We start from the raw sequence: 144,179 nt of genomic DNA, 5'->3' as shown, positions 1-144,179 counted from the left end.
AGAGCTCCTATTTTCGAAAATACTGTTTGACCTAAATTCCCCTTTGCAATTATGGGTGGAGTGTATTAGAATGTGTGAATCCTTTAAATGTTTGAGAAATTCCTCTGTCAAAATAGCTGGGAAATTTTATGGAGTTCTACTTTTTTTTTGCTTATCCATTTTCTATATAATGATTCTTCCAGGTCCTCATAATGAATCATGGCTGAAATGGGATTTTCAAGTACAGTTATCAGACTACATTTGCAGAGTAATAAGTCTTTTAGCCTCAGAAAACCTGGCGATAAGGTCCTTATAAGTCGGAAATGAATTCAAAAGCACACAACACACACATGCACACATTGCACTTGGTATGGATATGGGCATAGGATAAGGGTTAATGATAGTATAAAACTGTTGTGAATGAAATCCTAAATTGTGAGAATAGCATGCAAAGCAATATGAAACATACTAGCAATAACTCGTCACAGTTTTCTCCTATTTGTAGAATGCAGCCCATCCATTGCTTTCACTTCTGATACATCATCCTCCATGTCTACCCCATTGTACATTAATAGTAATATCCCCAGCAGATCTTGTGAACAAGGTCTACATCCTCCGTATATCCCACAACAAATCATATTGGCAAAAATGACTCAGGTTGGCACTGAACTGCATTTGTTCAACTATCATCATTCTAGTGACAAGTCCATGAATGAGAAAATCTTTGTGATGTTTGTGGGGAACTGCCTTCTTTCTCCCACAGCATTACATGCCTATCATGAAGACATTTAAAGTGAGTGAGCAATTAAGATGGGCAGGTAGAGTTCAACACAAACAAACGTTGCAATTGTCACAGTATTTAATGGAAAGCATGAGATTTTTGTTTTCTGCTGACCTTGAGACTAGGACTTGGAGCAATGGATTCAAATTACAGGAAAGGAGATTCCATCTGAACATTAGGAAGAACTTCCTGACCATATGAACTGTTCAACAGTGGAACTCTCGGTGGAGTGTGGTGGAACCTCTTCCTTGGAAACTTTTAAACAGAAGCTGAATGGTTATCTGTCAGGGATACTTTGTGCTTTTTCTGCATGACAAGAGGTTGGACTAGATGGCCCATGTAGTCTCTTCCAACACTATTATTCTATGTTTCTATGATTCTATGTTTTTGTGATTCTATGTCACAAAAACATAAAAAGAACTCTGTTGAGTCAAGTTGATGTCTTAACATGGCCCAGATATTGATCCCACAGCTGGAGATTAGATGCCTATGGGAAGTCCATAAGCAGAATATGAATGCAATAGCACTATCTGGATCATGTTCCCAGGCAATTGACACTGAAAACATACTGCCAGTTCTTATGGCATAGTAGAGGACTAGGGCCATGATCCTATGGCACATGGGCTATAGTGCAATGCTCCACCCATGCAATTCAGCCTAAATTTCCAGCTGTGCAAGTCTACCTGAAAAGGAAGTTTGCTCCTTGGGTCACATAGTGACAAGGATGTTTGTGTGTGGTACCCAAGAAACATCTGACTGCTCCTATGAAAATGGGAGTCAAGAATAATCCCCCCTCCAATCTCCAGCAATTGTGATGCCAATCTAGAAGGTAGATGGGTGCTCTTTTCTCTCAGATGCTGCCCAAGTATTTCACATCCTTCTCCAGCCATTAAATTGTTACTCTCTCTCCTGATAATGAAATGACCAGTGGAGTTTACACCTGCCATTTACAACAGGCCTAAAGGGTATGGGTGGGGAACATTGTGTAAGGAGCTGCTGACAACTTCTTGCACAAAAAGTAAAAAAGCATAAGCCTGCATACAAATAAAACCTGGATAGCATTCTGATCTAAGATTGCTCAGGGGAACACCCATGTGTCTTTGAAGATTGCTTTATAGACGTTGAAATAGGTACATCCATCATTGCACATATATACTAGGTATACTGCAGTAGTTGAAAGCACGGGGCACCTGCCAGAGAAAAGAGAGCAAATGTGTAGAGTCCTCATGGTCATTGCTATTACTGTAGGCCTTAACTGTGTGGGAAGGAAGAGTATGGGGATATTGAGGCATACTGGTTAGGAATTAGAGGAGGTACTTTCTATGATAATGTGCTCAAAGAATGGATAATGAAGGAAGAAATCCTCAAAGTCCATCAGCAAGAATTTTTTATTGGACATATCACAAGTCACTTCTATATCATTCCAGTAGGCCTTTACCTATCTAATAGTTTATTTGATGTTGGTCTAATATAAGCCAGATAGTTTATCCAGTGACAAGATATAGGTTGATCATCTCCTATCCCTGTGTTTCTCAATCTGGGGGTCGGGTCATGAAGGGGGAGGGGGAGGGGTCAGATGGCTCACCAAAGACCAGTATTTTCTGCTGGTCATGGAAGTTCTGAGTGGAAAGTTTGGCCCAATTCTATCATTGGTGGGGTTCAGAATGCTCTTTGATTATAGGTGAACTATAATCCCAGCAACTACAACTCCCAAATGTCAAGTCTATTTTCCCCAAACTCCACCAGTGTTCAAATTTGGGCATATTAAATATCCATGCCAAGTTTGGTCCAGATCTAGCATTGTTTGAGTTCACAGTGCTCTCTGGATATAGGTGAACTACAACTCCAAAACTCAAAGTAAACGCCCACCAAACCCTTCCAGTATTTTCTGTTGGCCATGGGACTTCTGTGTGCCAAGTTTGGTTCAATTCCATCGTTGGTGGAGTTCAGAATGCTCTGTGATTGTAAGTGAACTATAAATCCCAGCAACTACAACTCCCAAATGGCAAAATCAACCCCCCCCCCCCAACCACACCAGTATTCAAATTTGGGTGTATCAGGTATTTGTGCCAGATTTGATCCAGTGAATAAGAATACATCCTGCATATTAGATATTTACATTACAATTCATAACAGTAGAAAAATTACAGTTATAAAGTAGCAAAGAAAATAAATTTATGGATGGGGGGTCACCACAACATGAGGAACTGTATTAAGGGGTCACAGCATTAGGAAGGGCTGAGAACCACTGTCCTATTCTGAATTCAAAAACATTCCAAAATCCAAAATTGTCCACATAGGTAGCTGAAATAGGGACACTTTTTATGCACAAAATTATTAAAAATATTCTCTATAAAATTACCTTCAGGTATATATGAAACATAAATAAATTCTATGTGTAGACTTGGATCCCATCTCCAAGTTAGCTCATTATTTTGAAACTATCTCAAAATCAGAAAATATCCAAAATATGGAACACTTCTAGACTACATTTCAGATAAGGAATAGTCAATTTGTAGAGCTTTGCCATGAGCTCACATTCATCTGATGTGAACATTATTCTAACACTCTGTTTCCAGTTTTACTTTGTCAATATCTGATGGTATTTGGTAGTACTGATAAGTAAAATGAGCTGCTTGAGGTTTGCTAGCATACATCTGGAATAAAATTCAGTTTTAAATCACTGGCATGAATTGTGTTAGTGAGTCCAACTTATATCATTGTAACATATTTTTCATTGCAGAGGTTGGAATCCTGTGCTGACCATGGAACAATAACAATTCCCCATCACAATCTACCTGGCTTTGCTGAAGCTCTTTACAAGATGGCCTCTTTCTAGTCAATGGAGGGGGTGGAGGGCACAACCAAGGTGAACTCATTTGTTTTCCAATAGCTAGATGTTGACCTCGAAAATATCTATAGGAAAATCGACAAACACTCCTCTGCTACTTCCACTCCTTCAAACTGTGTGATACATCACCCATTCAAGGATCTCAGCCATTTGCAAAATTGAAATTTTGTAAAAGTATTTATTTATTTAAATAAATAAAATAACTTTATAACCTGCCCTATCTCCCCTAAGGGACTCAATGTAACCTAATTTCTACAAAAGGTATCATCTAAATACTGAATAATGATGTCTTATTAAGGTCTTTCCATCCCTACCAGAATCTTTCCTAGGATATTATCTGGTATCAGGCAAGCTCCAATTCAAACCAGAGCAACTATGGAAAGAACTACTACAAAACCTAATGTGCATTTGCGATCCCTGAAGTAATACTAATGAATCTACTTGCTGACCCTTGATGTTGTAGAGAATCCAACTGTCTTTGACAAGATCTGAGATCAGCATTCAACAGGTATAAAATGAATTGGATGCCAAAAAATCCGAACAATTACAGCACAGGGTGTTATACTGTATATTGCCTGTAGTGCTCAATTCCCTGTTGCCTCCCCTAGGGCATGGAATGAATTTATTAGCATTTAAGCATCTATGGAGTTTGAGATTTCATTTTCTGAAAATACATTTCTGTATTTCTTTTGTATGGGGATTCTCTTATCTGCCAAGTTAAAATTATTCCACACACCACTTATGTACTGAAGAATGGATGGAAGATGTTTGGGAACAATACTTTAAGTATAATCTGTTCCTCGCTGCTGTCACACTTTCAGTGGTCATGTTGGCTAGTAGATTTTGGGAGCTGGAATCCCAGAAGGGTTTTCAGAGTTTTGCTTGTGCTAATATCCAGACTATGGGGCAGGCAGTGAGAGAGATCTAGCTTGCCAGCCCAAAGGCAGTTCCTTGTCTTTCGTTCCTGCTAAGTAAAATGCTCCAAGTTGACACCATCAGAGACAGGTTTGGTGCTGCTACTCCCAGTAACCAGCTGCTTTTGTCAAATCACACAGGTCTAATTCATAATAAAGGAAATGGGATTTGGCTGTTAACACTGTTGATGCAGCAGAAATCCTGGAAGCTATACTTTTTCATTTCAAATGGTAGTCTCTTTAAATGTGGGTGTAGCGTTTGAAAAAACTGATGGCTGGGAACAGGTATATTTTTGCAAAGCATATTTCTCTTCTGTGAACTACTATAATTTGAACATAAATGAACCTGCGGCAAAATAAGCATATTATTTTGAGGTCTTTGTTTTCTTTTATCAATTGTCCTTAATATCCTACCCAGACTTAAACTCATGGGACCATGAAGCAGAGTATGTCATCATTTCTACGAGTTAAAAAGTGTCAGGGGCCCTCCTTGAAGCTTATTTGACACCCTACACACCAAAACTTGTTTTCTAGGAAAGCACAGGGCAGTCTGTCATATATATTTTAAACTAGAAGTCAAGAATAACCCTTTGAAAGTCACTTGGTTTGGAGCATTTAAGCTGATTTATTTCCTTACTATGTAAGACTGCTAAAACGCAGAATCACACCCATTTTTGCTGAACATGCCATTTCCTTCTCTCATATCCTCCTTTCTATGAATTTGGTTGAGCAAGAGGCTTTAGTGTGAAAGCAATATTTAAATGGAGTCTATGTGAACTAATTTCAGCATTAGACTATTACCCTGGAGAACAGGATTTGAAGCCACGGAAACATACTAGGTGACCTTGGGCAAGTCACACTCTCTGAGTCTCAGATGAAGGCAGCGGCAACCCCCCTCTGAACAAATCCTGCTACAAAAACCGTGTAGGGTTTTCATAAGTTGCGAACACCTTGAAAACACACAACAATGTGAATTTTGCCCCCAGACATCTATATTATGACACTCCTTGATGCTCTTTTGGAATTTTGAATTGCAGGGTATTTATAGCTCAACCAGTACTTTAATTGTAGTGATGATGATGTGCAATCATTTTAGTTTCTCAGGTACTTTCATCATGCTGAAGAACCTGGTGAAGTCTAAAAACTGGCAATCTGTGGGTCTCCAGATATTTTGGCTTACAACTCCCAGAAATCTCAGTCAGTTTATCAACCGTTAGGATTTCTGGGAGTTGAAGGCAAAAACATCTGGGGACCCACAGGATGAGAACCATTGGTTTAAAAGATGATGTTGAAATCACTGAGTGATTAGCATAATTAGAGTCTCAGAGGACAGGCAAAGATTGGAGGCTCTTTCATGTAAAAATGCTTTTGCACTAACAATGTGGATGATTTTGTATGGAACAAAGTTATTTGACCCTTTATCTAAAGAGCTGGTGGGATGCAGCAGCTAGATAGCATTGGTCTTGAACAATAAATTACCCTGTCTGGATTTTGAGATATACAAGAAAGAAGAACTTCTGTCATGTTATCAAAAAGCATCTCTTTCTTTTTGGTCCTGCCACCTTTAGAGGCATATTTGGGGAAGACAGAGAATTAGGTATTGGTGGTTACTCCCAGGCTATAAAACTCCCTTCTGAGGGAAGTTGGACTGATCACTTTCTTGTTGTCCTTACACTGTGAGACAAAGACTTTTCCTTTTAGATATCAACTGACTGTCAAGTAGATGAATCGAGTGGACTTTGAGATATTTTAATGTTATGTATTATTGATGAGTTTGCAACTGCTTTTTAACTTAAATCATATTTTAATTTCTCTCTTAATTTATATTTTAATATGTATACAGAGACTATGACTCTGGAGAACAGGTTTGAAATCCCTACTCAGCAGTGAAAGCCCATTGGGTGACTTGAGCAAGTCATACACTATTAACCCCAGAAAAATCTGTGACAGGTTTGTTTTCGGATTGCCATATGGTTTCAATGCACACAACAACAATGCCAGGAAAGAATATCCACTGGGAGAGAAGGAGACTGAGATTTTGAAGAGCCATGTTCTCATAGAAACATTGCAATAACAGGTCACCTTCAAAGTCCAGAAGAGTGGCTGCCTTATACATTCAGACCAATTTCATTCAATCAATAAGGCAGGGAAATCCATTTTGATGTTAGTTAATGATTTAACTTTACACGAAAGAAGCTTTGAACATATGCTAGCCTAAATTCTATTCTGACAAATGGCTAGAATAAATATATTGTCGAAGGCTTTCATGGCCGGAATCACTGGGTTGTTGTAGTTTTTTTCGTCAGGAGAGATGTCAGGAGAGAATGCCTCTAGAACATGGCCATATAGCCTGAAAAAACTTACAACAACTCAGCTAGAATAAACTTATTGGATCAATGGAATTTATCTATGTGTAAACACATCACTAAAAAGGGATCTATTTGGTAGTAACCAGCAGGATTCCAATCACAGCATAGTGTTCTAGAAGTCACACACATTTATGCATTTTCTGGGATTCACTCTCCCTAGCGCACACACTGTTGTTTTTTTTCTTCTTGAATTTCTCCAATTTGGAAGTAATTTCAAACACAAGGGCTATGTGACATCCAGCAGTTTGTAGTAATTGGATGGCTGCAGTCTCCCTTCCCACAAAAATTCCCACAAATGTTCTCAGAAACTAATGGAATAAGGTTGGTGTTCGCCTTTACAGGCACCAGAATACAACTCAGCATTGCTGCTGAAGGTTTGTTTTATGTAAAGTGGAGAGAAAAAAAGAAAAGACAACTATTAAACTGATGAGTGGTAGGAGGAACAGCTCTGAGTCTAAGTAACCTCTTAGCAATGTCAGTGGATGGATCTGATTGACAATAGTTAGTGCTGAAATGAGCCTTTAAGAGAGCTATGCATTAGATTTGAAGTATCTAGACTTCCTGGAACCACAGGTTCGATTCCGGACAAGGTGACTGAGTTCCTCATAGCATTATAGCAGATACATTGATTCTTGATCTTTCGGCTAAGATCAAGCATAGATTCTTCTGCATTCAATGGTGCGTGGGGAAGGCAGTATTTTTATTTTCTCATCAAATTCCTCAAATTCCTATTGTTTTAATGCTAGTATGAAATTATTCCAATGCCGTGAATTTCCCATCCATTCCTATTTTTGAGTGAGCAGGATGGCTTGCGTTATCAATAGTGGCATTGTGTCTTGCTAGCTAAATTATGCCTAGATTGTACAACCTATTGATTAGAACAAAGCATCTCAATTTGGGAATTAAACTCAATTGCTCTATGGAGATTTGCCATGGCATGCTTCATTTATTTATACATCACATTTACATTCTATCTTTTCCCCTAAGGAGCTCAAGACACCATATGAGAAGTAACCTGGTTTTGTCTTTTCCCAAATGAATGGCTTTTTAGCAGCATACACATCTATTATATGTACAACTTCAGATTAATATGTAATAATCAAGAGTATAAACACAGTACTCTCTCAATGTTTACACAATTGTGGGAGTAATTATTTTGTACAGCAACTGCGCTTGTCCCTGGAAAAAGTCAGATCTGGCCAAGGCGGTACATGCCATCTCGGCTGGACTAATGTAATCCACTCTGCATGGGGCTGTCTTTGAAAACTGCTCCATTTGGTTCAAAGAGCAGCAACTAAACTGCTAACTAGGGCTGGCTACAGGGAGCGTACAATTCCTCTGTTGCTACATCTCCACTGGCTGCCAGCACAATTCAAACTGCTGGTTTTGATTTACAAAGCCCTATATGGCTCTGATCTGGGTTATCTGAAGGAGCATATTCCTTTTGATGAACTTGGTTGACATCTATGATCTACTGAGGAGGGCCTTCTTTCAGTCCCAACACCAGCTCAAGCACATTTGGTGGGGAAAAGGGAGAGGGCTTTTTCGGTGGCTGCTCCCAGACTGTGAAACTCCTTCTCAAGAGAGGCCAGAATGGCCCATCCTTGCTGGCCTTCTGCAGGCAGGTTAAGTTAGATCTGTTTATCATTTATATGTTGCGGCATTGAACGTTTGCTGCTACATGTTGTTAACCACTCTGAGTCCCCATTGGGGTGATAGGACAGGATAGAAAAAAGTGTTGTTGTTGTTGTTGTGGTTATTATTATTATTATTATTATTATTATTATTATTATTATTATTATTATTTGAAACACAAGATGAGTCCACAGCAAACACGATCACTCTGCTGGCTGTTGTATTGGATCACATGTTGGACACTTTCCAAGTGTCTAGAACTATGTGATTTATTGGCGAATAATGCATACAGATCCCAGTAAGGTGGCCTTCTGCAGCTGACAGATGGTAATTTTGTCAGTGCTGATTTTAAGTTTTTAAGTGCAGGCCAAGGCCTTTAGGCACTACACCCAGTGTGCTGATCACCATTAGGACCACCTTTACTGGGTTGTGCCTGAGTCTTTGCAGTTCAATCTTTAAAGCCTCATATCGTGTCAGCTTTTCCAGTTGTTTCTCTTCAATCCTGCTGTTGCCTGGGATTGCAACATCGACAATTCACACTTTGTTTTTTTAACACGATCATGAGGTCAGGAGTATTGTGCTCCAAAACTCTGATTTCGGAAGTCCCAGAGTAGTTTGACATGTTCATTTTCTGTAACTTTTTCAGGCTTGTGGTCCCACCAGTCCTTTGTTGCGGGCATATGGTATTTGTGGCACAAGTTCATCTGAGCAATTGTGTTATGCCTCTGCTTGTAGTCTGTCATGCAATCTTCTTGCATCAGCTGAGGATGTGATCTATTATTTCATCTGCTTCCTTGCAGAGTCTACACTTGTTGTAGTTGACTTTTAAATTTTGGCTTTGATGACATTTGTTCTAATGGCTTGTTCTTGGGCTGCCAGAATCAGACCCTCCATATTCTTTTTCAAAGTTCCATTTGTGTGCCACATCCATGATTTTTCTTTGTCAATTTTGCTCTCAATTTTTCCCAGGAACTGTCCATGGAGAGCCTTCTTTTGCCAGTTTTCTCTTCTGTTCTGCATTGTATTTTTACAGTATTTCCTCTTTGTCTTTTGCACTTGAAGCAGTTTTCTACTATTGACTTCCCTCAATGTTGGTTATTGACTGCCTTTCACATAATCTGCCAGTTCAGGCTTCTCTATTATTACTGTTATTGTTATTGTTTGTTATTAGACCTTCTGCCAGCAGGCATTTGGGGAAGGATAAGAGGCAGGCTTTGAGGAGGTTGGGTGGGATTTGGGGGGGGGGGGGAGTATAAGTTTTTAAGGTGATTTTAATTATATTTATTGTATTTTAATTCTGTTTTTACTGCACTGTTATTATTTGATTGGTTTTTTTAACTTTTGCATTGCATTTTTTATCTTGTTTAGTGTAGGATTGCAATAATAATAATAATAATAATAATAATAATAATAATAATAATACTATGTGGGGGCAGTAAACAGTATTTTCCTTTGAAAAACGCAATGTCTGCTATCCAATAAACACTATTTTGGTACAAAAATATATTATTTGTACAAAATAATAGGGGGGATTTGTTAAGAAACCACATGCAAGTTTGTATAGAATAAGTCTAAGCAGGCTTAACAAACTAATGAGAATTTTTGCCATTGCACTGTTCTTTTTCAAGTGCTGCATTGAGTGTTGAAAAGGCAAGAATTAGGCAGGGGAAAGAATAATGGTGTATAGTCTTTCCATCCCGAGAAAGGACAATGAGGTGCTAGATACTGAAGGGGATGTGTCACTTTTATCTAATGTGACACATAAGATATAGATTGGATGAGATGCATATCCAAATGTATACTATAATTATAGTTAAGAATGTATTGTCGAAGGCTTTCATGGCCGGAATCACTGGGTTGTTGTAGGTTTTTTTGGGCTATATGGCCATGTTCTAGAGGCATTCTCTCCTGACGTTTTGCCTGCATCTATGGCAAGCATCCTCAGAGGTAGTGAGGTCAATGCTTCTAGAACATGGCCATATAGCCCAAAAAAACCTACAACAACCCATAATTAAGAATTCTAATTCAATTCTTTGAATCTCTTCTTCTGTTTTTAGTTCTGTACTTTGGTTATTAATTTTTAACAGTTGTTTATATGTTAACCACTTATCACTGGGCAGCTCTCTCCTTTGATTGGCCTCATTTGGTGAGTACCACATTGGGGTTTTAGTATACCCTTTTTCCCTATACTTGTCCCATGTCTTAATCAGTGCGGCCCTTATAAAGTGGTTGTTGAAGTTTTTTTTTTCTATTTTTACTTTATCTTTCCAGAGGTAGCTGTACCAGCCTCTGCCTAGATCTTCTCCCTCCAGTGCCAGAATTCTCTTCTTTTCCAACACAGTCCAATCTCTTATCCATGTCAGTGCAGCAGCGTCGTAATAAAGTTGCATGTCCGGGAGGCCTAAGCCTCCTCTTTTCTTGACATCTTTTAAATTTTGAAAGCTTATCCTTGCCTTCTTATTTTGCCACAAAAAATTATTTATATCTTTTTGCCAGTTATTTAATGTTGTTTTGGAGCTTAGGATAGGAATAGTTTGAAACAAATATAAAACCTCGGGTAGTACACTCATTTTCACTACCGATTTTTCTTGCAGCTCTTTTTTCTTTTTTCTGCATATTTTTTGTGAGGAATTTAGTTTTGTCTTTATTAATCTTCAATCCCACCACCTCTCCAAATGTTTCTATTGCTCCCCACCATTTATCCCACTGGTCAATCAGTTCTTCCAATATACAGACCATGTCATCTGCAAACACACATGTCTTATATTTATTCTGTTTCACACTCAGCCCTTTTAAGTCTTGGTTGTTCCTTATGCTCTCCAATAAAATTTCTAGCGTCATAATAAAAATCAGCAGGGACAGAGGGCATCCCTTTGCATTTTTGGAGTTAGTGCTTTAAATCCAGTTGTTTGAGTAGATAGAGTGAATCAATGGCAAGTTAAAGTCAACATGTACATACATTCTATTGATTCAACTTGTTGACTCTAACTAGGATAAACAATTGGCTACCACTTTAGCTACTAATGAGCTCTAAAGAGTAACCTTTTAAAATAGCCATGTATAACCCCCCCCCCCCCACACACACACTTTTTTGTTTTCATTTTGTACAGGATGGATTCATGGAATAGAAAGACTTTGATATGATTGTACAGCCATATGAAATCAATCAATCTTTCAAATGTTTGGTAAACAGATCCCAGATGCTTTTCATTCTTAGGTTTTGAATGGTAAGGCCCCTTCCACACAGCTGAATAAAATCCCACATTTTTTGATTTGAACTGGAATATATGGCAGCGTGGACACAGATAACCCAGTTCAAAGCAAATACTGTGGGATTTTCTGCATTGATATTCTGGGTTATATGGCTGTGTGGAAAGGCCCAAAGAAGAGAAAGGAAGAGAAGAAATTACCCTGGCTATAAACCCTGAAAGCAGGGTAAAATGAACTGTAAAAGAAGAAAACTCCCACTCTTGTTAAAACTTTTATTGAACTAGACATGGTTGTTCTAATTTTTCACACTTGTGCAATGGTATGGGTGTGGGCTTATGGCTTTACTGCTAAGGCAGAATAGCCAAGAAAAACAGTTTCTCAGAACTTGCAGTTGTGGAGGAAGCAAGGGGTGGGGAGAAGACTCGGGCCCCTTCTACTCACAGTTTTATAAAATCCACATTGAACTGGATTGTATGGTGTGTGGACTCAGATAATCCACTTCAAAGCAGATATTGTGGATTATCTGCTTTGATATTCTGGGTTATACAGCCGTGTGTAAGGGACCACAGATTTAATTAATAATCAAAGCAGATCTCTTTTCCCTTATGAACATTAATGCTCACACCTTAGGCTCTCATGCTGTTACTAAAGGATCCCATGCCTGTATCGTTGCATGTTTTTTGTCAACATGTGATGGCACATATGCATATAATCAACTGTCCTGATTTGGCAGGGACACTCCTGAATAAGCCTCTGTCACCCAACCTTTTCAGTTGTTTTTAAAATGCCCCATGACACATCAAGACAGCCCTTTAAAAGTGGGAGCGCCTGCATTTTCAAGTGAGGTGTCCAAATGATGTCCCACGTAAAAACAAATTCATTCTCCACAAAGCAGAAAAAGCTTGCTTTGTAGTAAATGGATTTGATAGTAGTTGTAATCTGGGTCTTCTTGAAAGGGGTGGGTTGAACCCACTGCATCTATTGTCTGGACAGCCCCTTCAGAAGTCCTGGACTTCTGAGGGGGCAGTTCAGACAGCAGTCACGTGTTTTTCAAGGCTAAATCAGCCTGGAAAACAGTGAGGGCACCAAATGCCCCCCCCCCAAAAAAACCTTTCAAGAAGAAAATAACTTATGAGGCCAGCATTTGCTTGCTGTTGGCCCTCTCCTTGCACTTGGGAATGATGCATCAGGAGAAGGGGGAGGGGGAAAATAGTTCCCGACCCCCCTTCCCCGAGCACATGATCCCTAAGCAACAGGAGAAATGCCAGCCCCATAACTTATTTTCTTTTTAGTGTTTTTAAAGAGGTTTTGGGGAGGGGGTTAGGATGTCTGGTTGTTCTCCCAGAAGGTTCTGGGTGTGCATCTGGACACCCAGAGCCAAAAGTGCAGGCTTACAGGGCGGTGTGAGGACAGAAGCTTGCCCTGCCCTGAGTTTTTTAAACACGGGCAGACACGGATTTCTTCCTGGTGTGGAACCACCCCTAATTCTTCTCTCTTTCCTCACTTTCCTCATTTGTCCTTAGGATCCTGTAAATTAAGTTCAAAGTACAATTGTGCTCCATTTACTTTCAGGGGGAGAGGGTAAATCTTGCTCTTTCTATGAGAATGAATGATAGAATAATAGAGTTGGAAGAGACCACATGGGCCATCTAGTCCAACCCCCTGCCAATGAGGCAAAAGGACTCTGCTGTTTCCTCTCCTGGGTCATCTTTCTTTCTCATTACCAACTTTTATCTTTTTTACCACCACTCTCTGAATTTGCTTGGTCATATGTATCAAGTTCTCAAAATGTTGGAGGATATGTGAATGCTGAGTGCTGCTTCCCTCCCAGATATTGGCACTCATTGCTCAATGCTGGCTCTTTTCTGCTCAGTCACCATCACTGTGTACAGCAGTGTGTCAATCTCTATTATGAATTCTATTTTCCTGGCTTGTATGAGTCATTGCCAGAAAAAATACATATATATTGCAGCTTTCATATTTTACTGTCACTTCAATGATTAATTGGGAGCCCTTTACACGTGTATACAGTTGTTCCTCTACATTTGCAGGTCTGATGTTGGCAGATTTGATCAAAATATTATTTTTAGAAATCTCTATATCCTCTAATCTGACTCCATCTGAAGTTGATGAAAAAGTCATGCTAGAAGAAGCAGAGATTCCTAGAGAGAGCACCTTTCTAAGAATCTCTAGGTCCTCCAAAACAATTGTGATTAAAGTTAACTATATGGTTTATTGTCGAAAGCTTTCATGGTCAGAATTAGTGGGTTGTTGTAAGTTTTCTGGGCTGTATGGCCATGTTCCAGAAGCATTCTCTCCTGATGTTTCACCTGCATCTGTGGCAGGCATCCTCAGAGGTTGGGAGGTTTGTTGGAAACTAGGAAAGTGGAGTTTATATATCTGTGGAATGTCCAAGGTGGGAGAAAGAACTCTTGTCTGTTTAAGGTAGGTGTGAATGTTTCATTTTTATGAGGTTCCTGGGTCTCTAAGTCCAGTGAATGTGGAGGGATGACTATATTCAGAAATTATATTCCAAAGGTTCTTTGTATCTCCAGTAGGCAATACTGCTTGTGCAGCTTTCTCAAATGCTTGAAAGAGGCTTTGTCTATATAGTTGTCATGTATCTATGGAGTCACACCTTGTGCTGAATCTAAGGAAAGGAACAGGACATTAAATCCTTTTCACAGCATGCACTTACACATAACAAAGTACAGGAACAGCCACATTATAACTTCATTGTACCAAGTGACCCTAGGACATATATTGGAATACAGCCGCTAGTATTTACACTGTAATATGAATCCTAGTTTGGCTATGGCCTACTAAGAACAATAGTGGTCTAATAAATCCTAAATTTGGAAAATATGCATATTTATTTATTTATTTATTTACTTTATTTGTATACTGCTGTTCTCAGCCCTTAGGTGAACAACAGAACAACAGAACAACAAAATACGATACTACAGTACATGGTAAAAAACAGTAACATCATAACACCTTATACAGAGAATTGAGAATCACATACGTGGTCATCGTGAAAGAGCCATTCTCTACTTCCATTTTGAAATTCTATTTATTATTATTATTATTATTATATTTATTTATACACACTTTATTTCTCTTGCAAGGAATCAAAGCTGCTCAACATAAAAGCATCAGCATACAATTTAGAATATACAGATATGCAAACATTAAAACAGGATTAAATATAAACAGTTAAAAACCATTAAAACATATTCAAAGTTATAAACTATACCATCTCTTGACTTGATCATAAAAACTTTCATCTTTAAAAGCCTGCCTGGATAAAAAGGTTTTAGCCTGCTGTCAGAAGGACAACAGGGAGGGGGCCATTCTGGTTTCCCTGGGCAGTGAATTCCTGAGTTGAGAGGCAGCCACCAAGAAGGAAGGCCCCCTCTCTCGTTCCCACCAATTTAAGTTGAGATGGAGGTATAACCAAGAGAAGAGCCTCTCCTGAAGATCTCAGGGCCTGGGTAGGTTCATACAAGGGGATGAGGTCACCCAAATAGCCTAGACCTGAGCTGTCAAGGGCTTAAAAAGTCATAACCAGCACTTTGAATTGTGTCCGGAAACAGACTGGCAGCCAGTGGAGCTGATGCAACAGTGGGGTTGTCCGCTCCCTGTAGTCAGCCCCTGTTAGCAAGCCCCTCTTTGGACCAGCTGAAGTTTCCAAACACTTTTCAAAGTCAGCCCTACATACTGTGAACCTTTGTCTTCAGGGGGAGTGTCTAGATTCTAAAACCTTGGCTTTTGACAATTGTAATACAATATTTAAAAGAAGAAAGAAAAGTTCTTTTTTTTCTTCGTTCTGTTGCAAATTTCAATGAGTATCTGTCTGGATTAGGGGTTAAATCTCCCTGTCAACCAGTGCAACACTTTCTGTTGTCACTAGCTTCTCACTAACATGTTCAGATAATTCCCTGACCCTTTTCCTTGTTATTCCTCACCTGGAGCAAGAAAGGTAAAAGGAAATACCCTTGGATACAGTGAGAAAGCAGCAGTTTTTACATTTTCTCTTTTCTAACTTTCTCTCTTTTTCCCTCTGCTTCTGCTCCTGACTCTTTGTACAGACTTTGCACCTAGTTTATTACTAATTGGAAATACAGGTAGAATATCCTGTATTGGGAAATCTCAAATTCTCTTAAATTGTCCACATGAGTGGCTGAGATGGTAACACCTTTGCTTTCACACACAAAATTATTTAAAATTCAATGTATACTATTATCTTCAGGATATGTGTGTAAATTGTATAGGAAACATCCATGAATTTCGTGTTTACACATAAGTCTCATCTCCAAGATATCTCATTCCGTATATACAAATATGGATTAAAAAACCCCCCAAATTCTGAAATCCTAAATACTTCTGGTTTAAAGAACTTTGGATAGGGGACTCAACGTGCACTTTCTCCTTTGTGAGAAAGAGACAATTAATACATCAGTAAAAAGAGAATATTACTCTTTGACCAAGTGTCAAATCAAGAAAAAAAAACCACTGAAAAGTGTTACCTAATTCATAGAATCATAAAGTTGGGAGAGATCTCATGGGACATCCAGGCCAACCCCCTGCCAAGAAGCAGGAAAATTGTATTCAAAGCACCCTGCTAGATGGCTATCCAACCCAGCCTCTTCTTAAAAGCCCCCAAAGAAGGAGCCTCCATCACACTCTGGGGCAGAGAGTTCCACTGCTAAACAGCTCTCACAGGAAGTTCTTCCTAATGTTCAGGTGGAATCTCCTTTCCTGTAGTTTGAAGCCATTGTTCCATTGCGTCCTAGTCTCCAGGGCAGCAACAAACAAGCTTGCTCCCTCCTCCCTATGACTTCCCCTTACATATTTATACATGGCTATCATGTCTCCTCTCAGCTTTCTCTTCTGCAAGCTAAACATGCCCAGCTCTTTCAGCTGTTCCTCATAGGGCTTGTTCTCCAGACTCTTGATCATTTTAGTCACTCTCATCTGGACACATTCCAGCTTGTCAACATCTCCCTTCAATTGAAGTGTCCAGAATTGGATGCAATATTCTAGGTGTGGTTGGACTAAAGCAGAATAGAGGGGTAGCATTACCAGGCGTCCTCAAACATTTTCAACAAAGGGCCAGGTCACATTCCCTCAAACCGTGGGAGGGCCAGATTATAATTTGAAAAAAAGTGAATGAACTTTTGTGCACACTGCACATATCTTATTTTTAATTCAAAAAGCATTTTAAAACAATACAATAATTAAAATGAAGAACATTTTAAACAAATATAAACTTATTAGTATTTCAATGGGGAGTGTGGGCCTGCTTTTGGTTGATGAGATAGGATTGTTGTTGTTATTATTGTTCTTGTGTGCTTTCAAGTCATTTCAGACTTAGGTTGACCCTGAGCGAGGTAAATGACCTTGGAGGGCCGTATCTGGTCCTCAGGCCTTAGTTTGAGGACCGCTGATCTAGACACTAGACTCCTGTTTATGCACGCCAAAATCCCATTGGCTTTTTTGCCACCACATGACATTGTTGGCTCATGTTTAACTTGCTGTCCCTGAGGACTCCAATATCTTTTTCACATATACTGCTGTCAAGCCAGGCATCCCCCATTCTGTATCTTTGCATTTCATTTTTTTCTGCCTGTGGAGTATCTCGTATTTGCCCCTGTTGAACTTCATATTGTTAGTTTTGGCCCATCTCTCTAATCTGTTAAAATCATTTTGAATTTTGTTCCTGTCTTCTGGGGTATTATCCATCCCTCCTAATTTGGTGTCATCTGCAAACCTCATGATCATTCATGCCTTCAAACCCTTCATCTAAGTCATTAATAAAAATGTTGAACAGGACAGGGACCAGGACAGAACCCTGCAGCACTCCATTCATCACTTCTTTCCATGATGGAATCCATGTTAATTTTTTAATTCCCATTTTTAATAGATGCCAAACACATTTATTTCACTTTTAGGATACACTCTTGGATTCTAAATTCAGCCTGTAAGAAATTAATATGTATATTGATATTGACCGCTGGCCATCTGGTCTGGGACTACGATGGCTGACAGAAAGCAAGGCTCCAGAATTTCAGGAAATATTTTTTTCCCTAGCTGAAGAATAGTTACCAGAAACCTAAACTGTGATTTGTGCTCTACCATTGTCCTTCCAGGAGAGTTGACTGACAATTAAAACAGCATTTAACAATAGTAATACATGTTAAACAATTTGTGTTGAGGGATTGGGAAATTGGGTTTACCCACATCTGATCAATGTTCAGCATGCACTTAAAATGGTGACTATCTGTATCATGACTCACCAGTTTAGCATGGCTGCAACCTAGTTAGGGTTGGGTCAGGTTGACATTTTCACTTAGGATGAACCCAGGACAACCAGAACCAGGTTACCATGGTGCTTTCAGGAGCATTAGTAATCAACTTTAAATCCATGTTTGCCCCAGTGCATCCTCCTCTTTCTCCACTCTGAGCCATCCCATCTTATTCTAAGTAATCTCTTTAAACAAGAATTAAGACTCTGATCTTCTGAGCCCTTTCCATGAGAGAAACTTGTAGCATCAGGCCCTACACTGTTTTATTTTTGACAGCTATTAATCTTGTTGACACATCGCGGTTGACACAAGACAAGAGAGTATTTTATTCATCGGCTGGTGAGAAAGTTCTGTCTTTGTGTGTGGGATATGCATGCACACCTCTTAACTGTTTAGCCGGGGCTCAGAATTCATCTCCTCATTAACCGGATATAATTACATCTGACAAACGTACTGAATGCATCAAGGCATGAAAGTAAAAGACAGAAGGATTAAATTGATACAAGTCTGTCACCCTGGCAAATATAGCCTCAGAAAGCTTAGAAAGAAGCAGGATGAATAATTGTTTAAGGATCATGGGCATGGTTACAGGGTGTGATCTCATGCAGTACACCTGAAGAGTCAGATAATTATGGAAATTACAAAAGAAAATCAATTGGAGTGCTAAGATATGAGCAAAGTTCTGTATTGAAGCACAGTCTCTGACATGATATCTGGCAAGGGCCATTTTATTTTATTTTGAAGGATGGGATTTTCAATGCATCAAGGAGTGGAATTATATAAATGTGGGCTTTTTGGCATTTTTTTTTAAAAAATGGGTCAAAAATAGAAAAAAAAATCCAGAAAACATTTTAATGCAATACAAACTTACAAGGAAATGAAAGGAGGATGTGAAAGAAGGATCTATCAAAATGCAAAACATTCATGGTCAGAAAGCTCACTTTTCAGGCATGTTTAGAACTATTGATATTAATGGATTTAAAGACCCCCAGATCTGAGTTAGAAGTCACCTATTACTATGGATGCATGTATTAATATGGTAAGGACATGGCATCGAAGAGAAATGAGGCAGAAAGAAAGTGAAATCAACCAAGACTAGGAGTTCTGGTGCATTGTAGCTAACATCAGAAAACTGACAAATATTGACATTAACAAGTAAAATGTAGATCAGCAAGTGGAAATGGTTAGAAAACTTAGGCCTCCACATTTGCTGGGGTCAGGGGCATAAGATCCCCATGTAAGTGAAAAACTGCAAATAGAGAAGTTGCTTTTTTACTTGAAGGAACACCTCTCTAGGAATGTCTAGGGCCCCTTCTACAGCTGTGTAAAATTGTGATTATCTGCTTTAAACTGTGTAGACTCAGATAATCTAGTTGAAAGCAGATACTGTGGATTATCTGATTTGATAATCTGGATTATATGGCAGGGGTCCCCTGGTGGTGCAGTGGGTTAAACAGCTAAGCTGCAGAACTTGCTGAACAAAAGATTGGCAGTTTGAATCCGGGGAGTGGGGTGAGCTCCCCCTGTTTGTTCCAGCTTCTGCCAAACAAGGAGTTTGAAAACATGCAAATGTGAGTAGATCAATGGGTACTGCTTCTGTGGGAAGGTAACAGCGCTCCATGCAGTCGTGCCGGCCACATGACCTTGTCTATTGGCAACGCCGGCTCTTCAGCTTAGAAATAGAGATGAGCACTGCCCCTCAGAGTCAGACACAAGTAGACTTAATGTCAAGGGAAAACATTTACCTTTATGGCACTGTAGAAGAGGCCTAGGCCCTACAGTACAACTCTATGGTCAGTCTTCATTCAACTGGAAGCTGGCAACAGAATCACATTGAAGGATCTAGAGATTCCTAGAAAGTTGATATGTTTTAAAAAATCTAGCTCCTCCAGCATGACAAGAGGAAATTGACTATAGAGTCACACTGGAGGATCAAGAGATTCCTAGAGAGAGTATTTTAAATTAAATCTGCAAATAATCAAATTCGCAGAAATCAAAGCTACAAATGTGGAAGAATGACTTGGAGCCCTTCCACACAACCATATAACCCAGAATATCAAGGCAGATAATCCACAATATCTGCTTTGAACTGGGTTATCTGAGTCCAAACTGCCATATAATTCTGTTCAATGTGGATTTTATACAACTGAGTGGAAGAGGCCTAAGCCCACTTCTACACTGCCATATAAAATCCAGACTATATTCTTTGAACTGGATTATATAGCAGTGTGAACTCATATAATCCAGTTCAAAGCACATAATGAGGATTTTCTGCTTTGGATATCGAAAGGGCATTTTTAAAGAAACAGCTGCAGAGTTGTCTTTGTAAAAGTCAAGTCAGCTGCACAAGCTTCTTTTGAAGAAATACACTAATAACTCCCTGGATATATATGTTCAGCTGTGCCTTGGGTGTTGCTTCTCACAAAGGAAAACTAGTATGGAATCACGACTCTAGAAACTTCCTACTGCCACAATGGACATTGGAAAATGCAGAGGGGAAATAGAACTGGAGCAGCCATTTTCCATTTCATTTGGTCCTGTGGGTGAATGATTTGCCCTGGGTCACCCACTTTCATAGCTGAAACTTAACTGTAACAACTTATTTATTTAAGCTGGCATTTGTACCTTGCTGATTGAATTTTTCCTTGATTTTAGTGTTATGTATTGCATGTGTATATTGTGAACTGCTCCGAGCCTTTGGGAAGTGGCGGTATATAAAATCTATAAATAAATAAATAAATACATAAAACTTCAGTGTAACATGCAGATTCAGTTCTGCACATCTATACAAAGTCTTTAGAAGATCCATTCAGCTGCCCTGAACCTCGTGAACTAAAATGCTACCACCCATTTTCTACTCTTGGCTATCAACACAGCAGATACAGGAACGCCTGTGTTGTGTTTACTTGGTGCCATTGATACACAGGAAATGGACCTGCTGATGTATGGAACTCTTGCAAAATGGGGAACCACTTGCACTTCTTACAAGCATGACTTCCCTTGTTGTTCAGCTAGTTCCTAAAAACAATACCTTAATTCATGGCTGATTTTTGGGTGAATGAACTCCAACTGACATACACTTCCACACACTCAGCATTAACTTGGTTTCTAACTTGGAAGAATAAAATGCACTTACAGGTTTTTGTATGGTCAGATGGCAACTCCTTGGAAAATATATCATCATTGCATAATAGGATTGTTACATTTTAATCTTTCTCTTCCCAATAGCAACCTCCAGTAGCAGGCCAATAGCCAGGATTTCGATTCGAGGGGGGGGGGGGGGGGGGGGGGCTTGAGTTTTTTTCAGAGGGGGTTTCGGGGGTGTGTGAGTTTTTTTGGGGGGGAGGCTGAGTCTGAGTGAAAGAGGGTCTACCCTAGTAAACCTTTTGTATCATTACCCCAATACCCCCATGCATATGGGATATATTGAGTATGGTGATCAGATCATGATATGAATAAACATAACAGTTTAAATAATGCACCAGAAAGGCCTTTTCACGAACCCCCCCCCCCCCCCCCCCGGCTACATGCCTGTCCAGTAGTGTTATTCTGAGTCTTCCATTATTCTCAAATTGTGTCTTCTTGCAGGTTCTACTGGCTAATTTGTTATTGCTAACTTACCGACTCTTTCTGATTATTAATTATGCATAAAAGAATGCACATAGTCAGGGAGAGCTGACACCATGGTGGTATTTCTTCCTAAATTTTGTGTATTTGAAATTGACCCTAAACACAAAATTTGAACCAGTTTATTGTGTGTAGAGTTGTGTGTGCACATGAATTCTCTATATACAGGTTAGGCCCCAGATTAATATAATGGTAGATAAGCTGGACAACTATACGGCGCGTGCAAATGGAGACTACTGTCATAATGACAGTTTCCACCATCTGTGCATATTTATATTATATCCAGTTAGTAACAGAAAGCTTCCAGATATTGTTGGACTACATTTTCCCTCTATTCTGCCTAGGATTTGTGTGAGTTGCAGTTCCACGATATCTGCAGGGTTGCTAATTGTCTATCCCTGATTTACGGCTTGGTAGAAAGGAAATATAAATAGGAGAGAAAATAATGCAGAGGATATTATCAGTGAGGCAATTCTGATCAAATCTCATTAAAGGTTTTCTAAAGTATCAAAAAGACTCTTCTTAAGCCCCTTCCACGCGGCTGTATAAAATCCACAATGAACTGGATTATATGACAGTGTAGACACAGATAATCCAGTTCAAAGCAGATATTGTGGATTTTCTGCCTTAATATTCTGGGTTATATGGCTGTGTGGAAGGGTCCTTAGATCCTTTTCAAAAGTCAGGTTCTTCAAAGAAAGTGCACAAGTGTGTTGATCACTAACATTTATCATCATAATGCAGCATGTATTGCAAGAAAGTAAACTTAATGCTTTCTGGTATCATTGATTATGTATTTCAGTTTCACACTGTGTCAATACAAAATCAGTCTGCGGAGGGAAGGGAAACAAATATTATATGACCACTGCTGTGCAAAAAGAAACACACATCAACCACACATATTTTTAAAGTAATAATCTCTCTCTCTCTCTCTCTCTCTCTCTCTCTATATATATATATATATATGGAAACCTCTGTGCTGTAATTTGGAGCGGGGAGGAAAAGAGACTAGTATAGTTGTGAGTTTGAACTGCATTATATGGTCAGTGTAGATCCATCTGTGAATAAATGTCAAAGCAGAAAGGAAAGTGGGAAAGGTGTCCAAGAGCATTAAAGAAAAGCACAAAGAGCTTGTACTGGAATCAGGAGTTAAAAAAGAAGCTGATGTTGAAAAATATTTAAGGAAAAGAATCACATGCGTAGAGCAGAACAGCAGAAGAAATTCATAATAAAGTCAATTAACCTACCCCTAACCCTAACCCTAACCCTAACCCTAAACCTAACCCTAACCCTGAACGCTCAATGATTTTCTGATGTAGATGCTTTTCTGGTGCAACTGCTGGGTAGCCCTGCCTCCTAGGGGTAAATTACACTATAGAATTAATATGTTTTGACATTTCTTTAATTGCCATGACTAGTTTTACCAGGTCTTTAGCCTTCGGTGCCTCTCCAAATTACAGCACCCAGGTTTCCATAGCATTGAGCCATGGTAGTTAAAGTTGATTTCTTATTTATTAGGAAGTTTATTAGGAAAGTTGATTTCAGTGCCAGACTGCACTGATTCTACAGCACCCTAGAATGGGTTGGTGCTGAGAAGAAAGTGTGTTTTGTTACCAAAGTTGTGCCAAACTGCACTGATTCTACAATGTGCCGGACTGCACTGATTCTACAGCACCCTAGAATGGGTTGGTGCTGAGAAGAAAGTGTGTTTTGTTACCAAAGTTGTGCCAAACTGCACTGATTCTACAATGTGCCAGACTGCACTGATTCTACAGCACCCTAGAATGGGTTGGTGCTGAGAAGAAAGTGTGTTTTGTTACCAAAGTTGTGCCAAACTGCACTGATTCTACAATGTGCCGGACTGCACTGATTCTACAGCACCCTAGAATGGGTTGGTGCTGAGAAGAAAGTGTGTTTTGTTACCAAAGTTGTGCCAAACTGCACTGATTCTACAATGTGCCAGACTGCACTGATTCTACAGCACCCTAGAATGGGTTGGTGCTGAGAAGAAAGTGTGTTTTGTTACCAAAGTTGTGCCAAACTGCACTGATTCTACAATGTGCCGGACTGCACTGATTCTACAGCACCCTAGAATGGGTTGGTGCTGAGAAAAAAGTGTGTTTTGTTACCAATGCACATGTTTTGTCTTGTTTTTAAATGACTTAGGGCCCTTCCACACTGCCATATAATCCAGAATATCAAGGCAGAAAATCTCACAATATCTGCTTTGAACTGCGTTATCTGAGTCCACACTGCCATATATTTCAGTTCAGAGTATAAAATGTGGGATTTTATTCAATTGTGTGGAAGGGAGCTTAGTTTTATTAGGGTGTCAGGATCCCCATAAGTTGGGCAAGTCTGGGACTTGCTATGACTGGTCTTCGAAATGTTGCATTTGGAGCACAAGTGCCTGAATTTCCCTGCTTACTTGTATACTGAACATACAGGTTAGGGAATTATAGGCATTGTAATTTAAGAAATCAACCTTTCCAAATTTTCCTCTTGCTTTTCCACATCCCAATAACATTTATCTGGAACCTATATTCATTAGTATGTTTAACTTTGCTAGTGAAACTAGAGCTACAAGCTTTCTTTAAGAATCGCCTTTCTATCTGCTCCACATTTTGCTTCTGTTTAACTTAGGATAGAATGTATAAAGCTATTCTAATGAGTTATTTTCCCTCTCTCATAGCAATATCATGAAGTAGTTATGGGGATATAATGTTCCACTGAGTTCCAAAGATTTGTGGTTGAGGCAGAATTAAAAAACAATTTCCCCTGGTTCCAATTCAGCAAAACCTTTCCAGCATACTGGTTTTCTGTTGCAAACTTTGGACACCATGAGCTCAGTTTTGAATGGAATCCTATGAACACACATGTATGCCTTATGTAAGAGCTGCTTATCTAACTTTTCAGCGGAATCTATGAAGAACATTGGACATTTACACAGCCCAACCTAGAATTATCTTGGTGTCTTGGTTTTTAGGCTGTTCCTGGGGTTATTTGGGGCATTGATTCAGAAAATTTATTAGGATAGACCACATCATCTCTAATTTCTTAGATATGATTATCATGATTTTCTGTGGGCAAGCAGATGAAGGCTGGTATATAGCATATGTTATGGATCTCAAAACTAGAACTGATAGAGGAAAACTTTGTGCAATTTCTGGAATCAGAAGATCAAATAGACCCAGAAACAGATTTAACATCTGAGACAACAAAATATGTGTTGGCCAGTGTTATCTAAAAATTTCCCATCAATTGGAGGAGTGATATGTGGATCTAGATAACCATAAGTCTGGGAATATTCTGTATGTGGAATCCATGAGTGTGAAACACTATAATAAAAAGCACAATAATAATTTGTTTTTGGGAAGCCAGCATTTCTTAACATTTCTTACACATTTATAATGTGTAAAAGTGGGATAGTATGTACAGATTAGTACCTTAGGTTCCCTGAAGGAACCAAATTCTGTCTTAATTTGGAGGCTACATAGCATCAGGCTTGGTGGAAAAGTCAAACTCAATGGAATACCAGATATTGTGGGCTATATCTAGAGGAAGGCAATGGCAAACCATCTGTTTCCATACTTTATGCACATACTGACTTCCTGTGTTCACTACAATAGGAAAGTAGCTACGTTACAGTGGTTCTCAACCCGTGGGTCCCCAGGTGTTTTGGCCTACAACTCCCAGAAACCCTAGCCAGATTACCACCTGTTAGGGTTTCTGGGAGTTGAAGGCCAAAACATCTGGGGACCCACAGGTTTATTTATTTATTTGTCGTGTCAGAGCGACCAGTCCATTATATTACATTTCTAACAGAACAAAGAAAAACAAACAGAAAAATACAAAACTTGTGAGTTTGATAGTTGGTTAAATGTCCTTTGACCAGTATCTGGCCACTTGGAGTGCCTCCGGTGTTGCTGCAAGAAGGTCCTCCATTGTGCATGTGCCTGGGCTCATGTTGCATTGCAGCAGGTGGTCAGTGGTTTGCTCTTCTCCACACTCACATGTCGAGGATTCCACTTTGTAGCCCCATTTCTGAAGATTGGCTCTGCATCTCGTGGTGGCAGAGCGCAGTCTGTTCAGCGCCTTCCAAGTTGCCCAGTCTTCTGTGTGCCCAGGAGGGAGTTTCTCATTTGGTATCAGCCATTGGTTGAGGTGCTGGGTTTGAGCCTGCCACTTTTGGACTCTCGCTTGTTGAGGTGGTCCAGCGAGTGTCTCTGTAGATCTTAGAAAACTATGTCTAGATTTAAGTTGTTGACGTGCTGGCTGATACCCAAACAGGGGATGAGCTGGAGATGTCTCTGCCTTGGCCCTTTCACTATTGGCTGCCACTTCCCGGCGGATGTCAGGTGGTGCAATACCGGCTAAGCAGTGTAATTTCTCCAGTGGTGTAGGGCGCAGACACCCCGTGATAATGCGGCATGTCTCATTAAGAGCCACATCCACTGTTTTAGTGTGGTGAGATGTGTTCCACACTGGGCATGCATACTCAGCAGCAGAGTAGCACAGCGCAAGGGCAGATGTCTTCACTGTATCTGGTTGTGATCCCCAGGTTGTGCCAGTCAGCTTTTGTATGATATTGTTTCTGGCACCCACTTTTTGCTTGATGTTTAGGCAGTGCTTCTTGTAGGTAAGAGCACGGTCCAGAGTGACTCCCAGGTATTTTGGTGCTCTGCAATGCTCCAGTGGGATTCCTTCCCAGGTGATCTTCAGAGCTCGGGATGCTGTTCTGTTCTTGAGATGAAAGGCACATGTCTGTGTTTTAGATGGGTTAGGGATCAGCTGGTTTTCCCTGTAGTAGGCAGTAAGAGCACCTAGAGCTTCGGAGAGCTTCTGTTCTACCATCTCAAAGCTCCCTGCTTGAGCAGTAATGGCACGATCATCAGCATAGATGAAACTCTCTGTCCCTTCTGGCAGTGGCTGGTCATTTGTGTAGATGTTAAACATGGATGGAGCAAGCACGCTCCCCTGAGGCAGGCCGTTCTTCTGCTTCCGCCATCTGCTTCTCTGGCCCTGGAACTCAACAAAAAAGCTCCTGTTTGTAGCAGGTTTCCTATGAGGCGGGTGAGGTGGTAGTCCTTAGTGATATTATACATTTTTCTCAGGAGGAGACGGTGGTTCGCAGTATCATAGGCTGCTGACAGGTCTATGAAGACAGCTCCTGTGATCTGCTGCCTTTCAAAGCCATCTTCTATGTACTGAGTCAGGTTCAGCACTTGCGATGTGCAGCTTTTGCCTTTCAACCCATAGGTTGAAAACCACTGAGCTATGATGATGCAAACTTGTGCATGAAAAATCTTGCATCTCATAAAGATCAGTGGACTGTGAAGATGACATTTGCTGGTCACGGTTACCCATACTCCCTCCCCCCCTGACCCATGAAACAGAAATGATGATGATGATGATGATTTTTTTTGTCGTGTCAGGAGCATCCTGTTGTGAGAGAATTGCCCGTCTGCAAGGACGTTGGCCAGGGGACGCCCGGATGATTTTGATGTTTTTATCATCCTTGTGGGAGGCTTCTCTCATGTCCCCGCATGAGGAACTGGAGCTGATAGAGGGAGCTCATCCGCCTCTCCCCAGATTCGAACCTGCAACCTGTCGGTCTTCAGTCCTGCCAGCACAGGGGTTTAACCCACTGCGCCACCGGAGGCTCCATGATGATGATGATGATGATGATGATAATAATAATAATAATAATCCTCTTCTCCTTACGGCTCAAAACTTGATGTATTGCCACTGGGCTATTCATTGTAAAGATACAGTTATTGGACAGTCACTTAAAAATCTCATAACAGCAAAAGGAGCTGAATTCTTTTCAAGCACAAAGAGGGAAACACACCCTGAGGTATTTCCATTATTTCAACTGATAGGGTAGATTTGTCTGTGTGTTTTAACTAGTAATTTTGACTTCAGTTCCCAGTATGTTCATGTATCTGACATGTCAGAATGTTCTAAAGTTTCCCCAATTGGTTTTTTCAATGCCAGATCAATGGGTTGTGAGGTTTTGATGTAAAAGAGAATTGATTTAGGATTTTCAAAGAGCTTCACATGTTCTACTGTTATTGCCATAGTATTCTAAATCATTTAACAGAACTACCAAGAGAGTGATTTCACTGCTGGTTTAAAGTGAAGACATTCTGATTGAATTTGATCAGACAACACTACCTTACAGGAATAATAGCCAGACTTGACAATGCAGGTGAGGAGGATCCCATCTTTCCATCAGAAAATTTGAAAATTGAATTCACTATGTCTACTATAGCTGTAACTGGGGTGTAACCTAAAGTTACATATCAGTAATTAATTTGTATTTATTGTTCCTATATGTTCATGATCATGGCAGTAATTGTAAGACCCCCGAATCCTGTACTACTGGGCACAACTGCAGTAAACAACAAAAATCTGCTCTTGTATCTACATTTTATTTACTGTACTTAAATACTTCACTACATCATCATCATAATCATATTTACTTACTTACTTACTTAGGCCATCCCTCATTGTACGAGTAAGATTGCCCTCCAAGTTCAGTGGGTATGTAGGTGACTGTGGAGCCCGATTCTTCACCTGCATGTTCTCCTGCAGTGAGGGCATCGGTTTTCAGGTGGAAGGCGGTCCTGGTTGGGGTTGGCTTGATATGCCTTCCTCTTGCCATGTTTCTCTCTTTCATCCTCCATTCATGCCTCTTCAAATTCTACAGCACTGCTGGTCAAATCTGACCTCCAGCAAGAGTGCTCAAAGACCAGGGCTTCCCAGTTCTCGGTGTCTATGCCACAGTTTTAAAGGTTGGCTTTGAGTACATCTTTAAATCCCCTTTCCTGTCCTCCAACATTTTGTTTTCTGTTCTTGAGTTCAGAGTAGAGCAACTGCTTTGGGAGATTGTGATCAGGCATCCGGACAATGTGGCCAGTCCAGTGGAATTGATGGCGGAGGACCATTGCTTCAATGCTGGCTTCTTTCAGCACACTGACATTTTTCACCTGTCTTCCCAAGAGATTTGCAGCATTGTTTTGGAGGCAACACTGATGGAATTGTTCCAGGAGTTGCATGTGACATCTGTAGATAGTCCTAATTTCCTTTAGGAAAGTCAAAAATAGGAGCTGTGCTTGATAAAGGTATTGTCCTCCCAACCCTGCTGTATGCCTGCAAAATCTGTAGATAGACCACATTTTGCAGGCATACAGCAGGGTTGGGAGGACAATACCTTTATCAAGCACAGCTCCTATTTTTGACTTTTCTAAAGGAAATTAGGTAAATTAAACTGAAATACCCATCGGCCAGTGATTTTGAGATTCCTTTTTGCATCCTTAAGACAGAGATTTTTTTTTAGTATTGCTATTGCAGATTAGCAAATCTCTATTGACCAGATGTCCAGGGACAGGTAAAACCAAGGACAATTTTTTGCTGTTGTTTCTAGCGATCTACCCACCAACACATGTTATCTCAAAAGAAATTTTGCTAATGTTGCAGAATATCTTTGGACATCACTTATAATTATTACAGATATTTCAACTGATCAGAACTATGTGAATTTAGTAATTTTTGTGTTGTTTGGCTTTTTATCTCAGTAATCAGAGGTATACTGCTATGAACATGAATACTATTACGTATTTAACAGCCAGTTATACCAGTGATTATCATATTCAGAATGTCACAACAAATTCCACAGGTTAATTGTTATTGTAATAAGTATATTGTTCACTCTGCTCTTATTATCAATGTTTCTGAGCCATACTTAGTAATGCTTAGCTTGGAAGACTGATGAAAAACCATGATATTTAAGTGATGACTAACTTGCTTCATTAATTTTAGTGTTTTTGATCAAAGTTTGGAACCAGCCCAATAGATATTGTCACAAGTGCAAGAGTGAATGTTATGTATTTGCTGTCTGATTGGAGATACGCTAGGTCAGTTGCTCTGATTTCACCCTAAAGTGATGCTTGATGAGAATGTGTTTTGAACAGAATCATCTTAATGTTCCTGTAATCAGCATGGATGGTCTCCTAGTTGGACCATTTATTTCGAAGGGAAGGTATTGGGAAAAGTGTGTGGCCTATTGTTTTGTAAAAACAGATGTTAGATGTTTGATTTTGGAGACAGAGTGGTATGGAGTAGATAATCAAGTTATAACTTTGCTTGCACTTTTACAAATAAGGCAAACATTGTACTGATAAAATTACTTGTTGGACTGGCATTGCTGGCTGAGAAACTTATCAGAGTTGGAATCCCCAAACAATAACTCTGTCAGTGATGATAGTTTCATGATCTCTCACTCATCTGAAGCAGTGGTGCCCCTAGGGTTGGTGTCTCTCAGAGTAGTAACTCATGGTATTACCAACATGGAGCCCTACCATACCATACCATAGCGTACCGTACCGTACCATACCCCACCCCATCCCAATGGTATAACTAAAACACAAGAAAAATTGACAAAATTAGCAACAATAAATGCAGGTGAAACCACATTATTCAAAGTGTCCTTGTAATAGGATGTTAATGACAGCTCTGAGTGAAGTGCATGCACATTAGAAAATTCAAAGTGTAAATTACCATAGAGTTATATCCTTATGGATATGTGGATAGAGTACAATTAAACTTGGTTTATGAAACATGCTTTTTTAAAATAAAAAATTAATTCATTTCTGCTGAAACAATACCCCCAAATTTAATAGACAATCATTTTGCTGTCACCCTCTCAGATGGTGTTGTCTGATGTGCTCCACACATCCCCTGCCTCCCAGTTTACTCCACTGATCCTTGTCCATTGGTTGTCAGAATCAAGTTTTTTCTATCAGCAGTGTTACTTTCAGTTGCTCCTATGGAACCCAGGCAGATCTTCTACTGGAAAGAGATTGACAGCGAAAAATAGGGGCAGAGAAGGGCCTTGTACTCAATATTTAGGTGTTTGGGATCATTAAATGTTTTCATATACGACTAGCAACAAGGAGATGCTAATAAAGAGTTCTTGCAAATCACAATAGGATGCATCTGAATGAGTAGGAAACCCCAGGGATTGTCTAGTGGATTTGGACCCCTCTTTTCCTCTCCGAGTTGCACAGGACCCTTTGCAAATAGTGTCCAGGGACAGCCAGGATATTTTTGGAATTAACTCTGGCCACTCTGATGACAATGACAGGACCACCAAGGCAGGTGCCATTCTTCTGTCACTGCGGCATGGAAAAGTGGGTGGCCATGTAAACAGCAGGGTCTGGCCCAACTGTTTACAGAACAGAACCCCAAAGTGCAGGGCTGTTTTCTGGAAGCTTCCAATATCCCTTCTTTGGCTAATATGGGGCAAAACTTGCTTAATCAGTCTTATCCATCATTAGGGGCAAGAAGGGCCTATGTGTGTAGTGCCCATGAACAATCTCAAGTACATTTTTAAGGACAGCTACTTCTACTCTACTGTACTTCCCATCCAGCAATGGCAAACTCCATAGAACCCTGCTTGAAATACTACTATAGAAATTCCAATTTGTAATTCTTCCTTTAGCAGTCAAACTGTTTGTGCTTACGCCAGAGTTGTAAGTAGCTATCTGTTCTAAATACTGACATTCTTTATATCAGCATGATTGATGCGCTGGTATGAAGCATAACTTATGTCATTGCAAAATTATTCACTTAGCTTGTCTCCCAAATGTACCCTCCCTTCCTAGTGTTTATCTAAAAGACACAGAGTAAAACAATATTGACACCTGTCAGTCATGGTGATCAAGAATCATTTTGCACAGCTAGGGCTTCCCATTACTTAGGGAGTTCAAGTGTATTTGTAATCTATTTAGTGCAGAGCCCATAATAGTTTGGCTGCTTGTTACAGAGATAATCTTGCTTTGCTTATTTGATTTGGGTAATATCCACGACATCTGCTTTCATGCAAAGACACCATCCATGCTGAGTATGTAACTGGCACCCCCTGTGGCTATTCACATCTTATTCCCTTAATGAAAGAGACGCTGGAGACTGTTCCATGGCAGAAACCACAGAAAATTGCTTAACATTGTCAATCTGCAAGAGGACCTACAAAATAAACAGAGCAGTGTCAGCTGTTTCAGAGAGCAGCAAAGCTAAATATACCAGAACAAAAAAGAGAGTTTCTTTTTCAAAAAACAAAACAAAATTCTAGCATCCTGGGGAATTCCTGGCAGACATGTGAAAGGTCTTCCAGAGCAGTGATTAAAGTAAAGCAGAAAAGATCCTCCTGGCCAGTTCTCACTTGCTAAACATGCTTCTCAGCTAATGTTTTGAATTGATTTACAGAGCTTTTCCAGTCTCTTTTTGTTGTAGCAATTTATGAGCCTTGGAAGGGAAAGTCTCCACTTTGCCAAATCTTAAACCAGAGTGGACAAGCTCAGTAGCCAGTGAGGCTAATTGAGGGGTTGTTTAAATTTAAATTTTATTTTGGCTCCAAATGCATTTATCTTACTGATTTGTTTTAGTATCCACAGTTCTTCACTTTGCAGCTGTTGATGCTAAGACATTTGGATCCCTCCCCTTATGCTGCTGTTGCCATCTGGAACTGCCATTCTATATTTATCCACCATCAATTATTCTGATTAAAAAGGTGAAAAAAAACCCTATATAACCTCCCCGTATAATCTGGCATGGGCTCTGCCGGGGAGGCCCTTCTTTTGCTCCCACCATCGTCACAAGCATGGTTGGTGAGGATGAGGGAGAGGGCCTTCTCAGTAGTGGTCCCCAACTTTGGAACTCTTTCCCAAGGGGAATTAGGTAAGTCTCCACATTGTCCTCCTGTCGCAGGGTTTTTTAAACCTGGATGTTTCCGCTCTCATTTGAGAATGCCTAGTCCCTAGTTATAAATGCTCAGTCCCTAGGTTCCCTAATAACAATTTGTTCTCTGCAGTTCATCTAATACACGGTCCTATGATATGCTGTTTGCACTACCCCATGCCCGGCCCTTTTATAGCCTGGTCATGCTCATTGTACTACTGGCAAGTGGTTTTGTCGAATATTGTTTTGATTGAGTTTTAACATTGTTGCTTTATACTCTTGTGTTTTATTGAATTGTGTTTTATCTGGATTGTTATATTTAAATATGTTTTTATTTTAATTGTGTTTTTGTTTGATTGATTGTTTTGTATTTGTGTCTGTGGGCATTTTGTCCCATATGTCACCCTGAGTCCTTTCAGGGAGATGGTGGCAGGGTATAAGAATAAAGTTATTATTATTATTATTATTATTATTATTATTATTATTATTCTCCCAGAAGCTTTGAGGAAACCGTTTTCATTTTGTGAGAATTAGATACCTACAAAGCTTGAAATTGTGGTGCACAATCACATTGAATAAACATGGTTCCTTCATCTGGATGACCCAGAAGACTCTGTGATAATCTTAAAGCCTATGGGACTTTCTTTCATATTTCTTGTTGGGAAAGACAACAAATGGGAGGATGCCTGCACTGACTTTAATCTGGTATAGAATCTATTCTGTCTAGAACACTATGTACCATAAACAGTGCAGAAGAACATTTACCAATGGAGAGTATCTGCAAAGCAAATACTCCCAGATGACTCAGGCAAGTAGGGATAGATACATGTTGGTTATGATTAAAGGAAGGTTTGTCTTTAACAATGCCATCAAAGAAAGTATTCCCTCCCCTCCTCCATTATGCCTGGCTGAAATACATTCTCAAGCAGAGGCTATATTTAAAGACAGTAGAATTAATCAGTATAGAGTAGTGTGTGTATGTGTGTGTGTGTGAAATATCTGAAATATGAAAGAGTCCACACCTATCTGCCATATAGCTGTTAAACATATCAAACCTAGCTTCATAAAACAGAATCTAGTGCTAACATGGTTACTCAAACCAGACTTGTATTAAATATTCATAGTCCTGAAGCTAGATGACTTAATCTGTAAATTTTAAATCGAAGTGGAGAAATCCTCAAATTACTATTCACATTGAGAATGTGAAGAAATTTCAACTTTTTGAAAATTCTTATAAAAACATAGTGGAAACAAAGTTCTCAACTATAAACATTTCTTTGAGCTGTGAAAGCTTATGCTATTTCTGTTAATTGTCCTTCTCTAGTCTAGTTTCTGCTAGACATTTTGAGCTCCAGTTCTCTAAATTTCTGACTATTCTGGGTGAAACAAATAGGAGGCATAATCTAAATTTGGTGAACATCATACTTTGTGTGAGAGCATCACATTTTTAAAAAAATGACTATAAATCAGAGGTGGGCATAGTGTGGCCTGTGAACATCACACAGCTCATAGATCCCACTTTGTCCCCTACAATCCTTCATGTACACAATTCCCTTTAAAAAAATTACATAGTTTTATCCAGATTTTAGGCACCTTTGGTGCCCAAATGGGCTAGCACTGCTCTAATCCCAAGGTTTCAAATTTTTAAAAATTGAGTCTATAAACATTTTAAAAGCCAATATGTGGGGCAAACTGTTGAGGTACATTGATTTCAAATTGTTTTGCAGGAAAGAAGATCCTTGGGAAATTTCTAATGTGATGGAAGTGAGACTGAGTAGTGGGAGTAGCAGAGTCCAAGAAACAAGGTAGTAGCTCACTTCAGGGCATGGGCTGAGGTGAAAATGGGGGAGTAGGGGAGATGGGAGAGCGAGTGGTGCAAGTAGCAGTGCACAAGAAGTAAATTGGGGTCTATTGTGAGGGTCCAAGATGAGGCAAGGGAGGCAGTAGGAGAGATGGGAGGGTGTGCAGTGGGACAAGCAGTATGCAAGAAGTGAGCAAGGTGCTCAGTCTGAGGGTATGAGGTGAAGGGAGGGAAGGGGTAGGAATGGTGGGAGAGTGAGTGGCAAAGTAGTGGTGCATGAGAAGCAAGTGAAGGGTACAAGGTGAGGTGAAAGCAGAAGCAGGATTAGGAGAAAGGAGGTTCACTCTGGAGAAATGAGATAAGAGAAGAGAGGGAAAAAGAGAGATGAGAGAGTGCATTGCTATTTGCTTCTTGTGCAAATCACAGTGCACAAGAAGCAAATCACAACAGCACTATGAGAATGCAAGTTGAGGCAGAATTGCAGTAGGAGAGATAGGAAAGTGAAAGGTGAAATTTTATGGTATAGAGAATTATTAGCTATTTCAATCTCTTCATCACCAACTTAAAAAAAAATCATCAGTGGCCATTTTGCTTGTAATCACAATTTTGACAGTTTCAGTCACGATAATATACTGAGCGATGAAACTGGTATGTTTTGCGGAAAAAATTAGTACATTTTCTCACTCAGTAGAAATAAGAGCATTTTGTTCAAAAAGAAGTATTCTGTGAAAAAAAACCCCACATTTTTTTTAAAAAATTAATAGTTTCTGCCAAAAAGTCCCCCAAATGTGAAAATTCTTATAATGAAATATGAAGAGAAAAGCACAGGATCGTATATTTTGGAAAATTGTAGATTTGCATGAAGCCCAAAGGAGTGGATTGACAACAACTTAGATAGCTAGATAGAAAATATGAAAACTCACATAACCTCAGCCACTGATGAGACTTTTGAATTTTTATGCACATGAGAGTGAAAAGTATTCACTTCCCAATGACAGGCAAACCACAGTGTCATCACAGTGAATCACTGATATATTCTGAAACGTTCTGGCTTGGATTGGGCTCAGTCCCTTGAACTGAGATCAGAAGAGCCTTTCTTGCCCTAAATTTTGGCTATTTGTAATCTTTCCAATAAGAAAATCAACACAGCATCCCAAACAGTTAAAGTGGATAGAGTCACTAGCCAAGTATCATTGAGACATTGAGTGATATGGAATATAAGCCTGGCACCAGCTCAAAGGCTCCTTGTATAGATTGAAAGATAAGACTGCAACTTGAGACTTTCTTGTCAGGTTACAGAATATGATTGCTGCACCACTGCTTGATGCATATGCTTAGTCCAGAGATATGCCTGTGAAGAAGCCATGAAGGTCACAGGCTTAGACACTTACAAACAACTCCGGGTAAAAAGGTTAACATATGTGGCAAGTGAAGAGCCTTCCATAACCACACTATGTGAAGCACAGGCAATAAAGGACAGTTAATATAAAGTGCTGGGGATTGAAATATATTTTTAAAAATATTTTAAATAATTTTAAGAAACTATATTTTTGAGTGTTGGAAAACCTTGGGGAAAAGAATCCTTGATTTATAATGATCATCACAATTCAAGACTCAGTCTGAGCACAGTCTGCAAATGGTTATTTTGTGTCAAAAACTGCATTTTTGTACAGAAATAGAATTTTTGTGTAGAAAATAGCATTTTATATGAACCTATGTGAAAATTTTACACAGAAAAAAATCTTCAATTATTGCTGTTTTCTGTGTAGAATGATTATTTTTTGAGATAAATTTACTATTTCCTGTGCATAATATGCTGTTTTCTAAAGACATCACATGTGGATTTTGTATAGAATATGTCTCAAATTGTTAATAGGCTTAGGAAACTGAATGGCTTTCAAAAGTATTCTTGCAGTGGAAGGGAAATACGTAAAATATTGATAAAACTACTCATTGCTGTCTTGAAGGAGAATATTCATGGAGAATTGAATCCCTTGGAAGTGCATCAACTGGGAAAGATGATGACAGCAGTAGAGAAGAGTACAAAAGGGAAAAGACAAAAGTTTAACCATTACAACATGGAACATCTACATCAATAATCACACGTGTATATACAAGTTGCATATTAGGTGAACTATAATTTGAATAGACACCTGCACTTCTTCAAGTCATGGGGCAAGTTGACATTTTAAAGCATTATACTGATCCTGTTGTTCAGTCCAAAGCATTAGCCCGGTTCTGTTTCTGCACAGAGAAGCTAACTGGACTGACAGTTGAATCTCAGGAAAGGAGCATTCTTCACTGCACTTGAGAACAATGGACTCATCTAGAGAATGCATGCATGGCCGGCTAACATCTGGGCACTGCTCTGCAACATTCATGTCCCCATTATTTCCTGCCTAAGGAGGGTGCTTACCTAAGCTTACCAGTAGAACCAGACCCATGCAGCAGCAAAAATAAAACATTTAGAGATGTGTAGACATATAATATGTCTGTAGATATGTGTGTGTGTGTGTGTGTGTATGGGGCAGAGAAAAAGAGAAAGAGAGAAAGAAAGCGAGAGAGAATGAAACCTGATAATGATGACAGCACAGTACATTTACCCTTGTCTTTATAATGTAATCAAAAGACAAAAGGATTCCCCATTTGCCTGCCATTTTAATTGCTTTTAATTATCCCGTGCTGTTTTCCCTCTTTATTGAAATATCAATGCAAAACTATGTTACTCAATATACCCTAATGCCCTTTAAAATCATTAACATATCATGAAATGGATGGCAGACACCTGCTATCCCAGTAAAAATACAGAAGAGGAAAAAGCCCTTTATTAATGGAAAAACCAATTGTAGAGAAATCAAATTATTTTAACAGCTCTGTTCCTATCGTGGGAACTCATTTAAAGTGGACTTGGACAGCAGAAAATGTAATGAGAGACGACTGTAATAGGGAAGACGTTACCCTAGCATTTAGCAGAAATGTAAGCTGATTCCATTATCTCTGCAGAGCAAAACCTCTGACATTTCAACCACTACTGGGCTATTTCAAGATTTTCCTATGACATACTAAGAGGAAGATCAGAACAGACTGACTTCTCTGATACATAGTCCAAATGGCAAATGAGGTTACCTCACGACATCATGATGAATTATGCAGGATGGCAATCATAAGTCCAAACAAAATGAGCAACTCCTCATGACAATGGGGTGAACCTTTTTCAGCCCATGAAATATATGTACTTTAATGAAAACTGAGGCTAATTTTATAGTTTCACTGTATTGGAAACTTGTTATAAGTAGAGCCCTGCTGAATCATACCAAAGGCCTACTTAATCCACCAGCCTCCATACCCACAGCATCCAGCTCAATGCCACAAGCATGAGGGCAAATAGCTCCCTCCTGCTGGTGTTTTCCAGCAATTGGTCATCAGCGGCCTTCTGAAAAACTCCATAATTTAATTATGCACGGTTGGATTGCAGGTCCAAGATCCAGTGGCTTGGAAACTTACTTTAAAGAAAACCGAATACAATGAACTTTCCGCCACTCAGTTATTCATGGTTTCACTAAATCATTATATAGTCATTCTTCTTAAAAGCAACCTTACCAGCTCTGTTGAAATCATGTTTAAGATTTGTGTTTTGAGCTTTATAATTGGAGAGCTTGGGGAAAGATTTGGACCTTCATTTTTACAGAAATAGCTGAGAAGGGTCTGTCTCTGAAAATAGCATTAAGAAGGAGTAGAACTATATGGGGTCTGTATGTGGGCAATTTTCGTCCCTACTTTCCTCACAGTCTGTCTCGTGAATTGTACTTGAGCCTTAAAGAATTTATTTTTTCAGTTGTATATTGGATAAAATTGTGAAAAAATTGATAGTGTCATTGCTGACCACCATTTCAACCAATATCTAGCCAAACGTTTTTTGGCAGGTATTTTGGGATGTTATAATGGTGTTCTCACTCATGTTTAGATACTTTGCTGTAGTTTGTATGCTCAGATTGATTGGAAATTAAGCCAAGATTCAATATTGGTGGTATGGAAAGAAGTTTCAGGTGATGAGGTAAGCTTCAATGTATGCTCATGGCTCACAGGCCAGACTTCAATAACACTGAGTGAAATGGGCCAATAACATAGCCCAACAATTTCTTGGTGTCTTGGCTTTTAGGCTTGTTCCTGAGGTTATTTGGAGTGCTGATTCAGAAAATGGTATTGAATAGGGCCTAAAGACGTGGCTATTTGAGAAGGCATTTAACTGAGTGCTACATCTACTGGTAATGACAACTGGAACGGAATATGGTTTACGAGCTTGGTTATGATTCTGTGATAAGTCGGAGCGGATTATTTAGTGTAATTTATTATTGTGTATTAGTGGATTATTGCTTATTGTAAATGTGTTTTTATATGTTGTACACCGCCGTGAGTCGCCCTAGGGCTGAGAACGGCGGTCAACAAATGCAGAAAATAAATAAATAAATAGACCACGTCTGCTCTAGTTTCTTAGATATATTAGTTATCGTGATTTTCCATGGATGAGCAGATGGTGATGGTATACGGCATGTATTCTGTATTTCAAACATTAGAGCTCATAGGCAAAACCTAGTGCCATTTTTGGAATCACCAGGTCAAATATGCTTAGAAACAGGTATAACATTTGAGTGCCAAATTGTGTGTTGGCCAGTGTAATCTTCTTTAACAGAAGAGCTTCTTCTGATGGCTTTTGAATTCTGTCTAAATGAGATCCTTCTGAAATTTCTATGGGCCTAACATAAGTGGTGTTCCACTGTTTTTGGCAATCAGTGAAAACCATAAAAATTGCTGTTTCTCCTGCCTCCAACTGCAAATTCTTAACATCCACTGTTTGTGAGACTTGATTCCAAGATCCCGGCTAGCAATGATTATCTCTAAGATTAGGATAACACCTTGTTTCCCTTTCTCCTATCTACTCCATGCCATTCCCCTCAACATTTCACAGATGGGATACAAGGACCAAACAATATTGTCAAAAAAGTATGGTCAGGAAACAGAAGGGCAAAAGTTATTAACAAGTTAGAACATGCAAAACTACTATGAAAAGAGAAACTTTGGGATTTATGTGCCTAGTTTAGGAAAGTATGGCACTAAAACAAACAACAAACAATAAAAATGAGTAGAAAAAAAAGATGAGCCTGCTGGGAACAACTTAACTGCTTTCCTGCTGAGTTAATTGGGTGTAAAAGACTTTTGCACTTTGAACTCAGGTCCCTTCTACACTTCCCATAACTGAGGATCTGATCCCAGAGTATATGCTTTAAACTGGCTTATGTGATTCTCTACTGTCAGATAATCTGGGATAAACAGATAATCTGGGATTAGATCCTGGGATGTAGTGGCAGTGTAGGAGGGGGCTCATTTTGCAGCAGGTGATATCAACTAAGGGAAAAGAAGAAAGTAGTAGAAAAGAGAAACTGAGACATTTTAAAGCAGGTCTGCAAATGGGATATCAGAGCCCATCTGAGGGCTCTCCAGCTTGCAAAATGGATTGATACTCAGGATTTCAAGAGAAGGAGAACTTCACTTTGCTAATTTGTGTCTTTTCTGCTGCTGGATGCAGCACTGAGCCCAGCACTTACTCTTTACTTCTTTCATCACTGCTCCCATCTAATGAGTGTCTCTTTTTCTATAACAGTCTCCAATTTCATTCCTGTTACTATTTTGATATAGAGTTGTAAATCCTCAACTATTTTACCTTTGTATACAAAAGATATATCATAGTAATTTTCTACCCACTATGAAGAAACCAAAAGTTCTTACTGACTGTTTTCCTGACTGTTGAGAAAACCATGTTTTGACCTGGGAACAAATCATTGCAAGTATTCTATCCATTTCTAGTTCTGTATACATATAACATTAGATGTTCAGTCCTCATTCAGCCCATTGAATGCTATGTCAGGACATGTAATGGTGCAAATCCCAGAATGGTTCTTTAAGTAAAGGTCGGTATGCATATTGGTAGTCAAAAGAGCTAGTAAGGGAGTAAAAAGCTATTAAGTAGAAACACATTTGGAGCAAAACCCAAAATGAAGCACTGGAAGTGGCATGGATTTGTGCCAATACTATTTTCTCTTGGTGGAAGAAATAAAGATGCCTTCACACAAATGATATTTATTGCTTCCCTACCAACCTAAGGGCAACTAATATAATGTGGAGGCCATGGAGGACTTTTAGATTCAGAGTAAATCCAAATATGTGATTGATCATGTGCTATCATGCCTATTTTGCAGACATGATAGCTGAGCTTAAGAAACAGTGACCTGCCACTGTTTTTGATCAAATAATCAGTTTTTTTCCTGCTCTCTGTAATCATTTCCGTGGTACCTTTAAAACTTTATTTTTGGACTAATATTCCTAGCATGCACTGTAGAGAGATAAATGTGAGGGGTAATTAATAAAAAGCCAACTTCTAGTTCTTTTCAGGTAAATCTGCAATATTATGCATTATGTGATAGCATAAAAATGAAATTGCTATAATTCATATGATGTATAGTATATTTAAAAGAAAGCTATTCACTATCCAAGATGCATGGCCAACACATTATCCTCAAAATTCCTCTTTCTTTATTTAAGTTGTAGGCGTCTATGACATACTGTGATTTATTTTAATGATATGCAGTGCCTCACTTTGCATTTTGTGATTTCAAGACTCCTATAAGCTTATGTAAATTCCAGCTGCTAGGCCACAAGATAAAATCATGGCTCTTACTTACTCTCTTTATGTCACATAAATGTGAAAAATTGAAGAGTTGCTTCAGGCCAATGTGTTACATTTTACATTGTGGTGATCTCTGAAGGCTGCCTTTTCAGCTCAGATCAGGGATAATGTTTTAAACAGCATGAGCAAAAAATGGAAGTAAGTGAAAGATCAGTTGAACATTCAGTGGTTTTGAACATAGTTCATTTCCCTTCCTACAATTTCTTTCTTTCCATCCTGGAATTCTTCCCTTGTTTGAGATGTTAATGGTATCAGAACTGACAATTATACTAAATGAAATGAAATAAATTGCAGACAGAAAGCATATTACGAGTGAATATTCAGGGATATCTCTTTGATGTGATGAAATGGTAAATTGTGGATTTCAATGATTTTGTGATGCTACATAAGATAACTTAAGGTTCCCAACTTGAATATAGATGTGACTCATTATGCTTGAGATTAATCTATTTGTAAAAGGTTTTGGGGAAGTTTATGGTGAGTCATAAATTGAACATGGGCAGCATTCACAAGACTTAACTTGCTTTGCGTATAAGAGAGGGATGGTCATTCTTTCCATGAACTTCTTTTATTAGAACAAGTTTGGCAACAGCACACTGTGGACTCAGTCTTCTAGAAACATTTCATGAGCTTTCCTTTCCTTGGCATATAATCACAATGACTTTGGTTTATCTGTTAAAACAGATAAATGAACAAACAGTTCAAGTTTATTGAGACAAATATACTAGGAAAGGAAATATAAGAAAAATCCTAGTTTGAACTAGTTCAGCTGAAATTTAAAAAATGGAATCATACTGACTCTTCTCTGCTCTTGAAACAAAGCTAAGGTATTGGCCGTATCTGCACAGGCAATTAATGTAGATTTAACTTTCATCTGCTGCAGGAAATCCACACCCACAGTTTGATTTGCAGCCCAATGGGAAATGGGATTTACTTCAGAGTTTGTTTCAGTGTGATTCTAGAGTATTGTAGATGATGACAGTTGGATTGGGCTGGATCTGGTCCGATCCACTGTCCACAGGTCCTACAGACTGACTCCTGCACTTCCAGCCACAAGTAGCTCCCTCACAGAGGCTTGCTGAGTACAGCAATATTTATTTGGCCATAGTAGGGTATCCAGCCATGTGATCTGGAAATGTGGTGTTCTTTACAAACTTCTGTGAGGGAACTGCCTGTGGATGGTAATGTAGCAGTGGCCTGACCATCTCTCTGGATGTCAAAGGGATCTGTGGGTACTTATGAGCAGTATATGGGAAGACTCCAAAGCAGTTTACTCTGGAATATCTGGATGTGGTCATCATTTTCTCAAATGTGGTAATTATCTTCCCAAAAGAAGACTGAGCAATGTGAGAAGAAGTCAAAAGATGATACCAGTGTACCCAAGAGATACCAGTATAGATCAGAAGAAGGCTGGCAGAGACTGAGCAGACAAAGAACAGTTTAGGAAACTTGAAAATGCCTGTTCATTTCTATGAAAAAAAAAAACCCCATTCATTTTGATTTCAAGCTAATCTGTTTCTCTGACCCGCAAACATTTCCATGATCCAGTTTCAGGTGATCCTCCCTTTTCCAACAGTCATTAGTGACTCATACCACACTTTTAATGAAGGCCCACAATGTGCTGTTGAAGGCTTTCATGACCAGAATCACTGGGTTGCTGTGAGTTTTCTGGGCTGTATGGCCATGTTCCAGAAGCATTCTCTCCTTATGTTTAATGAAGGCCCATAATCTTTGAAGATATTATAAAGGATGGGTCGCTGTATCAGGAAAAATGATTGGTAAACTATAACTTCCTTTAAATTAATTTATTTTAGGATCTAAAAACACTGGGATTATCCGGGGGAGGGGGGGGGGGCGCAAAAGAAACAGGCCAATGGGATCCCTGTACTTGTGGTGTTCACATATGAAATTTAAGTCAAACATTTCAGTTGACCCTGCAAGCACTTTTACATTTGTGAATCCCATGAGTATCTGTGAAGATAATCCCCGTACAGATGTCACAGGAGTCACTAAATGAGTAAATCAATGCTACCGGGTCTAACTGTGCAATGTTTTTGAAAGTTAGTGTGGAGGAAAAAATTGCATCTCTTCCTGTAAAATGTCTCCCTTCATTACAGAAAGTGTGAATCATTATCATCACAACTACTGTTATCTGTAGTTTTGCTTACTGGTACAACTCTATTTACAGGAATTTTGATTTGTAACAATACTTGCTTTCTTTTGAATGCAGGAATAAGTTTCATTTGAAGTTTCTGATTTCAAGGGCAGTGCTTAATGGACATTATGAAGTTTCACTTGCTTTTCACCTCAAAAGCTTTTGAAATATTTGAGTTCCCTCTGCTATTGTTGCAACACCAAAGAGGAAGAAATCAAGAGGAATTCAAATGAAGAACCAACATATGTAGGGAAAAGGCTCGATAGGCTAAAGCACAAAATGAACTAGGGTTTGCCAGAGAGATGAAAAACAATAAAAGGAAATGGTAGGGGCCCTGTCTGGAGAAGATGGTGAAATGCTGACAGTCAATGGCAAATTCTAAATAGTACTTCACATTTTTAATAGAAAGACAAGTGCCAAAGAGTGCATATGGTTGTAGAAGACCAGAACAGATCTGATCATATTCAGTTCCTCAGTGGGGACAAACAAAGAGGAAAAATTACTGGCACAAAGATATTGAAGTCAATCAATGAAATGTCCCCAATTCATCCAATATATGTAGGAAATCACTCTTGTTTGTCTATATAGATTGAGAAAAATCTCTGTAAAAGCCACTTTATGGCTTTGGGACTAGACTTCCAAATATAGTGAATTTCAGCAAGATCTTGGCTCAACATAACTGTTGATCAAATATGAAGCTGAGAAGGAGATCTGACCAGAATGAGATTGGTTTGCTCCTTTTACTGCTTATACAATTGCATATGGTGGGACAAATGAATTTTGGCACTTTTCTTCAGATGAATTCAGAGCAACACATTCAGTCCTTGAATTCAGTCCCTGAATTCAGTGCCAAATGTTCCGCAAGCAAACTTTTGGCTGTGCAAGTTGGTTGGGAGGAGTATTATTTTTAGTGGCCCATGCATAACACACTTTCTCTTTGGTGAATACAATGTGTTCAGTTCAAGAGGCACTACAATATTTTGAAGAAATCACCAAGAGTTGACTGAGTTGTTTTGGGCTTCTTGCTAGGAAGGAATTGAACCACTTTTCTTCTGTGTATCATGAAATATTAAAATCAAAGTTACTTCAAACATAGATAGAGTGTCCTTCAGATACTGCTGAACAATCTGTCCAGATAATTTGGTAAAAAGTTAGAATCATCTTGAAGCGAAGGCAATTTTTAAAAAGTCTTAACTCCCATCACTATTTATTTCAGAAAGTTAACATTTTATTGGTGCATTTCTATAACAGTTTCTGGTAAAACATCACTGCAGTTTACATCTGAAAAGAATGGCTAAGGGATAGAATAGTAAGTAAATTCAAGCATCCAGTATTTCATAATATTTATGTGTTTATTTTTCATTTTTCTACTGAAATGGGACCCAATAGGTGGCTAATGACAAGGTTAAATTGAGGTAAAGTTTAAATACCTGATGATGAGAACATTAAAATATAATTAAGTGATCACACTGAAAGACCAATAGTTCTAAAAAGTGTGAAATAATTGAAAAACAATAAAGAGAGAAATCCGGCAACCCCCCCCCCCCCCGAAAATTGTTCGGCATAACCAATTAATCATGAAATGCCTGTTTACACAAAATGGTCTTTACCTGCCAGAAGAAGGAGAGCACAGTGCAGAAGTGTGTCTTTAATTAATTAACCATTAATTAAACGGGAGAATGGAACTTTGTGCAACAGATTTGGAAAATAAAGAACTTCATACTGACAGTCATAAAATGATATTTGATACCACTTGAATCAATGGAGATGAAATAATGGAGACGATGGGTTTTGATCTCTCCCTTTGCTGCTGTCAGGGCAAATAGCAGCTGCTCATACAGCTGGTTGTAGAGTAGAGAGTCAATTTGGCCCGAACTGAACTGATGGCAGGCGTTTCACGAATTCACTATATCCTATTCTGTTTATTATTTACTAGAAAATAAGGCCTGGTTATGTTTACCAAAGTCTACATCTGATGGAAATACTCCACTAACCACAGTATTTTTTTCTGCAGAGATTCTTTTACAGAGCTGCCCCCCACCATTAGAAAAACTGGGGCAGTGTCTCAGGCAGTAAATCCTAGGTGTCACCAAAGAGCAGCTATTCTTTTTCTAGCTCAGTCAGTACTAAAATCTAAGACACAATTCCACCTAAAAAAAGGCCAATAATAAAATAAACAAAAACAGCACAATTGGATAACAACATACTCAACACACTAACAACAAAGGGTTGAAGGCAGCAAATCTGAAACCTTTAAAAGCAATAATTTAAATGACACACCACATTTGTATGAATACAAAAATACAAAAAAGGGATACATAATACCAGCTCATGTTTGTCAAGATAAGGTGCCTTGAAGAACCCTTAAATTCATTTAAAAAGGCACATGCAACAACATTTATTTATTAACCAACAGGACAAAAGAATGACACGCATCTACAAATGCATTATTAATACCAAAGTCTCTTACCACTTCAGCCACTTCTGTAGGTTTTTGATGGAGAACCTGATTACCTGAACAGGTAGACATGAGAATGCAGTGAAATAGAGCTTCTGTACTATGATTCAATGAAATATTACAGTCATATTGTCATCTATTTTAATTAAACTATATTTTCTTGGTCTAATACTTATTAAAAATTCACCATTAACAGACCAGCTTAGGAGTCTTGCTGGAATTAGACTTTTCTAATTGTGTAAATTGTGTGAAGATCTTGTGCTATACTTTTAGACACAAGACAAAATTTCTTCACTCCAATGGGCATTTATTACTTATTTAAAATTAACACATAATAAAATGTATTAAATCTTCCTCAAAATCTTCTGGGAAAAGTGAGGGAAGGTTTGAGAGACATTTAAAAAATTCACAACCAACAACTAGTTTAATCCATGTTCCTCCTGCCATCTCAGCATTTTAACCTCTGTACCCCATTGCGCCAGCCGAACCAGTTTTAATTGTGTCCTGAGGTAGTTATTGTTGTTATTTTGCTTGATTGTTTTGATTTGCTTTGTTTATTATTGTGTTATGTTTTATTGTATTGTGTTTTGAGGCTCTGGCCTGTGTAAGCCGCATCGAGTCCTGCGGGAGATGCTAGCGGGGTACAAATAAAGTTAATAATAATAAATAATAATTTAATATGAGAACTGTTCTCAAGGGAGCATAGAGATTGGTGACCCTTTGGCCATTCCGTAAAATGGAACTAGTGATGTAATTCTTTGCTTATTTCATTCTCACCTACAAAACAACTGTTCTTCACATGGGGAACAGTTGCACTTATTAAATTGGGGAGGAGAATTTATTTTCAATTCATTTCTGAAAAAAATTATCAAAGCTTGCAAACTGCATATTTGGGACAAATGTAGTTGAATTTGTGACTTAATAAACTATGGTCAGAGAAAGTGAAACAGATTCCCCCAAACTACATGTTTGCAAATACTAAAGTTTTTTTCCCCTTTAGCATTGATGGGGAGCTTTTTTGTGGAGCTTCTGTTTGTTTTTTATCCCCTCCCCCCACATCTCCTATCTCACAGAGAAAGGTTTAAGAGTTGGACTACAGCAGTGAGAGAAATAATGTGCTACGGTAAACCACAAACAGGCCAATACAGAACCCATCGCATACCTCCATAATTGGTCCTGCACGGTTAAGCAGTTGTCTGGGAGGCTTGTGTCATGTCTCTGGCAAAGACTGGAACTGTCCAGAGCTGACATTTCACTAAGAGACATCTCCATTAACTCCAATCAGTGAGATTCTCTGTTCTCTTTAATTCAGACTTCTTTGTATGCTAAACTAGACATTTACTGGAAAGCTTTGCAGTAATGCTACTAGGTTGCTAAGTGCAGAGACATCAAGGAAGGGATAGCCACTGGAGACGGGAAGGGGGAGAGATGAAGCACGCCAGACTTGCCATTTTAAAACCATGGGGCAATGGTGTGAGTGATTGGGGGGAAGGTATGTGAGATCAAACACTCTTCCCCTGAACTTTTTGCCTGAAAACTTTAAAGGCATATCATTTCCAGGTGAAATTATATTGAACCCAGTTTGCTGACATAGTGAGAGAACTCTAGTTACCTAAACAGTGAGTTAAAATCCCCATAACTCCTATATTTTACATTTATCATTTCAGTCCTTATTTTGATATTTATGCTAGATAGTGGAATTTCAGATTGAATTGGGTTAAACAGATCATACTTTGCTCATCCACAAAAGGATTGAGGTTTGTTCACAGATAGTGCAATGTCTCTTATTAAAACACACAAGCACATTTACATGGCTGCTGTCCCAGTGTATGGCGAGTTGTCCATACTGTCCCTATACTCTGATGTCAATTACAAGTTGCTCTTGATCATCTAGAGAATTCTGGTTGGTGAAATGCCAGAGTAGCCCTGCACTCCCTGGCTAATATGGGCAGCTGGACAGGCTCTAATTTGAATTGATCCAATGTGCACACAGCCTGGTGCCAACTTCTCCCCTTTTCCCTGTTCTCTGCAGCACAGTGAAAAGGTGATGTATCATAGCTATGTTGTTCTTGTTGTCACAGCAGCTGACCACAGAGCTCCAGATAGCTCCAAACCATTGCTGGACACCTTTGCTGACATCAGCAAGAGTACATGTGTAATCAGGAAAAAAAGTGGGAGGGGGAGGGGAGATCCCTCTCCTTCTCTTTGGTCATGTGGTATCTGTGCTGATGACAGAAAATGCACCTGTCAATGGCTGAAAGTTCTTCCAAGCTCTCTCTCAGCTACTGTGGCAACAGAGATCACAGTCCAGGTAAAAGTAACAAATCAGTAGGGTTGAACCAGGTTTGGCCTGACTGGATAGTCTGGACTCCTTTCCTGCCTTTGCCACAGCTCAGGTGGAGTATCTGAACATCAGAATCTGGGCCCTGGATTATGGCATATGCGTAAATCAACCCTGAATTACAACCCTAGACTATAAATCTGATTTCTATACTTAGTAACCTAGTAGCATTACTGCAAAGCTTCCCATTAAATGTCTAGTTTACTGACACTTCCAAAAGGAGCTATCCAAAGTACTAGAGCCTATTCCCAAAAATAGATTGGGCACTTTAATAGCTACTTTAAAGTTTGGACAAAAACCCAAAATGGTTTCACTGCTTGACTAATATGGTGTGAGAGATAAGCATCTCATATGGAAAATGTCCATCTAATCAAGAGCTCTGAAATGACAGGTACCACATTGTGAAATAATAATAACAACAATATAGTTACATAAAAATGGCTGAATGTTTTTCTGTCTTCTTTCTAAGTGTAAAAAATTAGCTGATATCATTTCTGCAGTAGTTGCATTTGTTTTTAACAATGAGAAGCCTCAGTTTCTATTGTTGTGTAAACTTCATTAGGGACAGAAATGAGGGTGGGAAGAAACAACGTAGATGACCTATAAAATGGATGAGACTTCCATATGTGGTTTGCAGGCTGTTGGTTCCCCACCAATGCTACAGTAACTGTACTTCCAGTGAAGAATGTCTTCCCATCCCAGTGTCAACATTAAAAACATGAGATTATCCACTGCAATTCTTTTTGCACTCCAAGATTCATAATTATAGATTGTTGCAAGGGTAATTTATAACTGGGCCAAGTTCCAGGGTACAGAAAAAAGATATACCTCAATCAACTCAGTTCACATTTTCAAGACTATGAACAGTAACACTACCTATTTTACAAAACTCTCACTTATTCAGAAATTATTAGTATATTTCCATACATTATGAAACATGTGTCATGGTGACCTAACATGGGTCATAAAGACCTAAGATCTCCCATTCTGGGAAGGACTGAGCCATCATGACAGCAAATAATCTCATAAATATGATTTGCAATTAGCTGTTGGCCTCCATACCAGTAGTTAAGTTCAATTTGTAAATGTCTGAAATGGAAAAAGATATCATCATCCCATTTTTGCCTTTCCATGGTTTTAGAGGATATGTGTGCTTAAAAAGACTCTCTTAAAATTTTCTTTCCCATTCTGCAATAAACAAATCCCAGTGAAATTACCTGACACTAGGGTTGGGTTTGGGGCATTTTTGATATGAACATTTCTAAATCTGATAAATCTTCATAAGGGCAATGGAAAGCAAATTAAATTGATATTTTCTGATTTTAGGTCAAAGTGAAACTATCCAAATTGCCCATCCAAGAGAGGGGATTTTAAGTGCTCAGTAGTCAAGAGTCTGTATTTAAATCTTGTTTCTCTGAACCTCTTCTGAATAAAACCTTTAAAAAACTGTATGATAGGTGCCATATGTTAGCTATAAGGTATATAATAACATTGGAGGAGGTTTAAAAAATGTATGTGCCCGAGAACCCATTTCCACTGATAGTAGTTCCAGCATAATAAGTTTCAGCATGAAGGTATTTGTACATGTATTGAACGTATGAACCTTCTTGATTTCAAAACACTGGCACTAATAATGTAGGGCTGGTGTGTGTGTGGTCTTTCCATTATCAGCATTGCTGCCTATTTTTGCAGTACTTATATTTTCCTCGATGCCATCAAATCAGTGACTGGCCGTTGGATGTCTTCTTGAGTATGCATGTCATCAAAACCATATTATACATGTCTACACATCTCTTCTCAATTAATTTCCCATTTATATCCTCCTGTAGCTGCCTCATTCTGTTTGCATTTTGAATTAATATTTGCAGGATAAATGGAATCATCTTGGTTATCAAGGATGGATGATGGGGGATCGGCGGGGGGAAGGAGAATAGGGGAAACCAAAGAAAAGTGAGAAAGTGCTCTTTGAACTTCTTATTCAATCAGGTTGCTTTCTGAAGTTGTTCTGAGGGTTCTGACACAACTCAGCCTTGACAAGTTGGTCAAATCCCATTTTAAAGAAAACAGTATTAAAGCACCATATAACACACTCATTTTTTACTTAATGCAATTTGTTTTACTACCACTTCTTTGGTTATTTGCTTTTTCAGATACTGCAAAGAGAAACTTGATCCCATCAATTATTGTAGTTGAGCAGTTCAGACAATGCAATCTTGATAGTTTTGGCTTTTGAGGAAGATATGAGTTCTAGTTTTCCTGGCTGAAATTAATGCAAGACTTTGATCTTATAATATTGTGGTTGCATTGGTGTAAACAAATTCCTAGAATACAACTTGGAAAAGTCATGATTTTGTACCATAATTTGCCAAATCCACCAGCCAGCAAGACTTGCTCTTTGCCACATTCAAGATCTTCTGGCAACTCTTGAGGTCCTTGTGGCTTCTTCCAAAGTTCATCATCACCAAAGTGGTGCTTTCAGCTCTTGAGCTGTCCTTTGTCCCAGCAACCTGATTCTGGGTTTAAAAAGAGGCAGATAATCTGTATTATTTTCGTTGGACTTTATTATATGAGTCTACTCTGCCATATAACCTAGTTCAAAGCAGACAATCTGGATTTTATTTGACAGAGTAGAAGGGGACTTGGAGCCTGCAATTCTAAATTTCTTACTATCCTCTGGGGGAAAGGGTATGAATGCTAGATTGCAAAACAGGGGATGAATGAGAGGGCTAAAATGTATTATGAGACCTAAGGAAAGTATAAGGGCCCTTCTGCACTGCCAGATAATTGAAAATATCAGGGCACTGAGGGTCCATCCAAACAGAGCACATATCCTGGGTCATATCACACTTTTACTGGAGGTGTCCAAACAATGCCTTTAGTAAAAGAAGCTTATTTGAGACAAAGTAGGAAAATCCTACTTTATCCCAAATTAATTTGATACCCCATTAGACCGACATATTTGTGAAAGGCGTGTATCTGATGGGCTATTGGCCCTCTGGAGACAGACTGCTGGGTAGTTCTGGGATTACACGGGGGCCTGTCCTCCCACCTATCTTGCACCTTTTGGACTCCTGGAGCCCAAAGATATGAGATGGCACCCACTCCTTCCCAAAGCCCCCACAAAACCCTTAAAAAGAAAAAGAAAACCAGGCACCATTAGGCCTTTCTTCAAGCTTGATAGAACATACCAATGATGCACGAGGAGCTAGGGGAGCCAGGAGTGACTTGCCCTCCCCATCTTCTCATGCATAACTGATATGTTCCATCAGACCTGAAGAGAGGCCTAATGTTGGCCCAGCAAGGCTTTCTTTATTTTTAAGGCTTTTGGGGGAGAGGGTTGGATGGCCAGATGTGGATAGCCAATGGGCAAAGCTGTGTAAACTTAAATCCCCTTCAGAGTGGGTTTCTTAAACCTGTTCTGAGGTGGGTTTAATGTATGTTTGGAACAGCCCTAAATTATTTGAGTCTACATTGCCATATAATCTGGTTCAAAGTGGATAATCTGGATTTTATACAGCTGTGTAGAAGGAGCCTAAGATTGCCTTCTAACAGCATTTATTTTTTGTATGAAATGATAAGTACCCTGAAATTTGCACCTGTGCTCCAAGACTTGGCAGGTTGGAAGAGATCTTCTGCCCTATTGCCATTGGAGGTAATATAAGATAGGACCTTTTTAGTGGCTGCTCTTCCTGTCAAGGGGACTAAGTATTTTTTTTGTCATTTTGTTTTCCAGACAGGGCTTGGATTTTTATTTTACTGTGATTCTTGAAGTAATTTTCATTGGAGAATGCAGTGCCTTTGTGTATTGATGTGCTATGGATTGATTTGATACTTTGTTTTAGTTATAATTTGTCCTTAATTTTCTTTTTTATTGCATTTTCATCCCACCCTCTGTCCCAGCTTGTACAGTCTATGTGTACAAATAGTGATGAGTTTCTCTGAACACTATTTTATACTAGAAAGTAAAGATATTGTTCATTGAGCAAATAAATATCAAGGTTTTAGAAATATGCAAGCTTCCTGAAACTTAATTGTTTAATATACTGACCCATCTGTTTGCAGCTTATAACTAAATCAACTAAAAATCCTCAGTTGTTTTACAGACAAAATAGAATGATAAATATTTAAAGAGCTCTGCAGAGTGCTCCGATACTTGCAAATGACCAAGGGGACTTTAGGCCTCTTCCTGCAATTCAATTTATGGGAGGTTCACAATCCAAGGCTTCCTTTAAACACAGCAAATTTCCACAAGGGCACATAGGATGATGTGGTGAACCCTATTTTATGTCAGCTGTTGGACTTTCTGGCCACACACCATGACAAGGCAAACGTTCAGAGTCTGTGACTCCATCTACATTGTCATATAATGCAGTTTAATTACATTGAACTGCATTGTATGAGTTCACACTTCTATGCGGCCGGCACCGAGACCGCCTCCACCTCCGCGAGACCGCCGCCACGAACGCCACAAATGCTCGCTCGGCTGGGCCTCCACTGGGCGAGCCACCGCGCCGTGGGTGGCTGGAGCCGGACTTTCTACCATCTGGGCCAGTTCTGTCATCTGGGCCTTCTGCTCCCTGCCTCCCTGCTGGAGCTGGTCGGCGCGACCGAAGTTGCCGCCGCCGCGAGCGTCGCCTCAGCTAAGACCTCTGCTGTCTGGGCGTCCGAAGCCGCCGCTGCCGACGCGAGCGCCGGGCCTACCATCAGACCTTTCCAGCTGGGCCATCTCCATCCGACCTGCATAAAGCTAGGCCTCTACCATCTAGGCCCCGCGAGTGGGCTGCTGCATCGCAAGGACTACTGGAACGGGGCCCTGGGCTATCTGAGCCGGACCCTAGCCATCTGGCCCTCTACCATCTTCCACCACCTGGGCCTTCTTTATCTGGGCAAGCAATGCGTAGATCTCTTTGTGCTGACCTTCTGTGTTGACTGACATTGTGTAGACCTCATTGTGCTGTCCTTTCTCTGTGTTGATCGATATTGTGATAGACCAATTGTGCTGACCACTGCCGTGTTGACCATCTCCGGAAGATTGAAGATCCATCCGCTTTTCTACATCAACCGTCCAGAGATTACACCTTGAATCATAATAACCTTACCTGATTGTTACCACTGATACCCTCTTAATAGTGTGTTTACGGATTACTAACATAGTACGTTCCTTGGTTACTTTTGCTGCTAATTTGGCATAAGAACGCAATATAGCATTTTAAGGCGCCTGCCTAGTTGCTGCTAAACTGTACTAGCACTTACGCCCTCTCCCCTATCCCTCTATGCCGCACTTTAGTTAGCGTTGAGAGCCAGTTCCGGGTATTTGCTGCACTTTAAGATCTCTACACTTTACGAAATTACCCCAGTGGCACGCAGTTGTGTCATTAACTGAGTTGTGTTGTTGACTGTGCTGCACTTTAAGACTCTTGTACTTTATGAACTATCTAACTGTTGTAGCTGGATCGTTTATTCCCATCTGAATCTATTATTATCCATGTGGTTCCCCATCCCCCTATTTGTACTGTCCCTGTTATTGTTGACCAGTGGAAGGGACAAGGGAGGAAGTGGGCTGGAGCCTGTGAACAACAATGAAGCGGGGAGGGGGGAGAAAGGGAAGCAAGAGAGTTGGCAAGGGCCAACAAACCAAACAACTAGTGAAACAGAAACTAAGATATTGGGTTTGGACTGCAGTATGGAGGAGGGGAGGTGTTCCACTAGCCGAGGGGCCCCCATAGAGGTCGTGGTGGGGAGGGGGAGATGCGGAAAAAGGAGACCTCAAATTCGGCCTAATTCGGACCGCTTATCTACATTAATAATCCCAAACCGGTCTCCTAAGGTAAATTGGTGTAACCAGGTGAGCGGGCCCTCTGGATTGAAGGTGGTGCTGTTGAACGCCAGATCTGTCAACGGAAAAACGACCTTTATCCAGGATCTAATCCTAGATGAGCGGGCAGATCTGGCGTGCATCACGGAAACCTGGTTGGATGAAGCTGGAGGCGTAAATCTTACTCAGCTTTGTCCTCCAGGCTTCTCCGTACAGCACCAACCGAGATCCGGAGGACGGGGAGGCGGGGTCGCAGTGGTCTATAGAGATTCCATCCATCTGACCAGGAGTCCCATCCCACAGACCACAAATTTTGAATGCGTTCACCTGAGGGTGGGTGACCGGGACAGAATAGGGATTCTGCTAGTGTACCGTCCACCTCGCTGCACTACAGTCTCCCTACCTGAGCTAGCGGGGGTAGTCTCGAGCCTGGCGTTGGAGTCTCAACGGCTTCTTGTGCTGGGGGACTTCAACATCCATGCTGAGACGACCCTCACAGGAGCGGCTCAGGACTTCATGTCTGCCATGGCAACCATGGGGCTGTCCCAACAAATATCTGGCCCCACCCACTGTGCTGGACATACATTGGATTTGGTTTTCTGCCAGGGATGGGAGCAGGGTGGCGGTGTGGAGGAGCTGTCCATCTCTCCGTTGCCATGGACCGACCACTTCCTGATCAGATTTAGGCTCACTGCGCCCCCTAACCTCCGCAAAGGTGGAGGACCCATTAAGATGGTCCGCCCCAGGAGGCTTATGGATCCGAATGGATTCCTGACGGCTCTTGGGGATTTTCCCGCCACCTCGGTAGGTGACCATGTCGAGGCCTTGGTCGCTCTCTGGACTGGGGAGATGACCAGGGCAATTGACATGATCGCTCCGGAACGTCCCCTCTCAAGTAGCCGAGCTAAACCAGCTCCTTGGTTTACTGAGGAGCTGGCAGTGATGAAGCGAAGGAAGAGGGAACTAGAGAGCGTGTGGCGCTCAGACCCAAGCGAGCCAAATCGAGCACGGTTTGTGTCCTTTCTAAGGGCATATGCCGCGGCAATCAAAGCCGCAAAGAAAACTTTCTTTGCGGCCACTATTGCGTCTGCAAAAAACCTTCCGGCGGAGTTGTTTCGGATTGTCAGAGGTCTTTTAACTCCTGCCACCTCAGACGGGAGCCCTGACAATTCGGTCACGCGCTGTGAAGCATTTGCTCGGTTCTTTGCAGACAAAGTCGCTTTGATCCGTTCTGGACTGGACACCATGTTAAATGCAGTCTCTGAGGATGTGACAAGAGCACCTGCTTGTCCTATTTTGATGGATTCTTTTCAGTTTGTGAAGCCTGAGGATGTGGACAAGATACTTGGAGGAATGAGGCCCACCACGTCCATCCTAGACCCCTGCCCATCCTGGCTTCTGAAGGAGGCCAGAGGGGGATTGGCTGAGTGGGTAACGGTGGTGGTTAATGCCTCCCTTCGGGAAGGCAAGATTCCAGCGAGCTTAAAACAAGCTATTATAAAACCGCTGTTGAAGAAACCATCACTAGACCCCACTAAATTTGACAACTTTCGGCCTGTTTCCAATCTCCCCTTCTTGGGCAAAGTCATGGAAAGTGTGGTGGCCTCACAACTCCAGGTATTCTTGAGAGACACGGATAATCTAGATTCGGCACAGTCTGGTTTCAGACCGGGACATGGTACCGAGACTGTCTTGGTCGCCTTAGTGGATGATCTGCGTCGGGAGCTAGACAGGGGGAGTGTGTCCCTGTTGGTGCTCCTGGACCTCTCAGCGGCCTTCGATACCTTCGACCACGGTATCCTTCTGGGGCGCCTTGGGGAAATGGGTCTTGGGGGCACTGCTCTGCAGTGGCTCCAGTCATTTCTGGAGGGCCGTACCCAGAAGGTGTTATTGGGGGACTCCTGTTCAACACCACAGCCTTTGACCTGTGGGGTTCCACAGGGCTCTATATTGTCCCCCATGCTGTTTAATATCTACATGAAGCCGCTGGGTGAGATCATCCGGAGTTTCGGGGTGCGGTGTCATCTGTACGCAGATGATGTCCAACTCTGTCACTCCTTCCCACCTGCTACTAAGGAGGCTGTCGAGGTCCTGAACCGGTGCCTGGCCGCTTTAATGGTCTGGATGAGGGCGAACAAACTGAAATTAAATCCAGACAAGACAGAGGTACTCCTGGTCAGTCGCAAGGCCGAGCAGGGTATAGGGTTACAGCCTGTGCTGGATGGGGTCGCACTCCTCTTGAAGGCGCAGGTTCGCAGCTTGGGTGTGATCCTGGATTCATCGTTGATCCTGGATCCCCAGGTTTCAGCGGTGACCAGGGGAGCATTTGCACAGCTTAGGCTCGTGCGCCAGCTGCGCCCGTACCTTGGGAAGTCTGACTTGGCCACGGTGGTACACGCTCTGGTCACATCCCGCCTTGACTACTGCAACGCTCTCTACGTGGGGCTGCCCTTGAAGACGGCCCGGAAGCTTCAGCTAGTCCAGCGCGCGGCAGCCATGTTACTAACAGGAGCAGGACGCAGGGAGCATACAACGCCCTTGTTGTTCCAGCTCCACTGGCTGCCGATCTGCTACCGGGCCCAATTTAAGGTGCTGGTGTTATCCTACAAAGCCCTAAACGGTTCCGGCCCAAAATACCTTTCGGACCGCATCTCGGCCTATGAGCCCACGAGGACCTTGAGATCGTCTGGGGAGGCCCTTCTCTCGATCCCGCCTGCTTCACAGGCACGTCTGGCGGGGACGAGAGAGAGGGCCTTCTCGGTGGTGGCCCCCCGGCTGTGGAACACCCTCCCTGTTGACATCAGACAGGCGCCCTCCCTTATGTCTTTCCGTAAGAGCCTAAAGACATGGCTATTTGAGAAAGCATTTAACTGAGTGCTATATTAACTGGTAATGACAACTGGAACGGAATATGGATTACGAGATTGGTTATGATTCTACGATAAGACGGAGAGGATTATTTTAGTGTAATTAGATGATTGTGTATTAGTGATATGTTGGTTTTTTCGTTATGGCTTTATTGTAAATTGTCTTTTATATGTTGTACACCGCCGTGAGTCGCTCTAGGGCTGAGAACGGCGGTCAACAAATGCAGCAAATAAATAAATAAATATGCTATATAATGTAGTCAAACAGCATTATGAAACTCCATTCGATGGGGCCTGTGTCAAAGAGACCCTAAACATTGGATTCTGAATGGATTAGAAATGAATGACCACCAGTATTGCTTCTGGCCCCTTCTGCACAATGGAGGAGCTTCTTGCAGCAACACCAGAGGCACTCCAAATGGCCAGCTACTGGTCAAAGGACATTTAGTAGAATACCAAGTCTGCAAACTTTGTGTTTCTTTGTTTGTTTTTAATGCAATATAACTGTTTTGGTTCACTCCTGACATGATAAATAAATAAATAACCACCAGTACGAATGGACAATTAACAAAAGTTTCATTCTTGATAACATTATATCCCTATATGGCATTAAACATGACAGAAATATATAGCCACCTCTTGTCTAATACTAGCACATGAAAATAAGACTTGCTCCATATGGCATTAAATATTAAAGTCTTAAATGGCACAACCTTAAAAACATGCCAACAAATAGACTACAGCCTTGTACTAATGTACATTTAAAATGAAGCATTTGACAGTAAAACATAACAAATGGTAACTGTAGCAAATGGTTACAGAATTCCCTCCACTAATATTTCACAGATGAAAGGAAGAACAGATTGGGTACTTGCCATCTCAAAGACGTGCAAGTCTCAGAAAGAATCTCCTGAAAGTCTAAGGCCCCTTCTACATTGTCATATAAAATCCAGATTATCTGATTTGAACTGGATTATATGGCAGTGTGGCCTCATATAATCCAGTTAAAAGCAAATAAAGTGGATTTTCTGCTTTGATAATCTGTATTATATGGCAGTGTAGAAGGGACCTAAGAAAGAATATACTTTAGAGGCCTTAAACTATAAACAAATTCATGGGATTCCCCTAAATAGGTCACATAATGCACAGCAGCACATGTAGGGGCATTCATGTTAAGTGTCTGTGCATTGAATTGTAGGTAAGATGGTTCCACAGATCATGTAAACATAATAGATCCAAGTCTTGCTGCTTCGGCTTATAGTGTCCATGTAAATATGTCCTGGGTGAGCTGTAAAAGAGCAAGGCATTCTTCTGCTATGTTAGCTAAGACAGAGTCCAAGAAATGACTTTTTCCAGATTCTGCTATATGAGTACTATAACTTGGCATATAATTCCTTTAAGTGAATTTCCTTCCAGTCAAATAAAGCCTAGCAAGATATCATTTTCAGCTGCTATTTTTCTGAGGCAATGACCTTTATATTTTGGCAGGCATTTAATTTTTAACTTGTTGAGGCAGATTAAACTTCTAATGAGGGGGTATTGTATTGTCATCTTAATGTGTTTTAAATGTATTTTAAACTATTTAAATTTTGTATTTTAAAACAGAACTTGATTTAATTGCAGCTTAGCTTTTTAAAAAATTGTATTATGTTTTTGAATAGTTGTAAGCCACCTTGTATCCTGCTGGTTGTAAGCCACTTTGAATACATTTTAAAATACCGTTTCTTAAAGATATTTATGTAGTTCAGCCTACATTCTTTATTTTAAAACAAGTGTATCAAGAAATAGGAATGAAGTAGTCTCAAGTCTGATTAAGAATAAACAGAAATTGATGAGTGTAATGTGAGAAAGATGGCTCATTTTTGGCCCATCAAGTGAGAACATGCTCACTTCATAGAGACCAAGCTGTCACATTTCATATGTGAGTAAATATAAGAAAGCTGATTTTCACAATTGTTTGTCTAGACAGTTGAAAAGTTTTCATCACCTTGTCAGTCTGCAAAACAGTTAGACAACTGAAATGTTTGCATAGGATTGTCTTTGTGTATGACTTTGGGCGCTTCCAGACATTATTTAAACCCGCTTCGGAGTAGGTTAAATAAACCTGCTTTGAAGCGGGTTTAAGTCCCCACAGTAAAAAAAAAAAAGGCTTTGCTTGTTGTGTGTCTTCATGTCCTCCTGGTAACTTCCAGGAGGGCATGGGGACACTAAGACCCCTCCCCCCTCCCAAAATAAGAGTAACCTTACCGGGCCGCCATGATGCCTTTCTGCACATCTCCTGGAACATACTAATAACCCTGGCTCCTGATTGGTTTAGAAACTGTCTGGATAGGATCTGCATCCTGAGTGGCTCAGGACTCCATTTAATGTCATCACTGGTTGGCTCTTTGTGGTGGTGGAAAATGTAATAAATTTTCATTGGAACATTCAAAGTGTCAGTCTGTTTATTGATCTGTTTATTGAGAGGGGCATAATCAGAATGGAACAGGGTATGGGAATTGCCAATGGTGCCATGATGGGCTTAATCGGCTGGCTGCAGTGGACACAATGATGATACTCCAAAGTACACAATAGGTGCTTGAAGGTGATGACCATTTCAATGGTTGTTGAAAGGGTGAGGTTGGCTTGAGGCATGGGAGATGGAATTTTCACACACAAAGTCCTGATTGTATCAGGAAAAACAGAAAGGGGGCCCAGGAAGTCTGACAAAAATTTATTATGTTCCCCTCATGTCTCTCAGGCCATTATGAAGGGATTGTGGTAATTTAATGGATTATTTCCTAGAGGTCCAGCAGGGTGTTAGACAACATTTTATACTACAGAGCAAAGGGCAAAGGTGCATATGCTTGTTGTATGCCCAAATGGAGCCACATCTCAATTTATATATTTTATATAATTCATAATGGGCGGGGCGGGGGGGGGGGGGGCTCTGATGCCAAGGACTCATGGCATCTTATGGTATTTCAAATAGTTTTTTTCCTTGTTAGATTTCTTAACTAATTTTCACAATTGCACAGAAATTGGAAATCTAAATATCCCACCCTAATTGGCAAATCCCAAGGTTCCACTGGGCATTGCCATGGCAGTTGAAGTGCATTTATAGTGCTACAAATGTGTAGTGTGAAGGTGATCTGGAGCTTTCTCTAGCTGAGGATTTCAAAAGCCTCATTAACTATAAATCACAGGATGGAGCCATTGCAATTAAACAGTTATCAAATAAATAAAAAATAAAGGATAAAAATTAGTAAACTTCCAGTTTTCAGGCTTCCAGTATCATTTCAGTTAGCTCCTCTAAACCAGAGTTTCTCAAACAGTGCTCCTCCAGATGTTTTGGACTTCAGCTCCCAAAATTTTTAACAGCTGGTAAGCTGACTGAATTCCAAAACACCTGGAGGAGCACTGTTTGAAAACTTCTGCTCTAGACAATCATTGTCTTAAATCCAATTGCTAAATAGAGTAGACCGATTTAATTAAATGCTCAGTAGTAAGTCAGCATTTTTATGTGAATCTTCTTGCTTCAGTGGATCTACTATATTTGCATTTAGCAGTTTGATTTTGGGAGTAAGACACTCATATCACATTGGTCACAATCTTCTCCATTCTTCTGAGATTTCTTTCTATTTAAATGCTTAAAATTTCTGATTTTGAATCTATATAAAATATTAAACTGTATAGGATAGGATATAAAATGCAGCAATATAAATGATCATTGGACAAATTCAGTGCATATTTAGGTCCTCTGGATAAAATCACCTGCTGAAAAAAAAGACATCAGAATCTTTTGGTGATGAACAAGAGCTCGTTAAATGATTGTGATTGATCTGATATGAGAACATTTAAACTGGCCCCTTTTTGGATTCAGTGGATTGCTTGACCTGCTCAGACATTTGGAAATAGGTCATTGGTCTTGACTTAAATTAAACTCACTCTGGAAAAGTGATCTTGTTTCTTTTCTTTCCCGTGTCTTATTTGATTTTGATTTTTCACACACACAAAAGCAGAGGAAGGAATTATTTCCTAGAGGTCCAGCAGGCTTTAAAAAAAACCCCAGTAATAAATAGATGATAGTTTTGGAGGTGTGATTTATTTGTTTTATGAATCAGAGAAGAGCCCATAACTCAAGAGAGATTAAGGTTGAAGCGGGTTGTATGGCTCTTGCATTACAAGTGGAGATTAATGTCTTATCTCATGAAGCACTGTCATTAACCACTCTGCATTGTGATAGTTTAATGTTAGTGACAGGAAAAATGGACTTTTAACGTTCTGAAAATGTTCCCAATTTCTTTTTTCTTCTATCAGGCTGACATTGACTCTGAAAGTCAGCAGGCCAGGAATATCCTCTTACTGCAGGTGTGCTGCAAAATACAACAAAAATAGCTAAGAATATATTCTTCTTGCACCCCTGACATTTGCATTTTAATGTCTCACAGCATTGTAGATTAGCTTTCACAGAATCTATAGTTTGCTATTCAGTTGTTCTAGCAATAACTGAATATTTTTGGTGTGAAATGAAAGCTGTCGATGGTTTACATTATAGGTGGGCCATCTCTGTCCTTCAAGGTGTTACAAGTTTACAACATCCAATATATGTGACCCTGAACCATTATGTCGGGGGATAATGGGAATTGCTGTCCCAATAACATTAGGAGGGCCACAACAATCATGAAATTCACCTCCTTCTTCACACGATTATTTACCAGATTATTAAGACACCCCGAAATCAGGGAATTGAATCAAAATGGACACTTTTTGCTTGTTAGTATGTAGGCTAAAATAGGATACCTAATCCTATTTTAGCCCTAAAACATAATATGTTTTAGGGTCCAAACATATTATGCAGTAGAAATTGGTGTATTCCTTCTCTGTGTCATTTTCATACGTTTTTAACCAGTATGGAAGTGATAGGGAGAGAGAAAATTCTAGAGAGAGAGAGAGAGAGAGGGTGCTCCCTTTAAGTGTGTGGTTTTTAAAAAAGAAAGAAATGGCTTAAATTGTTTTTAATAATATTTCAGCTCTTTAACTGTAACATCTATACACATAATAAAAGCAAAAAATGTGTATGTGACGGAGGTGTCCACTTACACAGACAGCCTCCCGCCTCCACAAACAGGCTATAGTTCCAAGTGCTGAGAAGGCTCCAAAGGTTCACCCTCAACTGAAATTGCAGGTTAGAGCGAGCACTATGAACATGTAGTCCAAATGCTGCCAATGTCCTCCCCAAACACTAGGGGCCACTACCCAAGGAATGCTTTCATTTGGGGAGAATTTCATCCTTGGTTTGATGTGCTTCCTTCACCACAGGCAGGCATCTCAGGATTCCTTGTGTGGAATTTGCATGATGCTGCCCATTGCCTTTCCCTTAACCTTTTCCTGCCCTTTCCTATGACACACAGCAAACACAGATGAATTGATCAGCAACTGAACACACTGGAGGGGTTTGGGGGACTGACTCAAGAGGATGGAAGTTGGAGTTCACCCTGTATCAAGGCACAGCATTCTTCGATAATGGTCCTGGACCACATTTGGCATGCAGAACTCCCATGACCAGGTGTGGGGAGAATTGACCTTGATTTATAGAAGTTGTAGTTCACCTACAGCCAGAGAACACTGTGAACCTAGCCAATGACGTATCTGGATCAAACTTGGCACACAGATACAACATAGCCAACTTTGGATAACTGCAGGGTTTGGGAAAGATTGACCCATGATTGTGGGAATTGTACTTCACCCACATCTTTATGCATTTTCTATTAGGAGTATTCATAAAAAACAAAAGACTGGATTTTTCTAATAAATAGTGTTATACATTACCAAACTAATATTACCAAACTTCAAAAACAAACAATGCCTTTCTCAAATAACCCAGGCACTACCTTGTCCCCAAGTTAGTTTTAAATAAATACCAGCATCCTTTAGTGAGTTACGCAACTGCAAATTCAACTTTTGTTGTTAGTTCTCTTCACGTTGGCTTCAATGTATGGCAGTCATATGAATGAGACCTACAAGACTGTGTCTACATGGGCCAAATAAGATGGACTCACCTTGCATTTGCTGTAGGGAGTCCTCATGATATGACTGTGTTTACTACAACATTCTGGAATAATGGACCAAAACATTCACTTTTCCAAGTTTTCTTGGGGAAGAAAAAAAAATGCTGTAGGATTTTTTTTGCCTTTTTTTGGAGAGTGTGCTCACCGAATTAATGGCAGCACTAAAGATGAATTCCTAGGACAGAGAGACCCTTGTTTTGACCGACAAGGGCTGTTCTTATATCCTTGTGAAAAGAACGTTATTCAGGTCTTGTATTGCCCATCTCCTCTCCAATTGGTTTTATTACTTTGCCAGAACCATTTGCTAACTCTTATTTGTGGTAAGCAATTATTGAACGTTAAAACAAACTCCATGAAAAGAAATATCTTTTCTCCGCTGCAAATGGAGATCAAAGAGTAGGGCAAACTTAAAAGCACGCTTATAAAAAGGCTGTATATTAAATAAACCTAGCAATATCCATATGCCTTTTTACATCCAAACCTCATGGTTCCTTCTCTAGCAGGCTGTTTATTGCTGCTAGGAATGTTAACATGTTGTGGAAAAAGCATGTGTTATACAATGGGAATATATTGCACAGCTGGCAGACAACATGTTGTTGCCTTATTTCTTATTAAGATTGTTGTCTTTTTCAGACATGCCTGGTGCTTTTACTTCTGTTGATGTTTATTTTAAGGAAAATCTAGATTTTGAGGTAATCCTGAAAGCTCTAGTAGTGATTTCAGAACAGAAGAGTACTCATGTTTGCCTGAACTAGTTGTGCTGGCTCCCAATAATTCTGATTTCCTTGTTCTCTTGATAGTAATATAACTTTTTTTGTGTCAGGAGCGACTTGAGAAACTACAAGTTGCTTCTGGTGTGAGAGAATTGGCTGGCTGCAAGGACATTGCCCAGGGGACGCCCAGATGTTTTGATGTTTTACCATCCTTATGGGAGGCTTCTCTCATGTCCCCGCATGGGAAGCTGGAACTGACAGAGGGAGCTCATCTGTGCTCTCCCCGGATTCGAACCTGTGACCACTCAGTCTTCAGTCCTGCTGGCACAAAGGTTTGACCCACTGTGCCATCGGGGGATCCTAGTAGTATATTTAGGTATATGCTATGGAAGAGCTCTCTGATTCCACATTTCTTTTCATTAAAAAGCAGTAAGAATGAGAACAGATCTTTAGGGGTGTGGTTATCGAATTCTCAATTCTTACAAGCAAAATAATTTGTTGGGTTGCTGTAAGCTTTTTGGGCTATATGGCCATGTTCCAGAAGATTCTTACCTTGATCCTTCTCCTACTTGAAAACGGGATGCTCCTCTGGTTTCAAAGATACAGCATTTCTTTTAGACACCTAAGAACTTTAATGCAAAGAAACTTTACTTCTCAATTTCTATGAAAAACTGGCTTTTAATGCCTCTGTCCTATGCTCCGAATAAGGATTGAGGTAGAATTAGGTAGTAGGGTAGTTGGAAGGTGGACCCCATTGGTGAGTGGACCCCATTGGTGAGTGGTTATTATGGCATCTCTATCCACAAGCATGGTGTTGCCTTTTTTTAACATTCAGTGAATGTGTGCAAAATCTGAATGTTTGAAATTCTCTGTTCCCCGGGATGTGTATTATTTTTTATTAAACTCAATGGGAATATAAACCTGGGTTCTAGTGAAGATGTCTTGGGGCAATGGTAAAATTTTCAGTTTATCTGTGGGGTTTGCTTTCTTTCTTTGCTTGTTTGTTGTTGTTTTGTTTTTGCATGGAATGCCAATTGCAAGGTAATTTGCTTAACATGACAAACATTAATTGCAATTATGATACAGAGTAGCTGTTAGATCCTCTCCCAGCTGCAGAAAACTGATTATGCAACATCTTAAGACTGAATCCTAAACCTGCATCCTTCACATGAGACAAAGGGTGCATCTGTACCAAACCATTAGGAAGAACGTACTGAAATTTAGAGCTATTTGACAGTGGAATATTCTGGTTTGAAGTTTAGTGGAGTCATTTTCTCAAGGGGTTTTTAAACACAAGCTTGATAGTCACTCATTGGGAGGTTATAAAGGGGGTGAGAACCCATGAAAAAATGTCGTTTGGCAGGGAGATATATGCTGTCCTACCTAGAGTTATTCTCTCCTAAGTTTTGGGGCAAATGGGCCATATTAAATTATTTGTGTTGTGGATGAGGTTGTGCATCTTGAAGTATTGCCCTGCTTTAACAAAACAATGTTCTCTTGGGAGATATAGTGCCTCAGCATGTACAAATCACTGCTTGACTCTTGCCAGTAATGTAAAATAGTAGTAAAATTGCCTTCACACTCCGTCCTGTCTTTTATTTGTTTGTTTTAAATATTTCTATCCCTTTGCAAGATATGGGGTGAACATTTTTTGAGGCTAGCTCTGAGGCTGCTGAAAACTTTTTTCCATGCTGAGTTCAAAACTAAGGACTGAGAAGGTTTTTGGATCTTGCAGATTCAAAGTCTTCCTCTCATCTACCCATGTCTTGGCCCCTGTCCTCACTGTTTTCCCATCTACAGCACTGGAGAGATAAGAGCAACAAAACGTTTCATGGGTGTGTGTGTGTCTGTGTGTCTGTGTGTCTGTGCCCGCTTAGGAAATTCAAGGTAAACTGAAGCCCATTTTATAGATGTAGTTTAATAAGAGGGTTAAATTAGTCTGTGATCTATGTTGGCATAAGACAGAGAGACAGACCCACCTTTTCTGTGTTGTGGCCCATCTCACACATCCATTATGAGTCTGATGGGAGCAGAAGAGGACAGTTTGTTTAGGAATGTATAGGAAGGGACATAGCTGAATACCTCTCTGCCATTCTCCCCACAAGCAAGTAACTGGTGAAAGGAGGCAGCACCAGATTGATTGTAGGGGGATTCTGGTCATTTCTTGGTTGAGATAGAATCAATAACTCACCACCACCAACAAAAAGTGAATCATGGTGGTAAAAGGTGGAATGCACACTTGTAACCTACTACCAGGATGTCAACTATAGCCTCAATTCTCTTCCTTGTGTAGCATGCAAGTTGGATATAAAGAGCCCCAACTGCATAAATCAGAGCTTTCCAAACTGTATGTTGCAAAATGTTTGTGTGTTGGCTGCAGTGTGTAGATGTGTCACATGTACATGAGAAACTTCTGAGTCTATGTGAAATAAGCAATAAATTACATATTTTAAACTATATTAATAAAGGTTTTTCATGATATATGTTGTGTCCCCATGTGTTTAATTATAGGCAGTCCCCAAGAACTCATAACAAACATCTGATCTACAAATGACTAATTGTTAAAAATGGGGATGAGACAAAAGGGAGTGAGAGAAATAATCTACCACAAGGAAGGGAAATTCACTCCTGAAAGAGTTATCATGGCAAAAAGGCATCTTCAAACTATTACCAATCCTTGTTTTTACAAGCCAATTGTTTCAAAATCCAATTATCACAGAGACAGAAAGTGAACAGGGACACAGGCAGCAAAGCAAATGTTAGAGGGGTGTTAACCCTTCCCTATGCTATACAAAACTACAATACACACACACACACACACACACCTGTTCTGACTTACATACAAATTCAAATTAAGAACAAACCTACAAAACCTATCTTGTTTGTAACTGGGGGACTGCCTGTATTAAAATTTATGTGAATGTCTATATCTCTTGTAAGGGTTTGATCAATGGTTACACCTCTGGTTAGTTAGTTAAACTCAATTACTGTGTCGTGAAATGATGCATGTCTAAAAGTGTATCTTCAACATGAAATGTTTGGAAAACTCTGGTAAAAATGTACAGCTCCATTCCTCAATTCATGGGAGCTGTCTGTGTGCCTTCAAGGTAAGCATGTGCCCCCTAATGATTTGTTATTGCTTCTGTACACATGGCAAAACACAGCATGTTCTCTCAGCAAATAAACAAGCAATTCTTAAAGGAACTGGAACAAAGATAAATGTTGAGCTTGCTCTGAAGTTTTGTTTGATTTTGAATTTTTGGGGGATTGCTTTTCTTATAATGATCAAAACCATTCCTACCACAGAACCACATGAAAAATAAAGCTCACATTTGTGCCTGTGCCAAAAAGGTGGAAAATCCTTTTGGCCCATGGAATAAAGGGAAAGCGAGAGACATAAATTAGAAATTGTTAACAAGGATTCTTATTCATGTTCTGGGTGAGGAAAACTCTGCAACTGCTTCTGAAGCTCAATGACCTACTACATGAATATATGAAACAGCTGACACTAGATTAGATCATTGTTCTGCCTGGTCTAGTCTTATCTATCCTGACTAGCAAACGCTGTCTGGGTCTTCTCTGTTATCTAGCCCAACTAAGTCCGTTTTAGCTAGTGGTGGCAATAGTTGAATTTTGGACACTATGCATAAGAAGAATTTCTCTCTTGTTGAGTTATGGGTCTACCACTTTCTAATGTGCCTATTATACCACTGTACCATTACACCATGACATATGGGCAGTCAGAGAATGACAACTATTACTACAACTACATATTCATATGGCACTTTTCCTAAGCACTCAAAGTACTTCCCATGCATTATCTTCATAATGACTGAGGCAAGGTAGTTTTATTGTCTTCACATTACAGATTGGAAATGATGAGAACTTGGCAAGTCCAAGGCAATACAATGAGTTCAACAGCTGAGCTGGTGCTTAAACCAATAACATTTATTTTAGAATACATGCTACTGCAGTGCTATTTCATGGACCTTAACTCAGAAGAAAGACCCACTGAGTTCAATGTGATGCATACTCAAGTAAGTGTGCATCTTGAACTAATTTAGCTCTTGATTTTTTTCTCTGACTTACCTTTTTGTTGACTTTATTGCCAAGTTTACTGCAAAAGCTGCCACATTAAGACATTCTGCTATTGGGGAAAGACAATATGACCATCTCATATGTTAGTTGGGGTCAGGCACTAAATTTCCTTTCATTATTATGGGAGGATGACTGTGTAAATCACAGAACCACAAACACAAGGAGTTAGACAAGACCTAGCCAATATCTCTGTACAACTCCAGATTCAACAACAGAGAGCTCTGTGTTTTATCACTAAAATGATATATTCAACTTTCATTTGATACTTTTCTATTTCTTTTTTCACTTGAATCCTAAGATTGTATCACTCCTTTGGCTGAATTCTCAATAATGCAGTGGTTAGACCAATTTATGTCACCTCAGAAATTTAATGGGTTGATCAAATTTGATTCTGGAGCAGAATGGCACTGCCCAGGGTGCTCTGGACCAAAGTCAATGAACAAGAACAAAAAAGCTAGATAGTGTACATGGGAGGGATACATCCCTGAAGTTACCATGGAAATCGCGAAATGAATTACTTCTACAGAAAGTTACCAGAAAAGACTCAGCATTGACAGGGACTATTCTGAGGTGAGAAAGAATTCAAGGATGACTGTTTCTTTCAGTGTAGGTAGCAAATGATCCAGGTTAAATAGCATTACAGCCCCAGCAGCTTCTTCCAACATTCTGGGGGCCCTCCCACATAGCTGAACAAAATGTTTTGAAATGGAATATATGGCAGTGTGGACTTTCTGCCTTGATATTCTTGGTTATATTGCTGTGTGGATGGGTCCTAGGAAGTAGCACCAAGTCTTAGCCGATCCCTCATTGTCCGAGTATGGTTGCCCTCCAAGTAGAATCATAGAATCATAGAGTTGGAAGAGATATTGCAGGCCATCCAGTCCAACCCCCTGCCTAGAAGCAGGAATATTGCATTCAAAGCACCCCTGACAGATGGCCATCCAAAGAAGGAGCCTCCACCACACTCCGGGGCAGAGAATTCCACTCCTGAACAGCTCTCACAGTCAGGAAGTTCTTCCTAATGTTCAGATGGAATCTCCTTTCTTGTAGTTTGAAGTCATTGTTCTGTGTCCTAGTCTCCAGGGAAGCAGAAAGCATGCTTGCTCCCTCCTCCCTGTGACTTCCTCTCATATATTTATACATGGGTATCATATCTCTTCTCAGCCTTCTCTTCTTCAGGCTAAACATGCACAGCTCTTTAAGCTGCTCTTCATAGGGCTTGTTCTCCAGACCCTTGATCATTTTAGTTGCCCTCCTCTGGACACATTCCAGCTTGTCAATATCTCTCTTCAATTGTGGTGCCCAGAATTGGACACAATATTCAAGGTGTGGTCTAACCAAGGCAGAATAGAGGGGTAGCATCACTTCCCTAGATCTAGACACTATGCTCCTATTGATGCAGGCCAAAATCCCATTGGCTTTTTTGTTGTGTGTTGTGTCTTGGCAGTGGATATGTAGGTGGCTGTAGAGCCCTATTCCTGTTCCGCATGTTCTTCCACAGCAAGGGCATCGGTTTCCAGGTGGAAGGTCAGGGTTGGCTTGATGCACCTTCTTCTTAACACATTTTCCCCTTTCTCCCTCAATTCAAGCCTCTCACCTCTGCAGGAGTCTACCGTGTACCATGCAGCTGTGGACAAGTCTACATAGGGACCACCAAATGCAGCGCCCAGACACGCATCAAGGAACATGAAAGGCACTGCAAACTACTCCAACCAGAGAAATCAGCCATAGCAGAGCACCTGATGAACCAACCTGGACACAGCATATTATTTGAGAACACAGAAGTGCTGGACCACTCTCACAACTACCATGTCAGACTACACAGAGAAGCCATTGAAATCCACAAGCATGTGGACAATTTCAACAGAAAGGAGGAAACCATGAAGATGAACAAAATCTGGCTACCAGTATTAAAAAACTCAAAAATTACAACAGCAAAACAACAGAGAGTAAACAATCAGGCACATCAATTCACTCTCAACAAGAGGTTCCCCCCAGGCGCTTCCAGGCCATTGAATGCAAATCAAGGTGATCAGCTGAAACATTACCCTGGTCATTCCACAGATATATAAACCAATTTTTCCTACTTCCAACAGACCTCACTACCTCTGAGGATGCTTGCCATAGATGCAGGCGAAACGTCAGGAGAAAAATTTCCTCCAGAACATGGCCATATAGCCCGGAAAAACCTACAACAACCCAGTGATCCCAGCCATGAAGGCCTTTGACAATACTCTGAGTGGTGTTTAGAACAATGAATTGAAACCATGCAACACTGTCATCAAGATTCCATAAACAGCAAAAGCATAACAGACAAGTTCCCTTAACCTTGCTTTCATTTGGAGCTTGGAAATGTTACTTTTTTGGACTACAATTCCCGAAATACCGAAGAGGGTATGGCAATTTGCTGTGTTGACTAGGAGATTCCAGGATCAGTGGTATCCTATCAGCTAAGGCTTGGTTGGTGCCAGTTCACCCAATACTAATGAGGAACTGAAATGACTATCTCTGTGTCATCTCATTGCCACACCATAGGAATGACTCAGTGAGTGCAGAATGGAAAAATACAAATGTCTGTATAATATAAAACCTTTCTCCCAACTTTTGACAGTTTTGGCTAAAATTTGTTTGTATATAGACTACACCTCAGACCTTTAGCAAACCAGTTAGGAATTGTTTATAGACTCAAGTATGAGTACTTCACTGGTGGCATTAAAAAGAGGACATCAAAGTCTTACTGCTGACTAGTCAATTCAGTGTTTCAAATAAATAAATAAATAAATAAATAAATAAATAAATAAATAAATAAATAAATACAGTGATCATATACTAGATCCTAGTAATTCCTCATCTTGCTCACTGTTGCACAGAAGTTGTGCTTCATGTCCTCTAAAGGCCATTTGGGGGCACAAATGATTTGTTTGCAGGATGAATGCCTGGAAGCCCGCGTAGCCTCATTTCCCAACAGTTTCTCAACCTGGCTGCAAAGACTAGCAGAACTGAATTTCCTTGTCTCCCAGTATCCTTTCTGGTGTGTTTCATGAGAATCATAGATAGGTTTAGAAAGTGAAGTATAAGAAAGAGGCCAATAGCACTGTGGATCCATGGGGTTTGGAAAAGACAGGGACCTTCAATGTTGTGTTTATTTCTGAATTACTGTGAAACACTTCAGTTTCTATGACACTTAGTGCCAAGCATCTTACTGTAAATGTGTTTAAAGTCCCTTAAACACCACTACATTTTCAATCTTGGGATGTTAGTAGAAGGATATAATTTCAACACCTACTTCACCTGGCTAGATGTGCCCAGGTTGGTTGTAAAGATAAGTCAAGGTAAGTAAACCCATTATCAGCTTTGAGGCACAGGAAAGAAAAGGAGACAATGAAGCAAAAGGAGAAAAGAACCAATAGGTCTCTTCTGTTTCTTTATTCAACTTCAATGATTCCCATGTTCTTGCATCTTCTGGCAGAAAATTTTCAGTGGTTTCTCCCAGGATGTGGAATGCCATTCTGAAAGAGGTTCATCTAGTCTCATTTCTAATGACTTTGTGCAGCAGACAATGATTTTGGTGTATTTTGGTGCCTATAACACTATTTGATATGTTTTTATTTGGTTTTGTTTTGATGCTATCTTACTGTGTTGTTTTTAGCTTTGTGCTCCCTGGGCTTGGCCCTTTGTAAGCTGCCCCGATGGAGGCAGGGTATAAAAATAAAGTTGTTGTTATTATTATTATTATTATTATTATTATTATTATTATTATTAACGCATTTTTGTTCCTGGGTCATAAATGTAATTTATTAATTGATTGTATCATAAAAACATGGAAAAAGTTTGTTAAACTGCCAAAAATTTTGCGGGACATCCTGCAGAACAATTTGCTATAGTTTTTCAATGAATACAGTGGAACCTTGATTTAAGATATCCCAACTTAAGAGCGTTTTGAGTTAAGATCCATTGCTAGGCCTGGATTTCACTTTGACATATGAGCAGCATTTAAGTTAAGGGCTAGAGCCAGAGGAAGCGCCAGCTAGAGCCTGAGGGAGCACCAGTACAGGTCTTTAGGGCTTCAAGGGAGTATCCTCCATGCCTTCTGCTCTTATCTGCTTTGGGAGATTGCTGTCTGCTTTGATTTTGTCTGCTTTGTGAGATTGCTGCCCATTTTGCTCTCATCCAGTTTGAGAAACTTTGGGTAGTTGATTTTGTGTGTTATTCTTGGTATGTTTCCCTCCATGAAGAGAAGGAGGGAGGCTGAAATAAATACAGTATGAAGAAAATGATGCTTCTGCCTCTTCATTTTGTGCTTCCTTGCCATAACTTTGTATTTCTATCATTTTAAAGTTTATCTTTATTTTTTATTGTTCTACGTAAATGTGCATTTATATATTATTTGTTATTTGTAAAGTACATTTTATTATTTAAAAATATGTAACAAAAATGGAGTGGTGGTGGTTCATGGGGCTGGAATAAATAAATAGCATTTTAATGCAAAAATTCACTTTGAGATAAAAGAGCTTTTTCATTTAACTGTTCAGTCATGCAATGAAATAAACTCTTAACTCAAGGTATCATTGTATCTCATAGTTTTAACCAGTTCAACATAGTTTGTGGCAGCCACAAAAACAAAGTTTCCATAGTATAATTACTTTAAATGTTAGTACTTACCTGTCTGAATGCATCTCCCCTTATAAGCCAACTAGTTCTTTAAGATCTGCTGTGGAGGCCCTGATCTCGGTTCCACCCTCTTCGCAAGCGCGATTGGTGGGGACGAGAGACAGAGCTTTCTCAATGGCGCCCCCTTGGCAGTAGAACTCCCTCTCCAGTGACATCAGGCAATCCCCATTCCTACTGGTCTTAAGAAAAAACCTGGCTCTGTACGCAGGTGTTGGAGAATAAGACATTATGGATTTCAACACCGTCTGGACAAGGATTATGGATTAATGGAATCAAACATTTTATATGTTTTAATCTGTTTTATTGTTCTATGTGTTTTTTTTTTATTTTGCCTATGCATCTTAACTATTTTATAATTGGATGGGGTATGTTTTATTGTCATGTTCATATGATGCATTGCATTTTGCTGGTGTCTGTAAGCCACATTGAGTCCCCTGCGGGGTGAGAAAGGCAAGAGATAAATGAAGTAAAGAAATAAATAAATACTGCACAATTAAACAGGAAATAATACTTTCAAACTAGGAACATAATTGTTTTTCAATTTTTGTTTCATAGTGTAATTTATAATCTGATTTTGTATGGTAAATTTATTTCTGTTCAACCATACTGCAATGTATTTACATTTTATTGCCATGGTTTAACTTAAATACAATGTTATTCAAATACGGTAGATATATAGACAGACAGACAGAGAGATAGATGGATAAGAAATTAATTTAGGACACAGATAGGAGAATGGTTTGCAGGGGATTTATGCTAATTTTCCTCTGTTAGGGCTCATCTACATGAGCATTATAACCAGTTTGCTCCTGTCCCCAGGCGTGTAGCGAGGGGGTGGTTTTAGGGGTTCAACCCCCCCCCCAAATGTTTCAGATTTTTTTTTAAAAAAACTGGTTTACTGATGAATTTTAACTGGTTAACCAAACCCCCATGCTAAGTCTATGAGATGCAAACAATTAAGAGTCCCTCCAGAACTGTAAGCACTATCTCAAGCAAATATTGACAATTTATTCACACTGTTATTACTTGCAGCAATAGCCGATGTAGTGAAGCAACCAAGTTGAGTGTGTGTGTGTTGAATGCTCTCATTAAGGAGGCCAGACTTGGTGGAGGTGGTTGACAGGGGTGGAGCTGCAGGCTATTGAAGGTTGCTCTGCCCCCTGCTGTGCTTTTTGCTTCAGCGTGAGCTAGGAGGCAGGTTTCAACCCCCCCCCCCCGAAATTTTCAACCCCCCCAAAAAATTGTCAACCCTCCCCAAAAATTTTTTCTGGCTACGGCCCTGCCTGTCCCCACAGCGTTTCTTCACTTCCACTAGGTATAGTAGGTTAAATTGGATTAACCAGGTCTAGCTTCACATTACAAAAAGTTGTGGATTGCTCCAGAGTTTACCCGAACCTTGTAGTTTCAGGGCAGTGTGAAGAGCAGGACTGTTACTGCCCCCACCCCCTTTCCCCTGTGCTCATGAGTGTATGGAAAAGGGGATGGACTGTGTCAGTGTTGCCATCATTTTTGCTCCTAGCTAACCACAGACCTCCATGTGAGCTCTTGGCTGTCACAGGCACTCCATGCTGCCATAAGCAGAGGCACTTAGCAGTTTGAAAACATGCCAATGTGAGTAGATCAGTAGGTACCACTCTGACATGAATGTATGGGTGCTCCATGCAGCCATGTCTTCCACATGACCTTGTGGTGTCTATGGACAATGCCGGCTCTTCGGCTTGGAAGTGAAGATGAACACCAACCCCCAGAGTCAGACATGACTAGACTTAATGTCAGGGGAAACCTTTACCTTAAATTATTGCAATGGGGTTGCCTATGTCCACATCACAAAATCCAATCTGATTTTGAAGTGATCACTATAGCTAAGCTATATGCATTCAGATGACTTCGATCTGATTTAGATCCTCATAAGAGAGAAGTTTTCATTCATTGTTTGGGTAACCACCATGGTATTCTGATTTATTGTAATATTGCAATTTTTTTTTAAAAAAGAATCTCATTCTTCATGCTAAAATTGGAATAATACAACAACCTTATGAAATACAGCATCAGTGCAATGCTTATATTGAAATGCTATACATGCTCATGACTGAAGGCTGTGCTTTTATCATAGTTCTTTTTATTGGGGGAGAAGATCTTGGAGTTTGGACCTGTATGCAACACATACTCTGAATTAGGAATTCCTGATTGCTTGCATGCCACATCAGTTAAAATAATAAAATCTGGAGAACGGAGCATACATTGATTTGATTTTGATGTTATTTGAAACTTTTTTTGTTTATTTACTTTTGCTTGTGTAGTAACCTCTTCTCTTCTAACAGCTGATGACGGGTGCCTTTTAGCTCTGCCCCAAGATAATCTTGATGCAAAAAACCCTATAATCTTTCTCCTTATTTTCATATCCAAGCACTGTGATTGAAAGAGTAATCACAGCTAGAGCACATGTAAATTACAGGCCTGATTTCCATGCTTTCGATCTGTTTGTAGCCACTGTGAGTTGACTGAAGCTTCAATGATGATGCAAAGTGAAAATCACCATTAGCTCATCAGTCTTGTGGTGCAACAGAATCTGTTTCTTGGTCAATATTAGGGTGTTCTCTCTCTCTCTGTGCATGCATGTTACAGGAACAGAAAGTAACACTGAATTGAAGTAAATCATTTCTGTAAATTATGACAACTCTGAAACAAAAAAAATTATAAATATGTAAACAATAGGGGCGTGCAATGCTTCAGAGTTCTGTATCATAATCCGGAGATTCATCAGATTTATTAATAAGAAATTCCAGAAATACTAATTGGAAAGGGACCCCCTGGAGCACTATGAATTGAAACACAAGCCTCCAAACCTTTTTGGAGATATTCATCAAATTTCTTGTTTTTGAGATTTTTTTTTCCCCCAATGAATTATACTCCATCATCTGTAATTGTCTGGAATGGGCAGAGGAGGGGGATAATGTGATCGACAACTGGGAACTGCATGTTTTTTTCCCCTTGTTAGCCAATCAGAAGAAGAAAGCCAATCATGCTGCTTTCTGCAAAGTTAGTCTCCTCCATTCAGTGCCTCTGTATTTTTGTGAGAGAGGTAAAGATATGTGTTTGAATGTGCACTGTTTCTCTGTTTTTCTTGAAACCTAAACTTATAGTAGCTTTTTGATAATTCTGTTTGTTTCTGTCACTTCGTATCCAGTCTATAACCTTTCTCTATTGAAATTATCCAACCCCAAACTTATATTTTCCAAATCGCCACAGCTAATTAGCTAGCTATACTCCCTTCCCACCTTTGCCTTCCTCTCAAATCATTCTGTTATAACTTACTGTGTGTTGTTATATGCCCATTCTCTGCCGCCCTGCAAAATATAACAAAAATAACAAAAAAGCCCTTTGTTTGTGTCTGTAGGTCTGTGTCTTCTATGTATTTAAACTAATTGTTTATCTGTTTTCCTTTTCCTTGCTGTTTTTCTGGCTTGTCTGCATGCAAACCACACACAAGCAGCTAACTAGTGCACATAAGCGCGCACACAAATTAATAAAGTGCTTTAACATGAAGTGGAGCCACCAGGATGGCCACCCAGCAGTACCTACTCCAGGACTCATTACATATATAAAATGTAGGTCTTCATGTTAAAGTATGCTTGCCAGCCTGTCTGGGACGCTGACGTCCCAGGTGCAAGTGGCAGTGACACTCTTGATTGGCACTGTCACCAAATGCCAGGAGCCACTCTTCAGCAGCTGGGTGCACATGTTGGCTGGCATATGCTATCTGTAAATGAAGGGCACTGTCTGCTTCATCAATGTGGCTGCATGCTGGAATTTGGAGCTGGTAGTCAGTGGTAAGGGCAATGTACCTGTCCCCATGCCTAGCAGACAACAGCATTGGAGGAGGGGTTCTTTGCAAAGGCACCTTGGAAAAGATGGTTGGGCCTGAGTACACCCAGCCATGCAAGAAAGACTCGATGAAGGTTTCTGTTAACCAATACCTGGAGATGTCCCCAGCAGAGGGCAGTTACAGAAAAGAAAAATGTTTTTAGAGCAATGGCAGAGTATAGGATAAAAAAACCCACTCTGTATGCATGAAGACAGATGCACTAGAAGATACAAAGACAGTCCCCTTTTAGTATACAGGATTGCTGGTTTCAGTTCTTATAGAGATTACCCTGATTTGAAGGCCTAAAATGTTATCCTCTGTAGGGTTGCCAGGTGTCCCTTATTTTAAAGGATGTACTTTACTTGAGGGCTGAAATCTTGTACTTTAGATAAATTAAATAGGGCACTAAAATCTGTATTTTGGAAGGTGGGCCCTTTATAAAATGTAAAGACAGGCTGTAAACAAACTTGCCTGCTGCTCACTGTCAGTACAGATTGCAATACCTCCCATTTCCTTGAGAGGTGGGCCTCCTTTTCTGGCCATCTTCAAAAAGAGGATGAGCTTGTTTGGGATGCTTTAGCTGGAGATCACTGATCAAAGTTGGACATGATGGCCTGTGTGGACCCTTTCAACTTTATGAATCTATAATTCCCCTTTGTCTTTAAGGTGGTGGATGTTTTCTCCTGAGCATCACAGCAACTTGAAAAAATGCCTGAGTGGGGAATAAAATACAGGGGTTTTTTTTGGCATGCAGATAGTGACGGCCTTTTTATCCAAACACCAATTCTGTGAGAATAGGTTAAGCTTAGGAGGCTGCAATCAAGGTGACCACATACATTTTATGGGCAAACGGATTTGAATTTTACGGTTCCATAATGTGTTAATCTATGGAATCCTATAGAATGCTAGAGGTGGAAGGAATCCCAAAGTTCATGTGATCCAACACATTCTCAGTGCAGGAATCCACAGATATGATATGGTATATTCTACAATGAGTTACCTATGAATCTGGGCTGTACCAATGTTTTACTTTTTCAGGAGCTGCTTATCACTTTTCTATGGAGCTAAAATGTGCTTAGTTTTGACTGTCTGGCTACCACCTAATAGCTGTTAAAATCAATCATTGGAAAAAAAGAGCTAATATTTTGGTACAAAAATAAATTATACAACATATGTTTTAACATTAGAAAAAGGAAGTTGTTTAGGGAGTAAAAGATGCAGCCCTTGCAAGTTTTCTTTGTGGGAAGGATTTTTACAAAAAGGAAAAAAAAAGATGAAGAGCTTAGTCTTCCTTAAGAGGAAATGCCTTTGCAATGCATGTAACAAAAAGGAGTTGTGCGCGTGTTTCTATTTTAAAAAGTGGGAATTGTAAGCTCAAAACCAGGAAAAGATAAAAGGATATGGGGACAAATATCTCAAAGGACTATCAAATCTTTTATGTAAAGTTGCCAACATTTATTCTGCAGATTTATAGAGTTGTGCCTTGGTCTGCACAGATTACCAGATGAAGCTCTTCATAAAATGGAAATATCATCTGTATTTGAAGCTATTTTTGAAAATTGTGGGATATTTACCTCCCTATCTATAAGACTGAGGCCCCTTCACAGAGGTGGCCCTAGGTAATTTTCAACGGTAAGCAAACAGTATTTTGGTGCCCCCCCCCCCAACCAATCACTGATATATATTTTCTATTCGTCTGGGAGTTCTGTGTGCCATATTTGGTTCAATTCCATCATTGGTGGAGTTCAGAATGCTCTTTGATTGTAGGTGAACTATACATCCCAGTAACTACAACTCGCATATGTCAAGGTCTATTTCCCCCCAAGAGTGCCTCAAGAGCGCCCCTGGGCAAAATCAACTATACTGCAAATGCTTACTTTGCATAATGGGTTGAGCCGCCCCTGCCCCTTCACATAGCTGAACAGAATCTCACATTAATTGCTTTGAACTGGAATATATGGCAGTGTGGACTCAGATAACCCAGTTCAAAGCAGATATTGTAGGGTTTTCTGACTTGATATTCTGGAATATAGGGCTGTGTGGAAAGGACTTGAGGCATTTGCTACACCAGCAAAATAATCCAGCTGAAATTCAGGGTACCATACCCTGATGATTACATTCCATCTCTGTCCCAGTACTACACCTACTTGTAATATATCTCACATTGTATTGATGGTCAGCTATAACCCTGACCAAATAAGATCAGAACTCCTTTTTTTCTTCTCCTCCTCAGGATCCTTCAACACAGTCCTATATCCCAAAATATCACAGCAGAAATACCCACAATTTCTGCTTTGAACTGAATTATCTGAGTCCACACTCAGATAAAGTGGGATTTTCTGCCTTGATATTCTGTGATATAAGGCTGTGTGGAAGGGCCCTCAGTTCCCAGCTGAATCCAGCCATGAATGAAACATGAGGCCCTGACCATTGAAAAAGCCAAATAAACTGTACCTTTCTCCACTGGCTTCCAAAGCAGGACCACTGCTGCCCTCCTTGCCAAGCGCTTCCGTGACAGAGCTTTGTTTCCAAAGTCATGTGTTTTGAGTTTAGAAATGAGGTGCCCAGTGAGGGGGTAGTCTGCTCAACCCTGGATTTTTCTCAGAAACTATGGTGCAAGAAATGTTTTTTAAAAGTGCATTAAAGACTAAAATAAGTGCTTTCAGGATTTAAATGATTGTATAGCATGTGTTCCTACAGCACTGGAATACAAGTGGGTATAGATTTATTTTCTGGCACAGCAAAAAGCTACATACGAGTGTCTTTTAGAAAATTATCTACTTGATGAAATGGCTGGCTTCCTGCCCCACCCTTATACAGCAGGTCATTCTTAAGTGACATGATTCACTCTATGGGGATACTGCAATTCTTCACCTCTCCTAAGTAATGTCCTCTCTTCTCTCTTCAAGCTGACACGTGAGCAAACCACAAGAGGATAGTGCTGTATTCTTGCTCAAGTCAATTATTTTTATCAAGTAGTGAATAGCCTCACTTCCCTCTTCTCATCAAAATGATGATTCTTCTACTTGCATCAGTCTCTTGCAAAAGCAAACCAGCCTATGGACTGATAATGGGAAGCAACCAGACCTAAGTAAGTCCTCTTCTACAACCTTGGCCTTGTCAGTGTCGATGTAAAGACAGGTCAATTTATGTGTTCACATTAAATAGATAAACCTGTCTTACACATCTTGGTGCCAGCTACATATTTTTTTACTGTCACTGCCATAAGCCTTAGCTCACATGGTCAATGGCAGGAGATAATGGTTGTTGAAGTCTCATATACCTGGAGGACACTACTTTGCAGAAAACTGATATAGCTATTTCTGTATATCTTGATGGTGCTTAACATATGGTGGAATATCCATACAACTGCATCATTGTGAATCCAGTTCACATTTCATCCCACATTAGTTATGGCCCCATTCAACTTCCTGGTTGATAGCTTGAAAACAAATTTTTGACAATGTTATTTATTTATCATGTCAGGAACGAACCAAAACAGTTATATTGCATTAAAAACAAAAAACACAAAGTTTGCAGCCTTGGTATTCTATTAAATGTCCTTTGACCAGTAGCTGGCCACTTGGAGTGCCTCTGGTGTTGCTGCAAGAAGGTACTCCATTGTGCATGTGGCAGGGCTCAGGTTGCATTGCAGTAGGTGGTCTGTGGTATGCTCTACTCCACACTCGCATGGCGTGGACTCCATTTTGTAGCCCCATTTTTTAAGGTTGGCCCTGCATCTTTGATAATGTGATATAATAGCATAGAGCCATGCATGTTTGCAATATGCTCCCAAAGGTGGGTTAATCATGTAAAGATCTTGAATGACAGTTGAGTAGGGAAAATTCATAAAACCTTGTTTTTAAATCTAATTTACCTTCCATCTTTCTCCCAACATGGGACTCAAAGTAGTTTAGAGTATAGAATAAAACAAAATACAATAACAACACAATACAGACCAGATGTTTACATTAATCATGTGTATGGCCCTGAAAAGGTCCGTTGGTTGTTTTGCTTGCTTGCTTGCTTGCATGCTGCAAGTCGCTTCTGGTTGCCACATGCACAATGGAGAACCTTCTTGCGGCAACACCAGAGGCACTCCAAGTGGCTAGATACTGGTCAAAGGACATTTAATCAACTACCAATGGTCTGGTTGCTGATGACACAATAAATAAAATAAATAAAATAAATAAATGTGTATGGCTTTGAAGCAGAAAACTGCACCACCCAGAAGCAACTTCACAGGAACAATAACATGTAGATAAAATGGTAAAATGTAAAACCTAGGGTATATATATCATATTTTGTTTTGTCATCACAAGGACAGACTTTTGGCGGCATATGCTAGTTCTGCCCTACATCACCCATGGAGCCAGCCAGCTCCCATCAAATGGCGTCAGTGGGGATCTATGGGTGAAGTTGGGTGGAGCTGATGCATGTAGCCACCACAACAACACAGGAGGAAGGCATGGAGGAAAGCCACATGATTGATGCTTCCCCCATGGGATCACACTCAATGGAGCCAGGTGATGTAGGGCATGGGGTGCTGGGTTGCCCCCACACCTGACGATGGGAGATTACGTGGGCTGATTCCGGTGGCCATGTGACAAGGTCATTAGTTTTTACCTTCTTTCTAGTTTCCCTTTGTACTTAGACTAGTCTGTTAACAATTTGATTTATAAATATATTTATTCACCAACTATTCTTACACCAATGTTATCTGAGCAGTCACTAGAAGTCTTGTATTCTTTTCTTCCAGTGTCATTACCAAGTGCCTATACTTTTCTCTCAATTCTGCAATTACTCACAATTCAGTTATGTTTTTTGTTAATTATTTTGGTTCATGTTAATGTGTGCAGCACATCATTTATTACATCCTTTGACAGTCCTATACCAATATAAATATTTCAGTTACATACAAAATGTGGAAAAATTTAGATTTCCATCACCGACATTTTCATTGTCATGTCACTTGTTATAGTGCACATTTTATTTGGAAAGAAGCTGCATGAAGGATGGAACCCCAAAATAAACATTGGATTTTCTACTTGAGGGTATTAAAATATGACATCTGTTGTGATGGGAAATCATCACGTAGGGCCATGCCCCAGAGTTTCCCCATTACACAACTTGAGATGGAACGAAGGAAGTAATTTATGAGCTAACTGTGAGTAACAGAGAGATATGGTTAAAATTGTGAAACCAAAGAAGTGTAAAGATATGATAGACACACATTTTAATATTTTGTGCTTTTTGTGCAGATTGCGATGGAAATGTGATTGAAGAAAAGTACAAAAGGACCACTAATGAAAAATGAATACAGAAATGGAGATTTGTATACAGTTAAAGATCTGGGTTGAAGCAAGACCAATGTGGAAAGATTGTTTTGTTGTATGCCTTCAAACCATTTTTGATTTTTGATTATCATAAGGTGAATCTATAATGGGGTTTTCTTTGCAAGATCTGTTCAGAAGGGATTTACCTATGCCTTCCTCTAAGACCGAGAGTGTGATTTACCCATGGTTGCTCAGGCTGGATCTACATTGCCCTATATCCCAGGATCTGCTCCCAGATTATTTTCTTATCCCAGATTATCTGTCAGTGCAGACTCATATAATCTAGTTCAAAGCAGATAATCTAGGATCAGATCTTGGGATATAAGGCAATGTAGAAGAAGCCTCTGTGAGTTTCTACAACTAAATAGAGATTCAAACTCTGGTCTCCAGGGTCATAATCCAATTATGAAACCACTACATGAAAATTAATGTTATACAATTTCATCAGATTTTCGTGTTTTGTGCTTGAAATATTTGGAGAAACTGAATAATGGAGATGGTAGTCTTTTCATCTCTCCCATTCCAATTGCATTCTTTTAATTTTTTTATATCAATCACTATTCTATTTTCATAATTGTCATAATTTTACTTTTTTGCATCAGTTGGAAATTGGACAGAAACTCAAGGTGAAACCTATCTCCCTGATTATGGCTTTTACACAGTAAATTATTACATACTTATGGAAAATGATGTGGTGTAGAGGCAATCTCGATAAAATACTGAAGAGTAGAGACATCACACTGGCAACAAAGATCCGCATAGTTAAAGCAATGGTATTCACCATAGTCACCTACGGATGTGAGAGCTGGACGATAGGGAAGGCTGAGCGAAGGAAGATAGATGCTTTTGAACTGTGGTATTGGAGAGTGCCCTGGACCACCAGAAGATCCAACCAGTCCATACTTCAGGAAATAAAGCCCGATTGCTCATTGGAGGGAAGGATAGTAGAGGCAAAGATGAAGTACTTTGGCCACATCATGAGAAGAAAGGAAACCTAGAGAACACAATGATGCTGGGGGAAATGGAAGGAAAAGGAAAAGGGGACGATCAAGGACAAGATGGATGGATGGCATTCTTGAAGTAACTGGATTGACTTTGAAGGAGCTGGGGGTGGTGACCGCCAACAGGGAGCTCTGGCTTGGGCTGGTCCATGAGGTCACAAAGAATCGGAAATGACTGAATGAATGAACAACAACAAAAGAGGCAGAGCTCTGAGAGATCAAGAATTGAATCCCAGTTTAGGCATGGAAACCTATTGGACAAGTCACACTTTCTCTCTCTGCTTCAGAGGAAACAATGTAAACCCTCTATGACATCTGGCTAATAAATCCTTGTGTTAGGATTGCTCTAAGTTGGAAATTACTTGAAGGCATACAACAATACTAGATAGTTGGCACTTTACATTCATTGCCTTGGTTAAATAAAAATTAACCTATTTTTTAAAAAAAATATTTTAAAAATAAGATATGTTGCCAATATTATAAATAATAATCCACCGTGCAATCTAATGGTAGCTTCTGAGAAGTTAGACTCAAACAATTTCACTGAACCTTTTCCAGTATTGGCCAGTGACTTCTGTGTCAATTGATAAAAGGATGATAACCATTTGCAGCTTATTTAAAATTTGATCTAAACTGGGTTCACTGCCCCAATGTCATGGGAGCCACTAACTGCCTCTGGCAATTCCCCAGCTAGGTATGTATAGAACTGGAACCTAAAGCAATAATAGTGGTAAAATAAAATAATAATACTGGATGGAAAGTTTAAAGCTAATCAGAATCAATACCCATGGAAAGCAAGGGGATCTAAGTTACGTTTAACATATGTGAAGAGGGAGACTATACTATAGGTGGTTTGGTTCAAAGAAGAAAATGATGACCCTGAATTTGCAAGAGCTGAACAGACCTGTCGGTGATTGGGCTCATTGAGGTTTCTATTTCATAGGATTGTTTTAAGATTAAATTGACTTGAATGGCAAATTAGAACAATAATTGTTCAAATACTAGATATTATTTTAATTCAAAAAGTGAAAAAACAAATGCTACTACTACACCTTCTTTTGGTATCAGTGGTGCAGTTATAAATTAGGTCTGAACCTCAACTGAAACCATGGTTTGGCCTTCACGAAAAAGGATTTTGATGACCCATAGTGGGAGTCCTGCAGAAAACAATGACAATGGTGTCCTAATGTACGTGGTACGAAAATGGGAATTAAGTCCAATTGACTCACTAAATGAACTGACACACTTCCTCTTTCTCAGACCATGGTGATGGAGAATGAAACCATTAGCACAATGCAACAAAAAAAAAAACCCTATTAGCACAGTTATCTAAGCAGTCAGTATGCATTCCTTCTCTCCTTTTTCATTGTGAGTGAAGTTTCTCCATAACATCCCCTTATAAAAATATCTGTTTGGGCACTTTAGACCATGATAACACTGACTTAGGGCACATTTAAATTTTAATGAATGTGGTCCTTGGTTGGGTTTATGTTATGAAGACATCTTTGGAGGTCACAATGGTGTTGAAACAGAAGTCAAAAGGACCGAGAAATAATGGATAGCTACCTGTTGGGAATGCTTTGATTATGTCTTCCTGCATGACAGGGGATTGGATTGGATGTTGCTTGTTGTCCCTTCTGACTCAATGAAATGATTCAGTGGGTGAACCGGAAGAACACAACTTTGATGGGTACCTTACAGAGATAGTTTAAAGTCCTCCTAAAAGCTTTTCCTTCTCTTTTCTAATGTGTCTGCCATTGAGAATTTGACTAAGCCCTGGTTCCAATTAATTTTATCTGGACTGAGAGAGTTGAGTCTACAGCTCATAACAGAAGGTGTGCTATAAATGCTTTGTGTGTGTGTGTGGTGCCAGTTGAAGAATGGTATCTGTAAATTGGAACACAGTCCTGTTAAAGCATAATCTGCATTGTTATCCTTATGGTACTATTTCAAATCCATGCTGAACTTGTAGAGAACATGATAAAATAAGCACATGTGTCAACTTTATATATGCACTTCCTCTTTATTGCCATATGTGGCATTTAGTACGCCTTTCAACACCCAAATTTGCTGGAAATCTGGTTTTGCTCTGTAAAAAAAGAAAATTTAAACACTTTTAAAAAAAGAATCCTATTTTTATTGTTTGTCTTCAACTAATTTCTTTGGTGGAGTGGAGATAGTTTCATTCCCATGTGTATCAAGGCTGTATGTGTAGAAGCATAGAAGCACCATATGAAGGACTAAATAACTGCCTCTGTAAGTAAATAAAATAACTGTAATAAAAAAAGTTAATTCTAGCCTTTTGTTGCTTTCCATTGTAAAATTGCCATGGGACTGAAGTAACTAGAGTGGTGCTTAATTTTAATAGTTTCATCATCGTAGACTGGCTGGATATTAATTGTGTTAATGGTGATCATGTTGAATTCATTTGTTATTTATTGAATAGCCACCTGTGCACCCATATGTTTTGCATCATTATTTAGTAGTAGTTAATGAAGCTGATAGGAGTTAGCAAAGGGGGAGAGAAAGAGAGAGAGAAAAAAAGAGAAAGAGAAAGAGAGGAAAGTAAATTGGGGTAATTATTTCATTTTCAAAAAGGGCATCATTGCAATATGGAGATCATCCTGCATCTACCCAACCTCATCCCTTCCTCACTAATATATTCAAAATATACATGCTCTCACTTCAGTACCAAAAGATATGCAACATTTTGTGTTCTTCTAATCCAAGATCAACCTCACTCACCACAGTGTTTTCTGAATTTCTAATTTTAGTGAATTTTCTTTAATTGTTAGTATCTGGCACACAACTTGCAGCAGGATACACTGCACGTGAGCTTTGGCAGATTTTTAAAGATTAAATGAAGAAAGAACATGTAGGGAATGGGGTGGGAGAAAATGCATAGGTCCCCATGACCACAAAGTGACAGATTTGGGTTTCGGTTGTGCAACACCAGAAACCAGTGGCAGAATGGGAAGGGGGAGAGAGTCATGTGCAACGAGTCAGCTTTGGTTGTCAGCAAAAGAGAAGGAGGAACATAACAGCAGGGTGTGGTTAAGCACAATGACCTACAGATAGTTCGCACATATGGCTCAGATGATGATGGGTAATACTAAGCAGTAGTCTGAAGATTTATGAATGTCTTATGTGCATACATACATATGTGAAACAGTAGGTGACTTGAATGATCAGGAAAACTTTGTGATGTCACATATGAGAGCTTTTAATAATATGGCTATTGCTTTCATGAGCCTCTCATATCTGCACACATGTCATATCTATAATTCATTGACAATATTATGTTTTGTTCATGAATTGGTGGATTTCTCACTTGTGTGTTCAGTTGGCAATGCAGAAGCTGAGCAACAACTAGTACTACTGTAAGGTCTAATGCACACACACGCACACACACACACACATATACAAATCAAGCTTAGCCTTTTCTTTGTAAAACATAGAAAGGTAGCTTATGACCTCATAAGATGGGAAAATTGACTGCTGTAAGATGCTCCCTCTTCACTAACAACATGGAGCCTACTGGCTCCCATCCCATGACATAGATCTACTAATGTCAGGGCTCCATGGCACAAGTAAAGAAGCTGCCATGAGAGGCTTCTCGTGTTGCATAGGCAACAATGAGAGGAAGCTGGACAGTGGGGAGAGGGGGAAGCAACCAATGTGGTTTTCAGATTACTAATTGGAGTAATTTCAGATTACTCCAAATCTCTTAAATGAATTACTAATCGGATTTCAGCTGCTTTGCACACCTCCACTGAACTTGCCATAGTGATTTTTTTTTTAAAAAACCACAAATTCTGATTGGAATTTAGGTTTTCCAAGCTTCATGTTGAAGTTTGCTTTTTTTGGGGGGGGGGGGGGAGGGGAGATCTCCAGTATCTGCATGAAAGCTGCCTACAGTTGCAGGAACAATCCAGCAGCATACTGGAAAACTATTTTCAAGTCAACCTTCTTTTCATGAGATTCTTCCTCTTTCCTTCAGGTATTGATGAGGGCCTTGGAATTTCGGAATCCTAACCACCAGTGCCAGAGACGTCTACTGACAGATAAGAAGAGGATGTAGCACTAGAGAATATCTTCCTTAAGGCATCCTTAAGCTGGAGTACTGAGAAACTCCCTAAAGATAGCTTATGATCTACTGAAGATATACTTGATAAAAGCTCTGTGCACCCTACTTTGGTTTCATGGGGAAAAAACAGAATTACATGATTTTAGTATATATGCAGTGAAAAAATAACCTCATATGTCTGGGGTGACAGAGGGAGGGGGCAGATGTAGCAGCCAATGTGTTGTTTTATACATTGTAGTCATTAAAGAAGAGAGCTTGGGGCATGAAGATTTGACCCAAAGCCCCACTCAGATGCAAAAGAGTAACCTGATAGCTAGATTTCACTGACATTTTTGTGTCATTCTGGATCAGTATGGAAATGGATCTTGTCGCATCTTTGAGACTGAGAGAAAAGAGGTGGTAGTATAAGCATTTATAGACTTTGTAGCCTATGAAAGCTTATGTTGCCAACTTTTTTCCTTCATTTATGGCCTCATGAAATGAGTCTTCGGCAGCATTGTGGGATACTTTCACCCCAGTTGAGCCAGGAGCCCCATGGAGGCTGACTTCTGGTGGGGCTTCGAGGCTCAACTGGGCTGCAAGCATCTTACAATGCTATCCCAGTTTCCATGTAAGACAATGCTGACACTTGCCCTTGTGTGTTGGGGAAGTGTCACTGTAAGCAAGGTGTGATACAAGGGCATGGGGATTCAATATGCAGGCAAAATGCCCTGCTGCCCCTCATGAATGTGATGAGGTCCTTAAACTCAAAGGTGTTACAAGATCCTTTGTATATTGGTATCAAGATATCATCTGAGACCTGACAGGTCCGTAGCCGGGGGGGGGGGGGGGGGGGTTAAGGTTCTAACCTCCTCTCCCTCCAAAACTTGGTTTACTCAAGAATTTTAACTGGCTAACCAAATTATGAGTAAACCAGGTCTCGTTTTTAACCTGACACATTTCAGGGCAGGGTTAAACTTTTACCACCACCACCCCCCCCCCCCTTATGGCCTTGCCTGGCAATCCAGGGTACTGGGTGGCAACCTGTGCTTGACAGGGTTACACTCCCCCTGAGGACATAGTTCCTCAGCGCTGATGCTTGATGCTCAGCTGTCGGTGATGGCTGGGAGAGCCTTTGCACAGTTAAAGCTTGTGTGCCAGCTGCGACAATACCTCACAAAGTCTGACTTGGCCACAGTGGTCTACGCCTTAGTTACCTCTAGATTGGATTACTGTAATGCACTCTACATGGGACTTCCTTTGAAGACGGCCTGGAAATTGCAATTGGTACAAAGTTTAGTGGCCAGTTTGATAACTGGAGCTAATTAGCAGAATTCTGGTAAATGTAGTTTAGGGCAGGACATTTTGAACTATCTGACGTAGGGCTCCTTGCTTTCCCAAACTACATTTCCCAGAATTTTGTGCTTTCTCAGTTTTTTCCTAGTAAACTCTTCTTTCACCCTGCTGCTTCCCAAGAGACCATTAATTTAAAGTGGAATGGAAGCTTTTTTGGCTTGGCTTTGCTTGCTTACACTGAAAATGAAACTGACTTTGGAAGACTTCTGAGGTTTGCACAATTGAAACGAAAAAGTATTGACTAAATTTTGATTCTTAAGTTGTTGGCATGGGCCACACCCACATGTCAGATATCATGTTGTAAGTATGAATTCGATGAATTTGATTCAACTTACGAGGACACAATAATTTTGAACAGCCCTAATGAACAGCCCTGCATCTTTGATGGCACACTAACATAGGGAAAATTCTAAATCTACATCACGCAGTTATAGGGAGCCCCAAAGCTTTATCACTCAGAGCTTACAGAATGAGTATCAGCTCATCTGATTGGGATTAAAATGATACAGATAAAAAACCCACTGATGTGAACTGTTAGTAAGAGAAAGCCTAAATGTCTGTCTGTGATGTATAGGAAGCAATATGTCAGAAGAATATGTCCTCTGTGTTCCTGTGTGTGGAGGCATTCACTAAGCTCAAGATCTTCAAATGGCACCTTCAAGTCTTGATCTCACATTATTGTATCTCCTTCTACTCTATTTCCTTTTTATTTTTTTGCACTTGTTCTTTTTCAAAAACAGTTAATCATAAGAAGCATGCCAAGATTTACAAAGTTTTAGTTGGCTTTTGGGGATCTCTCTCACAAAGTAGGATGCTGAATATTTGGTTCATCATCCCTTTACATCCCTTCTTAAATGCACACAGTTGAGCTCTTCTACATTTTTGAAAACAAAATAATTACGTTGCACATCTCTTTGTTTGCCAGTGGAGTGCTGCTGTTTAGCTGAACACCAATGATTTTGAAAACTTAAAACTAAGCTATGTAATAAAAACAAATATCAAATGAATTAAGTACAAGGGGTAATGTCTGCCCCATCTGGCCCACCCATATGTAACTGAGTGTAATAAGTCATAAAGAAAGTGACTTGGCAGTGGCTAGCACTTTAGATCTGGTTTGGTGCCAGTTTTGGGATTTCCACGGATCTTCAGCATTATTGTTTCTTTTTCTTCTTTTTCTGTATCAATTGAGTCACAACAGCTGATTGAACCACTGAAACCAGGCTAAACAAAAGCAGAAACTGCAATATAAGAGGTTCATTCTTCAGGAATTAAATCCTAGGTACCACTCAAGATACTCACAGTAACTGATGTGATGTTTCTTTTGGTTCCAAGCTCAGCTTACTGACATGAAAGGGTGAACTCTTGCATGGGAGTAGGTAGTGGCAGCCCCTGGGCTTTGATTACAGGGTTCTGGCATCCTTGATCCCTCTTTCTTTCAGGAAATAATAATTGGGACTTATGGCTTACCTATACTGGTCAAAAAAACAAAAAAAAACCCAGTGTCACCACAAATATTCCACTGTCTGACTCCATGATGCAAAGCAAAATCTGGTGAGTATCCTGAATTTGGGGATTTAATCTAATTTTTTCCCACTTTAGGCAAGGTTGGGGGATACTCTGGTGTTGGCTGAATCTCTGGACTATCCCAGGGTTTCATGAAAAACTAATCAATGCAAGGGTTGTGCAGACTATTCCCCACTTGCCACAGAACACCTGACCATTGTAGTCACATCTGCTGATGTCAGAATGGGCTACCATTCAATTCCTCCCCCCTTCTAGCTGATCATGCAAATGCCCATACTAACATCAGCAGACCAGCACTTGCACAATGTTCCCCAGACAGCAAGGAGTTTTGGTGGCAACATTGAGGATAAAGTGACAGCCCAGCTTTGCCAATGCTGTCTTGGCCTATGTAGTCATTGGCTCCAGATTTAGCACGTATATATTTGACCCAGAACTGCTACTGGCCAGATTTACACCAGAAGAATCTGCTTTGTGTGGATACAGCCGTGGTAGCATAATGGGACTTTTTTTCCCCATATCTTCTTGTCCCTCCATGCTACCAACTCAGAGTGACATGTTATGTGCTGAAGTTTCTTCTGCTCTTACTTTGCCATTGAGAGAAGGGAAAGAGAATGAAATACAGTGCTTTATGAAGCAAGAAGTAGTTCATCCCCTTCTTGAAATAGCAGGAGGGATGTTGAATTTCTTTTCAAACAATTTCTAAGAATCAAGCTAAATATAGAGGTGGATTGATTTTTTTCTTTTCCTTTCACATTCATGTTTTATCTCAAGTTCTTTACATCTTGTTTGTGAAAAAACTAGTATATTTTAATTAAGTCCTTTAAAACATCAGAACATAATTCTTACCCAATTTTACTGGCTGAACTCAGGTTTCACAGCAAAGAATCCTCTTTCCCCCAATGGTGCAGATGGAGAGGGGAAAGAGCTTTGCCTCTTTCCTCCAAGGAAGAAAACTAACTAAGTAGTTTTGGCCTGAACTACTTTGGGGGTGGAGCCAGAGGAGTTTAGCCCACCTCTGGCTCAGTCTTTGCCTGACATCGACCCACACCCATTAACAGTATAATTATTGGTTGCCTAGGGAGTCGGGTAGGATTTTTTTCCCCTCCTAAATTATAGGCAGCTTTTTTCGCCTACCCTATACTGTTACCAGGGAGCAGATTGGGTTTGGTGGTGCTTTAAATGGGTTTCCCGGAAAAACAGCTAGAAAACAAATATATTTGGTGTGCATCCAAGACACCCCCTTATGGGGTGAAGGCCATTAATGTAAAACATCACCGGTTATTACACTAACTAACCGAAGGGACTAAAGGATAAATGGTTTTGAAATGGGGAGGGTCTTACCTGAACTGCCTTGGGGAAGATTCCTCCAACACATTCTCTAAAAGGTCACCCTGGTTTAGGTCAACAGGGGACTGGGTGCTTCACTTTATTTAGCCGAGGAGTAGGCCGGGAAAGGACACCACCTCGGCTATTCACTACATATTCATGCTAGCCTGATATAGAGATTCAGTTATATATTTAATTAGGTAATGGTTAATAAGGTTGCCCAGTTTTAAGCCACAACTGTTGTATGGTGTCTTCATTTTGGGGGGCTGGCAGGCAAAGGATCACATTCCCACATATCATACTGGTGCTTAAGATTAGAAGAGGACAACCTTCATTCAGTACCATCACTGTGACTGAATATCAAGCCTTCTACAATTTAGGATTTAAAGTCCAGGTTCCTTGTTCTAAGGAGGCTTCAAACAAAGAAAAGTGGAAGACCCCTTCAGATCTCATTGGGTCTTAGAGACATTTGGGATGGGTCTGGTGTGATTTTGACCAAGATCCTGCTTGTTTCTGTAACTGTACTGGCAGAGGAAGCAAAGATGGAAATAGAGTGGTGGCAAAGGGAAGGAATCTATGGGTACTTTGGTGAGAGGGAAGAAAAAAAAGAAAAAATCCTCATCAGGAATTAAAACTGTTTTATCAGCACCTGTCTAATGTTACAAAAGACAATATGAGAATAAATGTGGGGTGGCTCTCTTTTCACAGACTTTTTTGCAATGACTATTTCTATATCAGAGCATTCATGATGTGGATATTGTCATTAGACTTTTTGCAGAGACTATATAGGACTACATCTCACAAGGGGGAAAGTGGGTGAAATCTTCTTTGTGTGGTGTTTCACTGAGTTATGTTTTTAAAGAAGACAGAGGGTTTACTCACCACCATCACACAGAATTGCCTCCTCCCCTTTCTAGCTCAACTATTTCAAGGATGCCAGTAGGCTTGTGTAATCTGGGTAAACTTTGACCTGTTTTAGGTCTCGGCTTTCAGTGGGAGCCCTGATCTATTTTTTGGGAGCCTCCCAAAATTGGAAGGCCAGATATCTGTTTCCACTCTAGGGTACCAAAAGATCCATTTTCTATTGGCCCATTATATGGGGGGGGGGGGGCTTTCCAGGCTCCCCTTCCTGTCATTTTAGGCATTTATGCTGTTTCGATTCTAGAGGAGAGGTGCTTGGCTGCAGCAGACTTTCCAAGGCATTTAAAGGAGACAAGTTCTTAAATTGGCCAAGCCCAATTCAAAGTGCAGGTTATGATTTACAAAGCCCTTAATGGTTTGGGCCCCGCCTATCTCCGCAATCACATCTCCCCCTATGAACCAGCGTAGACTCTTAGATCTGCAAGCATGGTTCGTGGAGATAAGGGAGAGGGCCTTCTCAGTGCTGACCCCCCAGCTTTGGAACACCCTCCCCAGAGAGATAAGACAAGCCCAGTCAGTATCCTCCTTCCGCAAGAACATGAAACCTGGTGGTTCCAACAGGCCTTTGAAATGATTAGCCCCAGGTCCTACTCTGGCCATCAGCTAGGACCCTGCTTTGCACCTTATCCACTTCCCTGATCCTATGCTACTTCGTTGCACTAGCCCTTGCCCAGCCCTCTCATAGCTGACTATGTCCACTTCGTAATTCTGGCTACTGGTATTTTGAATCCCATCTGATGGAATAATACTTGAACTGGCTTTGAAATGTTTGTGATTGTTTTAATAGGATTATGTTTATGTTTTATAATGGTCATTTTGTATGATTTTTGTGTTGGCAATTGAATGTTTTGTCCTATTTTGGAAACTGCCCTGAGCTCCCCTGGGAAGAAAGAGTGGTATACAAATAAAGTTTAATTATGATATTATTATAATATTACTCAAGCTGTTTCTTACTCTAGATGAGAGGCACTCATGTGCAACACTCTTTCCGAGGCATTTAAAGGAGGCAAGATCTAAAAACTGTTTCTTACTCTAGAGGAGAGGCTCTTGGCAGCAGGCAGGCACACACACTTTCTTTCTTGGGCCAGCACACCACAAACACTCTTTCCAAGGCATTTAAGGGACGCAAGTTCTTAAAGCTGTTACTTTATCTAGAGGAGAGGTGCTTGGCTGCAGCCTAGCGTGTGCTTTAAGGAGGCTTCTTGTTCTTCAAGCTATCTACTCTAGAGGAGAAATGCTTCAGGAGGCGCCCATGTGCTTTCTCTCCTGGGCCTGCACCATGCCAGCAACCATGCACTCTTTCCAAGGCATTTTAAGGAAGCTTCCCACTACCAGGTAAGGAAGAGAGATGACTTCCTGGAAAAGATAGGTAACTGCTAGTAGTTTTCAGGGAATGAGGATTTTCTTTTTGTATGCTGGCAAATTAAAAAGATTAAACTGTGATGCCAAAAAGCAGAAAAGGACCTAAGAGCAGCACTCACTTGCTTTCATATCAAGCTGGGTTTTTGTACCAGTGAAAGAGGCTCTTACCGTTACAGGCTCCTGAAGTACCGAAGGTATCAAAGGAAACAGAGGAAGCAATGAATTCTGCACACAAGTCTAGATATGAACACATTTTTAAAAACAGGCATCCTTTTTGAAACACTGCTTTCCATGGACTTGTTCACCTGAAGCATCTACACTAAAGGAGACAGGCATCCTTTCCTTTAAGAAACACCTCTTTCCATGGTCTCATTTCCCTGAAGCCACTCGGTAGGCATCCTCTCCATTTGGAAACACCACTTTTCATGGGATCATTCATGTTAAGCTCCTACACTAAAGAAGACTGACACACTTTTAAAAACAATTATTTTAATGGGACCCACACCACATTTAAACTGTTGGTTTCATCCCTGACTGCACAAGTATCTAACTCTCAATGGGTAGTTAGCCTAGATACACTGAGGGATTCCTCCTCAATTTCCTCTAGCTAGTCTATTTTAAGAAGGGGTTAAGAAGGGGGTTGTCTTACTCATCTTTTCATACCACTATCTCCTCTCCTTTGAATACCTAGGAATGTGATCTCTTCAGGGAAACGCAACCTCCTCTTTTAAAGGTATTTTTATTGCCCTGGGCTGGCCATGTGGCCTGTCTCCATTTTCTGGCCTCTTTTCCTTTTGTCTTCTCTAGAGTGAGGAAGCATCTTGCCATTATCTAAGGCAAGATGTAGTAGATATAGTTACTATTATTATTTTCCTTTTTCTTTTTCCTTAGAAGTTTCCTCAGTGAAGCTAGTTAGCTCCAAGAACCTTTCCTATCTAGAATGGATTTCTTTTATCTTTAACAACATATTTTTGATCCGATGAAGTTGTGGATCTGCAATCCTGTTCCATCCTGTTGAATGGAAGCCAATCCTTGCTCATTACATGTAAGTTTCTGCTGCTTATGAACTGTGCATCCAGCACTCTGCTGTATTTTGGTGGAATCACCCCCAGGGAGCGTTATTTTGAGCCTAACAGCTCCTGATTCCCAACATAAATCACTAATGGAAACAGGAGCATTAGCAGACTGCCCACATGAACACCCCACACTGAAATGTCTAGAAATAACCTAGCAAATCTACCACTTCCCGCCACAAGGAAAAATTCTAGGTTTTTTTTAGCTGTTCTATGCTCAGGGAAAGAATTGGAGTCACTTTCTGTCTGTCTTTGAAATCCTCCCATTTATACACTGTGGAGATGGAGTCCCACTAGCAACCACCGGAAGCAATCCTGCATCATTTGATGGGCTCTGTGGGTGTCCATCTTTGAAGTGTGTAGAAATGGGTCAAAACAAAGGAACACTTCCATGAGATGACATCCTATGTCTTCAGTTTGCCATTTGAACTATTTGAAAAAATGAAACACTTTGGCAAGTTCAATCTTCCTAAAGACTAAATCTCAAGATTTAGTCTGCAGGAAGAGACACACACAACCTTTCTTCCCATTCTCTCTCTCACCCTTCTGTTTCTTTTCTCTTCTTTATGCTCACATCATCTGCAGTAAATGGAAAATCTTGTGAACAAGGTCATTTCCAAGTTACATGATTCACCCAGAGGGGACATGGCTGTTTTGTTTCTTCTAAGTAATGCCCTCAGTTTCCTCTTCAAGGAGTCATGTGAAATAAAAACCACAGCAGACAGGAATATTTGAGAAACTGGAAAGTGCGCAAGGAAAGGATTCTTCATCAAACAGCAGCACCTTCCCTTTTAACTTTCTTCGGGTGTTATCAAGAATAGTAGTTTCCTGACATTTTTAGAAATGAATACACACCTGTACCTGTTGCATAAAATATCTGTGTTGTCTACCTTCAGCAACATTTGCAAAAGTGGTATGTGTTGCTTCTAAGAAATGGTGATTTATATCCTCATTCATTCTCCCAGGAATATTAATAATTTTTAAATTGAGAGATTGAGGCTGTTTTTTCCTTCCTCACTTTCCCTGTGAAAGAAATTGGAATCTTAATTTATTTTCCACCCTGCATAAAGCCTGTGAGGTGAGGTCATCCTTGCCTAAAGTACGGAGTGATTAGGAACAGTGCAGGATCAGCATAAGTCATGAAACTATGAAATGGTGAGAGGAAGAACTTTTGGAAAAAAAACCCTGTACCTGCCAATTGTCCTAGCTGTGAGTCATGTTGAGAAAGAGTATGATCCAGAATAAATGGGGCTACAGAAGTCATTAAAGAGTGTTGGAGAAATGGCCATGGTTCAATGGCAGAAGAAATGTTTTGTATGGAAAAAGTCCCAAGCTCAATTCCTGCTGTCTTCAATTACAATTGGGGAGACCCCCTTTCTGAAACCAAACCCTGATGTCTCTAATAATAGTTGGTGAGAATGCCTGTCGGACACCCTGAACAAACAGTGTTACTCAATGCTTGGGAGTATACATGGGAGGTCCAAGGTAATGCCTAGCCAATTCACAGCAATAAAAATCAGTCTGAATTGTTTGCATGGTTGATGTGAGATTGAAGTTGCTAGAAAGGAACGATGTGCATACCAGCTTGAGTTCACTGGAGGAAAGGGATGTTATAATTGTAACAAACAAATGGCATTGCTTGTCATGGTTTAAGACAGTGGTTCTCAACCTGTGGGATTTCTGGGAGATGTAGGTGTTTTGGCCTACATCTCCCTGAAATCCTAGCCAGTTTACCAGCTGTTAGGATTTCTGGGAGTTGAAGGCCAAAATATCTGGGGACCCACAGGTTGCGAATCACTAGTTTAAAATAATTGTTTCGATTTTTATAAGGGGACAGTCTAGAAGTTATAGTAAAAAAGGGTAACTTTCCCAAGCTCTGATCTGTTTCAGGCTCTTGTGGAGTTGCATCATAATCAGAACAGAAGCTAAGTTAGAGATGTTGTCATGATAAATGCTCTTAACCTTCCACTATCCTCAATTCCTCCCCATTGGTTCAGATCTTCAATACATTACTGGCTATGCTGCAGCTGTCTTACACTACACCAATGTTCTTCTTTCTGGTCCAGCACAAAGTTCTTAGCAAGCTCAGTCCCTGAGTAAAGATATTTATTATATGCTTAAAAGAAAAGAAAGGTGAAGTGAAGTGAAGTGAAGTGAAGAGGTGTGTGATAGTTCTACTATGGATATATTATCTCACCAGATCCTTTTCTGATTAGCTTCCCCTTCAAACCCAAATAAGGGTTTAGTTTGAATTTGAAATAGGATTAGGACAAATCCTTGATCTTAATTTTCTCAGAAATGGTAGAATTCAAGTCTCAACTTAGATCATGCCTATTACCTTTGTCAAACAGTGTGAAATAAGATATTGGAATCAAATGTCCATAGAAGACCAGGTATGCTATCCCTTTTTCTGGTGTCTGCCATTGATCTAAAATTGACACCACATTCATATCATATTATATCTACTAGTGGATTGGGATCATATCCTGTACCCATACTAATATATCTTCTATATGCCTTATGAACAAACCATACCTATGGACATATCAAGTTTTCTGTGTTCATCCTGGGACATTTAGTGATCTTAACATGATTGTAGTAGGCTGAGTGAAACAGCATTTTGAGCTCCACAACCACCATCTTGTTTTTCTATAAAATGGTTTTGGATAGAATCATTATTCAGTATTTAATCTGTTTCAACTGCTTTTCTTTATAGGACTTTCTTGATCTGTGCCTTCAAGTCATTCCCAACTTTTGGTGACACTAAAGTGAGGCTATCACAGGGTTTGTTCAGAGGGGGGTTGACAAGATTTGTTCAGAGGAGGTTTGCTATTGCTTTCATTCTGAGAGACACTGCTTGCCCAACATCAACCAATGGGTGTCTCTGGCTGAGCAGAGATTTGAACTCTGGCCTCCAGAGTCCCAGTTCAACATTCAAACCACTACACCACACTGAATATCCTTATAAGGCCATTGCTTGGGATTTATGGTCAATGATGTTTTATGTCATATCATCTACTAGATACAAAGGCTGTTTATTATTTGTTTTTCCCTTATGATTAAGGAATTGTTAAATGGCTATTGAAATAAGCAATTCATGAAGATCACCCTTGCATTCCTTCAATCTCTCCATCATTCTCTTGAAGCTCTTCCTCCCTTTTTTCCTTTGGTTGTTAAATGTGTTTTGGAGAATTTTTAAGGTGATTTTTTTCTGCCAGAAATCTCTGCCAAAAGATAAGAAACATCCCTCAAACACTCAAAAGTTTTTTTTATGCACTTCAACCCCATGGCTTCCCAAATATTTTATTTCACTTTTTTCATGTCCTTTTGAAAGAAAGGCCATTTTGGGTCCCAAGTATGCCCAAAATATAGATGGCTTGTGCCAATGTATCTACAGGCATTTGGAGACAAAATACATTTCTGGAATTTCATGAGGAATGCAATAGGTAAAGGTAAAGGTTTTCCCCTGTTGTTAAGTCCAGTCATGCCCGACTCTCGGGGTTGGTGCTCATCTTCATTTCTAAGCCAAAGAGCCAGCGTTGTCAGTAGACACCTCCAAGGTCATGTGGCTGGCATGACTACATGGAGTGACGTTACCTTCCTGCCAGAGTGGTATCTATTGATCTACTCACATTTGCATATTTTCGAACTGCTAGGTTGGCAGAAGCTGGGGCTGACAGTGGAAGCTCATGCCACTTCCTGGATTCGAGCCTTTTGGTTAACAAGCTGAGCAGCTTAGTGCTTTAACCCACTGTGCCACCAGGGGCTCCTCTGGGGAATGCAGTGATGGTGCCAATACATAGCTCTCCATGTCCAATTGTTGCCTATGTTTAGTGGGGTGTCAATATATATCTTTCAGTGTTTATCCTTCTGTAAAGTAACTTAAGAAACACATTATTACAAAGTAGCAATTACAGCTGCATTCTCAATTGAGCTCAAAGCTTGATCTGGTATTTTACATCTGGATCTGGTTCTGATTGAATTACTTTGAGCCATCTTTTTATGGGATCCAAATAATGACTTGCATTGGGAAATCTAAAAGGCTATACATTTTTAAACATTTATTTTCATAGATCCATTCAATCACAATAGACCCTAAAAAGATTATTAATCCAGCCCATTTTAAGACAAGTAAAAAAGCTGTGAAAAGATGTATGTCAGGTACCTTCCAGTCTCCTACTTTTTTTAAAAGAAAAGAATAAACTAAACTAATTTTAAGAACTGTTGCTGACTGCTCAATCTTGGCAATCCATTTCATGCATCTTTCATCCTAGATCCCCCCAGTGAATAAACTAAGTTTTTGTTCATGTTACTAAGATACATGTTAAGGATAATTAAAAGACAGCATACTTGAAGAGAGGGTACTATTTTGCTTTCTTCTATCACCAAACCAACTTGTGAAATTCAGTATGTAGCATACTACCAGCAGCCAGAGGTGGGATCCCCCTGGTTCCCTTTAAGGTTAACTGGGCTTGTATTTGAAATTACATTTCATGGCCTCACAGATCTCCCTCCCCATTCTTTGAATTTTTTGCCTGGGGCAAGTGGGAGGAGAACTAAGAGCCATTGCTGCCATCAACTCCTTTTTCCTGCCCTTTGGGTTCTGCTTCAATTGCTTGCTATGTGGATTTTTGCTCACTATTTTCCTAAGTAAGAGCTGTTTGTGCTCTTACTTAACGTGCTGTGGTAGAGTGCTAGTGTTTTTATTTATTTTGGCTCATTTGCTCTCTACAGTGAAGTCAACTAGCAATGCTAAGATCTGCTCTCACATCAAAGTGATCCCAGATCTGCTGTGATTCAGACTATCTGATTGCCACCTAAGAAACAACCATAATGGAAAATGTGGATGAGAGGCAAAGAATAAGTTTGGCTACTTCATACCTATACAAACCAATTCACAAGAAAATCAAAGATAAGGTTACATTGGGCTCTCCAGGAAAACAAAAAGAAATGAAAAGTCTTAGCAAGACCAATTCAGATCAGTCAATGATTGTCTTCCCCTTATCATAAATCTTTTGTGATCTGTTGTAGTCCATTCCAATTCATGGCTTGTATAAATTGGTCTGAATCAGGCCCATTCACTTCATTAATCAGGATTTGGTTGAATCAAATAAATAGTCCTGGTAGAAATGTCAAAACACAGGTACAAAGATATGCTGTTTTTGTGTGTTGGAGTTTTAGATACAAAGAGGAGGGAGGGGAAAAAAAGAAAAAAAGAACCTGACCATACAGCGCTGTTTTGTCAGCTAAGGGGTTTGAGTGAAAATCAAACTGAAAACATCTCTTTAAGAGTACAGCTGGAGAATGTCAAGTTGTGTACACCACAGATCTGCCGCAAGACACTTCTATTCTGACAGACGTCTTTGGCAACTCATAGCACCATATCATTGTCATGAGGTTTATGCACTTCAGTTGACACCTGTGTGTATGCCCTACAGATGCTGTGCTGTTTTTAGGATTGAGCCCTGAACAATACAGCTGTTTCAACAAATGTGCATTTTCCACTTAACAAACCATAAGAATACAGCAGAAGGTTACAACATCAGAATCCTAGGGCAAGAATGTGAAGCAAGAGAGCTGTTTCTTTGGGACATCTTTGCTTTTTCCAGTAGGCTCCATCTACATATCCTGGATGGTGTTTGTCTCCTCCACTACACATAAGGAACAGAGAAGACAGTCTGATTGATATTATGAGTGACAACTAAATCCTTTAACCCATCCTTACATTTTATCTTCACAAGGCACTGTGCACACAGTATTTTTATTTGGAACTAGTGAGCTCAAGATCGAGGAAAGATTAAAAAGCTTATTCCAATATTATGTTGTTATTTTTTAACTACATATAAGTTAACAGAAAAGAGCAAGTATCCAAATGATTGGTAAAGACTGGGAAGAGTATTAACACAGATCATGGGATACAGAAGTACAAACCCTGCAGGGCATTAAGTAGGGCAGGTTATAGAGACCAAGCTACTCCCCTGTTAAAACAGCTCAACTAGTTGTTACCACACCCAATTCAAAGTGCTGGTTATGATCTACGAAGTATAAAGTTCTATATGGCTCAAGTCCAAGCTGGCAGATCATTATCTCCCCATATGAACCAGCTTGGGTTCTGAGATCGTCAGGAGAGGCCCTTTTCACAGTCCCATCACCATTGCAAGTATTACTGGTGGGATTGGAGGACAGGGCCTACTCAGTGTCTGCCCCTGGAATCTGTAACTTCCTTCCCAAAAAGGCCAAAATTGTCCCATTCATTCTGCCCTTCTACTGCCAAGCCAAATATTTTTCTGTTCTGGCAGGTTTGTTTAAGTGTAATTTTAAATCATTTAAAACGGTCAATTCTGTTACATCTCTTTTTAATGTTCACCTTTTTGTATGTTTTAGCTGTATTTCATCTTTTAAATTGATGGATAGAGCTTATGCTACAAATTATGTTTTCCAGTTTGTTGCAAAGTACAACAGGACTCTTTCATACCTTTTTATTAAATCAGTTCATACAGCTTTGCAACGAGCACAAACTAAACCTTACCTTGCAAAGGATGCCAGGAATTCTCTGCAAAGTGTGGGTGTTCTATGCACAGACTTCCTTGGGGAAAGAAAATTCCAGTATCAGGAAGGAGCAGGGATAATTCATTTAACTAAAGAACTTTATCACCAGTTATTCTAAGTGGTCCTACTTTCTTTCTTTAACTCAGAGATGGTTTATTACTTGAAAATTATTTGTCAGATTGTATTAATTTTATCCAGATGCTCAATTTTCTAATCATGTATTCTTTATATGATCTCTTTTAAAGAAGCAGTATAATTACATGCCAAGGGTCTCCGTAAATTTTATCAGGCTATATAATATTATACTTTAATTATTTGGCAGGGTTAAAATTGGAACCAGTCTCTCTACAAGGGTAAGCAATCAATATTGCAAAGACCATAAGTTCTTTGGTAGTCTTGCCATGTTCCTTATTGGTGCTGACCTACCCCAGAAGTTTCTCAGGGTCATCTAATGCGTTCAGTAGTATGAGGGTTGATCAATAAAAGAGGATAGCCAGATTAATATGAAGAATATGCTTACCATATGCTTTAATAAAATTTACCAAGAAGAGCATGGGAGATTGTCGAGGATACATGCTTCTCTAATTTGTATAAAAACAAAAGGTTGATTTTAGTTAGAAGAGGATACACACACACACACACACACACACACAACATCAGATAATTGCATGCATTTTGTATTTTGTATTGTAAATTTGTAACTCATCATTTACAATGCAAATCTAGTATCAGTTAATTGAGGTGAAATCTAGGCATTCCTGTTTGACTCGTATCTTCCTTTAAAAACACTAACTTCAGTGGAATTGCCCAGCAACAAAAGCAGAAGACATACAAGAGGAACTTGAAAAGGTTATATTTTTGAATTACGATAATTACTGCTGGCTCGGGGATTGTTGGAGTTGCTATCCAAAAAAGCAGTTCTGGGATTTGGCCTTTGCAGATAAAATTAAGCCACGTGATAGTCTGACATACTACCACATTGGAAGGCTTGTCAGCTATCTCCTATTCAGGATACTGTAAGTGATGCTGAAATCCACTTCTTTAGCTCTCTTAACATTTCAATATCCAGTGGCAACTTTTCCAAGAAACACATTTATGACAGAGAGATCTTAATGGACTTTGATGTACAGAGGCTAAATGCATCTGTATAATGGAGACAACCAGGCCCAGAAAGCTTTACAAGGGGATTAAATAAATCCATACAATGTCATGATGACTATGTATCATTTCCACTATTGTGACAGTATGCTTCTTAATACCAGTTGCTCAGGAACAGGGATAAGCATAGCACCATTGCTTTCATGTCCTAATTGTGGGATTCCCACCAAGGCATCAGACTGGCCACAATGAGCACAAAATGCTAGACTGGTGCTAGATTCATGCTGCTTGGTGAGTAGAATCTGTAGACAAAAAAGTAACTTTTCAGTGCTATGAAATAACTGAGCATTTAATTTAGCTTTGCAGGACACTTTTTACTTTCTTACGCATTTTGCTATTAGCAATTGTAATCTAACAGAATAACTGGAATTATATTCAGTTGTTCATCATGGATAAAGTTAGGTTCATGCTAAACTTTGTCCACAATTTGTCACTACTATGTCCCCATCCTACTGAAATATGCCAGGGTTGCCCATTTCCTCTATGTCCACTTCATCCTTCAGTATTCAGTCTGGAGAACAAGCCATGGGGAAGCAAAAACCATTTCCTGTATTTAGCTATCTTGCAGCTCTGCTTGCACAACCCTACATGCTGAGAATGACAGGAGCAAAGCCTTCTGGGGCACATTAGCAACAGTGCCAGAGGGCAAGCAGTGAATGGAAACGAAACAGGCTGCAGAGCTCTAGGGATACAAGGGTTGCTGCAGGCAGGCTGAGAGCGACGATTCAACACAGAAAACAGGCAGGAAAAGATGCTTCCTCTCATGTAATGTTTGCACTGTGGGAGTTGAGGGTCTGTTCCATAATCCATTCCTTCACATCAAACCTTAGCCAGGCTACCCACAAGATTTCGTTTTGAAGATGGTGACCAAATCAGGAAAACAGTAACCCTAAAGTTCATATATCTCATGTATTTTGGGCATTTTTAATTTTTTGTCCTCAGTTGTAAACTGTTTCAATGTAATTTATGTTCAAAGACCAGGTCAAGTTTGGTCTGGCTGATAAAATCTGGAGCTGAAACTGGAGTCTTCTAAAAGTTTTGTAAGGGTTGATGTCACTGTAGCCCAGCTTCAGTTTCATTAACTGAAAATGTATCATGAATGTTATGGGGTATACCCAGCCAAATATATTTCTTAACAAAAATTACAAAAGTTACTTTCAGAGAGACAGTGTGATGCAATGACTAGACTAGGAGTGGGAGATCCTCATGTAAATCTTGATTCAGCCATGTTTCTTCTTGATGACTTTGGCTTAATTCTTTTTCTTAATCTAATTTATGCTTTTATTTGTTCAGTTTATTGCATAGAATACGATGTGGCTTACTTTCAATCTCACCATACAAGGGAGAGGTAGAATTGCCCTGAGCGTTTTGCTGGATATAAAAATGTAATAAATGATCGTATTGGAATTAATTCAACATCCTTCAAAATTTCTACATTGGCCTATCAGTATTTAGAATGTGAACCCATATGCAAACTATAGTCAGTGATGATATGTCATAGTTTTAAAAGGATTTTAGAGAAATTTGTGGAAGACATATCTTTTGAACATATCATCCTATGTATTCTGTAACCATGGCTTGCAAACGTCCCCCCCCCAAAAAAAAAATCCTTGATTTTACCAATTTATATAAAACACACTATTTTACTATACTATTTTGTATAATTGGACTTGTGTGTCTATGGGTTATGGTATCCATGGAGAAATCCTGGAAATAAGCCCCAGCGGATAGCAAGGGGCCACTGTTCTGCCATATAAGCCTTTGAGTATCATTTACTAGAGGTCAAAACAGACCTTTTGCTTTGCTTGTAGGCTTCTCCAAGACATGTGTTTGGCTAATGACAAAAACAGGATGTTGGCATCTGGACGAGATGAACTTTCCGTGTAATCCAGCAAAGCTGTTTTTTCCCCCCTTCTTGTGTTTTTATATGTACATTGGTATATTAATATGCATCAGGGAACTGAAAGAATGTTTGACTTCCCCATATAAATACATACCACAATTTGCAAATAGGGTACCTAATTCTGTTAGCAATTAGTAATTATTTAGTTCCACTGAAATCAAAGACAGAGTTGGTTGCAGCTATAGTTTAAATTTAATTCATCTCATTGGGTCTGTTTTTCTTTCCTTCTTTAAAAATACATTATTATCTTTAATTGGATTTGGGATCTTAGGTGCTCCTATAGATTGTTTTCTATGCTTGACAATTGTATGTTCTCCTATAAAAATGACTTTTTAAAATATTAGCCATTTATTCTTTTTATTCAGTTTCTTCTTAACCACAATTACTGATTATAATTTTAATTTCTTGTCCCATAAATAAAATCTAGCTGTTCATAATTTTCAAGTTCCTGATAAAAAAATTTCATTCCTATCAGGTTTGATATTTTCATAATTCAATAGGTTCATTGATACCTTCCACACATCAGTATTTGACATCAAACACCACTGACTTTGCACATGCTCAGATATTGCTGTAGACAAAGACTATGATCATAGTCAGTCACGGAGTCTAGTGAGACTATGATGTACTTTGTATCACATATGTTTCCAAAATTAGAAGATCATTCAAAAACCACTCTGAATTTGTAGATTGGTAAACAAACTGGCCATTGTGATAGGGCCAATGTGTTCAGTTGCACTTCCTATTAGGGTTACAGAGTTTGAAATGTAATGCCTCCCTGTGGCATTTCTAGCTGTATCAATGGGATAGCATTTGACCCTTTTCTGAGAGTCCCTTCCAGCTGATGTTAGCATTTATGAATTGTTGTCTTGGAAAGGTATGGCTCCTGTTTGTTGTTTTCTTCCCTATACACTTAACAATAGTATTTTCTATTTCCTAGAAGATGTCAGTATGTATAAATGTTTGTAGCCATAATATTTCAATGTTACATGGAAGTCAACAGCCTGAGGCAAATGTAGTGCTTTAGTATTTTTGTAAACGGATAGCCAGTTAATCAAATATGGGCTCTAAAGCACCATGCTGATTTCCTGAATTCTTTTAATGTTATAATTTAGTCAGTTCTAACTTCACTGAAGTTGATGCAAATTGTGCTCATTTATGGAATCAAAGTAATGGCCAAAGAAATTGGGGAGGGTCAGAGAGCTGAAAGCGAGCAAGAGTATCATTTGGACATTCCCTAGGTAATATACACCTTCTTGATAACCTTCGAACTGTATTGATGGTTTTATAATGGACATCTAAGACCACAGGATCAAAAGGAATATGTGAGTGTTATTGCTTTCAACCATTCTAAGTTGATTTCAGCTTCGAAGTTAAAAAGCTTCAGAGAGATGGCTTCTGTTTATTTTCCATTTCACCTAATAATGTGGTGAGCAATAAGAAGGTGAGCTGAGATCAAGAGCTCCACATTTCTTTGGATATAGCTATAACCAGAAGCCATGCAATGAAGCTCAAGGTTACTTGGGTTGCTGATTGCTGATGGTGTAAGGCTGGCATTCAGGAGCATTAAATGCAGAGGTTTCAAATGACTTCCCTGTTCCCATATGTGGTGTATAAGGAAGTATACAAGTCATTGTACTGTAACATTTTAAGCACCTCTTGTGAGGGTTTTGTTATGTCATTGTACCCTATGTGGCAAAGAAATACTGTACCCTATGATAGAGATATGTGATTAACTCAGATTCAGGACGTCATCACATGAGTTGTGAAAGTGGGACGGGGCAGGGTAGGAGTCTTTTTAGCATGGCAAATCGTTCTGTTTAGTTTTAAAAGACCTCATACTGTTTTACAAATCTTATCAGATGCTGCATGTTTTGCAGCCTTTCTTTTGCTCTGTCCCATGTTCTGAATCATCACATTAATGAATGCAGTCCCCACCTACACCACATTCTTTTTTTTCTTTTTTCTTTTTTACTTGGGGAAATTTCAAAATCACGGGTGTCTGTAACATCCAAGTGGTGACGTCTTTCATTTGCACAATTTCTTTATTATGCTAAATAAAGAAATTTTAAGAAAGACCTGGGAAGAGACCATCCATAGGAATGTCCATTGCTCCATGTTACTGAAATGATATGGGTGAATTTGACAGATTGCATCTCAAGTATTTTGGAACATCTTCTCCCATTTCCATGTGCATCAGGAGCTCAGAAGATTATTTAGTCTCACCTCCTGTTCTCCCTTATTTCTCTACACTTCTAAGACAGTTCATAGAGGAAACACCATGGGTGACAGTCAGAAGTAGTTTTGCATCATTTGAAGAGTTCCACGGTACTTTATCTATGAAATGTTTTAGAAGTGTATAGAAGTTTTTTTAGGGAGATGATGACTTGTGTCTGATGAAGCCCTTAGTCCTGTACTTAAACGAAATGAGGATTCTGATGATGATGTTGATGATGATAAGAGGGTTTTGTTCCAGGATACTTCCCCCCCCACACACACACACACACAGTAGATACCAAAATCCTTAGATAGATGCTGAAATCATACTATATACAATAACATGGTAAAATAGTGCCATTATATAATTTTTTTAAAAAATATTCAGAATTGCTTTTTGCAGTCTTCTTTAAAAGATTTTCTGTAAGTGTTAGTAAGTTAATTTAAGTGAGTATTTCTTAATCAAAAAAATTATTTTTACATCACTAGATTTGTTCTTAGCTAGCCATCTCCAAGAGTGTTTTCCCTACATACAAATTACATGTTGCAGAGCTTATTCATTATTGATATAATTATAAAGTTGTGGCTGTCTTTCACACGGTGCAAGATGTTGTGCCTCACTGTTTGTGTGTATGACTGCAGATGGTGTGTCTGTATGTGCTGTCAAGTCACTGGTCAACATATGGTGACCCCATAACATTCATAGCTTTTTGTTAGGCAAGGAAACCTTTGAGATATTTTTGGCAGTTATTTCCTCTGAAGTGCAGTCTACAGCACCTGGTATTGATTGTTGATAGTCTTTCATGCAGGTACTAACCAGGGCTGACACTGCTTAGGTTCCAAGATCAGGCAGGAGCAGATACCTTCACTACAACTACAAGTATTTTAAACGCGTTTTGATACTTTTGACCCTCTTCAGTATGTGCTAACTTCCAGAAAATGTTCTTTCATTCAGATTAACTTTGTTGCATACGGTAATGGATGTTCTGTCAGAATTCTGGGGAAATTCTGACTCTAATAACGCTTTCAAAAATAGCATGGGCAGTCAAATGAGTTCCAGTATCATTGGGCAAACAATTTACCATTTATCTTTCAGGAACTGACTGGTTCTGCATTCCATGTTGCAAGCATCATACATTTGCTGCTTTAAGTCACAAATCATTGTTATGAACCAATGCAAGCTCCAAGATGTGCTGGGGAGGCCCTTCTCCATCTCAAGTACAGATGGTGGGGATGAGAGAGGGAGTCTTTTGGTGGTGGCCCCCAGCTTTGGAATGCCCTCCCTAATGAGATCAGGTTAGCCCATACTTTCCAAGCTTTCTGGACACAATTGAAAACCATGATTGGACCATGATTATTACCTTAATCTTGAAGCCTGAGGACTTAGTGATTGATTCATACTAGAACTTTATGGACTGAGATGGTAAACAGCTTGTTTTATGCTGTGTCTGTTTGATTTTAAAATGGTAGGGTTTTTATTATTTTGCTGTTTAATGTAAATGTATGTTGTTTTATGCAAATGTATGTTTTTTTGTCGTGGCACTATTGTGTGCCTTGTGTGAGTTGCCCTAAGTCCCTTTGGGGTGATAGTGGCAGGATACAAATAAAGATGATGATGATGATGATGATGATGATGATGATGATGATGATTGATGATGATGATGATTTAACTATCATTGTGCAGTAGCATCTTGTGTTGGGAGAGACGGTGTGGTGTAGTGGCTTGAGCATTAGACTAAAAGTCTAGAGACCAGGGTTATATTCCCAGCTTATTCATGGAAGCCTATGGAGTGACCTTGGCCAAACCATTCACTCCCAGTCCCAGAAGGCCCTGTATTAGGTTCACCATAATTCACAAATGATCTGAAGGCACACCACCACCACAATGACAACACTGTTGCATTGGACAGGTATTAAATGTTTCACATGTCCCAGAATGGGTTAGAATTCTGAGTATATCAGGAGTTGATATGCTTTGAAGAAACAAAAAGAAATATATTTATAAATATGCAAGTCTGTCATAGGCATAGGCAAGCAGTAGACATGATTGTGCCAGGCAGTAGACTCCTGCCTCTCAGAATATCTATAGGGAAGAATCTCAGGGCATGTCTACATTAGTCATATATCCCAAATAAGGCCAGAGGTCTCTTTTGAACATCCACGTGATGTTCAGGAACTTTCAGCCCCTAATGCAGGGTAAACCATTTTACCTGATTATAGCTCATATTGGGAAAAGTCAGGAAAAGCTCTGAATTTTCCTTGAAACTCTGAAACAATCCCATACTTTAGGGTTAGTGTGAACTGGTCCCATGTCCATATGTGCTAATGTCACCATCCCAGAGGGGAAAAGGCTATGCTATTCTAGGCTGCATCAATAGAAGTATACTTTCTATGTCAAGAAAAGGAACAGTACCAATCTATTCTGCTTTCGTCAGACCTCATCTGATTCGGACCTCAGTATGTTCAGGTCCAGAGAAGATTCTGGAACTGTGCAGTTTGGATTTGTTCCAAGCAAACTTTGCACATGTACTTTTTCTATGCAGGAAGAAATACATACAAAGCAATAAAAACAGTTATAGATTAGTACATTCAGGTAACTATTTTGTATTCAAGATCACTTCTTAGGCACAATTTTGACATAATTCCTCAATATACATTACTGGGCATCAGCTATATGGGGACATGAGGGTCATTCTCCTGGTGATCAGAGCACAAGTGAATAATCCTTTAGTTCGGTCAAAAGAGAGAAGATTATACTTATTCTCTGGTAGATAATACAGACCAAGATCTTCACAGGTCACAAAACAATGAAATGATTGAAAGCCATGACCAGTCCTAATGACAGACTTGAAACTGATTTTATTTTATTAGTTTATTTTTTAAATATTTTTTTTATTTTATCATAGTTAGTACATTTGTTATACATTTGTTTTACAGCAGATACATATTATTCAATACACTTAACATACTTTGACATCTAGTATTATTATTCTGCTTAAACATATTCTCTATTCCTCACCACTGTGCTCCCCTCCCCCCTCTCAAGCGACAACTTTTACATGTCGTCTGTCCAAAATCTCATTTCTTCTTGTGGCGGTAACTTTCCTTCTTTATTTTATTGGTTTAAACAGGCAAAAATGCTGCCCTAGACGTTAGGAAAGGTCTGTTGTTGTATTTCTCCAGAACAAAGGAAGTGCTGAAAGTTGCATTTGGAAAACATTCAGACAAGCAGAGAATCAACAGCAGTTCTACACCAATGAGATCATACTTGCATAACGTTGCCAAGAAACTACCTTATGCAATATTTGTACAATACCCCCTCCCTCACCCCCTACACCATACATTAGGTGAGTGAGCCGGGGGAGATCTACAAACACCTTGGGTGTGATGAGGCATGAGGTCAAAAGCCAATTGCATTTAGCAACTGGGAAGTTCATAAACTGTTGTTGTTGTTCATTCGTTCAGTCGTCTCCGACTCTTCGTGACCTCGTGGACCAGCCCACGCCAGAGCTCCCTGTCGGCCGTCACCACCCCCAGCTCCTTCAAGGTCAGTCCAGTCACTTCAAGGATGCCATCCATCCATCTTGCCCTAGGTCGGCCCCTCTTCCTTTTGCCTTCCACTTTCCCCAGCATAATTGTCTTCTCTAGGCTTTCCTGTCTCCTCATGATGTGGCCAAAGTACTTCAACTTTGTCTCTAGTATCCTTCCTTCCAGTGAGCAGCCGGGCTTTATTTCCTGGAGGATGGACTGGTTGGATCTTCTCGCAGTCCAAGGCACTCTCAGCACTTTCCTCCAGCACCACAGCTCAAAAGCATCGATCTTCCTTCGCTCAGCCTTCCCTAAGGTCCAGCTCTCACATCCGTAGGTTACTACAGGGAATACCATGGCTTGGACTAGGCGGATCTTTGTTGCCAGTCTGATGTCTCTATTCTTTACTATTTTATCGAGACTGGACATTGCTCTCCTCCCAAGAAGTAAGCGTCTTCTGATTTCCTGGCCACAGTCTGCATCTGCAGTAATCTTTGCACCTAGAAATACAAAGTCTGTCACGGCCTCCACATTTTCTCCCTCTATTTTCCAGTAAACTGGAAATGTAAAATGTAAACTGTACATTTACAGAATACCTTAACTCCTTGGGGAAGCTCTCCATTCAGAAAATAAAAAGTTGAAAAAGTAAAGGGGATTTTGTGTAAAAAGATCGGAAGTACTTTACCAAAATGAGTTCATTAAAACAAAAAGAATAAAAATACTGATTAAAGTACAATATTTTATTTATTTATTTTTAAAAAGGAGAAAAAAGAGGCACAGGTTTAAGCCTTAGGATCAACTGACCGACAAAGCATGTTCTGAGCATCTGGTCACCAGTTGGCAGACAAGTTGCCTTCACTCTATAAAACTATTTCAGTAACACTTTGAAATACCCAACAGTATTGAGCTCACTTGGGATTCATTATAATCTCATTAGGTAAGATTATATCATTTGGTTCAATGTCAGTTGCCTTTCCATATCATGTCCGGTGATTTTACAGTGTGGACAAATATTCCACTAAGGACTGTGCTGAGGTCATCAAACTTAAATTCTTTTCCTGAGTCACATTTGGCAGGAGTTCCCATTGTAACAAGGCATCCAACTTTCAAAACCTTTCCTGGAGGAAAATGGATAATTAATTCAGTGGAACAGGCAAAATTTTACACTATACTAAGTGATTGCCCCACAGTGATTTGTCTTCAGGAGTCATCAAAACCTGACCTCTTAAGAGTGTGAGGGCCCATCCAGACAGTGCCCGCAACGCAGGAACTCCCATGGTTTTACTGGAGGCATCCAAATGACATCTATGGTAAAACCAAATTAATTTGAGACAAAGCAGAAAAATCCTGCTTTGTCCTGAATTAATTTGATAGCCCATTAGACTTGCACCTATGTGATTCCCATGATTTCCAGGCCCAATTCACACAGCCCTCTCAGGATTTTCAGACTCTATGAGTCTGGAAAACCTAGAGGGCACAACCCAATCCCTAAAAACAGGCTTTAAAAATTAAAGGAACTTACCTGACTTCCATTAAGGTTCTGCCAGATTCTCCCTGGGATATAGAAATCATGTGCAAGGGGGGGGGGGGGGAGAGACGAGGAAAATTACTTCTCACCCCCCCCCCCCCCAATCTCCTGGCATGGCATTTCTATGAGCCAGAAGGATGCTGAAAGGACCTTAATGGCAGCCAGGTAAGTTCTTTTAATTTTAAGGCCTTGGGAAGAAGGGTTTAGATACCCCTTCAGGGAAAGCACTCACTTTAAGGGGTGGTATGCTGACTTAAATGCGTGCCTAAGCAAGTTTCTTAAATCCACATTTAAGTGCTGTCTGGAAGCAGACTAAGTCAAGTGCAAAACCGGATCTTACATTTTGTTCCAACAGAGCCAGAAACTAAAATATCTGGTTGATTATCTCTGTTGTTATTCCACACAACAGTGAAAATCATCATGGAATTCACTATTATTTCCTAAGGAAAGAAAAGTAGGCTAACGAATTTTGCACAGACTTCCAAATGATACTTTAAAAGAGAAATCAAACCAAGTCCCCTTGATAGTTATTTAGCATTATTGTTACAAATTTGTAAAAGTACATAGTGATACTGTGTAAAATGTAATAATAAAGTGTTCCCTCACTTATTGCAGGTGTTCCATTCTAGGACCACCCGCGATAAGTGAAATCCGCGAAGTAGGGACGCTCCTCAAACTCGAATGGGTGGAGTGTCCCTACTTTGCGGTGGAATCCTCTTCTTTGCTGCCTCCACTGCTCTCCACCTCGGAGGCCACTTCCTCTCTCTCGGAGGCCACTTCCTCTCTAGGCTGGGTGCCCAAGGCTGGTGCCCAGCCTGGCAAGGAAGGAGCAGAGAACAGTGGAGGAGGCCCAAGGGGCCCCTGAGGTGGGGTAGAGATGCTCCGCCCACTCAGTGGTGACCATCTCCTTCTCGTTGCCTCCACTGCTCCTCACATCAGAGGCCCCTTAGGCACCCACCCTGGTGAGGAAAGAAGGGGGAGCAGCTACACAGTGTTCTCTCTATACAGTGTTCCTTTGCTGCTCCCCACAAAACAGCGAGTCCACAATAAGCAAACCGTGAAGTAGTGAGGGAACACTGTAATGCTGAGTGAATATCTGGGAGGTGTTGTAACTACATTTGCTTTTTAAGAAATAACATTCAAAGCTCTGTGCAAAATTCATTATACTGTTTTTCCAACCTTGTTATTTGAGAGACAGAATAGTATAGTAGTTTTAGTTTTGGACTAGGACTCTTGGGGACCAGAATCAGAATCGCCACTCTTTGTAATTCAGTTCTTATTCTGCATAACATTTACATATAGTTGTTTTGCACAGAAAAAATGTGTGTGTGCAAGCAATGGCATTTCTATACAGAATTCTTATTTCTTGTGCCAAAAATTCTATTTTCTGTGCAAAACAACTGCAGGTGAATTTTGTATTCTTTGAAAGTTGTTTGGTTTTCAAACGCTTTTTCACAGATGGCAGAAAATTATTAAAATTACTAACTGCTCCCATTTTTAAGAAATGTAATGAAATATTACAAAGTGAGACACTGAAAACCGTTCAAACCTAGAACTCATATTGGCCATGCTTGTAGTCTTTTGGTAACAATGCTTGTCCCTTTTCTTTGAATGTCCAAAATCTATTTCAATTGCTCAATTACAGCTTAAGTTAGTGAAATGCCAGAAATTTGGGGACTGAAGTAAAAAATTCTATTTTCCCCATAGCTCAGCCTCTGATTTTCCTACTTCCACCCTGTACAGACATATAGACAGTGAAAGAGATTGTTCAAGAATGGAGAACAGGTTATGTGTTTTACAGAGAAATCTATTTAAGGATGTAAATAATTTTGTTATTGTGGGCAAGAATGAATCATTTTATCACTTTTCTCACTTGCTGCAAAGAAGTCTGCAACTGTGAAATTTTTGAGAATAATTCCCAATATATTTTTTTGTGTATTCTGCCTTCCTCTGGGTATAGAAATTAGTTTGGAGTTTGGAGTTTACTCTGTGAAAATAAGGCCTATATAGTTTTGCACAACCCACTCCCCTCTCATCATTTTCTGTAGATTTTGAGTATAGAAAATTATGTTATCTGTACAAGACACTTGTTTTCTGCCCATTTCAAAACATGCACATTTCCCACACAGAGAAGATTCTTTTTCTGCTCAGGATTCTCTGCATCAGAATTTCTTGACACTCCAGAAACTTTAGTAGTTAAAATATGATTTCCATTCCATTGTATGCTGAAGAACTATGAAGGTTCTGAATCAAACTTTGGAAACATTGATGGGCCTGATGTGGTTAAGCAAACTAAAATGTAAACGGGAAGATATATTTGCTATTAAGAAGATTACTACTTCAGAGATAGGATGACACAGCCTGTTCTGGACAGGAGTTGTGTTCCTTTTCAAATATCAGACTGATAGTTGGGAGTTTTCCTGGATGTGGGCCTCACATTAGATACCCAAATACTGTGACCAAAAGTATTTTCTCCCAGTTTTGTCTCATGGGCCAGCTGTATCTTTTTCCTTGTACAACCAGACTTGGCCACAGTCCTATACATATTAATGATATCTCAATTGGATCACTGTAACATACTCTACATGGGGATGTCCCAAAAACCCCCACATGGGAATGTCAGTAGAATTTTAAGTTCTGACATGTAGAATGCTTCAGTTTCTAGAGTACTTCTCTGGGTGCTTTTGGAGGAACATGAAGGCTTTTGGGAAGAAGAAGAATTCACAGATTCTGGACAGAAATTGTGTTCATGAGTGTGTTCATTTATGCTCCACAGGACATGTGCATGGGGGGAGTCAAATAATTTGCTTTTCCTGGAGTGACTCCACTGAATTGTGAAAGCTTTGTGTATTTATTATTTTTGAGGATCTTTATAATGTGTCAGACTTTACTGCCAAGCAGTTTTAAATCTAATTGGTTTAAGTGAAAGTACTTAGGGCTACAATCTTACTTGCATTTACTATGCACATGTTGCAATATTATGCATGCTTAAAGTTCCACTTAATTTAATGAGTCTTACTTTAGGCTAACATGAAAAGGGCTGCACTTCACCTATCAAATATTTAAGTTTTGTTGGAACATATCCAAATCTATCTATCTATCGATTGATATCTGCCTATTCTGTGATCACTCTTGCTACCTCAAATCGCTTTTGGGCCTGAATTTTGATATTAAATCTTTTAAACACTTCTGCTGGTGGAGGTGGAGAGGCAGATACTTTCCTCACAATGACCCTTTTGGGATCCTAATTGAGACAGCTTTGTAAATGTCAGCTATGTTATAAATAAAATTTGTGTGAAAATAATACATCTGAAGAAAACGGGATTATTCCCCACATGGGAAAGGGTTTAGTTTAAGTTTCTTTTAACCTTACAGTCATGTTAAATGAGAGTCATGTTGATTTTCAGCCACACTCCAGCATTTATTGTTAGTTGAAATTGCCAGAAATACTTTAGAGAAAACAAGGCAAAAAGAAAGAAAGGAAGTACATAGGAACACACTTTTTAAAAATCCTCTCCTCCATTCTCTCTCTCTCTCTCTCTCTCTCTCTCTCTCTCTCTCTTTCTCTCTACATGTGTGTATGCATTTATTATGTGTGAACAAAAAATTGATTATTACTCATCTTCTGAACTTGCCTGGCTTTAATTTGTGGAGATTTTCTTACATGAAAAGTGAACCCATGCATTCAAAAAGCATCTCATATAATATATGGGGGGGGGGGGGGATCACAGTGAAGTTTGGTGTTAGAGCATTTGTTCCTGATTATATAAGAGTCATATTAAAGATAATAAAGTTATGGAGGAGGACACTGAATATTAAACTATGTTAAGTGCAGCTTGGCATGCAAACAGAGCAATTGAAAAAATATTGTGTTATTTTAAATTTACTGGCAATTTCCAGTACAATCTCTGAAAGGGTTTTTCAAGACATTTAATAATTTTATGCAAGAAAGACTGGAATCCACCATGTCCTGCACAATTTTTTTAAAAAAATGTGGAAGTAGAATATGATAATTATTTATAGTATTAGGGAGAGCAAGACTTTCTCTAAGAACGCATGTAGACTAAGTAGGTTATTTAGTGTAACTCTACTTTGGTGTTTAGTCAGGCAGGGGTTGCATTTATCAGGGCATACTCTTAAAAATCGGATGCCCTGATAAATTTGGGCACATCATGCAGCTCCTCCATGACATGACAATAACAGTCTTGGATAGCAATGACTCCCAAAGTGTCCCATTTAAGGTAGAATCAGGTATCAGATGGAGAAGTGTTATTGCTCCAACCTTATTTTCCATCTTCATAGCCAAGAATCTGCATTTTTTTAATGAGAAACTTGAAGCTTGTAGCACCTAAACAGTGTTTTCTGTATCACTGATGATGACTTCTGTGGGTAGAATAAAATCATCACAATCTCCCTACCAGATATCTCATTATGATGAATGAATAAATGGCATGAGATGTTTGAAGTTATGGGATAGTGCAAATAGAAATAAAAGTTCATCTATTGCTAGTTTTTGCTACTAATACTACTCTCGCACACATCACTCATTAAAAAATATTGGGAAAACATCCCTCACTGGTTCATGGAAGCCTTATAATTGCTTATTGGGAGTGGACGAGGGAGAATAAGTTCATTAACTATAATTGGGATCTGTTGAGTTGGAAGTTATATTTAATCCATGTTGTTTAGTTTAATATAGTGCTACGTACATAGTGTGTAGGAGGTTAAATGTATTTTTATTTTCCTTAGATTATGTAAAGATGTACATTTCTGGTTTTTTTTGTTTACTCCAAATGTTGTTTTATGTCATTAAAATGTATATATTAATAAACATAAGTAAGCAAAATTATTGCTGACTGGTATTTAAAGACAAAAACCTTAAAGTTAGACAAGTCCCGTTTAGACTACTGCAACGGTCTCTACGTGGGGTTGCCATTGAAGACGGCTCAGAAGCTTCAATTGGTCCAGTGTGTGGCAGCCATGATACTAACAGGGGCGGCACACAGGGAGCATACAACCCCTCTGTTACGCCAGCTCCATTGGCTACCAATTTGCTACCGGGCCCAATTCAAAGTGCTGGCTTTGGCCTATAAAGCCCTAAATGGTTCTGGCCCAAGTTACCTATCCGATTGCATCTCCACCTACGAACCCACTAGGACTTTGAGATCTTCCGGGGAGGCCCTGCTCTCGATTCCTGCCTGCAACAAAGGCGCGGCTGCCCGGGACGAGAGACAGGGCCTTCTCGGTGGTGGCCCCTCGGCTGTGGAACGCCCTTCCCACGGACATCAGATTGGTTCCCTCATTGATGGTATTCCAGAGAAAAGTGAAAACCTGGCTATTTGAACAGGCGTTTGAATAAGCAGTGCAATGAATTTCAGGAAATGGAACTACGACTGACGAGTTTGGATCATGATTCTAGTTATGAGACGCCACTTGAATGTTTATTACTATTAAATTGTTTAATTTGTTTCTGTGTTAACTGTTTTTAAGTACCTTGCTGATGCCGCATTGAATTTTTGCCTTGATTGTTCGCCTTGTTTTTGCTTGATTGTTGTAAACCGCTATGAGTCGCCTTAGGGCTGAGAATGGCGGTATACAAATGAAGTAAATAAATAAATAAATAAATAAGTCTGACTGCATGTAAAATTATTCAACTTTAGGATTGTAGCCGAATTCCAAAATTTGGGATGAATTGGGTGTTCAAAATAATACCTGCCTGCTTGCTCTCCTTCTCATTCATTTATCACATCACCCAGTAGGGAGGTACAAACCACCCTCCCCCCAGTTTCCTATGTGTTAATTCATTTGGTCAGGGTGGGAGGTGGGAGATAACAATGGATGACAGAATTGATATGGGTACGCAATTTAAAGGAATATAAGCAGATGTTTTGTACTGTATCAGCTCATTGATCCATTTAGCTCAATATATTCAACACACTGTGATTCTGCAGGATCTGATACAAAATTCTTTCTGATTTCTAAAAGGAGATGACAAAAATAGAACCTGCATGAACTTCCGTATGAAAAGGATGCCCTTTATTTACTATAGTGCTCCAACACCCTACTTTTCTATAACATTTTATTCCTTAACTCTTTTTTAAAGAAAAATACAATATCTTCAAATATTTTATAAAACATATTTTAACTATGGTAAAATATCTCAGGTTAGCTGGCAGATTAGCTTTCTCCCTTACAGCAAAAATGGTCAGGAGAAACATCGGCAGGCATTTTCAAGGAAGTTGAAATTTAAATAAATTGGATACGATTAATAAAACTGTGTGTGTGTACATTTCAAACACTTCTGCTGTGCAAGCTAAGCAAAACTTTATACCCTGTTTGAATCTATGAGACAGTGGCATTTTTTAAAAAATTGCAGTGTCTTGGTGTTCTTTAGAGTGGGTAGAAAGTTTAGGTATGACTTCGGCTTGGAAGAACTTGACAGACATAAAGAACAAAGCTGACTCAGTTTCCTTGATGATGCTAAGCATTGGCTTCAGAGTGAAGCCTGTGTAATTCAATCGCTACATGTGGAAGGAATGAAGAGCTGTGCCATATTAATTCCTGGCAATGTCAAATGAGAAGCCAAGAAACTGAAAGTGAGTCACTGGCATCACCTCTCACCAAAAGCACAAACCCATGCTGTAAGGAATTGGAGTAGTAGAGAATGTATCTGCTGATCTTGCTCAGTTTGAAGTTATAATACTAAACCATGGAGAGGTTTGCAATAAACCCCATAGTCCATCACACTTATGAATTTTCAAGATACTCAAACAGTGCTATCTATAGAGATTTAAGATATCAGTCACATAAGGTGTCAGTTCTGGATCTAGTTCTTCTGATGTGAGATGTCTGCATTCTCTTAATCAAATCCATTTGTGAGTCCCAACTTGAATCAACTCACTTACGGAATCAATGAGAATTTGCCAGGTCAACACTTATTCAAGCTTCATTGATTCAGTAAACCTACTTTAACTGGTACCAGCAATTAGTTTTAGGCCTCCCATATTCTTCCTATTTGCTTATTGCTTCTATAAACAAGGTATCATACAGTTAGTGCACATCTAAACCATACTGCTTGTCCTATTTGTAGATTGTCTTGCACAGTTATCTTTATGGTGGTAACCTCCGCATATAAATTCCTTAATGTAGCCTTCTTCCTTGTGAAAGTCCATGGTAATGTAAAGTAGATTAACTGATATTTCAAGTCGGATCCAGTATGTACTTCCACATACAAATCATTGTGCAGTGCCTCTTCACAGAAACAAAGGACCATTTAAAACACCTAAAATGATATATGGTTTGGATCTAGGTTGCCTGAAGGATCACCTACCTCATACACTCAGGTCCTCTGGGTGATATTTGCTTCAACCAGACAGGACTAGACTGGAAATCATCATCACCCAGAGGACCTTTTTACCAATCACCCCTAGACTGTGGAATGACCTAGCTCGTAGAAGGGATTCAAAAGCTAAATATGTTGTCTGGAATTAAAAAGCATTAAAGATCTATTTCTTCTGGTAGGCATATCCGGTCAATTTAAATGATAATTTAAAATTGAAACAGTGGATGTGGCTCTTAATAAAACAGGCCGCATTATCACAGGATGTCTACACTCCATACCACTGGACAAATTATACTGTTTAGCTGGTGTTGCACCACCTGACATCCACTAGGAAGTAGCAGCCAATAATGGAAGGACCAAGGTATCTCTGCCCCATTCCCTGTTCAGATATCACCCAGCATGTCAATGCCTTAAATCAAGAAATAGCTTTCTAAGATCTACAGAGATACTCAGAGGCACACCTCAGCAAGTGAGAGTCCAAAAGCGGCAGGCTAAAACCCAGAACCTCAATCCATAGCTGATAGTGAATGAGAGACTCTCTCCTGGGCACACAGAAGACTGGGCAACTTGGAAGGTGCTGAACAGACTGCGCTCTAGTACCATGAGATGCAGAGCCAATCTTAGGAAATAGGGCTGCAAAGTGGAGTCCACAACATGCAAGCCATAGACCACCTATTATAATGCAGTCTGAGCCCTGCCACATGCACAATGGAAGACCTTCTTATAGCAACACCAGAGGCACTCCAAAGTGTCCAGGTACTGGTCAAAGTTTTTAACTTTGTTTGTGTTTTTAAATACATTACAACTGTACCCTCAATTTGCTTCTGACACAATAAATAAACAATTGACATTTGTATATGTATGTATGTTTTTTAATGTGTGTGTTTTTAATGTGTCGGTGAGCTCCCGGTGGCGCAGTGGGCTAAACTGCTGAGCTGCTGAACTTGCTGATTGAAAGACTACAGGTTTGAATTTGGGGAGCAGCCCCAGCTTCTGCCAAACTAGCAGTTCGAAAACATGCAAGTGTGAGTAAATCAATAGGTACCGCTCCGTCGGGAAGGTAACGGCACTCCATGCAGTCATGCTGGCCACATGACCTTGGAGGTGTCTATGGACAACGCCAGCTCTTTGGCTTAGAAATTGAGATGAGCATCAACCTCCCAATGTCAGACATGACTGGACTTAATGTCAGGGGGAAAACCAAAAAAACCTTTTAATGTGTAATGATTTATTTTTATCATACATGTAGCATACATACACTGCTATAATTTATATGTTTAAAATAATTTTACGTGGATTAATTATATACTGATTTTAATCTTGAGCCTTGGCAAGAAAATTGTAATTTTTGCAGTTTAAGTTAAAAGCAAAGACTTTCTCTTAACATTAAATCTAGTCATGTCCGAGTCTGAGGGGTGGTGCTAATCTCCATTTCTAAGCTGAAGAGCCGGCATTATCTGTAGACACCTCCTAGGTCATGTGGACACCATGACTTCATGGAGCGCCATTATACCTGCTAAAATCACCAACAGGATGCTTGTCTTTGTTTTTCCATTTGCGATAGAACAGATTCATCAAAAGGCACTACAAAGTGCTAACTTACTATCAGTTTAACACTGCTTATTCATATGAGAAATGCTGAGTGAATTATCCCCAATACCTAAAAACATGCACACATGCACACACACAATGCCTAAAGTATGTTTTCTTTGGTAATTTCCTTGGCTTGGTCTGAAGCCAACAATCCTTTGCTGAGAAACAAACAACCAATGAATCTGCCCAGATCAGTACATTCAGCTAATGAAAATGTATGTAATTGATATTTTATAACTGTACAAAGAAGAATTCTCTTGAAGGATTTTAATGGTATCGATTGAAGGAGAGAAGCCAGAGAGGAGTTTTTCAGCCTTGGAGCAAGAGGTCTAAAGTGCTTTGGATCAAGAAATGTACACTGGTTTGAAATTCACCACAAATTTCCATACCATTTACAGCTTTTAAAATGGCATTTCAACAATCTGACAATTAATCATGCATCTGCTGGCTCTTTTATCCCTGATCAATTATCAGAATCAAGACCTCTTCCTGTTCTTCTCTATTGAAGAAATGAACAGAAGGTATTAAGAAAAGAAACTGGGAGTACTTCCTTACTGCATGTAACTCCAATTTCTTAAATTCATATAGTCTTTTAAGGTCTAGTTCAGGGGTTCTCAACCTGTGGGTCCCCAAATGTTTTGGCCTTCAACTCCCAGAAATCCTAACAGCTGGTAAACTAACAGCTGGGATTTCTGGAAGTTGTAGGCCAAAACACCTGGGGACCCACAGGTTGAGAAACACTGGTCCAGATGATGTTTCAACCCCAATTATTTAATATCACTGATATATTTATGCAAAGAAGCATGTTCCTCACTGCACTTCACATTCCACACTGTGTTAAAACTTTAAATGTCCTGATGCAATAGAAAGTGAGGCTGGATGGTCCTTGTTGTCTCTTCAGTTCCCTGATTCTATGATTTTGTTCTTTCCTTTATGTTGCTTCTCTCCCAGCCTGCTGCAAGAAGGTGTTCCACACTGCTAGTGGAAGATGATAGATAGATAGATAGATAGATAGATAGATAGATAGATAGATAGATAGATGATAGACAGATAGATCAAGGCGCAAGAAGAACCAGAGAAGTAATAGATGTCTCATATCTGGCTACATTAAGGAGTGTGAAGGCATCTATGCATTGGGTTTTTTCCACTTGAAACCTCATGGCCCTTTAAAACAAAGCTCTTCTTTTTATTTTTTGATATAGGATATGTTTTCTGCTACATATATGATAGACATGTACTACTTGCATAAAGTTACATATACTTCTGGATCTCTCTGACTGCATGAAGAAAAGATACCCCAAAAGAATTGAGCCCCCTCTGTGCTCATTTATCTATGCATCTTTTCTTGGTGCCACTGATGTCAAGCCAAAATGCGAATCTGGAATCCTTGAAAGACCACAACACTTATGCATGGATAGTTGTACAGTATGTTGCAGTAAAGACCTCAAAAATTCAATTATTCCAAAGCCTCAACACCCCATTTAAAAATGAACATTTTTGCCCCCAACCATGCAAAACCCCCTCTGAACATGTTGAGATACAGGCAATTACCCTCACCATGATACAAGCACCCCCAGATAAAGTCTCTCAACTGCGTTCCGACTTAGATGCCAGTTTTGATGCAGTGTCCATGGATGTAACTGTCTGTCCAGTTTTGATGGATTTGTTTCAACCTGTTCAGCCTGATGACGTGGACAAGATTCTTGGAGTGGTGAGAGCAACCATCTGTGCCCTGGACCCTTGCCCTTCCTGGCTGGTCAAACTCACCAGTGGGGGATTGGCCGAGTGGATCTCGAAGATCATAAATGCCTCATTGGAACAGGGTCATAATCTATCGAGCCTGAAAAGTGCAATTGTGAGACCGTTGCTTAAAAAGCATCCCCAGATTCCTCGGTCCTGAACAACTACCAATCTCCAACCTCTCCTTCCTGGGCAAGATTCTAGTGCGGGTGGTTGCCTCCCAACTCCAGGGATTCTTGGATGACACTGGTTATCTAGATCCATCACAGTCTGGTTTTAGACCTGGCCATGGCACTGAGATGGCTTTGGTTGCCTTGGTGGATGACCTCCAAAGAGAACTTGACAGGGGGAGTGTGTCCCTGTTGGTTCTCCTGGATATCTTAGCGGCTTTCGATACAATTGACCATGGTATCCTCCTGGGGCAGTTCTCTGGAATGGGTCTTGGGGGCATTTCTTTGCAGTAGCTCTGCTCCTTCCTGGAGGGTTGCTCCCAGTTGGTGAAGCTGGGGATACCTGCTCGGACCCGTGGCCTTTGACCTGTGAGGTCCCACAAGGCTCCATTCTATCTCCCATGCTTTTTAATATCTACATGAAACCAGTGGGTGAGGTCATCCAGAGTTTTGAAGTTGGATGCCTTGGTTACATCCAGATTGGACTATTGCAATGCACTCTATGTGGGGCTGCCCTTGAAGATGGTTGGGAAGGTCCAACTGGTACAACAGGCAGCAGCCAGGTTCCTTACTGGAGCAAACTATAGGGAGCATACAACGCCCCTTTTAAAACAGTTTCACTGGCTGCTGATAAGTTGCCGAGCCAAATTCAAGGTGAAGGTTATGACCTGTAAAGCCCTAAACAGCCCCACCTATCTTCGCGATCGCATCTCCCTCTATGAACCAGTGCGAACTTTAAGATTTTCCAGGGAGGCTTTCCTTTCGCTCCCACCACCGTCAGAAGCACAGTTGGTGGGGACAAGAGAGAAGGCCTTTTCAGTGTTGGCCCCCCACATCTGGAACGCTCTTCCTGGAGAAATAAGACAGGCCCCATCCCTTCCCTCCTTTCATAAGAGCCTGAAGACCTGGTGGTTTAAACAAACCTTTGAGAACAACTAGTTCTAGCTCTGCCCCAGATACTGTTGAAATTGGCCATATCTTTTTCTACCAATTACCCAGGTCACTTTCTTCTATTAGGCCCTGGAAATGTACAGCCATAGACTCTACCTAATTTCCTGGGCCCTCTAAAATTGCACTAGCCTATACCCGAACAGGGTATAGGGTTACAGACTGTGCTGGATGGGGTCGCACTCCCCTTGAAGGCGCAGGTTCGCAGCTTGGGTGTGATCCTGGATTCATCGTTGAGCCTGGATCCCCAGGTTTCAGCGGTGACCAGGGGAGCATTTGCACAGCTCAGGCTCGTGCGCCAGCTGCGCCCGTACCTCGGGAAGTCTGACTTGGCCACGGTAGTACACGCTCTGGTCACATCCCGCCTTGACTACTGCAACGCTCTCTACATGGGGCTGCCCTTGAAGACGGCCCGGAAGCTTCAGCTAGTCCAGTGCGCGGCAGCCATGTTACTAACAGGAGCGGGACGCAGGGAGCACACACAACACCCTTGTTGTTCCAGCTCCACTGGCTGCCGATCTGCGACCGGGCCCAATTCAAGGTGCTGGTGCTGGCCCACAAAGCCCTAAACGGTTCCGGCCCAAAATACCTTTCTGACCGCATCTCGCCCTATGAGCCCACGAGGACCTTGAGATCGTCTGGGGAGGCCCTTCTCTCGATCCCGCCTGCCTCACAGGCACGTCTGGCGGGGACGAGGGATAGGGCCTTCTCGGTGGTGGCCCCCCAGCTGTGGAACACCCTCCCTGTAGACATCAGACAGGCACCCTCCCTTATGACATTCCGCAAGAGCCTAAAGAAATGGTTATTTGAGAAGGCATTTGACTAAGTGCTACAACAATTGGCAATGATGATTGGAACGGAATATAGATAACGAGATTGGTTTATGATTCTACGATGAGACGGCGCGGATGATTTAGTGTAATTATATTATTGTATTATTGATAGTTATGTTGTTACTCTGTTGTGATATTGCCTTATTGTAAACTGTTTTTATATGTTGTACACCGCCGTGAGTCGCCCTAGGGCTGAGAACGGCGGTCAACAAATGCAGTAAATAAATAAATAAATAAATAGCCTGGCCCGGCCTTTTAAACTGCCTTGAACAGGCAGGATTATTTTAAATATATGTGCTATTGTGGTTTTTAATGCTTATATTGTCTTGTTAATTTTATGTTTATGGTGTTTTCTTTGTTTGTATTGATTATGTTACTTGGAAACTGCTCTGAGTCCCCTAGGGGAGATAGAGCGGTATATAAATAAAGTTTTGTTGTTGTTGTTGTTGGTTGCATCCCACATTCCTGCACATTTCCTGCTTCTTGGCAGAAGGTTGGACTTGATAGTCCATGAGATCTCTTCCAATTCTATTATTCGATGATTCCATCTTTTCCCTTTGCAGTTCTTTTTTGTTGCCATTTTGAGAGGAAGTCCAAAACTTAGGTATTTAAGCTTGCTGTATGTATGTTGGGCAGTGTGGCCTACAGTACAGTCAGAAGAGGAAATTCATCCTTGCTTGAGCTAAATGACATCCGATTTAAACAATTAGAGCAATGCTATTTTAATTGTCTGTAAAGCTAAGCAGCAAAAAGTCAACATAGTATAACAGACTTTAGGAGACCATGGTTTGAAGCTTACTTGGCCATAGAAATCCTCTGAATGAACTTGGACAAGTCTCACTTTCTAGGTTTCAAAGAAAGGCAATGGCAAACCCCTTCTGAACAAATATTGTTAAGAAATCCCAATGATAGATTAATCTTGAGGTCACCATAAGTCTGAAATGACTTGACGGCACATAGTAACAAAGCAAAGAATTACATATAGTTTTACAATCAATGGCAGCTGTGTGACTCTGAGACCAGTGGAGTAGTGAAACCACTCTGGATTTTTGTCCAAAGGATCTAGGCAGAGTGCTGCACTCAACCCCCTGCTTTTCAGCAGAAAAGAAATAGCAATTTTGGGAGGGATTTATGTTTCACAGAGTCAGAGGATGAATGTAATTTTAGACAATATATTTAAATAATTTTGTGCATGAAAAAAGTCCACATATGTTTGAAACAATGGAAAGCAAAGGTATCAGTACCTAGCCACCCATGTGGACAATTTGGGATTTTGAAGTATTTCAGAACTCTTATTAAGGGATACTCAAGCTTGTGGTGTCAATGAGTTCTAGAAGACAACTGTGTACTATGCTTTGTTAATGTAATTTACTAAACAGCTGGTCTACAGTCACTTTAGCCAGTCCTGGCATGATTTTACATATTTTTTCATTCATTTAAAATTTCCTCTTTTTAGGCTGTTGGGACTTTCTTTCTTTTGCTTCAACTGTGATGAAAAATTGCTGTGCCTGGGGACATTTTATTGAGTTTTCTCTCTACCTTCTCCAATTCTACTACTTTAAAGTTGGGAGAACAAACTGTTTCTAAAAGATGAGGTGCCCAGAAGTTAGAATGATACTCAGGGTCTGAATACTCTGGTGATTTATAAAATGACATGATGATATTTCCTTATATGCTGCTTATCCTTTTTTATAGCTTCCCAATGATGAAGACACTGGTTTTCAGTTTTCAAAAGGACACTTAATTTTAACTCTTTCAGGCACTACATCGCAAGGTATCTTTCGCTAAGGTTTTCTCACCTGTAAAAAAACTAGTGCTTGTTGTTGTTGGGTTTTTTTAAAGCCAAACTGTATAATAAGCAGTTCTGCTGTTATTAATTTTGTACGTTCATTAAAAGGCAGCAGATAAAGATCAGTTAGCTTTCTTCATTGTTTACTCTTTCATCTGCCATAAACAGAGAAATCATGATGACTTTGATAAGCAGATGGAAAGATGTCTGGTTTCAATAGACCTTTTCTCCACCATAAGTATTCATGAGGTGAGTCTTTGTTACCATTATGGCTTCTACCATTGGTGTCAGATATGAGGCATTCATATGTTGTAAATTACGGTATGAACTGACTTTAACCACATTTTCTAGACTAATGTGGAGAAGTAATACCCTACTTATTCTTCCTACTATCTACTCTTCTGACTTTTGCAATAACTGATTTTAGACCAAAACATATATAAAAATGAGTGTTAAGAAGATGAACTGAAACTAAATATGCATAGGCTAAAGTGCATTTGCTAGAAAATTCATTCAAAAAGTAATACAACATTTCTATACATAATTTTTAATGAAAAGCATATATTAATGTGGAAACTGCCATGAGCAGAGATTATGGGCAGCAGCATACCCAGTACTCATAGCAGCAGCATGTCCAATGGGAATCTAGGTTTGTTTTTAGGTTTTTGAAGGGCGTCCACATTTCTCTGTCTTGAGTTCAGCTCAAGTGATTGGCTTTGGCAGATTTTATAGTTTATTTCAGAATTCCCGGTGAGTTCTATTAATACACTTTTTCTGGCTGGATGAATACTACAGTGACATGAGGGGTTTATGTTTTGTGGATACCCTCACCATTGAGATGGCTTAGAACTGCATTTTAATGCCTGTGTAGAACTTTCCAGAAGGTTATTTAAATCAATGGAGTACACCAGGAGAGTGCAATTTTCCAGGTCTGTTCATCTCCCCTTTTGAAAATGTAAAGTTTTGTCAACATTTATTTTCCCTTTCTTCAATAATGTCAAAAACCCAGTGCAAACAAGAATAAGGCAAAAGAGAGCAGTAGCATGTCAAATTCTACTTCATTTCTTCTCAATTATCAGTCCATAAGTAATAGTCTTCTTTATCACATGAATGGCATAGACAGACAAAAAAATGTATCATGCTGAACAATTCTATCACATGTTGTCAGTTTAATGTGGTAGCAATTTTTTAGGGCTATGGCAAGGTACTTTACCTGTCTATGTGAGCTCTATATAGTATTTATTCATTTAAACATATGCACTTATATTTAAGATTTCCTCCATCATTATATTGCAGACAGTGAATGTGGTATTCCCACTCTCCCATGCATAGACTGAAGCCAAACCTGGTTAGCTTCAAAAGGTGGCTGCATCTCAAGAGATGAAATAAAAAAACCCCAAACTTTGCAGGATATATTAATCAACAAAAAATCTTCACAGAAGTCTCCTGAAGTCAAAGAGTGCAGCAGAGCAATGCACACATACAACCAGATTGAAAATATGAAATCTCTTAGCCCTACATTTTAAAATTAAAATAAATCTAGAGCTACATCAAAAAGACAGATGTTAGAGCCAGTTTCCATTAGATAATAAATAGCTATTCATAAAACAAAGAGGGGGAACTTGGGGAAGTCTTAATTCCCTAAACACTAATGAAACTCCATCCACAAAACATCTGGGACTGAAAGGAAAAAAGATGAACCTACAGCAGCTGTTGCTCAAAATCTGAAAAGTATTATGGAATTAGCATCAAAACACTCACCCACTTCCTTTTTCCATAAACCGATGAACGCATGCAGACCCCCAATGTATTATGCAATTTACTGACAGCTCACCAATTGACCTTAAAAATTCTTAGGTGTGTTTTAACTTTTTTTTCCTACAGTGCTATAAAATGTACAATGATCTGGATTGCTGAACCTCTCTAGTCCCTGTTCCTCAATCTTTAATAGCAGTCCAGCTAACAAAGAGAAATTTAGTTGAATGCTGGAGATGGATAGAAGTTGTTTAAGCTACATTTTGCATCTCTTGCTGTTGAAAATGAAGAACAGTGTTTAGCAGAAACAGCCATGTGGGAAACACAAGTATGTAAACAATGTATGTGTTTGTTTATTTATTGTATCAGAAGCAAATCAAGGGTACAGTTGTAATGTATTTAAAAAGCACAAAGTTTTAAAACTTGGGATTATATTAAATGTCCTTTGATCAGTAAGTGGCCACTAGGAGTGCCTCTAGTGCTGCTATAAGGAGGTCCCCCATTGTGCATTTGGCAAGGCTCAGACTGCATTGTAATAGGTAGTCTGTGGTTTGCTCTTCTCCACACTTGCATGTTGTGGACTCCGCTTTGTGGCCCCATTTCTTAAGGTTGGCTCTGCATCTCATGGTACCAGAGTGCAGTCTATTCAGTGCCTTCCAAGTTGCCCAGTCTTCTGTGTGCCCAGGAGGGAGTCTCTCATTTGGCATCAGCCATGGCATGAGGTTCTGGGTTTTTGCCTGCTATTTTTGAAATCTTGCTTGCTGAGGTGTTCCTGAAAGTATTTCTGTAGATCTTAGAAAGCTATGTGTTTGAAAATAATGCGGAATAGACCTGGAAGACATCAAATGAGAATTGGCAAAGGTGATAAAATTATTCTGAAGTAATGACTTGGTGTTATCAGAGGTCACTTCTATATCACTACATTGTACCTATTTATTCCTGGCTAGTCATTGGGATCATAGGAGGTAGTGTGGGAAATATTAACATGGGCAAGGAGATAAAATATGTCAGAAGAATTTATGAACAATAATAAGCATTAGAACTGAGATTGTACACTATCGAGCATTGCTTAAAAGTTTTGCCAGCCAGACCATCATTATAGATTCCCATCAATGATCATTTAGTAGCTGGTGGAGAATGGGGGAAGGATTTTGGAGAAGTGTTTGGCTCTGTCCCCACATCCAGATGCACGGTGGTGACACCATCTGTCTAGATTTCCCAGTATTCAATGTTTTCTTCTAGAGGTCTTGGTATTTGGTGCTCTGTTTCTGTGTATGTCTATAGTTGCATAGGCAGACCCTTCTGCAACACCCTCCCATTGTTCACCAGCTTTTCTATTGAATAGGCAGATCTATTCCAGTTGGACCTATCAACTGGATTTATGTCTTGATATGTATCATGATTTTAAGGATGCATGAGTGGCAGTAGCTTTTATTTTGCAATAGGTAAGGAAGAAGGTGACACAGTTTTAGAGATACCCAGTTTAGATTTGGTCAATTCGATCTTCTTAACAGAATGATGGAACAATAATATTGTCTTCTCTTTATAGCACCATTGTTTTACACATCAATGAGATCCCTCATCTAGAGAACATTCACTTGATGCACAGTAAAGTGGGAATTTGCAAAAATGTCCTGCTCTGGCTTCTGCTAGTTGACTCAAAAGTAAAGTTTTGTTCTTATTTATTCCAAGAAGTGTATTCATTTTTTAAATGCAATAACATTCTGCGGTCATATACTAAAAACCTGCAGATTAATTTAGTGCCTGTGTCCCTTAAAGAAAAACAAATAGACATTTCTAAATGCCATTGTCCTTCAAAAACATAATTGATTGGTGGGAGGATTAATTTTTGATCTGGCATCTCTGTCCTTAAACATCCCACATGTCGTTGATGTTCCAGGCCAGGTCATGGAATTACCAGAGATATTAGTCAGGGGGAAAAACTCAAAATAAAATTAAGAGTATTCCAGTAGAAAAGAGGAGGAGGAGGAAGAGGAGGAGGAGGAGGAGGAGGAGGAGGAGGAGGAGGAGGAGGAGGAGGAAAAGGAGGAGGAGGAGGAGGAGGAGGAGGAGGAGAAGAAGAAGAAGAAGAAGAAGAATTGCAGTTCCTGTTCTTCTTCCAGGATATTCAATTTGCAAATATTATTAGACTTGCCAGCTGCATACATGGAAAAAAAATACAGGGAGCTATGCAGAAGGAAGAGGGAAAATTTACTAGTCCAAAAAGACTCTGCATATCTATGTCTGCTGAATTACCTTGCTATTAGCTGTTCTATTATCTAGACAGATGTTCTTTTTAAGCAATAACCATCTTTCCCTTTCCATTTTTTCCATCTCTGCAACTCAGACCTTTGCAAACATCATTATTAATTCATTAACCTCCATATTCAATGATGATCCAAATATAATTGCATGAATCTTTGTAAAACACAAGGCCTTCACCAAACGACATTCCAAAATCAGGGGTCATTTGAGTTTTGAAACTTTTCTTTGCACTATTCTATCTCTACCGTAGACCCTTGGAAAGTGGATTCACTGTACAAGCTCATGTATCTTTATTTTAGCCAATGATCTTTCTCTGATGTATGTACATTCCAAGTATATTTAAAGGTCTCTGTGCAACTCTATGTGCATGTACAGCTGTCAGAGAACAAGGCACTTGTTACTAGACTTGTGCATGGATTTGTTTTGGTTGTTTTCCTTCAGCTTCTTTGGATGCCCATAATGGCAAGGGCTTTGCTGCCATGGTTTTTTCAACAGAGCTGGACCATGTGGCTGCTGGTAGCGGCTCCCTCTGCTCTATTCAGGAGCATGCAGTGTGCGAAGAGGCTGCCATGTGCTCACATGGGGTTTCCCTGTGAGCCCTGCCTGTTGGGTCAATTAGAATAGAAGGAAGTTGTGATGTGCCTTGCTCAAGCTGTATCTATTTAATGGGGCAAGCACTTCCATTACTCATTTGCATCCTGGCTCTACAGCAGTGGTTCTCAACCTGTGGGTCCCAAGGTGTTTTGGCCTACAACTTCCAGAAATCCCAGCCATTGGGATTTGGTTAACCAGTTAAAATTCATGAGTAATCCAGTTTTTTTTAAATCTGAATTGGGGGGGGGGGGGTCGAACCCCTACACCTCAGCTACAGGCTTGTTCCCCCTTTCTCCTTTTGTCTTCAGGTTACTTCAGGGCTCATCTACATTAGCCATGAAATCTCATTCCAGTCCAAAGTGTTGGTGCTTTGGACCTGCACCACAGAGCACAACAGTGGTTTAAATTAGAACTGTCTCAACTGTCCCACATCTACCTGATGTGTGCTGCTACTCTGGAATTTTGACAAAACTCCATAGCATTCTCCAACTTTTGCTAATGCAGGGTAGAACCAGAAGTCCCTGGATGCCATGTAGATGTCTGGGCGTGATCTTTGTCCTGATTCTGGGTTTCTGGCCAGTGTAGAATCATAGAATCATTGAATCACTGAGTTGAAAGAGACCTCGTGGGCCAACCAGTCCAAATCCTCTGCCAAGAAGCAGGAAAATCACATTCAAAGCATAGACAAACCCTTAGTTGCTGCAAACTAAGTTCAACATGGAAAAGAAAGTTGAACTGCACTCAGTGGGGCAAGGAGGGGCACACAGAATCCCTGGAGTCTCAGGCAAAAGAAATCTGTTGCAGCCTTCCCTATCTCATATGTTCTTTCTGAAGGCGTGGAGGCTGCTGAGACGGCTGAGCAACGATCCCTCACAAACTAATACCCATGCCAACATAAAGGCAGATCAGATAGCACACCAACTCTTGAAGAATGGGAAACCCAACCTTGCCACCAAAGTAGGAAGGAAACCAATAGCCAGACAACCAGAGATTGAGAACAACAACCTCCATGAACCCTTTACATCTACTGAATTGGACATGGCTCTCAACAAATGCAAGAATGGCAAAGCAGCTGGCTTGGATGATCTACGGATGGAACAAATCAAGAACTTTGGCCCAAAAGCAAGGCGCTGGCTGCTGGAGCTGATGAACAACTGCACTGCATCCTGTCAGATCCCCAAAATCTGGAGGAAAGCAAGAGTCATCGCCATCTTGAAGCCAGGCAAAGACTGTAATGACCCAAAAAGCTACAGACCAATCTCCCTGTTGTGCCACCTCTACAAAGTTCTGGAGAGACTTATTCTGCATAGAATTATGGAAAATATAGACCCCTGTCTGATCCCACAGCAAGCTGGCTTCAGAAAAGGCAAAAGCTGCACATCGCAAGTGCTGAACCTGACCCAGCACATAGAAGATGGCTTTGAAAGGCAGCAGATCACAGGAGCTGTCTTCATAGACTTGTCAGCAGCCTATGATACTGTGAACCACCGCCTCCTCCTGAGAAAAATGTATAATATCACAAAGGACTACCACCTCACCCGCCTCATAGGAAACCTGCTACAAAACAGGAGCTTTTTTGTTGAGTTCCAGGGCCAGAGAAGCAGATGGCGGAAACAGAAGAACGGCCTGCCTCAGGGGAGCGTGCTTGCTCCATCCATGTTCAACATCTACACAAATGACCAGCCACTGCCAGAAGGGACAGAGAGTTTCATCTATGCTGACGATCGTGCCATTACTGCTCAAGCAGGGAGCTTTGAGATGGTAGAACAGAAGCTCTCCGAAGCTCTAGGTGCTCTTACTGCCTATTACAGGGAAAACCACCTGATCCCTAATCCATCTAAAACACAGACATGCGCCTTTCACCTTAAGAACAGACAAGCATCCCGAGCTCTGAGGATTACCTGGGAAGGAATCCCACTGGAGCATTGCAGCGCACCCAAATACCTGGGAGTCACTTTGGACCGTGCTCTGACCTACAAGAAGCACTGCCTGAACATCAAACAAAAAGTGGGCGCTAGAAACAACATCATACGAAAGCTGACTGGCACAACCTGGGGATCACAACCAGACACAGTGAAGACATCTGCCCTTGCGCTATGCTACTCTGCTGCTGAGTACGCATGCCCAGTGTGGAACACATCTCATCACACTAAAACAGTGGATGTGGCTCTTAATGAGACATGCCGCATTATCACGGGGTGTCTGCGACCCACACCACTGGAGAAATTACACTGCTTAGCCGGTATTGCACCACCTGACATCCGCCGGGAAGTAGCAGCCAATAGTGAAAGGACCAAGGCAGAGACATCCCCAGCTCATCCCCTGTTTGGGTATCAGCCAGCACGTCAACGACTTAAATCAAGACATAGTTTTCTTAGAACTACAGAGACACTCGCTGGAACACCCCAGCAAGAGAGAGTCCAAAAGTGGCAGGCCCAAACCCAGCACCTCAATTCATGGGTGATACCAGATGAGAGACTCCCCCCTGGGCACTCAGAAGACTGGGCGACTTGGAAGGCGCTGAACAGATTGCGCTCTGGCACCACGAGATGCAGAGCCAATCTTAAGAAATGGGGCTACAGGGTGGAATCCTCGGCATGCGAGTGCGGAGAAGAACAAACCACTGACCACCTGCTGCAATGCACCCTGAGCCCTGCCACATGCATGATGGAGGACCTTCTTGCGGCAACCCCAGAGGCACTCCAAGTGGCCAGATACTGGTCAAAGGACATTTAACCAAATACCAAATTTACAAAATCTGTGTGGGTTTTTTTTTTCTTTCTTTTTTTTTCTTCTTTTTCTTTTTAATCTCTGTGTTTGTTTTGCTCTGTTGGAATTGTAATACAATGGTTGCTGATGACACGATAAATAAATTTCTGATTAAACTGTTTTGTTATCTTTATCATATTCTGATGCCTTGGCCACACATGTTATGGTTTTTTTCTGTAATAAGCAGGGAGGAAGGCAGTTCACTTATAACAACAGGTAGAAAACTCTGCATAAAAGTAATGTACTTTCCTGTATCTTACAACACTTACCTTAAGGGTGGAGATCACCTGTCTTTCCAGATATTGTTGGATTGCAGTCCTCAGCTTCCCCCAGCATTCACTGTGTAGGGTGCCATTTCTGGGAGTCATAATTTATATCATCTTGGGGGCTACATGATTCCAGTTATAGCTTACTTGTAAATAAGCCACAATGAAATCAGCAGGGTCTACTTTTTGTTGATACACAGGATTATGCTACCAGATTTTGTTATCAAAATGCAAATTATCTACTTTGTTATTAATTTAATGAGTCTTTTCATACAAGGAGAAAATATTAGCACTGTCATGTGCTAACATTGCAAGACTGTGATTACACATGTCTGGAAACTTGCAGCAATGTCCCACTTCTGACCTCCAAATGAACTAAAAGACTAAGAGACTAACAAGCCTATGCAAGCGATTTTGTGATTCTTGTACACATCTAAGCATTCAGTGACAGCCAGTTTATCACCTAATGTTTGGGCCAACAAAAAAAAACAACCCACAAAGAGACAAGCTTCAGTCTGGATTACATTGTCTTTTAATAACATTTCAAGTTTTGATCTTAAAATCCAACCATTGTAATGACTTTAGCATGTTTCAACTTTTTTTTATTAAAAAAAACACCAACAACCCTGAATTGGCTCATTTCATACATTTAATGTATTCCATTTGTTTATGTGACTAATGTCACAGAAGGAATGTACAAGTATAATATCCTGTCTGCATATACAGAATATGAGGAATAATGAACCACAAACCAGGCTTAATGAGATAAAGAGAAAAGACCTTGGGCGCTTTCATCCTTGGTTACCATCAACTAAGTTCACAATAGGAGGAAAGACATATGGTATACGTGAACGAAAGAATAAAGTTCAGATTTTTCTCTGGTAATGCAAAGTGTCTGAACATGCAACTTATATATAAAAAGGATTATTAGTTAATTATGTACTTTCTATATGGTGCTCATCCTTTCTTCATGTTTGTTGTTGTTCTTGCTGCTGTTGTGTGCTTTCAAGTCATTTCTGATTTATCACATAACCTTGAAGTGAACCTATCATGAGTTTTTTTCTGGGGTTGAGAGTGTTTTGACTTGACTTAGCTTACCAAGTAAATTTTCATGGTCAAATAGGTAATTGAACCCTAGTCTTCAGAGTTATAGTCAACACTAAAACCACTACACTGCACTGGCTCATTTTTATATATATTAACCTTATTTTTTTCTTTATTTATAGAATTTTAAATAGCATTTCATCTTCAAAAAATACAATGAAAACTATAATTTAAACATTCTTAAAAATCAAATCCCTTTAATTCAATATATTAGAAACCATGATAAAATGCTAACTAACAGTAATCAGGGATATGCCTGAGAAAAATGCAAATTTTTAATTAATGAGGGAAATACAGGGTGAGGCAGTATAACTTCCTTTTTTCAAAACATAATAAAACTCATTGTATGAATCAGAATTTTTTTTTAATGTAGGTGCATACCTAAAGTTTTGTTTTACGTAGTTTTGAAGATCAAATTAGGTACGTAACGTCCCTCATTCTCCATACACTGAGTAAACCGATTTCTGGCATTTGTCATTACTCTTGCCAGCATAGCAGGCGTTATGTTGGCAATTTCTTCCTGGATGTTGGTCTTCAAATCTTGTAGGGTCCTTGGATGGTTCACATAAACACAGGATTTCAAAAAACCCTATAGAAAAAAATCACAAGGGGCCAAATCTGGAAAGTGGGCCGGCCACTCCAAATCCGCTCCAAAAGTAGGCCTCAACGGCAAAAGCACACTCCTCACTGTTCCAACACATGATGGCGACTGAACTGTGCCAGGAGAAAACTTTATACTCCCGCCTCTCAAACGCGACCACTAGTGTTCTGCTACGTCTTCAACTGACTGAATGGCACACATTTTTTTAAAAAGGAAGCTATGCTGCCTCACCCCGTACATATCACTGGCAGTCTATTTTAGGTTGGAGTCTACCCAATCTCACTGGGGAGATCACTCTGCATGATGAAAACTACAACAGAAAACGTCCTCTCCCATATCACAGCTAAATGTGCCTCACCAGACCATGGTACAGTAAGAAGACTACAGGCATCTTAGGTTTAAAGATGGATATGTTCTATAGAGGAAAAAAACATTATCTCATATAACACATGACTTCATCACACACAATTAAATAAGTGTTTCTACACACTTATGAAACTGTCACCGATAGTGCCCTTCACATGATGTTGTTGTTCATTCGTTCAGTCGTCTCCGACTCTTCGTGACCTCATGGACCAGCCCACGCCAGAGCTCCCTGTCGGCCGTCACCAACCCCAGCTCCTTCAAGGTCAGTCCAGTCACTTCAAGGATGCCATCCATCCATCTTGCCCTTGGTCAGCCCCTCTTCCGTTTTCCTTCTACTTTCCCCAGCATAATTGTCTTCTCTAGGCTTTGCTGTCTCCTCATGATGTGGCCAAAGTACTTCAACTTTGTCTCTAGTATCCTTCCCTCCAGTGAGCAGTCGGGCTTTATTTCCTGGAGGAAATCTTCTCGCAGTCCAAGGCACTCTCAGAACTTTCCTCCAACACCACAGCTCAAAAGCATCTATCTTCCTTCGCTCAGCCTTCCCTAAGGTCCAGCTCTCACATCTGTAGGTTACTACAGGGAATACCATAGCTTTGACTATGCGGATCTTTGTTGCCAGTGTGATGTCTCTACTCTTTACTATTTTATCGAGATTGGACATTGCTCTCCTCCCAAGAAGTAAGCGTCTTCTGATTTCCCGGCCACAGTCTGCATCTGCAGTAATCCCTGGGAAAGGCAATGGCAAACCACCCCAGTATCCTTGCCAAGAAAACTAAATGGACCAGTACAACTTCACATGATACAAGCTTCAAATGTGGGAAGAGGTATCTTACTGTTTCTAAAGTGTGACACCCCCCCCCCCCCCGCGATTCCTGAATCAATTGGCAGGTGACTTATTCCTCAATTCCCTGCATGCTGGGAATTCTGCTGCCACCTGTGCATGCAGGTTATTTCAGTGTCTGTTGAGGTAGTTATGCCTTCTCTCTGTAATTTTTATATATATATATATTAAAACTCCATAAATGGTATTCACAACAGATTTTACAGAAAGATTGTTTACCATGTGCACAAAAGATATCCCATTTGGCTTCCTGTATATTTCCTACTGTCTCACCCTTGTTTCAACATTCACTTTGACAGCTGTAGGATATGTTGTGTTAACAGTCTGGAGAGGAAAAGATGACATTTAAAACAGTAAATGGGTGGAGTGTAGCTAAGTTTCTAACATTGCTATTTGCAACAGTACATCATAAGAAAATATTCCTAAGACTGCTGGTCCCTGAAAATAGGATTTATTCTGTGTCATAAACCCATTTCTGATTAAGCAGTTGAGAAACTGTGTGAGTCTTGTTAGCTAATGAAAATAGAAATGTTGTCAACTTTGCTATTTCTTTCTTTCTGAATATTTTCTGTGGTTGATGCTGAATTTGGAAGAAGATCACAGAAAGAAGTGTAGAAACTGAGGTCAAATGACCTAAGAACCCGTTTGTGACTAATACATAAATGAGCTTCTCTGGGGGAAATCCAAAACCATTTTCAAGTCTACACCTGAGTATGATCAGACTGCAGTAGAGAGCTGACTGTCTTCAAAGCAGATACCTTTTCATATGTGTGTGTGTGTGTTTAAAAAAACTTGCAACACATTAAACTTTTATGGTTGAAAAGTAATGGCACTGAGTGACATCTTTGTACGTGCAGCCAATGTAATGTTGGCTACAGACAGGAAGTAATTGCCCATCAGAAGAACTCATTATTATTGAAAAGCTTTTCTAAAACACTTAAGGGTATTGGTATCATGCTTGAAATATTTTATAGAGACAGTTTCTCTTGACCTCACCACTCCCCAAAGTCCATCAAACCAGAGTCAGGGACTTTCTAGCCATCCCCTTCCCATATCCCAACATCTCAGCTTATCATATCGTAATCAATCTAAAGCATTGAATATTATCTTAGGGTCCATCAGTTTATAAACAAAGACAAACGGAGTAAACAAAAATAACTTTCTATTTTGGATGGAAGTATCCTGGCTACTGGCTACTTTATGCAGTAACCAATGGCACCTTTTGTTGGAAGACCACTATTCAGGATGACAGCAGACATGAGCAGTACTGCCCTCAATATCACTCTTAGATGTGACAAAAAGGATACTGCTTAGAAAAAATACTTTTTTGAATGACAACTCCCATAATCCTTCAAACCGTGTAGCCTCTGATCATTCTTTCCCCTACATAATCATGGGAGTTTTAGTTTGGTGAGCATGCAGAGTTTTCTATTAGGGATCTCTAATACATTCTCCTGAAGCTCAATTCCAGGGAATTCAAAGTACTGCACAAACTACAAATTCTGGAATTTTGTAGGATGGAACCATGACTATTAAAGTAATATTAAACTGCTTGGTAATATAGATTCATTATATGTAAATGTTGTGCCTGCCTCATGTATGACAAATCTGGTGAACAGCATCAGATGTGTGGCAATTATGTTCCTGACCTCTGGACAATTAAACACTGCCTGCTACTTTCCAGTGCCCACATTATGACAGCCTGCTGTTCTCCTAGCAGAGTCATCCTTCTATCCTAACTCTTACCATGGACCACTTGACAATGACAGGCTGACAAAGTAGATAGCTCTGTCTTTTCCTCACCAGCCAAGTCAACTTCAGTACTGGCTTCTGAGGAATTAAAATCACTTCCTCTACCGTTAGGTTAATTGTGGGCATAAAGGACTCAGCTTTGCCAATCTGATATAGCCAATTGGTTTGAAAAAGAAAAAAAAATAGGGTACCTACTCCTTGCTTCATCAACACATTTGGTCTCTTCTCAAACATATCCCAAGGTGGTTCCAGCCACATTCACATTTTCACCCACCTATATGTCCATGTACAGCTGTAGCTAGATCAGGTGTATATGCAGTTTTGGCCTTGCCTAGTTTGATATTATCTCTTTCTGGTATAAGATCCTCAGAAGCTGGACTATGAATGAGTACAGTTCTTATACTGGAAAGGTTTCCCTTTTTACTGCACATTAAAATTCAAAAACACAACAGACAGAATTGTTCATCTCTAGTTTGTAGTGATCTACCAGGAAGGGAATATTGAGGTTGGTGCATTGGCAATTAATGGCTTCTATGTCAGTCAATAAATCAACCCAGTCCAAGTTCTAATCTAGGGTTTAAAGGACTTATTCAAGATACTGTTCCTTATTGCCAAATCATGTTTAGTATCTTGGATAGTGCCTTCCAATTTTGGACCAAAACAGGGCAGATTCAGCACCCACTGACACAGATACCAGCTTCCACTTATTAGGTAGATAGTAGATATTCATAGTTGGGACTCATTAGGGAAGGGTCTGGAAATAATAGTGCAAATATCATAATACCAAATTACCCAGATGTTCATCTTAATGTTAAGAGTATGTTTATGTATGCACATATTGAATTCATGTCCCGGCATTGAATATTTGCCATTTGTATGTTGTGCTCTGCCTTGAGTCCCCTTCAAGGTGAGAAGGGCGGAATATAAATGTTTCAAATAAATAAATAAATAAATAAACAAAACAGTGATTTCAGCTCTGAAAGAAGATTGATAAAGATGAAGGAGAAAAAACTAACAAATGACCAAGGAATTTACATTGTTTGTGATTTCCAGTGTAAAAATGAGAAGGGGTGATAAATGAAATTGAACATGATACAGACAAGGTTAGACACTGAGAACTGGGAAGCCCTGGCCCTTGAGCGCTCCAGCTGGAGGTCAGCTGTGATCAGCAGTGCTGCAAAATTTGAAGAGGCACGAATGGAGGGTGAAAGAGAGAAACGTGCCAAGAGGAAGGCGCATCAAGACAATCCCGACCGAAACCGCCTTCCACCTGGAAACCAATGCCCTCAGTGCAGAAGAAGATGCAGGTCAAAAATAGGGCTCCACAGTCACCTACGGATCCACAAGAATACTAATCCTGGAAGACTATCCTATTCAGCCAACGAGGGAAGAAGAAGAAGAAGAAGAAGAAGAAGAAGAAGAAGAAGAAGAAGAAGAAGAAGAAGAAGACGAAGAAGAAGAAGAAGAAGAAGACTAAGGGTAAGTTTTCTCTACATCTCAAAGCATTAGAACCCAGGGTCACCCAACCAAAGCTGATAGAAGTATAAATAAAAGTAAATAAATTTTCACACAGTGCACAACTGAATTTACAGTCACAAGAAGCAATTATGGCAACAAACCAATTTGCATTAGATAAATTTATGGAGAATAAGGCTATTCAATGTCTAATGAATAACATATGATGGTTATGCATTAGCTCCAGTACTACATGCATATCCTAATTACTGGAAATCTACTAATGTGCTGCTTGTTGGGTTTCTTATAGACAGATGGTTGGTCACTGCAGGGACAGCTTGCTGGACTACAAAGTTATAAATAAAATAACAAATAACAGAAAAAATAAAAGTTACAAACTAGTAACTGGTTTATCTCAGATCATCAGAGGCTGAACATTTAAGAGCCCTTCCCATCTCAGTGTTTTCCAGATGAGTTGGACTACAAAATTAATGATCCCCTATAATCAAAATATCCTCCTCCTCTACACTCAGGCTGCAGTAGCCTTAAGTGGCTACCTGCTACAGTTCTGCTGGATCACTCACTGAATGCATCCCTTGATATAGACTGCCCTCCTCCCAGCTTTTTAGTAACTATCCATTTTAAACTGATTCTTAGAGAAGCCAGTCCAGCTGTTGCATGAGCCAGACTTCTGTTTGTGGCTTGGCTTTGAACCCAGACATCTCCACATCTTTTAACCCAGCATTGTGTTTAGTGAATCACAATGACATGCTTTCCTCCTTGAAAATGAACACAGAGAGTAGAAGAGATGGAAAGAAAGACAATAACAAAACAAATGAGCATTGATCTGCTGGTTTGGGTTTTTTCCAGGGGAAATTTGCAAGACCCTCTAGTTCAGTAGGAGAGCAATGCCCCTGCTGTGTGCAATTGAGGAAGTCACCATTCTGGCCTCTGAAATGATGGATGACTGATCTGCATTTTAGCCTCGAAAGCCTCCCTGCTGGACTCAGGGAAGGGAGAGAACAAGAGGGGAGGGTTTGAGCAAAAGATGAGGTGGAGGTGGGGAAAAGAGTTGGTGAAGAAAGATAAATTCCCCTGGGCCTGTTCCATGGAATCTTAATAATGTGCTAAGTTATTGTGCAGTGAAGGAATGCAATTAGCACAGCGGCCAAAAGCCTCCTCCAGCAGGTCATTACTGCATTAGTAAATGGAGGCTGTTAAAGTATACACCATCCCTAAGCGTACCACAGAGGCCGTCAGCCCAACAGGCCCCAGGATTGATGAGAAAACTCCCACTGCTCCCTTGCTCGCTCCACTTTTCATTATTGCTTTTCTGATCAGGACTATAACCACATCTTTTTTTCATCCTCCTCCCTTTCTAGTCCATGTTCTACATCTCCTCCCAAGAGGCCTTTACTGAAAATCAAGTCTCAATCTACTACGAGAAATCAGAGGCACCCCAATAGCAACTTCCAGCTGCTGGAAAAACTGAGTACTGCCAGCAGTGAGGCTTTGTGGGTGGAGGTTGTGATGTGAAGTTGAGGTATGTGAAGGAGGCATACAAAGGATTAGGGAGCTGGAGCTTATAGAAAAACAAAGCCAGAGAGCAATACACCCTCCACCTTTCCTATTGAACATTTCATTGATTCACCACTTACTTGAAGGTTTCTTCTCAAAGCTCCGAAAAGTTATTTTCTGGATTATAATCCACAGTGCCCGTCCCCAGAATACCAGGGGGTAGTTAAAATTATAATCCAGAAATGGCAATATTACAAGCTCTATTCTTCCTATTATCACATGTTATCACAATGCCTATGAAGTGAAGGGACAAAATCAAAGTTTCTTATTCAAATTCTTAAGGGGAAAAATATCAGAAAGCAGAAGTGCAAAATCTGCAAAGTATGAACTGTTCTACATTTTTTTTTCAGGGGAAAGAAACAGAAACAACAAAGAATGCTATGCAGCCACTGGCTATTTACATATAATAATTGTTTAAGGATGTTTGCTGCTCCAGTTCTAGGAGCTGAGTGGGTCGAGCACCTATCTGTTGCCCTTTTCCTCCAGAACTTGGTCTCCTTCATTGGAGTGGGCAAATTGCCCTCCCCATCCAGCGTGGCCAGAAGGGGAAACACAATAATGTTAGAGTGTTGAGAAGTTATCTCCATTATAAATATGAAAAGAATTACAATTGGTAATATTGGTCAAGCCTATTTATGGAAGGGTATTGCTAAAAGATTTCTCCTGGTAAATTGAATGATTTCTCTTGGGGACTAATGGGTGTATTTGTGCATAACAGAGCTGGGCAATCGTACTCTTTGATTGTTCCCAGAATCCCAAGGACTTGTTGAGTCCATGGTGGCTGAATGATTCTTCTGGACACCAGGCTGGACTCATATTGGTGTCTTAAGCTTGCACAAATTATTCTGGGGTTGAACATTTTCATCTGATGGGAAATGGCTGCATTCAAGTCAAGGTTATGGAAGTGCAGTTGTGCATGTGGGGACCATTCTACATGAATGTTCATTACACCTTGTACATGAATACATATGCACATTTGTTGCACATTCAGTTGCACCTATGCAATTCAACATAAGGGTTATGTAGCACAATTAGTACACAACTTTGCATGCAGAGATTTATGTCTTGCAACCCTGATGTAGTTAGGTGATCCCTCGTTGGATGAGTAGGATAGTCTTCCAGGATCAGTATTCTTGTGGATCCGTAGGTGGCTGTGGAGCCCTATTCTTGACCTGCATCTTCTCCCACAGTGAGGACATTGGTTTCCAGTGGAAGGCGGTCTCGGTCAGGGTTGGCTTGACACGCCTTCCTCTTGGCACGTTTCTCCCTTTCGCCCTCCATTCGTGCCTCTTCAAATTCTGCAGCACTGCTGGTCACAGCTGACCTCTAGCAGGAGCACTCAAGGTCCAGGGCTACCCAGTTCTCAGTGTCTGTGCCAGAGTTTTAAAGGCTGGCTTTGAGCCCATCTTTAAATCTCTTTTCCTGTATACCAACATTCAATTTTCTGTTCTTGAGTTCAGAGTAGAGCAACTGCTTTGGGAGACAGTGGTCGGGCATCCGGACAACATGGCCGGTCCAGTGGAGTTGATGGTGGAGGACCATTGCTTCAGTGCTGGTGGTCTTTGCTTCTTCCAGCACAAAGATGTTTGTCCACTTGTCTTCCCAAGAGATTTTCAGGATTTTCCGGAGGCAGCACTGATGGAATCCTTCCAGGAGTTGCATGTGACGTCTGTAGACAGTCCACGTTTCACAGGCATATAGCAGGGTTGGGAGGACAATAGCTTTATAAACAAGCACCTTGGTATCCCTACGGATGTCCCGGTCCTCAAACACTCTCTGCTTCATTCGGAAAAATGCTGCACTCGCAGAGCTCAGGCGGTGTTGTATTTCAGTGTCGATGTTGACTTTGGTGGATAGGTGGCTGCCAAGGTAGTGGAAGTGGTCAACATTTTCTAATGTTACACCATTAAGCTGTATCTCTGGCATTGGAGAGGGGTTGGCTGGTGACTGCTGGAACAGCACTTTGATTTGCTTGATGTTCAATGACAGGCCGAGCTTCTCATGTGCTTCTGCAAAGGTGTTTAGAGTGGCCTGTAGATCTTCTTCTGAATGCGCACAGATGACATTGTCATCACCATACTGGAGTTCTATAACAGATGTTGTTGTAACCTTGGTTTCGGCTTTCAGTCTGCTGAGGTTAAACAGCTTGCCACCTGTCCGATAGATTTCCACTCTGGTGGGAAGCTTCCCATCAACAAGGTGAAATATCATGGCAATGAAGATGGAGAATAAAGTTGGGGCAATAACACATCTCTGTTTGACACCTGATTCCACCTTAAATGCGTCACTTTGGGAACAATTGCTGTCCAAGACTGTTGCAATCATGTCATCATGGAGGAGCTGCAGGATGTTCAAAAATTTGTTAGGGCACCCGATTTTTTGGAGGATGGTCCAGAGAGCGCTGAGATTCACTGTGTCGAATCCCTTTGCAAAGTCAATGAATGCCATGTACAGAGGTTGGTATTGTTCCCTGCATTTTTCTTAGAAACCCTGATGTGGGATTTTGGCTATACTGGGAGAATGGGAGGAGTGTTGTGTGTGGTCTAATGAATCAGAACCAAGCCTAAGGATTCCTACAAGGCCTGCTAGCTTGTTGGTTGTTGAAAACCATCTCATCTCTTAATAAAGTTTTAGTTGTTATCTTTGGAAGGTTTATCCTGTGAGAAATTTATACTATATGATAATGTCTGTTTGGGTTATTTAAGATATTTCCTGGTTAATTTTGTCTGTCATTAAGTTTAAAGTTAGGCTGTTTTAAATTTATGTAGTTTGATATGTTTTGTTTTGATGTAATTTGTTTATATGTCTTCTTGATGCCATCAAATGTTTGCCATATATGTTGGAAACTGCTCCGAGTCCCTTTGGGGAGATAGGGCAGTCTATAAATAAAGTATAATTATTATTATCCTGAAAATGTAGATTTGTCATATAAACAGAAACCAAATTACATTTGTCTGTGTGTGCCACTACTATTTTAATAATTCTAGTTTATATGTTTTAGCATGAAACTAAGTAAGGGAAGTACCCATGATACTTTATTAAAATGTGGCTTCTGTTAAGCAAGTAACACCAGACTGTTTTGTGTTTTTTTTTGGTCATTTTCCATTTATTGTTCCTACTTGTATAAGATGCATGGAAGGCATGTGACCAATGTCTCATATGTGGCTGTTGAGGCACAAAATGTCACAACATAAATGAGCACTTTGCACACATTTGGGAATGCATCTTGGTAAGAGTAGAAGATATTAAGTGCATTTTCTAATACTTTTCTGCTTTGTCACCAATTCATTAGCTAGTGCCAAAATAGACCTTTTTACAGCAGTGGTTTCCTGCACGTAGGCTTCAATAATATCATTAGTTGGCTTCAAGAGAAGCATAACTGCTTTCTTTTTTTCAAAAAGGAAGAAAATGGAAATGATGCATAGAGCTGTGAAATACTCAGCATTTACATTAGCCAGATTGGATTAAATTATGTCCACATGCCTCTTGGGAGAATAGGTTTCAATTCACAGGCAATTGGGTGCAAGAAGCTTTACACACGAGGACTTTTTTACAGTGTTGAGATTTCCAAAAAGGTGAG

The sequence above is a fragment of the Anolis sagrei genome, chromosome 4 (genome assembly GCF_037176765.1).
Source record: "Anolis sagrei isolate rAnoSag1 chromosome 4, rAnoSag1.mat, whole genome shotgun sequence".
Classification (NCBI taxonomy): domain Eukaryota; kingdom Metazoa; phylum Chordata; class Lepidosauria; order Squamata; family Dactyloidae; genus Anolis; species Anolis sagrei.
The sequence above is the reverse complement of the archived record's forward strand: the minus strand, read 5'-3'. Positions refer to the sequence as shown.